Source organism: Myotis yumanensis, unplaced genomic scaffold (genome assembly GCF_028538775.1).
Source record: "Myotis yumanensis isolate MYYU_CA2020_CCGP unplaced genomic scaffold, mMyoYum1.0.hap1 SCAF_1, whole genome shotgun sequence".
Classification (NCBI taxonomy): Eukaryota; Metazoa; Chordata; class Mammalia; order Chiroptera; family Vespertilionidae; genus Myotis; species Myotis yumanensis.
Genome location: NW_027223752.1, coordinates 146,353,225 through 146,497,403, shown reverse-complemented (window position 1 = coordinate 146,497,403; position 144,179 = coordinate 146,353,225).

Below are 144,179 nucleotides of genomic sequence, written 5' to 3'. Positions count from 1 at the left end.
GAGAGACTTTATACCTTCTCTGTTAAGATGGTGAGTGGCAAAAATGGAGGTGATACGATCTGCCACTTTCTGAGGCTGTTCCCTATATAAGGGGTTGAGATTCTTCCAGTTCAGTAAATATGAAGTGCAAAATGGAATATGGTCCCATAGTGGCCAGCAGACTGACCTTCCAAGTTTATTCCACCTACAGGATATTGCCACAAAGGGAATTTTCCTGCTGCAAGGAGAGATACTCCCTAGCTAATTTGGATGCCCTGCTGGAATTTCAAGGGGAAGACCACTCTTCGTCATACAGGGTGGTGCTGTCACACCTCTGGGCCCTATCTCAGGGGTATCTAGCAGTGGGGGTGGTGGTGGGAAATCTTCCTGCTGCTAATCCTGGGTCCCCAGGTTCAGGGCATTAAAAAACTCATCTCCTCATTTCCTTTCCTTTCTGTGTCTAACTATCAGGGAAGGGTTTTGAAGCCAATTCCCTTCTCTGCATGATTAGTTTGTTCCCTTTCTTTGCTGAATCCTTATTATGTAAAGACATAAACACCTGGACATAAGAGATTTTGTCCCATTTCCCTGACTGTTGGCAAAACAATTCCAATTATATGATGGTGTGGTAATTTAGGGAAACATTTAGGGGCCATTTCTCCCCATAGTCTAAAGTATACATAGGCCAAGCAGCGTTACAATAGAAAACAATTCCTTCTTAGTCATTTGATCACAGCTGTACATGGACCAATTTGCTAAAATTGAGCCCAGTGGGCTCCCTTTAGGAGTTGAAACAGAACAACCCCTGTTGGCACAAAAGTACAAACCCCAAACCATCGCCATAGAAATGCCCCAGACAAAGTGAAAACTTATAAACAGAACTTGGATCCTTGATTCCATTAGTCCAAATGAGCACTCACAAGCAAGTCGTAGCATCATATTTCCTGCCAGCTGATACCGCCGTGGTCCTGACTGGACCCAAATGACATAAAGCCCAAGCAGCACAAAGCCCGAGTGTCACAAAGCCCTGACAGCAGGGATAGAGGCCCCTAGTGTGCATGCTGGTTTGACTTACCCTAGGGGAGCCCATCTGCTCCCCAGAAACCTGTTTCCTTTAACCAGCCAAATGCTTCAGGCTGCTGATACCTCGAGGAGTGCAGATAATTTCCCAGAGAAAAGTTCTTGGCAGCTGCTGGGTAGTCCCCACAGTCCTGCTCAGGGGACAACATGTGACAGGCAGCTGGGACCCCAGGTCAGCCCTCCAGGACGTACCAAGATCCATGCTGTCCTTGCAGAGTCTCAATAAAAACTGTTACTAAAAAAAATGCAGGTTTGTCTGCCTGCCACAATGAAAGCCAAACCTGTGAGGTAGGTGCTGGTGCAAAAGGAAAAAGATTTTACTCAGGTCTGGCACAACCTGGGAGAACAGTGGACTCCTGTCTCAAAGCTCATAACCCCTTCCTATTTTTTCTTTTCTATCCAATTATCTTGCTAGCTTTTGGTGCATTGGGATCCTGTCCACTCATCTTTCTAGCTTTTGATGTGCCGGGGACCTATCCATTCTCTTTCTAACTTTCTGCATGCTCAGGCCCTCTCAATCATCTTTCTAGTTTTTGGCATGCTTAGTGTAAGGTTCCTTCCCCTGTGACATCTTGGCCAATGATGGAGATTCCTCGGTGCTCCAACTGACTGTCTACAGTAATACCTGGCTGTTAGCACCACTCCTTGGTGTTGCTCTATGCATTTACTGGTGTTTCTTGAAGTATGTGTGTTTGGTGGGAGCAGATGGCCAGAAGTGGGTTATGGAAAAGACTCATTATGGCTTATACCATATACCTTTATTAAGCAGCCCAAGGGCAAAGAAAACCTAGAATATAACAATATGGAATTTGAAACTCAAAATACCCAAACCTTGAGAAGTCAGTCTCTATGATCAAGCAGTTAGTAGCAAAATCAGAATCAGAAAGGCAGCAAAACATCTAGCGATGCCTCCACCTTCAGATAAATTCCCTCGTCTGGATATAGTTAGCATGTTCCCTCAGCCCCCCCCCCCCCCCCCACTCTGGACATGTGAAAGTCTGCACAGAAGGTAATTAACTGGAAGGAAATCAAGGGAAAATTCCAGCCCAGAGGTTCACAATATTGGGCCACATTTGAGGGATACTGTCTTCTTCAGGCTGTGCCCAGATGTTGACAAAATATTGACAGAGCATTTATAAAGTAGGAAGGCAAATATCCAAAAACATTTTTGGAGTATTATCCATGAAAACATTTTATAGGCATGTGAAAAACAAAGTGGCTCATTTGAAAGTTCTTGGTGGCAGTGGCACTGGTCTTCCCAGTATGGCTGCCACAAATCACACTCTTCTCCCTCTCAAGAAACCACTTCAGAGATGAGTTGGTGAGAATGACATCACAGGGCTAAACTTATCTATGCCACAACCACAAACTGTTTGCAAACGTCAGGATTTTATTTCTAGTAGCAATAAATTATTGACCTCAGAATTGATTGAGATACACCAGTGTGAAAAATAACATGGTTAAGAACTCCCACCTAGTCTGATACTTTCCTTTGACAGTGGATAAGCTTGGTACTCATAAATAAATAGCTCGAGGTCACACAACGATCAAGGAGCAAAGTCACCAACCACTTGAAATGAAGTCTGCTGATTTGAGTCCATTGCTCTACACAACACATAACATTTCCCTCAGCAGAGGCCTGACATGTTATTCAAGTGAATAACAATTTATCAGTGCTGAATGCAACTCACTTTTCCTCCAACATACCTACCACCAACCAACTAAGAAGAATCATCTAGTCCCCATCTAGCCACTGGACCACCTTTTAGCTAGAATGCTATTTCAAAATATGTGCTACTTATTCCAAAACCTACATTTCATGTTCACACATTAAGCTGCAAATATACATACCCTGAAGTAAAATACATTTACAAAATATTTGGGCTCAGCATTACCAAGAAAAAACTTGTGGTTTTACAGAATTATTTATTATAGCACAGAATCTTTAATTCCAATGACAAGATGGCCTACAGCAATGTTTAATATTCATTCACTTTTACTCAGGCAGAAAATTGACATTAGAACGGGTCTACTTTTACAAAAGGCATGCTAGCTTTTCCAAAGGGAAGACAGTTTTTCAAACATTATTCAAAAATATGCTCAGAAAGTATAGCTCCCACCTGTGATATCAAAGTGATACCTTTTTGTTAGCTACTACATCCAATAAAGTGCATTTTGCAAACACCCTGACTGTGTAGCAGGCTTGAGAGCTGGGTGACTTTGCTAATAAAGAGGATAGGCAGCTTGGGCCCTGGCCTGTGTCCTAGACGTAGGTCGCAGGAGAAATGAAGGATCTTCCTCCGGAGTGAATTGACAGCCATTTATTTGTTCAATGTCTAGGCTGCAGATGTTGGAAAATGTCAGCCTTCAGAAGGAACAAGGAACTAACCACTGCAGCTTGACAAAGGCAGACTGCCAAGAGAGTCTTGGTTTGGTGACAGATGGACACATTTTTTTTTAAATCCCCATACAAAGAGATACACAGACAAGGACAGAAATTAAGGCAAATATGTGAGCAATGGATTGAGTGGCACTGTGCCCTTGGGTCAGGGCAATCTTTGCACAGGCTTTGCTCAGCCTATTTGCTGGTCTATCTCTGAATCCTTCATGCCAAGACTGGCTTAACTGAGCAGCTGTCCAGCTGGGCTGCTTTCGCAGTAATAAAAAAAACCATGTGGTCTGGAGGTATTTGAGGGTTGAGAAAGGGTGAAAAACACTGAAATAAACAGGCCTGAACCAGAGGGAAATAAGGAAACATGTGGAAGTGCATACTGAGATTGCACCAAGGACAAGAGCTCTATAGAACCAGGCTTGCACATCTTGCTTCTGCTGTGGCATGAGGGCGTATGGTCTACAGAACGCAAATGTTTGAAAATATTGTGGTCAGGCCAGGAGGCTCAGGTGAACAGAGAGTGAGGGAGGTGCCAGAGAACCTCTTGTAGTACCCTCCCTCCTAAGCCACGTAGTATGCCTGTGGGGCGGGTACCTCCTCTCATTAAAGAAAGATCTATTTGGGGCAAAGGTATAGCAGCAGTCTCTTAGGAAACCAGCAAAATGAAATCAACCCCCTTGACCACCTGAGCTCCCATTAAGGAGGGGTTTTCTTGCCCTCTGGAATAATAAAAGGTGGGCATAACAATAAGACGTATTAGGTCCTTATCTAGCAAAGAGAGAAACTTGCTAAAATATAAAATTTTGCTTTACTAAAATTTCACCTACTTTTATTTTAGTGCCTTTTCATCAGTGGAATAGAATCATTCAGACCCAATGGAGGAATTTTCCTTGAGACTTGATCAACATGAAGCAACTATGTGATATTGGTTCAGCAAATAAGCAACTTCTATTGAGATGGGAATATTTCTTTCATGAAGACAGCAGTGTTTTTCTGCCTGAAATCATATGTGATATAATGCAATTAGAAGTAGAATTCCAGAGGGCTGTATGTTTGGTTTGGTATGGTAGGGCTATTTTACTTATTTTTGAAACTGGATAAAGTAATTTTATGTTTGCATGGAAGAATAAATCTTTAAGAGTATTATGAAATTACAAAAGAGAGAAATAGAGCATATTGTGTTTGAGAATGAGGATGTAGTTGATTTGCCTTACCAACTATAAATTTATTTTAAAGTTTCTTTGATCAAACCAGCAGAGGAGCAACAGATTGATTGAGAGTAAAAGAACTGCAATGTGCATCATTATTTGTAATGACCTGCTTTCCAAAGAAATCTCTGCAAATAACCTGGTATCCATCAACTGACAAATGACTAAATAAATTATGGTATCTTGTACTGTTAAAATATGTAAAATATGCAAAATATGAAATGGTATGTAGCTATTAAGAAAAATGAGCAAGATCTATAGCTACTGACATGGAAAGATATCAGTGATACCATATTTGTGAGAAAAAGCCCCAGTTACAAAGAAATGAATGGTGATGATTAACTTTGTGTCAGTTTGGCTAAGCTATAGCGCTCAGATATTTGGTCAAATGCTAGCCTGGATATTGCTGTGAAGGTACTATTTAGTTGTGATTAACATTTAAATAAGTAGACTTGGAGCAAAGCAGATGGCCCTCCAATATTGTGGGTAGGTCTCATTCAATCAGTTGAAGGCCATAAGCAGAAAAGACTGAAGTCATCAAAGGAAGAAGGAATTCTGGCTCCAGAATATCTGCAAACCCATGACTGTAGCATCACTCATCCTTGGGTTCCAACCTGCCGCCCTGCCCTGCATATTTCAAATTTGTCATCCTTCACAATCATGTGAGCCAATTCCTTAAACTAAATCTTTTTCTCTCTATGTGTGTGTCCTTACATACTATTGACTCTTTTTCACTGGGAAACCCTAATATATGCATATGGTATTTCCATAGCTGCAGACAATCAAAAATTCTATGCACATGAAATGATATTTGTATAGGTGAGTATGAACGTGAAGAACATTGAGACAGAATTTGCACCAAGCTGAAAATACTTGTGTGTGTGTGTGTGTGTGTGTGTGTGTGCGTGTGTGTGTGAGCATGCTGGGGAAGAGAAGAAAGAGGAATCTAGAGCAAAATGGAAATAGCATGATACAAAAGAAAGTACAATAAAACTGCAAGTATAAAAACTAAAGATGCATGAAAGTAAAAACAAGAGTCAACTAAATTTTAAAATAATCAGTTGTGACCAGATAGTGAAAGGCCTTTCACACCAGACTGAAGGGCATCCCCTCACCCTGTACACAATGGAGGCTCATTAAATGTTTGAAGCAACACATAACAATGATTTGAGGTGAATTTGTCAAGATAAGCTCATGTCAGGGGGGTGTAGAAGCATAGTATTTAGGAGCTTGGGCTTTCACATCAGGCCGTTCTGGGTTCACATCCCAGCTCTACCACTTACTTGATTGTGATCTTCTTTGTGTGATTTAATTCCTCTGAGTTCCAGTGTCTTAACCATAAAATGGGAGTAAATAATAATACCTACACCACAAGGTTTTAGTAAATATCCAAAGAGATCATATGTGAAATACTATATGCTGTCAGAGTAAAGAGTTAAAAATAACAACTGTTTTTTTTTTTGGTTTGGGGTGTGTGTGTGTGTGTGGCTATGAGAGAGAGGCAGCAAGATTACCAGGGGCTATTGAAAGAGTCCAAGGAAAATTTGCAAAGAGTAGTTCAGTGGTTAGTAGAACAGTTCATGCAGCCAGAGTAACGTAAGTTGAAGTGTGTTTGTGAGTGTGTCTATGAGCATACACACATGTGTGCCTGGCACACTTAGAGGGGAGAGGCAGTGGCAGTACAAATGAAAGGAGAGGAGAATCTCAAATGTAAAATCTACAAGATTATTTCAATATCAAGGATGACTGTGAAGTTTCTGTATTAGATAGTGATGTTAAGGTAAAACATCATTCTTTGCCTACATTTCTCTTCTTGCAAGTTCCTGTCCTCTTCCAAAAAACTCACTTGAACCGTTTCACTTGTACAATGTGTTTCCTGATTGACTTCGACCCACTATATAAGGAGTACTTGGGTACTCTGTTTTTGCACCACATTAACTTGTGCTCACTTGAATATTGTGGGTGAGTGTGCACATTATACACACACACCATTAAATTATGGACTTCTGGGAAGAGGTACACAGTCTCCCAACTTTATTCCTTTAACAAATCTTTATTTAGTTCCTATCATGTATCAACAACTGTTTCAGTTGCTGGAGACATTATAAGGAACAAAAACAAAGCCCCTCTTCTCATGGAGCTAATATTTGGTGTTGGAAGGTAAACATTCAACAAGTAAAAATATGGTGATGGCGATGAGTGGTATGAAGAAAAATAAAACAAGAAGAGCAATGGAAAATGACAAAATGGAAGAAGTGCTGTTTTGAATGAGTTGATCAGGAAGGTCTCTGCCAAGTGTACATGGCAGATGTCTCCTGCCCTTGGCTGCTACATTCCTTAAAAAAATGGCCCATGTTTATGTATGCTCTGCTTTTAAGCCATTGAACTCAGACCTTAACATGGTTAAAGTTGCCTCCCAATTGCAAATCCAATGTCTGTTTTTAATACAGGATGGGGCAAAAGTAGGTTTACAGTTGTTCATTTGGAAAATAATAATCTATAATAATAAAAGCATATTATGCTAATTAGACCAGACAGCCAAACAACCTTCTGGATGAAGCCAGGGCTACAAGGGCTGAGGCCAAGCTGCCATGGCTGCCAAGGCCCCTTGCATGAATTTTGTGCATCGAGCCTCTAGTGCATAAATAATAATACAAGAATAAACTCTGTTTTGAATAGTCACACCTGTAAATCTACTTTTGCCCCACCCTGTATTTATTTTTTCAGTCTCTTGGCATCCCTTAATAATGCCTTTGACCATAGCTTTCATTTTTCACCTACTTATAACCAAGTTCCAGCAGGTATTAGCTTTGTGACCCTGAACAAATTGATTAATGTCTCTGTTTTCCAGTTTCCTCATCTGTGAAGTTAGGAAAGTCATAGCTGCATAGGTTGTTTTGAGGGTCATCAGAGATAAGCACTCAATAAATATTAGTTATTGTTATAGCCCAAACCAAATTCTGTACTTATAGCCTTATCCCAAACCATAGAAAGTCATGTGGAAATTACTAGCTTGCAAGAGAGCTCAAAATACATTATAAATTACCACTCCCCCACCACACACATGCTAAAGAAACTCCTCTCATAAAACTGTATTTTACCCATTAATTTTACTTACATATGACTTATGCACTTCCTTCCTCCAATAAGTTAATAAGTTTCAGGAAATTTTCAGAAAATTCAGAACTGATGTGATTTAAAAAGAACAACACTGATGAAGTTTTATAGCACTTGCTTTTAGGAGACATAGAAAACCCATCTAGGTCACTCCTGTGTTATTTAATGCCTTAGTTTCTGGCTAAGCCAGTAGTTTTCAATTCTGATTTCACTTTATGGTCACTGAGAGCTTTAAAAAATACCTCTGGCCCGGCCCTGCCCCAAGCAGTTAATTCAGAAACTTGAGTATGGTGTCCGTGCACTGAGAGGATCACAAAGCTCCTTGGGGCTTGTAAAACACACCCACCCAGATTGGGAAGCACAAAGCTAATACATTTACCCCAAATGAAATCCCTGAGCACCCAAAGGTGCCCTGGAGGACTGTAATGTCCACTTGCAAAGGTAGGATGACATAGAGAAGGATTTTTCCCTAATAACTTATCAATGTACCTTCATAAACTGAACTTCTTGTCTTCTAACGTCTATTTCTATTCAAAACTGTTTGGGTACAATACGAATACTTACAAAATGTCTCTACATTTTAAACTATAATATGCAAGGAAATGAAACTCCTGAGAGGCCTGTGGTGGCAAAGACAGAGGTAAAGCTATACAGTTAGTCAAGGACAGAATGTACTTGGTCAGCATGAATCATCTCAGATGCCCATATGTGTCAATATGAACTTTTTTTTCTTTTTTTTAATTTTTTTGTTGCTTAAAGTATTACAAAGGGTATTACATATGTGTCCTTTTTTCCCCCGCCCTTGACAATCCCCTGGCCTCCCCTACCCCCCAGTGTCTTATGTCCATTGGTTATGCTTATATGCATGCATACATTTCTCTCTCCTGTCTCTCTCATCTACCCGCAATTTTTGACCTGTAAATTTTTATTTTAAAATGTAACTTAAAATGCACAATAACTATAATCTATATTCAGAGTTCACTGAAATACATGTTCATTTTTAATAATATTTTTCTTCTCATTGAATTTATTGGGGTGACACTGGGTAACAAATTATAGATGTTTCAGGTGCACAATTCCACAAGATAGCGTCTGTACACTGTATTGTGTGTTCACCTTCCCAAGTCAAATCTCGTTCCATCTCCATTTATCCCCCCATTCACTCCTCCACTGTCCCCCACACCCTTCCCTATCACATAGGCAAATAAATAAATAAATACATACATACATAAATAAAATACGGCTATAGGAATTAACGAAAGTAGGTGAAGAGGAATTAGGTGTAAAATTCCACGCGGCAATTTGGGAAGCACTGAGCATGGCAGGCTGCTCTGAATTCACCTACACACATCTGCATGCCTAAACTTGAACCTGCAGTCTAAGTGGGATTAGTCCTATTCACAAGCAGTGCAGAGATTTGATCCTTACAATATTGGTCAGTTTAGAGCCAAACTTTTATGACGGGTGCCAGGCTACCTACTTCTATTGTTTTCTATTGGTGTCATGACCGATTACCACAAACTTAGTAGCTTTAACCATCACAGCTTGTTTCTCATAGTTCTGTTGGTCAGAAATCCTGGTGGCTCAATTGGCTTCTCTGCTTCAAATCCCCCAAGGTCAAAATAAGGTGTTGACTAGTCTGGGGGCAAGAATCCACTTCCAGGGTTATTCCCGCTTCGGGAGCTTCATTTCCTGTGGCTGTAGATGGGACCCTGTTTTCTTGCTGTCAGTCGGTGCCGCTCTGAGATCCTCAGGCCACCTCATCGTAGAGTCAGCATCTGCCTCCCAGCCAGTGAGGGCAGGCTGGGTCCTTCTCATTCTTGAATCTCTCTGACTTCCCCTTCTGCCACATCTCTCTGACTCGAGCTGGAGGGAGTGCTCTCCTTTTAAAGATTCCTGTGATTAGATTGGACCCACCTAGATAACCCAGGATCATCTCTCTATGTCAGTGATGGTGAACCTATGACACGTGTGTCAGAGGTGACACGCGAACTCATTTTTTGGTTGATTTTTCTTTGTTAAATGGCATTTAAATATATAAAATAAATGTCAAAAATATAAGTCTTTGTTTTACTATGGTTGCAAATATCAAAAAATTTCTATATGTGACACGGCACCAGAGTTAAGTTAGGGTTTTTCAAAATGCTGACACGCCGAGCTCAAAAGGTTCGCCATCACTGCTCTATGTTAAGGTCAGTAATCTCAATTCTACAAATTCACTTTGCCATGTAATGTGACATATTCTAGGGATTCAAGCATGGCCATTTTTGGAGTCCATTTTGCCATCCTCACAGTTCAGAGACCATAAATGCCTACTATAAAGCCCCTGTGTCTGTGTATTTCATCATTTTATTTAAATTAATTAGAAATTTCACAAAGTCTGCCTTTCTTCATGAAGTTTTCATGCCCATGTTGTTACATAGGACACATTCCTCTGTCAGCCTATGTTGGCTACCAAAACAAAAATACCACTGACTGGGTAGCCTACAAGACAAACATTATTTCTCACAGTTTTGAAGACTGGAAGTCCAAGATCAAAACACTAGCCGATTCAAAGTCTGGTGAGGGCCCACTTCCTGGTTCAAAGATCACCGGCTGCTCTCTGTGTCCTCATGTTGCAGAAGGGGCAGAGAGCTCTGGTTCTCTCTCATAAGGCCGCTAACCTCATTCATGAAGGCTCGGGTCTCAGGACATAATCACCTCCCAAATGCCCCACCTCCAATACCATCACAGTGGGGATTAGGTTTCAACATACATATAGTGGAAACTCAAGCATTCAGTCTATAGTCCCTGCCAAGAACTCTGGAGTCAGGTTCCTTGTATCACACAGGAATATAAACCCTTTTCTAGGGGGAAAAGTATATATAAAAGAACTTAAAAAATGTGACTTATTCCTGACCTTTATTTTGCCCAGAGCAATTTGAAAGCAAATCATATAGTTACAGTCTGCATGATTACTATTATAACAATTCCTTTCTTTATTTTATTGCTATAGTAGAACTGTATCTGTGTAATTCAAAAGACTGGATGCTTAAATTGTTTACAAATAAAGGAACATAGGAAGTACTTAAAATAACAATTCTTAACTCCAAAACTCTATTTGTTTAATCTATTTATTTTAAGGACGATTGGTCCTGCATATAGACATTTCATTGCAATGTGTAATATTCATGTCATGAAATGATATACATTTTAAAGGTGGCAAGGGGATCGGTTCGCTTTCATGGGGGTTACATAATGGAAATCACACTAAAAAGAGGGCCAAAGTGAAACAGAATAGTTTCTCAGTAGGTTGGAAACAAGGATTGATGAACGATATTAAATTATCACCTAGGAGACCAGAGGTATAATTTTTAAAGATTTGATCATTAAGATCAGTTAAAGATTACTGTCAAGATAAAAAACTAGGCATTTGCCTCAGCTGCATCAAGGAAGAGCAAGTCAGGGAGGAGAGAGCAAGAAGAAAGGATGCCCTCCCCGGGCTGTGTGGCCCAGGTCCTTGGAAGGGGTCATGGAAGTCAGCGCATGGGAGGGGCAGTGTCCTGCTGCTCACCTTCACCCCCTTCTACTCAGACAAGTGACATTCAGCACGTGGCTGCAAATGCCATTAGGCAAATGAGCATATGACAGTGGGTGCCCAGGCCTTGGAAAGTCTACATGATATTCTAATTCAGAAGCAAAAGTCTCATACATCTGTGACCCTGAATAATTGTTTTTGTGGCGGCTGTCAAAAAAGTCACAGTAAAGTGATTTTTGACACTTCAGTCTAAACACAGTGATGCTTTTATGAGGCTAATAAACCCATCTCAAAATGTTATAAATTTGTATACTTAGAAATTCTGTTGAAAGCATGTAACCTTTTCTGAAGAACACACTGTACTTGTTTTCTGAATTGGAAGCTTTGTAACACGCTGTGGCTAAAAGTAATAAAGTTCAGATTTAAATGTAAAATTTTGAAGAACAGCTGATTACGTGTGGAAGAAGGCCACATATCAGTACAGCCAGCCACAGTCTGACTGCTGCAGGCAGTGGTGATCCCTGGGGTACCAGAGCAAAGAATGCCTTGAGGCATGTGGTTAGTGGGAGGTTGTGCTATTATTTTTCCAACTATGGCTCTGAATATATTTTTATATGGCAAATGTTCACCACAGCAAGTCCAGTTAACATCCGTCACCTCACAGTTACAATATTTTTTCTTGTGATAAGAATGTTTAAGATCTATTCTCTTAGCATCTTTCAAATGTACAATACAGTCTTATTAACTACTAGAGGCCCGGTGCACAAAAATTTGTGCACTGGGGGGGGGGGGGGAGGGGGTCCCTCAGCCCATCCTGTGCCCTCTCGCAGTCTGGGACCCCTCAGGAGATAATGGCCTGCTGGTTTAGGCCTGCTCCCATGTGGCAGAGGGCAGGCCCAATCCCTAGGTGCAGCCCCTGGTCGGGCTCAGAGCAGGGCCGATTGGGGATTTGGGGCGCTGCCCCATGTCATGCACAGAGCAGGGCCCATCAGGGGGGTTGGGGCTCCATACCCTGTCACACACAGAGCAGGGCCCATCAGGGGGTTGAGGAGCTCCCCCCTGTCACACACAGAGCAGGGGTGATCAGAGGGTTGAGTAGCTCCCCTCTGTCACGCACAGAGTAGGGCCAATAGGGGAGTTGGGGCACCGCCCCCTGTCACACACAGAGCAGGGCAGATCAGGGGGTTGGGGCGCCACCCTCTATCACCCACAGAGCAGGGCCGATCAGAGAGTTGGGGCACTGCACCCTGTCACACACAGAGCCGCAGGGCGATCAGGGGGTTGGGGAGCTCCCCCCTATCAGGCACAGAGCAGGGCTGATCAGGGGGTTGGGGCACCTTCCCCTGTCATGAACAGAGCAGGGCAGATAGGGAGGTTGTGGCCCCGGCCCCTGTCACACACAGAGCTGCAGGGCAATCAGGGGGTTTGGGCGCTGCCCCCTGTCACGCTGATCCTGGTGCCAGGAGGCCTTGTGCCTCCGCTGATCCCGGTGCCAGGAGGCATACTACCCTTTTACTATATAGAATAGAGGCCTGATGCATGGGTGGGGGCTGGCTGGTTTGCCCTGAAGGGTGTCCTGGATCAGGGTGGGGGTCCCCACTGGGGTGCCTGGCCAGTCTGGCTGAGGGGCTGAGGGTCGTTTTCAGGCTGGCGGGTGACTGAAGCTCCCAACTGCTCCTTTTTTTTTCTTTTTTTATTCTGGGCCAGCTTTAGCTCTGAGGTTTCGGCTGCTGAAAGCATGTTTCTGGCCTTTGTTTACCTTCTGTATTTGATACAATGTTGCGGTCTGGCTGGCTGAAGCCCGGCTGACTATCAGGTTTCTGGGGTTTTGTTTAGCTTCTATATTTGCAACATAGTTGCTTAGAGTTGCAGCTGAGAGGCCGGCAAGTCAGGCTGGGAAACATTGGAGTCCGCCATCACTGGAGCAAGCAAGCCTCCCTGTTCGCTTCAGTGCATGGCTGCCGGCCGCCATCTTGGCTGAAAGTTGATTTGCATATCGCCCTGATTAGCCAATGGGAAGGGTAGTGGATGTACGGCTAATTACCATGTTTCTCTTTTATTAGATAGGATAGTAGCATTCTATACATTCAACCCCCATGACTTTTTTAAGATTCCACATATCAATGAGATCATATGGTATTTTCCTTTCTCTGTCTGACTTATTTCATATAGCATAATGGCCTTCAAGATCCATATATAGGCCATGTTTTTTTTATCCATTCGTCAATTGATGTGAATTGCTTGAGAAAAGACTCCCAACTCCTCTCTTAAAGGGAAAGGCTTGACACTCCACTCCTGCTAGAGGCAGCGTGGTTTCCTAACTAGCTGTGCATCAGAAACACACAAACCACTTATTACAACATGCAGATTCCTGGGTCTCAGTCCCAGAGCTTTTGATTCAACACCTTTTACCTGCACCTGTCACTCCCTGGGTGATTCCGGTACAGACACAGGCTTGAGAACCTGTACTGTAAGGCACAAAGGTTTTAATTACAGTAAAGTTCATCATTATTAATGACAGAACTTCACTTCTAATTGACCATTTGATTCCCGCTCCTTTTGTCTCTGGCCTCCTATTGAGTCCTACCCCTTTTCCTCTATTAAGAAGGAGCACATACCAACTTTATTGAGCAATACGTTCAGTAGAGGTGATGAAGAAAACTCCAGTGGCCTAAGGAATACTGGCTCCTGAAGTATATCATGAGTTGATAAAGCATTGGGACTTTCTTCTCCTGAGATCATAATTTATTAATTGCAAGCATTGTAAAACCTTATGTGAATCTCATTCAACAAACATTGACTGAAAGGCTACTGATGTGCTCTACCAGACTCAGGGCCTAGGAAGGTGTGTTAATCTTTGTCCCTTTCTTCAAGATCACTGTTTAGTAGTAAAGAGAAAAATTAGCCTATACCTATTTACACATCTGCATCTGGCTTCTCCCTTACTGTGGTATTGTCAGCTGCATTCTTTGAAATCCATATTAAAATGGTATTGAGAGGAAATAAAAGAATTGAGGCCATATTACTCTTTTTTTTTTGCCATTCTGGGACACTTAATGAAATGAAAGTGAGGAGCTGGTAACACTTCAAACAAAATTACCTTAGTCTCTAATAGCCAGCCCAGCTCTTCACTAGGGTTAATTCTGTCTAGAGGACATTAACCATGGAGCAAACTCTTTTGTTTCCTCCCAAGGCTGCTGAATGATCCTGTACACTAGAACAATGAGGCACCTGTGGGTTGTTCTTTTTAATTAAACTCTTCAATGGAGTGGACTTTCAGGCACTTACTGGTAGTAGATGCTAGAATTTGGTCCACCTCATTTTCCAAAGTCCAATTTGTAAATTGTGTTTAAAAATAGCCTCCTGGCTTGAGCACACAATAAAAAATTCACAGCAGTCTCTGAAGGATGGATTTATAGGCTGTTCAGACTAGAATGCAAGAAAAATTACAATGTGTCTGTGTATGTATAAATGTTTATAGGTGCCTGGAAATTGGCAGAGGACTCCTGAGAAAACAGAGGTCAGCCAAGAGACTGTCACATTGAAAGACCTTAGGCCATCACAGCTGAGAGTGGGTTTGAACAGAAAGTCTTCTGATCAATCTAGGGAATGAGAGAGGAGCTAGTCAGAGAGCTGGAAGATAAGAAACCCAGTGAGAGCACCATGCAGCAGTTAGTGAGGTGTGAAGCTCAGCTGTGTTTAGAATGCTATCCTGATATGAACTTTCAGATGGAGGGATAGGTAGAGTGATACTCTATTCACCAGGTGCTACTCTAGATGATTTTAGAGCAACAGCCTTACTTCCCCATATTTTAACACAGATCTAGGTTCCTTGCTCTAAGGAGAGGGTGAGCAAAGAACATTCCACAAGAACTAGCTGCTGTTGAAGCTCCCTATACATCAGAATTTGGATGGATGGTGACTGCATGTGTAAATGAGAACTGGTTCCCAGAAAATACAACTAAATGCCAGCTTCTAGTTCATTTCCAACATTAGTTCTTATTTCTCAATTGAAGATTTATATATATTAAGGCTTCCATTGGTAAAATTATATGATTATAGCAAAACATTAACTCCTTTAATTCATTTGTTCTGCCAACACTTATGACAAGCTATCTGAGGGACTGTATCACCAATAAGATTAAGCTTTATCATATTATCTTTTTATTTATTCACCCATTCAACATACTTTTGAGTACTTCTATGTTCTAGGACTGTATCAGATTCTTGGAATGCATAAAATAGACACAATCTCTCCACTACTCAAGCTAACAATAGAAAGGGAGGTAAGTTAAAAGGATGAGCTAAATAATTCCACAGAATTATTTACAAGCAATCTCAAAATGTCATTGCTTGCAACAACAAAGGTTTAATTCTTGTTCACGAAAGGTCTACTATAGAACCATGAAATTCTCCAGGGTGGACAACAATTGCCTTCCAAGTGGAAACTCAATATATATGTATATTTGTGGGAGGTAAAAGCAAGAGAAAATGGAGATGTATTAGATATGCAGGGTGTCAAGGATGACCCCCTGACTTGTCAAGCTGCAGGAACAATGGTGTTATTCACTGAAATATGAAGTGCTGGAAGAGACCTATGATTTGGGGTCAGATGATGTTTGTGTTTTGCATGTTGCAGGAAATTTCAGGGCTCAGTTTTGGATAATTTTGAGGTTTCTTTGAGACCTTCAAATAGAGATGCTGGGTGGGCATTTGGGGTTCAAAGATGATATCTAGCTGGAGATATACATTTGAAAAACTATGAGAAAAATGGGAGGAAACTGAAGTCAGACCCATGGATAAGGATATCTGTGGGGATGGTATAGACTAGAGCAGTGGTCAGCAACTCATTAGTCAACAGAGCCAAATATCAACAGTACAACGATTGAAATTTCTTTTGAGAGCCAAAGTTTTTAAACTTAAACTATATAAGCAGGTACATTGTTATTAACTTAATTAGGGTATGCCTAAGCTGGCCTTTGCTAAAAACGTCCTCAATCTGAGGGGTTGACCTCAGTGAACGTACCCCCACTTCTAACGCCACTTCTTCAAAATAGACTCGCCCAGGCTGAAAAACGACTTCTGCACATGGGCCACGAAGTTTCAATCACACTGTACGTGCACGCCCGCACGTGGTATTTTGTGGAAGAGCCACACTCAAGGGGCCAAAGAGCCGCATGTGGCTGGAGAGCCTCGGTTTGCCAACCACTGGACTAGAGTGAGATGAGAAGAGAGCCCAGAACTGAGCCTTGGGGGATTCCAACACTTAGTAGCTTATCTTGCAGAAGATATTGATAAGGACGGGACAGAAGTGACAGAGAAAATCAGGAGAGTGTGCTATCTTGGAATTCCTAAAACAGACGCTTTCAAAGCATTGTCAACATAATAAAAATGCTGCTAAAATACCAAGTAAAATGAGAATGAGGCCTGCATTTTGGATATGACAGCACAAGTGAGTAGTCACTTAGAAAGATGTATTTTAGTGATACAAGGGAGACAGAAGCTATATCTTGAGTATGCTGAAAAAGAGTGAGAGGCCACTAGTTAAGAAATGGTGTATCGAAATAGGCTTTTATCTCACTGTTTTATAAAATCCCACTAAAACAAAAATAAAATAATTTTTAAAAGGCATAAACTTACAAAGAGAAAGGAAGATAAGCTAGAAACCACTGGAGACTCTACAAAGTTGGACTAAACTGATAGGAAAAGCAAAGCAGCAACACAAGTTACAGCTCAGATCCTACCACAAGTCTCAAGAAATTGTCTCTTTGAAGTGAGGATAAAGTGGGCTGCTAAGTATAGAAGTATTAGTGTAAAATATTTTAAAAGCAGTTAAATGTTCATTACCACTTGTCATAGCTCTTCAGCTGTCCCACTTCCCCATGCCAACACACAATGGGAGGTTACTCTTAGACAAGGGTAAACAAGATCTCTCAACTGGTAGACTGCAGGCACAGTTGAAGATAGTGTACCTTGTTGAATAAAGGAGAGTTAAGTCAAAGTTTAGATATGGAAATTTGAGACCTTTGATCCCTCTTTCTTGATACACAGTATATTATAGCCAGAGTTATATGATTAGGAAGAGATTAGTTGAGCCTTCCTTAGGTAATCTGACTATCTCAAGAGAAAGGACCCATAGGTTTTTCCTAAGGAAATAAGTCAACCAATATCACCTGACACTGAAGAAGACAGTCAACAAGAACCTGTACTCAGCCTCCTCCTCCTCCTCTTTGATCTCTGGTTGAGTAGCCTCATTGGTCTAATCCACTTGGAAGTGAAAGGGCAAGAACTCTAGTTGATAGATCAGCCTCCCAATGTAGAAAGAGAATGAGGAAAGATGGAGTGGTTCTGAAGGGGCCATTGGAAGACATCTTCCTCAAAGAGCAAGATCTTAAGGAGGGTCAAGTGGTGGGGTGTGCTTCAGGAAATCTGGGGGGACAGAAAGCCAGGGAAAAGGATATCTACTGATTTTAAGTAAACAGGACTGTTTTAGGATGAAAATAATGTGTTAGACCTAGAAGTTGAAAAAAAAAAGACTTAAAAATTAGGAAGAAATAACCTATCTGGTTTGAAGAATCTATTTGGGGGATTGAAGGATATTGAGTTGTTCTACAAAATTACTTTTACTTGAGATATTACTGTTTTACTTAACCAAGATGTAGGTATTTTAATAAAGAATATAAAGAGTATCTAGATGCTTACAAGATGGCTTATCACATGTGATAAAAGATTTACATAGCAATAAAAACAGAAATCAAAATTATTCAAATCCCAAACTATGTCTCTTTCACCAGTAAACCTGAGACAGTCCCAACTGATAACACTTGACAGCTTAATCCATTTCACAGATAGTTGTAAGTAGTTCATATAAAATGTTTTTGTACTGGAAACCTCCCTCAACTTCTGCTTTTTGAAATATTCTAAAAATGAAGACAGTAATGGAAAAAGCTCGGCTATGACTCAAGGAAATGTTCTTTGTCATTTAAGAAAGGCCACATTCAGGCCTGGGAGGTCCAGGTCCTCAAGCGCCCAACTGGAATTGCATCTTCAGTATTGGCCTAGATCAGATACATTTCAACTGGTGTGACCCAAGAATTTTTAAAACATGCAATACCTATGCTGCTGTAAAAAAAAAGGAATTCTTACCATTAGCAACAGCATGGATGGAACTGGAGGGCATTACGCTAAGTCAGTGGTTCTCAACCTTCCTAATGCCGTGACCCTTTAATACAGTTTCTCATGTTGTGGTGACTCCCAATTTCATTGTTACAAATTGAACATAATTAAAGCATGGTGATTAATCACAAAACAATATGTAATTATATATATGTTTTCCGATGCTCTTAGGCGACCTCTGTGAAAGGGTCATTCTACCCCCAAAGGGATCACGACCCACAGGTTGAGAACTGCTATGCTAAGTGAAATAAGCCAGTCAATGAAAGAAAAATACCACATGATCTCACTCATTTATAGATAATAAAGACCATTATAAACTGATGGACAAAAATAGATACAGAGACAGAGCAGCATCGAACAGACTGTCAAATTATAGCAGGAAGGCCGGGGAGGGTTTGGGGGGGGGGGGGGGGACGTGGGTAAGAGATCAACTGAAGGACTTGTATGCATGCATATAAGCATAACCAATGGACACAAGACACTGGGGGGTAGGGGAGGCCGGGGGAAGGTCAAGGGGGGAAAAAAAAGGAGACAAATGTAATACTCTTTGTAATACTTTAAGCAATAAAACAAAATTAAAACAACAACAACAAAAAAAAAACATGCAATACCTGACTGTTTAGTCAGGAACATTGACCTCTTTCCAGATTGTCAAATAAAAGAATGACAACAGCCAACACAATAGCTGTTGATGTGAATAAGTCAAAAGTATACCAATTTTTTTGTGAGATCAGCAAATTTTTGGTGTGCCAAATAATTTCAGTAATTAGTTTATGTGTACCATGAGATAAAAAAAAAAAAAAGGATGAAAAATTTCTGGCCAAGACTAGTGAGCTATTGCAGGTTCTAAGTAAGGATACATACAACCACCACAAATGAAGTTAATTTTCTATGTGGTTCTTTTTTAGAAATAAACACTTCTTGAAATTTTCTTAGTGCCTACTACTTAATTTACTTTACATCAATGTTTAAACTTATGATAATTGTGACAAATCCATGCTTGCTGGCAGTAGGTCTGAAGATTCAAATTATTACATACTTTTTAAAGTCCATTTTGGGAACTCTTGCACTTAGGTAGGATAAGTTTCCTTTTAGACCCTAGAACTTCACTTATATAAACACATTAAGGCACTAGCATTGCATTCAGCATCATATAATTAAAGTTTGTTATGGTGCATGCATGGTGCTTAAGAACACAGACTTTAAGAAGTCAATTCTGGGTTTAAATCTCAGTGCTAGATATTACTGAAACGACTGATGGTGGACAAATTATTCTATTCTTAAGTGTGATGAGGATTAAATCAAAGAATATATGTGTAGTAGAATACTATTTTGCCTACTCAGCACCCCCTCCTATTCTGAAAATTGCTATATCACCACTCTCTCTTGCCTTTTTTCTCTGACTTATCCTTATGATGACTATGATTGGCTCAAGGATGAACAGCTGATTTAAGTTCAGCCAATTATAATTGTCTCTGAGAATTTGGAGATTACCTTGGCTGTCCTTTTGAACTAAGATGATGTTAATTCAGAACCTGTTGGCAGAAGCCATTATTTTTTTCCTGCTGCGTAGACTGGGAAACAGAATACTGGTCTGCAATAAGAGGGAATAAAGTAGACATGCAGGGATAAGAAAGGGAGTGCTACTGGGATAGGAAGCCCTGATTCCAGCTGTTAGCTGGAGTCCTGTGCTTGCATGCTGCGATATACCCCAATATTCTCATAACAAATTACTCACTAGACTTTCATTAATTCAAGCTAGTTTCCTGTTTCTTGCAACCAACAATCATAATGCTTATTGGGACATAATACATAAAAGTTATTATTTTGCATCAGGTATTGGCTTTTCTTTTACAAATTTCTAAAAGAAAAATTTAAAAAAAAGAATGAATAGAAATATAGAGTTAGGTTTGTCTTTACCATGAAGTATATACCAACAAATATAAAAGCCAATCAGATCATTCCTATATATTATGTATTTGGCATGAATAAATTGGGTACTTTGCAAGATGCATTAACTATTTTGGTGCATTAAATAAAATGTACTAACATGCTACTTTACTGCCACCCTACAATGCAATGCCATAGGCCTTGCTGTGCCATGAACATGTCAAGTTCATTCCTGTCTCAAAACTTTATTGTTGCTTCTTTCTGGCATGGTCTTTTCTGGAGTCTTCATATTGCAAGCTCCTTCTCAACATTCAGGTTTCTGCACAACCTTATGAAAAAAATCATTTTTACAACAGGAATCACCAAACAGTCTTAGATTTAGCATAAAGAACTAATAATAATAAAAGTCACATACAGCCCAACTGTTGTGGTTCAGTGACTGAGTGTAAACCCATGAACCAGGAGGTCATGGTTCAATTCCCCATCAGGACACATGCCTGGGTTGCGAGCTCAATCCCCAGTAGGGGGTGTGCAGGAGGCAGCCAATTGATGATTCTCTCTCATCATTGATATTTCTATTACTCTCTCCTTCTCCCTTCTTCTCTCTGAAATCAATAAAAACATACTTTAAAAAAAAGTCACATACATAGTGCTTACCATAGTATATGCCATTGTTATTCCTGCACTGTACATGAGGAAATGGAAATACAGGCAGGTTAGTAAAATTGCCTAAGTGCCTGTAGTTAGTAATTAGTGAACCTGAAAGTTGAACTCAGGTAGTCTGGCTCCAGGACTCATGCTCTGAACCACTCTTCTCTGCTTCTTCTTGAAATGAAACATCACAAAAATGCAGCTACCAGTAGAGTAATATGAAAAGAGTTGATTATTATCAGTTTTATTGACTTCTAGGAAACAAATAACTTATATTGTCTTCTTTTTAAAAAAATGTATTTTTATTGATTTCAGAGAGGAAGGGAAAGGAGAGAGAGATAGAAACATCAATGATGAGAGAGAATCATGGATCAGCATCTTCTTGCACACCCTATACTGGGATCGAGCCCACAACCCAGGCATGTGCCCTGACCAGGAATCAAACTGTGACCTTCTGGTTCATAGGTCAATGCTCAACCACTAAGCCATGCTGGCCAGGCTTTTATATTGTCCTCTTAGTGATTATGTGTTTCCATGAATTTCTTTAAAAATTGAAGATGATTTATAAATACTTAAGTAGTGATAATGTATTATAGCTTAAATTTACCATCATCAACTAAAAAAATCTAAAATGTACAAAATAGGAGAAAAAACTTTCATCCATATAAGTTCTATGATGTTTAAGTTTTTTCTTACATAACATCTTTAAAGACAATGTAAAAGGATCATCAATTCCTCATTTTATAAGTTCCCTTTATTAGCCCTATCATTTTAAAAACCATATTCTATCACTTCCAAGAAAAACATAGACTTCTATATTAAGATAAAGAACAGTTAATAGTTTCACTTCCACTCTTTTCTATCTTCTCATTGAAATACTCACAACACTGAAAGAAAGACATAATTACAAGAACACTGGCAATAAGGAACACAGTAATATATCAGATATACCAACCAATTGACAGAACCTGAGGGGGGACATGAGGTGATTTTCACTGTTGTCCATGGATCAGGCCTGCCTCAGGCTTGGGAACATGCAATACCTGATTATTTAATACAATGAGGAAAGCAACATGCAGAGGCTATGTTGTGCAGCAGCCAGACCCCTTCCCCCCCCCCCCCCCCCCCCCCGCCGCCCCTGCCATTTCTATTAATTAAAACAATACATTTGGACACATCCATTTTCAAAACTGTTTGGGGTGGAAAAAGACAGATTTGTGGTGGGCAGGAATCCTTGGATACAAAATCTATGGTAAGATGAGGAGAAGAAAGGGTTTGTGGGGACCATCCAAGCTGGGGAGGGAATAGCTGTTCTTGAAATATATTTAGAAAGGGATGATCTATAGGCTGCATCCGGGTATTTAACAGATTCCTCTTCACATTAATGGATGACGAGAAAGAAGATCCTCTCACAGTGCAGCACAGCCATCTGCATATAAATGACCACAATGCCCTCACCCCCCTGCTGTCTGTGTCTATTGGTTAGGCCTATCTGCATGGGCATGAGTGGGGGGATGAGGGGGAATGTGGGGATAAGGACACATACGTAATAACTTAATCAATAAAGAAATTTTTTAAAAAATGACCACCAGACAAGGAACCTAGAAATGGATCTGTGTGAAATAATCCAGGCGAATATTATGTGAAAGTCTAACTGTAACCAGGTGAGCAAGTCACAAAGACAGGGAGACAATCTAGAACAGTAGTTCTCAAACTTCCTAATGCCGCGACCCTTTAATACAGTTCTTCATGTTGTGGTGACCCCCAACCATAAAATTATTTTCGTTGCTACTTCATAACTGTAATTTTGCTACTGTTATGAATTGTAATGTAAATATCTGATATGCAGGATGTATTTTCATTGTTACAAATTGAACATAATTAAAGCATAGTGATTAATCACAAAAACAAAATATAATTATATATGTGTTGTCCAATGGTCTTAGGCGACCCCTGTGAAAGGGTCGTTCGACCCCCAAAGGGGTCACGAACCAGGTTGAGAACCACTGCTCTAGAAGATAATAACCTATCTGATAAAGTGGTTGAAGAACCAGCATATTAATAATTCAGTGAAACTACTGGAAAGGAAAACATGTCATTTCAATGGTGAAATGGGTCAGAGTGAAAACTAGAGGATGGCCTTGGCAGGGCTTGGCTTGAGCAGAGTAGAAAGGGCCTTGGGGAGCATTAAACTACCAGGGTATTGAATGAACCATTTCTACCAACACTGAAACAAACCAGAAGGAAGGCAGGACATTGGATGGAAAGATGTTTTGTGAACTAAGTGCCAGAATCTTCTGTGAATGAGGGGGGTAGGTAAGGCTGCTTTAAAGAGTACAATTCAATGTGGCTTTAAATTAGAAAAGTATTTTCTCACTATTTTGTAGGCTAGAATGTCAAGATCAAGGTGTTGGCAAGTGAGTTTCTTCTGAGACCTCCCTCCTCAGTTTGCAGATATGTAGCTGTCTTCTCCCCGCCTCTACATGGCCTTCCCTCTGCATGTCTGTGTTCTTATAAGGACACCAGTCATGTTGGATCAGGGTCCACCTGAATGACCTCATTGAACTTTAATTTCCTCTTTAAAGGCCCCATCTCCAAACACAGTCCCATTCTAAGGGGTTTAGAGCGTTAACATATGAATTTGGGGAGGGAGACACAATTTCAGCCCATAAAAGGGAATTCCCAGAGAAACAGAGTGGGGTATACCCAAATGAGATGGACATAAATGAAGGAGAAATGGCATGTGGTGGCAGTGTGGTGTGACGAGACACCAACTTTACCAACCCAGTTGTATATAGTATGAAGAAGAAAAGGGATCTCCATTCAAGAAAGCAATCACAGAAATGATGTCCTCAATGGCAAGGCAAGTAAGGCCAGCAGTTAAAAAGTTAAAGATTTAGCAGAAAGAAATTTCAGTTAAACTGGTATAGTAGCTTCATACTTTCTCAGTCTCACTTCTCTAAACCCAAGCCAATGTGATCAAATTGAAAAAGAGCAAAACCAACATAGCCAGGCTTTTAAAGAAATAAACATCGCCCTGGACCAGGAGGAAAGCAGAAACATCAAAGGCTGAAGCACAGCCTGCTGAGTGCTAATGCAGACACTAGCAGGCGGCGGAATGTTCATCATCTCTGGGAATAAAAATGACCCAAGGTCTGGGCATGGTGCCCTTCTCTCCTACTTCACTGGCTTCCTTCTTGCTGTCTTTATTGGCTCCTCTTCATCTCCCCCACCTCTAAATGTAGGCCTAATCCAGAACTTGAACCCTCAGTCCTATTTATTCTCTTCTCTGAATACATTCTCTCTCTCTGTGACTCTGCTCAGCCATGGCTAACTACCACATGCTCAAACTCCCGGATTATATTACATTTATAATAAAATGTTTGAAGTGTACAAGCAAGGATATGGCAGAGCAGCTATGAGGACAGTGGAGCAGTCGTGGGGACATGAAGAAATCAAGGGGGCCCCCACCTGTTTGGAATGAAGCTGACAATTATCCAAGAATCAGAAGAGAAGACAAATTCTAGAAGTGGGGAGTCAGCTCGGCTCCAGGCTCTATGGAGTGGTGTCTCCTGCCCACCCCATCCCTTTCCCTCACTTGTGCCATAGTCAATACCTATGGGCATTGGAGGAGACTTCTAGCCTTGCCATGAAACCTGCAGATTGCATGTCTGTGTGGTTCTTTGCCTGGTCACTAAGCGTATATACATATATATGCAACTATATATGTACATAGGTGTAAGTGTGTGTATACCCCTCATATTACACACGCCTGTGAGAGGAGAATCCATACTGTCCATCAGAAGACTGCTACTTGGGGTCTAAGTGGACCCTTTACCACAGGCAAGCACACAAATTTCTACGACTGGATTATTCTCAGCCAGCCACGGACAAGGTCCTCTTCTATCAAGGTTGTATCATTTTGATTACATGCTTTGTTAAATAGCCACATAATTAGCCTCTGGAGCTACTACCTTAGACGTGGCTGTCAACACAGTGTCTATGACCCAGCACAGGCTCCACAGGTGGAACATTTCACCCTAAAACAATGTGAGTGCAGAGAACTCTTCTTCTAAGGGAGCAAAGAGAACTGCTTTTCTGCAAAGACCCATAAAGTGATAATTTACCTTGAGTCTAAAGGAGGGAGGTTTTACAGGAGATTGCAACTAGTGAATCATCCTGCCATTCAGTGGATTACTGCATCTCATTAGCTTTCTAGTAACACTTGGAGAAAATGTTGTTGGCAAAATAGTACAAATCTGGAGCTCAGAGATTTAAACATTAGCAGCCATTCAGAAACAAACAGCAGCAACTTAGCACAATGGAGAATGCTCTGATCTGATTACTTCCACCAGTAAACCTACCATTTCTCTTCCTACTGATTTACTTAGTTTCACACCATAAGCTCAATTAATTTCATTTTACTAAGAGGTCATGTAAACACATATCTTCCCTGTAAATATTTTGAAATGCCTAACAACTATGCAATGCTTGGTTAACTCATTGGTTCCTGAAATTACCACATATACAACATTACAAACACAGAAGTTGGTGCATAGAAGGCACTCAGTAGAGTATTATTTAAATAATATGATATAACTGATTCATGTAAAATAAAAATCAGTAATAGTTTAGAAAGAGAGAACATGTTTGGACTATCCAATGGATAAATATAAAACAGTAGATTAAATGCCAAGTTATGCAGAAAACTATAAATGCTTGGATAATTAAACTTTTGAATAAAAGGCGAAAATATAACTGACTCTAGATCACTGTAAAGGAATTTTGTTTCTGCAATTTTTCCCTTCTGCATATTTCAATTACAAGTTCTCACCAAAGCAGTCTCTGTGTTTCTCTTCTAGACATGATACCTGAAACAGAACCAAGAGAGCTGACAGCTTACCCTCCCCTTCAGGTATTCAGGACAATCAAATGGCTTGGTGTAGACTATGATTAAGGCCCAAGCAATTATTTAGGTATCAGGGGGAAAACAGATGATCAAGGGATATACTTAGTTTCATAAGTCAATTTAATTAATCCTAACCTTCTAAATTTTGTTTTATAGAGCCAGAATCATCTTATAACAACTCTAAAAACACTCCTTGGATCAGAATAATCTGATATGTAACCTTAGCTGTAATTCTGCCAAATTGAATAGCTTTACAGTTTCTTATTCCTTCATCTGGCATCTTAGAAGGATAAAAGAAAAAGGGCAGTATTTTTCTTCCTATATATTCTGGGGCATTTTATTTATTTTCACCTACTCAGCATAGCCTCTAGGACAGTCGTTCCCAACCTTTTTTTGGTCATGCCCCACCTAAGCATCTCTAAAATCCTGATGTCCCCCCGTAACATATAATTCTTATTATTCAAAAAGTGAACTCCTAATCACATGGAGGAAGCCTAAAAGACCATTAACTTGATCTAAGCAAGCTTCCACAGAACATGGTATACATGAAAGAGAAAAATGAAAGAACAAAAGGACAGTTGAAATACTGAGGAAGAAATCAGTAAGAAATTGTTTTTAAAAATCTATACATATATAAAAGCCTAAGCTACCCAACAACCAGAATGACCAGAACGACAGGAACAATGACCAGAACAACTGGTTGCTATGACGTGCACTGAACACCAGGGGGCAGATGCTCAATGCAGGAGCTGCCCCCTGGTCAGTGCACTCCCACAAGGGGAGCGCCACTCAGCTGACCGACCCATCTGGCAGCCCATCAGCCTGGCAGCAGCCACTCACTCCCACAGTAGTCCTGCAGGTCTAATCTCCAGAAAATGGGCCAGGCACAATCATGACAGCGCTGGCCTCCTGGAAGTCAGCCTCGGGCATTGTGGCTGCTTCACCTCCTTAGACTCTTCACAAGGAAGAAACAATATAAAAGTGATCGCCAGGTAGCTCCTGACAACCAGCGTAAATGTCAGCAGGATGGATCAGGATCCCAGGCCAGCAAGGGCATCCCACCACCCACCTGGAGGGCCAAGCACATCCTGGCCCCCTCCACCACCCTCTTGGGACCCCACCATGCATGAATTTGTGCACTGGGCCTCTAGTAATAATAATATGAGGTGATATAAAAAATAGCAAATAAAGTTTCAAAACATATACTAGAGAACTGAAATGCATAAATATGTCACAATATATATATATTCATATACTGTATATGAGGCCCCTAGAATCATAAGAAATGCAAAAATTCACTGTTAATAACTCATTCTCAGTTGCCCCCTTAAGATCAAATTGCCCCCCTGTGGGATGTGTGTTCCCATGTAGGGAATCACTGCTCTAGAGACACTGTGAGATATGTACATAAAATAAGAAAGTGGAGAAAAATCACCAATTTAATAAGAGGCCACATTCCAAAAGTAGCCTGCCATGGTTGTGACACACTCAGTTTCTAGTTGCTACATACACCTTGGTTCAAATACCAACTCACAAGCTGCACAATCTGCAAGACAGACAGAGAGTATACCTCACATCTCAGAGTGTGGGTGAGAGAAGTAGATGAGGAGTGATGTGAAGTAAATGTCAAGCTCAGAGCATTTGAGACCTGGAGCCTCATATGTAAATAGCTGTTGTTATTCAAGAAATTTTAGCTTTTGGAACATGGTTTACTTTTCCCCTTAAATGAAAAAGTTATAAATGGTGGTTAGAATCCCAGGTTAGGTTGCCATAGGCTATTTTACTCATAATGTACATAGCCTGGCATTCGTAGCACTATAAAACTGAATCACCAGTTTCAAAGGATCACCAGCTGTGACCTCTATGAGCATCTTGTCAGCCAATCCTCAAGACCACCTTCCCAGACCAGAGTTTGTCTCTTTCTAGAGCCTCCAGAAGTTTGGAGTTGAGGAATCCCTTCCCAACTGCCAGGGCTGCATCAGGGAGAGGTGATCCTGACTACACAGGCCAGAGCTCTGTGCCTTTCCTGCAAGACACTGCTACACCGGGTCTGGCCTTATAGCACCATGAATCAAGAATGCCTCTGAAAAAAAAAAAAGAAAAAGAAAAATGCCGAAACCGGTTTGGCTCAGTGGATGGAGCGTCGGCCTGCGGACTGAGGGGTCCCGGGTTCGATTCCGGTCAGGGGCATGTGCCTGGGTTGCGGGCACATTCCTGGTGGGGGATGTGCAGGAGGCAGCTGATCGATGTTTCTAACTCTCTCTATCTCTCTTCCTTCCTCTCTGTGAAAAATCAATAAAATATATTTAAAAAAAAAAAAAAAGAATGCCTCTGGCAGAGGGAAGGTAGGGGAGGGTGGGGGTAAGGAGGAGAGATCAACCAAAGGACTTGTATGCATGCATATAAGCATAACCAATGGACACAGACACCAGGGGGGTGAAGGCATGAGCGGGGGTGGGGGGGTGTGGGGGGATAAGGACACATATATAATACCTTAATCAATAAAGAAAAAATAAAGAATGCCTCTCGGTTTTTCAAAGACTTCTAGAGTTTGGCACTGATAGGGCATTGTTTTGCCGAATCAAACAAGAGCTCGAAGCCAGACCCAGGAACACCCTGCTCCTAGAGCAGTTTTCCACCCTTCTTTGTGCACAGTGCTTAGAATATGTAGGGAATCAATAAAGGTCAATTACCTTAAAATTACAAAAGGCCCCTCTCACAGCTGTGGTCCAATCTCTTCAAGTTGCCTTGTTCCTTCCTATCTCTATAACGTGACTTGGATTCTTCTCTTGCCTGACATGTTCTCCCTTCCATTCCTTCTATGTGAGCAAATAGTCATCCTCGAAGGCCCCGTTAGAAGCCATCTCCTCCCAGTATCCTCCTGGCTCCCCCAAAAGTCAGCCTCTCTGTGGTAGCACCCACAGTACTCCTCGCCCAACTCCGTCCTGCCATTGTGGCTTTGTCAGTGCCATTCCTCGGTGCTTTCAGTTCACCTGCACAGGAATCATCTGGGCAGCCTTTCAACAGAGGAGATCCTTGGCCTCCCCCCAGGGACTCGGTAATAGTGGAGGGAGGAGCCTGCTCTGTTCACAAGCTCCCCGATGGTTCTGATGGAGGGAAAGTACACTGGGAAACAGCATCCAGGCAGAGACACGATTGTGCTGGCTGCTCTCTCCCCACCACTTAGTACAGTGCCCCATAGTAGGTACTCAATAGAGGGGAGCATTACAAAAGTGGGTATTCATATATCAACACACAAATGTTTGTTGAGTGTATACTAACTACACAAGGTCCTACAAACAACAAAGTGGGTAGTCATCAAAATCCAATATGGAGCATGAGGACAGGTGCATGACACCAATGGAAACAAAAATATCTAAGACTTTAAGACTACCCTGCCGAAGAGCCAGTGGTACTCAGCTGTGTATACATATTGAAATGCTTTGACCTCCATCTCTAAAGTTTCTGAATTTGTCGGGATTGAGTGTGTGCACTAAGGTTTTTAAAGCCCCCCTCTCCCTCAGGCGATTCTTCTGCGTAGCCAGGGTTGAACATCACTGCTATATGTTCACAGAACAAACTACTTGTACCTCCCCTAAAATATTTAGTTTATTCTGCCTCACTTTTCCAAGTCTGTTTACTTATCCCCCTCTCATATCTAGCCAAATTCCTAAGCTTCTTGAAGTCAAGTACCAAATCATATTCACCTTTTATTTCCCTATAGTGCCCATAACAGGAGTCTATACTTAGGAGTTACAATATTGTGATTTTTAAAATTTAAATTCTTTATTGTTGAAAGTATTACATATGTCTCCTTTATGATATTGTGATTTTTAATGAGAAATATGTATTTGGTCATCCTCTCATTCCTGACACAGAGCTCCTAACCCATTTGAATTTCTTTAGTGATGAGAGTAATAAAGATGTCTTCTGTTATGCTAATGAGGGGACTTCTGGAAAGCCTCAAGATCACATAAGGTTGGGGACTGATTGTCAGGGAGCCTAACCATGTGATTAGAGGATTGGAACTTTAAATCTTACAGGGAGGGAAAGGTGGCTTGAGGTTGAATCAGTTGCCAATGGCCAATGATTTAATCAATAGCCAGATGGAATAAATACATAGGGCAAGCTATGGAGGAAAGGGGTACAGTTTCCTCCATACCTTGGGTCACTCTCTTAACACCTCCACGTGTTCACCAACACAGACACTCCTCTAACCCTGTTCTGACAACAGACCCAACAGACCCATCTGGACAGGGTTAGAGGAGTGTCTGTGTTGGTGAACACGTGGAGGTGTTAAGAGAGTGACCCAAGGTATGGAGGAAACTGTACCCCTTTCCTCCATAGCTTGCCCTATGTATTTATTCCATCTGGCTATTCCTGAGTTACATCCCTTTATAATAAACCAGTAATCTAGTAAGTACACCGTTTCTCTAAGTTCTGTGAGCCACTCTAGCAAATTAACGCAACCCAAGAAGGGGGGTTATTGGAACTAGGGATCTATAGCTGGTTGGTCAGAAGCATAGGTGACAACTTGGACTTATGCATGGCATCCAAAGTATTGTGAGCATGGTAGTTATATGAGAGTAAAGAAGCAACACAATAGGAAGACTGCATTTTTCTAAAAGGGAGGATAGTCATAGAAATTTTTAGATGAATGAATGAAGATACTATGTAGGGGACTTAATTCTCAGCAACTACATGTGAGTTGGGTCAAGAAACGTTTCAAGAATCCGAACCACATCATGACACAAGACACTGAATAGGAGTGTTTAAAAAACAACAACAACAAAAACAAAAACAAGAACCAGAAACAAGTTGGCTCTGAGTATTTAAGGAGTCTAAGCAGAACTTTAAAATGACAACAGACCCAACACAAAAGAACAGCAGCTACAAACCAAAAGGTGCTCTTTATGTACCTGTCATGGAAGAAACCCCTGGGCCATCAAATACACTGGAGCACAGTCTGGTCGTCAGCACCACGGACAAGGGCATTGTTGAAGGATTTATAAATAAGGACCCCTTGGAGGACAGTGAGCCAAATCATTGCTCAAAGCTATTTTCCTTTCTTTTTTTTTTTTCATTGAAATATAGACACACAATATTATTTAGTTTCATGTGTACAACATAGTGATTTAACTTTTATACACATTGCAAAATGATAACCACAATAAGTCTAGTTACCATCTGTCACCATACAAAATTAACACAATATTATTGACTGTATTCCCTATGTTGTACCTTACATCCCCATCACCTATTTATTTTATAACTGGAAGTTTTTACCTTTGGACCTCCTTCACACAATTTTCCCATTAAGCACCCCTCCCTTCTGGAAACTACCAATCTGTTCTCTTTATCTATGAGTCTGACTTTTATTTTTTTTTTTAGATTTCATATATAAAGAAAATCATGCAGTATTTGTCTTTCTCTGTCTGACTTATTACACTTAGCATAATGCCTTCACAGGCCATGCATGTTGTCACAGATGGAAAGATTTTATTCTTACTTATGACTGAGTAATAGTCCATATGTATATATACACACATATGGATGTGTAGGTTTCTTCAATATCTTGGATATTTTAAATAATGCAATGAACATAGAGGTGCATAGATCTTTTTAAATTAGTGTTTTTGTTCTCTTTGCTTCAAATCCTCACCAACATGTGTTATTTCTTATCTTTTTTATAATAGCCATTCTAACAGGTGTGAGGTGATATCTCCTTGTAGTTCTGATTTACTGATGATTAAGGATGTCAAACATCTTTTCATGTAACTGTTTGTCATCTGTATGTCTTCTTTAAAAAATGTCTATTCAGATCCTGTGCTTATTTTTAATCAGACTTTCTTGTTATTGAGTTATTTGAGTTCTTTATATATTTTGCGTATTAACCCCTTATTAAATATGTATTTTCAAACATCTTCCTTTACTCAGTAAGTAGCCTTTTCATTTTGTTAATGGTTTCCTTTGCCACGTAGAAACTTTTCAGTTTGATGTAGCACCATTTGTTTATTTTTGCCTTTGCCCTTGCCTCTGGAATCAGATCCCCCCCAAAACTGCCAAGGCTAATGTCAAAAAGCTACTTTATTTTATTCCAAAAAAGCATACAACACAAAAGAGATTTTTGCTACTCTTGAGAAGAATGGCTAAGCTTAAGGTAGGGGCATTTGCTATTGAAATGACAAATGTAAATAAACCTCTGTTGTTTCTGGGCTGTTATGAAATTTCAAGTTTCTAATATTTTTGAATGCCATATTTAAACCATATAAAGCTTTTCTAAATTAGGTGCCATTGTTGCCCTAATTTCAAAGATGAAGCATAGAAGGGTTACCTAATCATTTTATAAAAGCATTTGTTATTATTGCTTTAGCAAATGATCATATAAAACACTTAAACTTCTTTTAGTAAACTCTGAGGATGTAATTGAAAGAAATCAAATATAAGACAATATAAAAGAATATTAAATCTAAAGAGAACAAGTCTTTCATCAAGAAATTAGGGTTTGGGTTTAGATTGGATGGTGAGGGTAAGTTAACATACTAGCCTGACTCTGAAATTTGTTTGTTTGTTTTTTTCCACCCTGTCTTGTTACCAGACCTGGGTGATGCACAATTTTAATCTATGGCAAATTGTATATTTCCTTTATCCAATATTTCCTCAAGGCATTACAATCCAGAATAACACATAGATTATATAGAACTAAACTGCAGTCCATGAAAATAAGTTTTATTTAAACCAATACTGAAACTATCTTATAATCAAATAACTAGTCCTGCTGAATGTAAGGCAAGAACTATACATGTGGTTTATTAACCAAAAGCAACCTGAAATACAGCCTTATTGAAGCCAGTTAGTTTTTCTACTGGTCACTTGCTGTTTTAGTTATCATCATCATTTATACGTGTATTCACCGGCACATGTTAATTAGCATGCAAACATGAATACCACCTCTGAGGATATTAAGCCATTTAAAGTGGGCCCAGATGATAAGGGCAAGCTGAAAATTTAATGCAAAAATACTAAAATACTAGAAAGCATATTTTAATTTAATATCAAAATACAAGATAATGAATTTTCACTTTTCTCCCTCCAAAAAGCTTAAAATTACATTTTAAAATACATGTGATACAATGATATATTGAGATGAGAAAGGAAATTTAAGAAAAAAAAAACACAGTCCTTTTCTAATACCAATAATAGAGTTTACAGACTGTGAATGTCAAGAAACAAGAGATGAATTCAGGAATTAGAAACCTGATTCAGGGATCTGAGTTACCCATGATGAATTTCTTGCATTTTGTAAAATCCTGAGACCAATGCATGTGGAGCAGATGTTCTGATAACATGTTAAAAGCTGCAAAAAAATAGGTAAACAGTAAATGTGCCTAACATATAGAATGCTATTTATGGAGGATTACTGTATAATATGTGATCCAAATCAGGACACTTATGAGAGTGATGCTACTAGTAAACATGTCAAGACAATTAGTGTAACCTAAAACTGTCTTAGGAAAACTAGAGAGTATGATCACTCCAATAGATAACAAATGCCATAAACAACCCCAAACACCTTCAGTTGACCTTCACTTTACATCCTACTGACCTTTATTTACATCTTCATACATCCAGTTTCTCCTTTACCTACCTTTATCATATCTTTCTTTTTTCCATTTTAGAGGTATAACTAACAAGTAAAAATGTATATTTGTAAGATGTAAAACATTGATTTGATATATGTATACACTGTGAAATTATTACTACAATCAAGTTAATAAACACATTCATCACCTCATATAATTACCTTTTTTTTTTAATGTGATGACAACATTTAAGATCTACTCTCTTAGCAACCTCAGTGACACGTTATGGCATTATAATACAGAATTATTAACCATAGTCATCATGCTATACATTAGATTCCCAAAACTTATCCATCTTATAACTGCATGTTTGTACCTTTTATCCAACCTCTCTTCATTTTCCCCACTCCCCAGCTCCTGGTAACCACCATTCTAGTCTCTGTTTCTATGAGTTTGACTTTTTTAGATTCCACATATAGATGAGACCACACAGTATTTGTCTCTTTCTGTCTGGTTTATTTCACTTAATACAATGTCCTTATAAATGGCAGGATTTCCTTCTTTTATATGGCCGAATAATATCGTGTGTGTGTGTGTGTGTGTGTGTGTGTGTGTGTGACACATTTTCTTTATCCATTCATTCCTTAATAGATACTTAGGTTGTTTTCATGTCTTGGTTATTGAGAATAATGCTGCAATGGACAAAGGAGTGTAGATAGCTTTAGATAGCTCTTTGAGATACTGATTTTATTTCCTTTGGATATTTATATATCTTTCTTAACCTTTATATATTGTCCCTCCTCTATAATTTCCTCCCTACCTTTTTTTTTTAGTTCAATTTTTTCCTTCTCTGGCTTTATTCCTCCCCTTTTCTCTTCTCTTGCTGAAGCTCTGCTCTTCTCCATCTATGAAGCTCTTTCCTTTCCCGCATTCCCCTTTTTAAAAATAAATTATTTATTCTAAATTCTGTGTTGCTTTTATTCTGCAAACCCATCCCAATTTGCCAGTACCTGAGGCTGATATAAAGTTTTAAATTTATTGTTACATATTGGATAGTTTTATGTATTCTGGTTTTTTAACATAAGAACAGTTGAATTGAATGTTTTATATTTCTTTTTCTACAAAAAGGCATTTTTGTAGGTAGACTGACCCCCCCGCAAGATATACATACCCTAATTTTTGGACCCTATAAGTATGCTAAATTATGCGGCAAAGGGAACTTTGCAGGTGTGATTAAGGTTATGGACTTTAATTATCTGGGTGGGCCCAATCCACTTATATGAGCCCTTAAAAGTAGATAATTTTCTCCAGGTAGAGACCGAAGAGACACAGCAAAAGAGCAAATCAAAGGGATTCTAAATGTGAGAAGTATTCACAGCTTTCATGGGCTCTGATATGGAGTCATATGATGGAGGCAGCCAATTGCCAGGACTGGAGAGAGCCTCTGGGAGCTAAGGGTGGTGCTTAGCTGACAGCCAGGAAGAAAACAGAACTCAGTCCTACAACCACAAGGAATTTGATTCTACCACTGATCAGAATGTGCTTGAAAGCAGAAAGGAATTCAGCCCTGCCAACATCTTGGTTTTGGCTTTGTGAGACTCAGGGCATGTTGTATAGGACATCTGATATGTGAAACTGTGAGATGATCAATGGGTCTTTTAAGCTACTAAATTTGTGGCAGTAGCAATAGGTGATTAATGCAATATAGGTATATATAATTGAACCTGGCTTAATTTTGGAAGGAGAGGTTCATGGATTAGTGGTTCCTAATAAATAAATAATGACCGCCTCTCTCATCTTTATTTTAGACTGTTTTGGACATATGGTGCATGTGCTAATTGATTTTTCAATCATTGTCATGTTTTCAGACGAAATGATGAACGTAATAACATAGAGAAACTTGTTCTAAAAGTACACATCATTACTGTCAACACTTAGCTCGTTCTCATTCTCACATAACTCTCTGGGGGAAAAGTATTCCTTTTTCTAGTTACCTCTCCATCCTTGCAAGAAATTTAAGCAAAATATGTTACCTCTTTTTTAAAATTTGAATTCTTTATTTTTAAAGTATTACATATGTCTCCTTCCCCCCCCCAACTTCTCCTTTGCCCTTCTCACCCCCCAGCACATGCCCTCACCCCCCTGCTGTCTGTGTCCATTGGTTATGCTCATATGCAAACATACAAGTCCATTGGTTGATCCCTTACCCCCAAAACCCCATCTCCTCCCCTGCCTTTCCTCTTAGGTTAGATGGTCTGTTCATGCTTCTGGCTCAATTTTTGTTCATCAGTTTACATAGTTCATTAAATTCCACAAATGAGTGAGATCATGTGATATTTATCTTTCTCTGACTGGCTTATTTCACTTAACATAATGCTCTTCAGTTCCATCCATGCTGTTGCAAATGGTAAGAATTCCTTCTTTTTTATAGTAGTGTAGTATTCATTGTGTAGATGTACCACAGTTTTTTAATCCACTCATCTGCTGATGGGCACTTAGCTGTTTCCAAATCTTAGCTATGGTGAATTGTGCTGCTATGAACATAGGGGTGCATATGTCCTTTCTGATTAGTGTTTCTGATTTTTTGGGATATATTCCTAGATGTGGGATTATTGGGTCAAATAGGAGCTCCATTTTTAATTTTTTGAGGAAACTCCATACTATTTTCCAGAGTGGCTGCACCAGTCTGCATTCCCACCAGCAGTGCAGGAGGGTTCCTTTTTCTCCGCATCCTCACCAGCACTTGTCATTTGTTGATTTGTTGATGATAGCCACTCTGACAGATGTGAGATGGTATCTCACTATCATTTTAATTTGCATCTCTCAAATGACTAGTGACTTTGAGCATGTTTTCATATTTTCTTGGCCTTCTGTATGTCCTCTTTTGAAAAGTGTCTTTTTAGGTCCTTTGCCCATTTTTTGATTGGATTGTTTATCTTCCTTTTATTAAGTTGTATGAGTTCGCTGTAAATGTTGGAGATTAGGCCCTTATCGAATATAACATTGGCAAATATGTTCTCTCATGCAGTGGGTTTTCTTGTTTTGTTGATGGTTTCTTTTGCTGTGTAGAAGCTTTTTATTTTGATGTAGTCCTATTTGTTTATTTTCTCCTTAGTTTCCATTGCCCTAGAAGCTGGATAGGTAAAGATATTGCTATGACATATGTCTGATATTTTCCTGCCTATGGATTCTTTTAAGATTTTTCTATCTTACACTTAAGTTCTTTATCCATTTGAGTTTATTTTTGTGAATGGTGTAAGTCAGTGATCTAGTTTCAATTTTTGCAAGTATCTGTCCAATTTCCCCAACACCATTTATTGAAGAGACTGACGACTCCATTGTATGTTCTTGCCTCCTTTGTCAAATATTAATTGAGCCTAATGGCTTGGGTCGATTTCTAGGTTCTCTGTTCTGTTCCACTGTTCTATATGTCTGGTCTCGTGCCAGCACCAGGCAGTTTTGAGAACAGTGGCTTTGTAATACAGCTTGATATCTGGTATTGTGATCACTCCAACTTTGTTCTTCTTTCTCAGGATTGCTGTGGCTATGAGGGGCCTTTTTTATTCCATATGTATTTTGGGGGTCTTTTTTTATTCCATATGAATTTTTGGAGAGTTTGTTCTAGGTCTATAAAGTATGCCGTTGGTATTTTAATGCGGATTGCATTGAATCTATAGATTGCAAAATATGTCACTTCTTTAAGCATTCAAGGGACATACCATTCTCCACCATACTATCAGAATGGAAGAATAATTAACCCACATTTATAAATGGAACAAGAGGTAGGTAAGTCTGTGATGCAGAAACAGCCAGTCCATTCTGCCCATTGACTCAATTTATCAGTCACATTGACCTTAAGTCGATCAAACAACATCAACAATAAAAACAAAAATTTCTGCCAATTTTTCCAAAAATTCCTGATTTTCTTCCCAACTGCCACAAATTCCTGTATGATGTGACAAGATGATCTGATTACATGAATTTAACTTTTTTTGTTCCTGCTACTGCAATAGGATCTAGGAAAAATGAAGCAAATTTTGCCCCCCTTTTTCTAGATCAGATAAACTCTTCAGCTCTGAGTTCAGGGCTCCCAGGAATTTTAAGTTTAAAATTGCCAGAAACCTGAAAAATAATGCTGGATGCTAATTCCAGCAGGTCATAAATGCAAAAAGCTTCATCAAAAGGTTGATGGAACTTGGGGCTTATTCAGCAGGGCTGAATCATATATTATTATCTACTGGAATGACTGAAGGCATTTCCCCAAACCTGAAAAAAGATGCATAAATGATTGCTTGCTGCCAGACAGCTGAGGGCATTTTAATCTACATGTTATTACCTCCTGCTGGCCAAACACCTGAATAGCTGAAGGCAGTTCCCCCAAACTGACAATGCCTACTGTATACCAAACTTACCTTTGATATGTATATCTACTTTGGGTGTCACCATCTTTGCTATAGGGCAAGATGTGGGAATAAAAAGAGCCCTGGGTCTGGAGATGGAGAGAATTTAGCTGCTACAGCTAAACTTCCTTGGGCTCCCCCATGGATTACAAATTTATATTATATTTCTAGTCTCTTTATTAATTTACGCTGCAGCCCCTTCTCCAGATTCATGAACCCTTCTAGATGCTGGAGAAAGACCCCGGCATTAAAATAACTCTAGTCAGGCTTTGGATTCTATTACTAGCCAAAGAGATGGACATGGCTTTAAGTTAGACGGTGAAAATGACATGGAAACTGACAGAAGAGACTGGAGTGGTAAGTGTAGGGAACATTGGTACCTGACCTCTCTCTGATTTACTGTCCAGGGTGTCTGATGGGATGGTCTGGAAGCTGGAGCCTAAACAACCAGGTGGCCTTGGTTGACATGGAGAATGATACCCATATCCATATTTGGTACAGTGGGAGCAGTGCCTGCTTCCTCTGAATAGACCACAAGGGCTTGAACAAATTGCATCTCAGCAGTGACCACTAAAAAGTTGGAGGCCCACAGCCAATTTTTCTGAACTGAAGAATACCTTGGACTCTTACAACACTCTCTGGTGCACATGCTGCCAATAATGACTGATACTTGGAATCTGGCTACCCTAGCCAACAAAGGCTGAGATTTAATTAGATATAGAAACATAAAGCAACGTGGTAGTTTTGTATATAATTGTTGCAGAGCAAATTCGTGCCAGCTATATGCGTTACATGCAGATGGGCAGATGGAAGAGAGTAAATGAAAGGAATCCAAGAAATAGCTCTAAAAAGGAAAGCAAGTGGAAAGGGCCCTGCTTCCTTCTTCTTCTCTAGGTCTTCTCTGTGGTTTTTAATGTGCATGGTACTCAGCAGGCACAAATAAGCAAGGCTGCAGAGAAGCTTGGAAGAAGATCCAGGAGGGAGAGCTGCTTCTGTGCCCCTGATAGCAGACATACACAGTATTGACCTTGATTTGTAGTGTGCACACATGCATTCCTTTTGATATATGTATATATATATATATATATATATATATATATATATACACACACACACACACACACACACACACACACATATATACACACAGAAGAGGCCTGGTGCCTGAAAATTCATGCACCAGAGTGGGGGGAGGGGCACACACACACACACACATATATACACACAGAAGAGGCCTGGTGCCTGAAAATTCATGCACCAGAGTGGGGGGAGGGGCACACACACACACACACATATATACACACAGAAGAGGCCTGGTGCCTGAAAATTCATGCACCAGAGTGGGGGGAGGGGTCCCTCAGCCCGGCCTGCCCCCTCTCACAGTCTGGGAGCCCTCAGGGATGGGAGGCGACCTGGCAATCAGGGGAAGGCGATGCCCCATCACACCTCTGCTGCTGCCACTGCTGGCAGTGCAAGTCTCGGCTGGCCCTGGTTACCTGAGCCTCAGGGCGCCCTGGGCGGCTGGGCAGCCAACAGCCAAGGCTTGCCTGCACCTTGAGCCAACCCTGGGTGACCGGGGGGCTGAGGGGACTGGGTGCCACCATCTTGTGGCTGTGGGCGCCACCATCTTTGAGGGCATGGAAGTCAATTAGCACATTCCCTTCTTATTGGCTGTGGGTGCCACCATCTTTGTGACTGTGTGAGGGTCAATTAACATATTCCCTCTTTATTAGATAGGATATATATTATTTCAGAGATGAAGGGAGAAGAAGAGAGAGAAACATCAGTGATGAGAGAGAACCATTGATCAGCTGCCTCCTGCACACCCCACACTGGAAGTTGTGCCTGCAACCGGGGCTTGTGCCCTGACCGAAATCGAACCGTGACCTCCTGGTTCATAGATCGATGTTAAACCACTGAGCCACATCAGTCAGGCTGCATTCCTTTTTATTTGGTCAATCCAGTTTCCTGTAGACAGTTCATGGTGTGTTACCTGAACATGTGACTATGTGCTTTATTCCTGTGACAAAGTCCAAACCAGTGCTTGGGAAATGTCATGACTCTGTTGGGCAGGGTTGTACCACAAAAGGAAGTGATTGGAGCTGACACTAAATAAGGTGGCGTTTTTCCACTCCTAATATCTGTGATAATTTCAGTGATGATACTCTCACATAAATGCTCTGCTTGTGATAAATCAGCCATCTACTAACTCTCTTCCCATTAAATATCACACATACATGCAAAACACACACAAAGCCACAAGAAAATTAAGCCCATAAAGATACTTTATTAGTGAAAGTCACAGCCGACGTAACTTGCAAAAGTCAAGCAATTCTAAGTTCCTTCTGCCACTTTATCTCAGCCACAGTACATAAACACACACTGAAGCATGAAACCTAAATATGCAAGTGGAATATCTTTTGTACAAAGGGGACACATTCTTGCAGTGATCATTTTGCCATTCCTTGCTCTGTATCTTTAAAATGACTTCCTCCAGAGTCATATTCTTTTTTTAAGATATATTTTTATTAATATCAGAGAGGAAGGGTGAGGGAAGGAGAGACAGAAACATCAATAATGAGAGAATCATTGATCAGCTGCCTCCTGCACAACCCCCAATGGGAATTGAGCCCACATCCCAAGCATGTGCCCTGACCAGGAACTGAACCGCGAGCTCCTGATTCATAGGACAATGCTCAACCACTGAGCCACGCAGGCTGGGCCAGTGTCATATTCTTATCCATCTCTCTTCTACGTGAGCTCCTTACATACTCAAAACAAACACTAGGATTAAAGAGAGTATTTAATGCTATTAAGAAAGTTGGGGCAGAAAAAGAATGGCAGGAACCTCTCAGGTCCTGCTCCCAACAGCTCTACCTTGCACTACGCTTCAACCAACCTGGCCACCATCTGCCACATGCTGCTTGGTTATTGACACCTTGGTCCCTTTGCAAATACTCTCTAAGACAAATTCCCCACTGTCCTGACAACTTTCATTTGTCACCTCCATAGAATTCTGAATCAAAACTCACCTTCTCCAGCCCTGGCCGGTGTGGCTCAGTTGGTTAGGCATCGTTCCATGCACCAAGAGGGTGCCCGTTTGATTCCTGGTCAGGGCACATGCTCAGGTTGCTGGCTTGATCCCCGGTTGGGGACACACAGGAGGCAGCCAACTGATGTTTGGCTCTCGCATCAATACTTCTCTTTCTCTCCCTCTCCCTTTCTCTCTCTAAAAATCAATTAATATATATTTTTAAACAAACAAACAAAAAACCTCCTCCAGAAAGGTTTTTCTGATTTAGTTGTCCCACCAACTCTTTTGACACATGGACACTCAGTTAATAATAGAATACTTTGCCCTTCTTGATATGTAGCTTTATAAATGAGGTGAAGTACATCTGATGTTAATTAGAGAGGTTAAATGCCTGTTATCATAGCAAGCAGATTAGTCTTAGATGGGTAATAACAGAATAGGACTGTATTTTGTGGCACTAAATAAAATTTTTGGAATTTAATAAAAACTACAAAGCACACAGCTAGTAGCCCTTTGTTAATATGGAATTCTGTGAGAGAAGACAAAGTGGGGTAAAAGAGAAAGCATTGAAGTGGGAGTCAGGAGACAGAGTTCATTCAAATTCTTATGACTTGATGTTTGCCTAGTTTTTCTGCACGATTAGAATGTGAATTCCTTGAAATGAGCCTTGTGGTCCTCCTCCTCTCAACATATATCCCATATAATGCAAAGTCGAGTGATCATCTACATATACCAGGCATTCACTCAGTATTTGTGAACATATATTTGCATATATAATTATGGCCAGAATCAGTTTTAGTGGTTTTAAAAGGAAATGGGTAGTTTGATCAATTTACAGCTTGCAAAGCTTGGAAGAATTATGGAGACTACTTAGCCAGAATTTTTATTTTACAGAGGGAGAGAGAGAGCATTAAATACTCCCTTTATAATGGCTTATTCAAGTGCATAGTGCCAATAAGTGACTCAGGTGTCATAAAGTCCAGGCTCTAGCATTCCTCTCAAGGCTCCCTTACAGAAAGTAAGGGGGGATCTGGTTCAAAAGCTCAATAGCATGACATAAAAACTTCAAACCACCAAGGCAAATTGCCACTTACAATGACATCATACTTTTTTGTGTCTATTAGCAAAACTTTCTGCTTGATGCTTTTTCTTTATGGCCTAAATACTTTAAGATGTGTATTGTTTAGAATTGTATTTGGCCGAATATACCCAGGGATCACCAAGTCAGAGTGATTTAAATGACAATGACATTTATTTTTCTGTCACTTAAAGAAATCTAGCACTGGAGGATCCAAAGCTGGTATGGGCCCTGTCCCCTGTGCTCCCTATTACATTTGGATTCAAGGTTGCTCCAGTGCTCCATCCATCTCCTCTGAATTCAGCCAGCAAGGAGACGGGGCAGAGAAAGGCCACACTCCCCTCTTTTAGAAGACCTCTGGGAGGTCCCAAACAATTCTGCTTACTGCACCTTCACTAGAACCTAGTCATGTGGCCCCACCTGGCAGTAAGGTAACCTGGATGACCATGTGCCCTGCTAAAATGTGGGTTCTTTTACTAAGCCTGAAGGAGAGAATGAATATGAGGAGCCACCAGCCTTCTTTTTCACAGAATTTCTGCTCAACAATTCCTTTCCCAATACATTCAAATAATGTTTTAATATTATGCAAATAATCCAAGTATTGAAATGGATGCTATGAGTTATATGGATAAAATAATATGAAACCACATAATAGCAATGACTTGCGTGACCATCTACATATACCAGGCATTCACTAAGTATATTTGAAATATAAGTACATTTGGTATATGAAAAATATTTTATTAGAATTCAATTATTATAACCTTATATATTTGCCTAATTGATACCAACAGTAGCAAAATAATCCCAGGGCTATTAGAAAATTCATCATATGACAAGAAATTAGTCACCAGGTCATGACATTTGTCAAGAGAGCTTATAAGAATGATTTCTTCAAGTCTCGCCAGCCCCTTCTACCCACTTAGTCTGCCTCTTTCCTGCCCTCTTAAACTCTGCCAAAGGCCAAAGCATTGCCAAGGTAACCGCGGCCCTTCACTCTCCCCAGCTGACTCGGGTTGCCAGTGTCAGGATCAGACTAGCACTCAGAAGCAAGAAGATCCTGTGGGGCCAACAGAGGTTGGGTTTTGTGCCTCTGTCACAGAATGCCCTGTGTTTTGATCTCTGTATCCAAACAGAGAGTAAGATTGCTGATTCTTCCTTCCTGTGCCTGCTGCCGGAGAGGCTACAAAGGGCGAGTCTGGCAAATATGAGATCCTCAAACTTTAGGTTTGAAATTAATGCAAAATATTTTCACTTCGGACTTAATTCATCTCTTTTAAGGGCCAGGCTCTCATTCTGAAGAGCCAAATGACATTTATTTTTCTGTCACTTAAAGAAATCTAGCACTGGAGGATCCAAAGCTGGTACGGGCCCTGTCCCCTGTGCTTCCCAGTTGGCTGTTCAGAATGAGAGCCTGGCCCTTACACTTCACGCAGAGAACCTGCATGACTATTAGCCCAAAACTCTTCTGAAATACCGTCTCAAAGTGAGACTGGCATCATTTCTGGTATTATAACCCAAGGCAATGAAATACTCCTGTCCTTAACCACCTCTTTCCAACTCTCCCATCTCCAATGTCCTACCTGTCATTATTAAAGAAATCTTAGCCCTAGATAGTTTGGCTCAGTGGATAGAGTGTCGGCCTGTGGGCTGAAGGGTCCTGAGTTTGATTCCAGTCAAGGGCACATGCCTGGGTTGCGGGCTTGATCCCCAGTAGGAGTCATGCAGGAGGAAGCCAATCAATGATTCTCTCTCTCATCATCGATGTTTCTATCTTGCTCTCCCTCTCCCTTCCTCTCTGAAATCAATAAAAATTAAAAAAAATATTGAAGAAATCTTAGACATCCTTCAGCCTTCTGGTGATCTTCTGGATTCTTAAAAGCTCCTTTTATCCTCCCATTGACTTTATATCCCTCAAATTACCTAACTTCTCTGGATCTCTATTAACTCTTTTTTGGGGGGAGGGGGGGTGCTTTAGAAAAGACAGTCTCTAAAGCATGTCCTAGCTCAAACACATCCCATGATTCTACAATAGGATGACCAAATAGCCAAGTCACATAAATCCAAGTGAAACTTTAAACTTCTCTTCCAATGTTTCAATAAGAAACACAGCCATTTAAAAAGAATTAGACAATTCTTCTGGATAAATTCTTCTGAAGAAGAGATCATTTTTGTATACATCATCCTGTCTTCTACATTCACAGCTGCCGATGAGTGGCAATTCACTATGCCGTTTTGAGAGAGTTGGTGAAATAAAAACTGATATAGCCTCCCAGGTAAGTAATTAAAATTATTTCAGATCATTATGTAATAGTCTTAGAAGACTGCTTTTGCAAGAACTATACTTTATCTTGTTGCAAGGGGAAAAGAGCCATCTTGCTTCCCAACTATGCAGGATTATCTGATGTCAATTACCTCTGCACTGCACATTCTGCGGCCCTCTTTGTTATTTCAAGTTCAAAGCAGCAGGGATGGCACTGTATGGTGTAGCCTGAGAAGACCAGAGGCACCTTATTTTTGCATTTCCCTCTCTTTGCCTTTGTTTTTTCCCCCAGAATCTATGAGTGCCCAGCTCCACTGCCTAAAGAATAGTGCCCAATGAACGATCCCAGTGCTCACTCCCTGACTAGGGCTCTCTATTTATGGATAAGCAGAACAAAAGCTTGTCCATTTGCCCCTCGTGTTTGATAGTAAAAGGTAGTATTTCACAGAACTCCCTAAAGTAGATTAGATTTCTTACTTCCCCACTCTTCAGACCTTCCAAATAGTGTTGGACAAAGGAGAATTGAGTTTAAATACAGTGTCATCCAAAAGTGAGTATGGGAAGCTGCCCCTCTTAAGAATCAAAGAAATGTTACCCCAAAAATCGCAAATTAGTGTTTTTGTATATTCCAGATACCACTCATTATTTTATATAAAGGACTTTTATAGTTCCAGGTAATACAAACACTGGCTACCAAGAAATAAATTTCTTAAAAGTTTTGCTTAAGGGACTTAGCTTAACTTTATGTATGGGACCCCCACAGAGGGAAAAAAAAAAGGAATTCTTAAAAGACTTCATTAACCTTTATTAATTTCAGCATAAATTAACCCCCAGGGAAGATCACACCCTCCTTGCAAGCACTTCCCCAAGGGCAGAGGCCTTGTGGCTAACTTAGAGGAAGTATGAAGATGGAAATTAAAATGCTGCATTTTTATGCAGCAAAAATATTTTCAAAGTACTAAAATGATCAATACCAATGGAAACTTGATAATTGAAATTTCTCGTTTCAAATTTTTAAATTTACCTTATGACAATAACATTTAAAGTGCACTCAAACTCCTTATTAACTATAATCCCCGAATGTAAGCTTGTATTTTCTTACATTATGAAGATAAATAATAGTCTTTATGAACATTTAAAATTATTAATTTTATAATCCATTACTTATACAGAGAGTAATAGAACTTTGGTTTTAAGAAATGTGATCTTGAAAAAATTTACTCTTTTTTTATATATAAATCTAGAGGCCTTGTGCACGAATTCGTGCATGGGTGGGGTCTGGCCAGCCCATGCCAATCGAGATGGGGGAGCTGATTGGGAGCAGGGCCAGCCAGGGGGAGGAGCCGCAGGCAGTTGGCTGGCCAGCCCTGCCCCCCGGTTGAACTCCTGGTCCAGGGGGCAATTTGCATATTAGGCTTCTATTATATAGGATGAGAGATTAGTACTGCAAAACCTCTAACAATCATTCAGGCTGTACAATCTTATGAAATAATAAAAAAGCCCAGCTAGTGTTGCTCAGTGGTTGAGTGTTGACCTATGAACCAGGAGGTCACAGTTCTATTCCCGATCAGGGCACATGTCAAGGTTGTGGGCTTAATCCCCAGTGGGGGGCATGCAGGAGGCAGCTGATCAATGATTCTTTCTCACCAATGATGTCTCTATCTTCCTCTCCCTCTCCCTTCCTTTCTGAAATCAATAAAAATATATTTTAAAAAATCTTTGCCTCAATTTTAATTCCTTCAAACTTTTGCTGTGCTTATATCCTCTAATGTAGAGTCTACGTTATAATATCAGTGTTTTAGATTTATAAAACAACTTTTCTGGCGGGGGGTGGGGGAAGGACACATATGTAATACCCTTTGTAATACTTATTATAATATTTTTTTAAAAAAGAATAAAAAAAAACACAACTTTTCTGAAGGCACTTTCAAATCTATCTCATCTATTCATAGGAAACAGGATCTTCATACTGTCACTCACATGTTTTTCACTGACAACTGCTAACCCCAGGGAATTTATCAGAGCCATAAAATCCTGACCTGGAAAGGTCACTTAATTTACACCTTTTTGCAGCCTTCAATAAAGCCAGGGATCAGAACAACACTAGATTTTTCACACTTCATCCTGTGCCTCTTGATTAAATCAGACTCAGTGATTTTTGTTATCTACTAAATGATTTAAAATAGCAGAACCAAAGCACAATGCAATCCCTGCAAGACTAGAAACATGACAGGCTACAAATAATTTATTTCAGCGTAAAATCTCACCAAGGAAGCCTAAGTGGATAATAGCTTAGGAAAGTTTCAAACATAGAGTGGCTCAATTATTAAATGGAGGATTATGAGTCCATAATGTGGAAAATTGGGAGGTTTCTTCCATACACATTCTTTTCTGTTTTTTCTGTTGTGTATTCATTTACTCATGATAATTGTATTGAGTCCCTGTTATCAGCCGTCCCCAGTGCTTGCTGTTGTTTTGGGGATACAAAAATGAAGAGTAATGGAAAAGAGCTAACATTTATTGAGAACCTAGTATGTGCATAGCTATGTTAAGTGTTCCATGTACACTTAAGGCCAACCTAGGTCACACAGCCAGAATATGGTAGCAGCTGGGTTCTAGTATTGATCTGCCTGCCCTGAGACCACGCTGTTAAGTACCTCTCATCATACGAATCAGCTGGAGGCCCTGCCCTGAAGGAGCTTACTTAAATCCAGCTGGTAGGGCCATCCACTCATTCTTCCCCCAAATCGATGCTTGCCTTTAAATTTTTCATTTCTGTTAGCCATCCCTGTCCATGTCTCCCTCCAAAATAAACCACCAGCAGCTTACAAGCCATCTCTATGAGAGATGTTTTAAAGCTCCTTTAGAAAGTGCTTGCTAATGACCCGGTAATTATTTAGGCCATTTTAAATGAGGTGCGAAGTCTATGAAAAGTCACAGGAATCCTGTGAAAGCTTTGGCAGAATATATGGCTTCCCAGGGGAACTGCTCACGCTGGAATTGGCAGCAGTGTTCTCAGCTTTAAATAATAAAGGTAGGAGGGCCTCAAAGAGAAGTGTCCTATAGTGACTACTTGATTTTTTAAAATAATACTATAAAAGTACAACGAACCAGGCACTAATGAGGAGAGAGTCCATTGGCACAACTTTCTGGAAAGCAATTTGCATTCAGTATAGAAAAATGCTAATGTAATGCACTCTTTTCTCTCTCTCTCTCTCTCTCTCTCTCTCTCTCTCTCTTCCTCCCTCAGAAAGGAAGGAGGAGACAGAGAAACATTAATCCGCTGCCTCCTGCATGCCCCCTACTGGGATCAAGCCCATAACCCTGCCATGTGTCCTGAGAGGAAATGGAACCCGGGTCATAAAGGCCAGGGCAGTAAGCCATCTCTTAACTAGAATCCATTCTAAGGAAAGAATTAGGTTTTTGAACCAAGATGTTTATATACATGTTCACTAATCCTTAATGGTAATAACACAATATGGAAAGCATTTTATAAATGTGCAAGAATATGGAAAGGATTAAATACATTATGGTACATAAATTACAAAGTGGAGTTTATAGAAACTTTATGTGATCTTTTCCAGATATTTTGCATTTTTTTTCCAGATACAGTGGGGCCTTGACTTACGAGTTTAATTCGTTCCGTGACAGAGCTCATAACTCAAATTACTCGTATGTCAAATCAAAAGTGAACGAGTGAGACACGTGATGCTGGGCTGATGTTGTGGCGTTTGTTGTGCCCAGATTACAAGATTCCCAAGAAACCACATCAGGGAGCCAATTCGATGTAAAAGCATAAGAATCTGTATTCAAGTTAACTTGAGCTCTCTATCCACCAGACCCACCGACACATCGGCTAGCCAAGTGGCCAAGAGAGAGCGAACCCCTCCCCGAGACCGGTTATATAGGGGGGGGGTTGGAGTAAGGGAGGAGAAAGGACTGTGCTTTGCCGATTGGCCAGGCACAAGTCGATGTCCCGTTCCTGGGTGTGGCTAGCAGAGGATGTAGCCCTTACCCTGGGGGAAGGTGGAGGGCGTAGCCTTCGCCCTTTCAGCGTTCACTGTGACGTTCGCTGCGCCAACTAGCAGTGGGGTATCTGAAGCTGGCTCGTAACCCGAATTTTAGCTCGCAACTCAAAGCAAAAAATCGGCTGAGAGACGGCTCGTACCTCAAAAAACTTGTTAGTTGGGACACTCGTAAATCAAGACCCCACTGTATTTTGAATGACATGGCAAAATATTCACTAAAAAATTTTAAGTGAGAAAATACCTTTCTTAAAGGTTGATAATTACCAAGAAAAAGATGGGAAAGTACAGGACAAGGTATATATGCATTAAATAAAAAGGGACTATAATGAAACAAAACAAAAACATACAAAAGTAGCTAAAAAATAATAAAAGTTATTTTTTTAAAAAAACCAACTAAGAGTGACCTTGGATTAGGCAGTTTCTTAGATATAGCACAAAAAGCACCAGCAACAAATGAAAAATAAATTTCACATTATCAAAATTGTGTGCTTCCAAGGGGTATCATCAAGAAAGTGACCTCAACAAAATAGAGATTCCAGATCCAACAAAACATTAAAAAGATCATACACCATGATCAGGTGGAATTTATTCTGGGGATGCAAGGTTGGCACAATATCTGCAAAAAAATAAATAAATAAATATGATACACCACATAAAAAAAAGAAGGATAAAAACTACATGAACATATCAATAGATTCAGAAAAAGCATTTAATAAAATCCAGCACCCATTTATGATAAAAACTCTAAGCAGAGTGGGAACAGAGGAACTATACCTCAACATAATAAAGGCATATATGACAAATCCACAACCAACATCATACTCAATAGGCAAAAACTAAATGCAGTTTCCCTTAAGATTGCAGTTTCCCTTAAGATTGGTAACAAGACAGGGATGTCCACTTTAACCACTCTTATTCAACATAGTACTGGAAGTCCTAGCTACAACAATAAGACAAGAAAAAGAAATAAAGACATCCAAATTGGACAGGAAGAAGTAAAACTGTTATTATTTGCAGATGACATGATATTGTATAGAGAGAACTCTAAAGATTCTATCAAAAAACTACAAGAACTGACAAGTGATTTCAGTAAAGTAGCTGAATACAAAATAAATACCCAGAAATCAGTTGCATTTTTACACAGCAATAATGAACTAACAGAAAGGGAAACTTAGAAAACAATTCCGTTAAAAAAAGAAATAAAATACCTAGGAATAAATTTAACGAAGGGGTAAAAGACCTGTACTTGGAATATTATAAGACACTGAAAAAAGAAATAGAAGAAGATACAAATAAGTGGATGCATACACTGTGTTTATGGATAGGAAGAATTAACATCATTAAAATGTCCATACTACCCAAAGAAATCTATAGATTCAACACAATTCTTATCAAAATACCAATGGCATATTCACAGAACTAGAACAAATATTTCAACAATTTATATGGAACCACAAAAGACCTCAAATAGCCCCAGTGATCTTGAGAAAGAACAAAGTTGGAGGAATCACACTACCTGATATCAAACTATACTTCAAGGCCATAGTAATCAAAACAGCATGGTATTGTCATAAAAATAGACACAGATCAATGGAACAGAATAGAGATCCCAGAAATAAACCCACACTATACAGTCAATTAATATTTGAAAAAGGAGGCAAAAACAAAAACAAAAACATACCATGGGGTAAAGATAGTGTATTCAATAAGCAGTGTTGTGAAAATTGGACAGATACATGCAAAAAAAAAAAAAGAAAGAAAGAAAGAAAAAAAACTGCAACAAGTATTGGTGAGTATGTGGAGAAAAGGGAACTCTTGTGCACTGTTGGTGGGAATGCAGACTGGCGCAGCCACTGTGGACAGCAGTATGGAAGTATCTCAATAATTAAAAATGAAACTGTTCTATTAAAAATGGTTGTTCTTCAAATGGTTAAGCAATTGCCTATAAATAGGTGAGTGGATAAAAAAGCAGTGGTACATTTCCAAATGGAATATTATTCAGCCATACAAAGAAGGAAATCTTACCCTTTGTGACAGCATGGTCAGGGTGAGAAAAGGTGAAGAGATTAAGCAAAACAAAGAAACAAAAAAATCTACCTTATAAACACAGACAAAAGTATGGTGATCATAGGGGGGATAAATGGTGATGGAAGGAGACTTGACTTGGGGTGGTAAACACACAAGACAATATACAAATAATGTATTATAGAATTGTACATCTGAAACCTATATAATTTTATTAATCAATATCACCCCAATTGTAGCTGGTTTGGCTCAGTGTATAGAGCATCAGCCTTTGGACTCAAGGGTCCCAGGTTCGATTCCCATCAAGGGCATGTACCTTGGTTGCAGGCACATCCCCAGTAGGGGGCGTGCAGGAGGCAGCTGGTCGGTGTTTCTCTCTCATCAATGTTTCTAACTCTCTATCCCTCTCCCTTCCTCTCTGTAAAAAACCAATATCACCCCAATAAATTCAGTTAAGAAAGTGAAAAGACATCCCACAGAATGGGAGGACATTTTTGCAAATCATGTCTTGTAAGAAAATTGTATTTAGGATATATAAAAATCAATTGCAATCCTATATAATAAAGAGGTAATATGCAAATTGACCATCACACCCTTGCACAAGATGGCTACCCCCATGTGGTCAAAGGTGGCCACCACAAGATGGTTGTGGGTAACCAGGCCAGCAGGGGAGGGCAGTTGGGGGCAATCAGGCCGGCAGGCAGGTGAGCGGTTGGGAGCCAGCAGTCCTGGATTGTGAGAGGGATGTCCCAGATTGGAGAGGGTGCAGGCTGGGTTGAGGGACACCCCCCAGTGCACAAATTTAGTGCACCGGGCTTCTAGTTCATTAATAAAAAGATAAATAACCCAATTGTTAAAATAGCTAAAGTAAATGATAGATGTCCAAAGAAGATATACAAATGGCCAATAGGTGCATGAAAGATGCTCACATAATTAGCCATCAAGGGAATGAAAACCAAAACCACAGTGAGGTACTACTTCACACTCACTAGGATGCTACAGTCAAAAAATCAGTTAAATCTGGCCTAGGTTCTTCAGTGGTTGAGTGACAACCTATAAACCAGGAAGTCATGGTTCAATTCCTAGTAAGGACACCGGCCCAAGTTGCAGGCTTGATCCCCAGAGTGGGGTGTGCAGGAGGCAGCTGATCAATGACTCTCTCTCTCTCATCATTGATGTTTCTATCTCTCTCTCCCTCTGCCTTCCTCTCTAAAACCAATACCAGAATCATTTCTTTGTTTCATGTATTAATCTCTTCGTGTAGAAAACAAAAAGAGCTACAATCTATTGTTACAATAATGCTAGCTTTTGTAATTTCCCATTTGTTTACCTTTACTTTATTTGTATTGTTTATTTGATCTTTATTTCTTCATATGGCTTCAAATTATTGCCAAGTGTCCTTTCACTATAACTGGCATTCGAATTATTGTCTAATGTCCTATCATTTCAATTGGCAATACTCCTTGAGCATTGCTTGCATGGTAGTTCTAATGGTAGTTAACTCAGTTTTTTAAAAATTAAATTGATTAGGGTGACATAAACACATTGGTATAGGTGCATAGGAAGTTTCTAAGGTTCTGACAGTCTTCTATATCTTGATCTGGGGCATGGTGACATAAGTATGTTCAGTTTATAAATAATCATCAAGGCATACCCTTAAGATATGTGTCATTTATTGTGTTTATATATTATACCTCAATGATAAGGTTAGCAAAGAAGTAAATATAATTGGTTAATAGGGTCATATAAGTTTCAAGTGTACATTTCTATGATAAATGATCTGTACATTGTATTGTGTGCCCACCACCCAAAGTCAAATCATCTTCCATCACGATTTTTGGTCCTCTTTACCTTTTACTATTCCCTCACCCTCTTCCCTCTGGTAACCACCATACGGTTGCCTGTGTCTATGAGTTTCAGTTTTATATCCTGCACATGAGTGAAATCATATGGTCCTTAGTTTTTCTGAATGACTTATGTCACTTAGCACAATATTCTCAAGGTCCATCCATTCTCACAAATGGCAGTATTTCAGCATTTTTTATGGCTGGCCAACCCCCCGTCTCCCTCCCTGACCCTGATTATGCACTGGTGGGGTCTGTGGGCCTGGCCTGCTCCCTCTCATAATCCGGGACCCCTCGGGGGATGTCAGAGAGCCAGTTTCGGCCCAATCCCACAGGCCAGGCCAAGGGACCCCAATGGTGCACGAATTCGTGCACTGGGCCTCTAGTTAAATAATAATTTACCTGGCTATACTGTTCTAGACTGACAATTATTTTTCCTCTGTACTTTAAAGACATTATTTTGTTGTCCTAGGACATCTTTTTGCAGATACAAAATGTGCTGTTCTTCTAACTGCCCTTCATTGTTAGGCACTTATTTTTCTCTCTAGAAGCTTAAAATTTTTCTTTATGTTATTAATATTCTGGATTTTCACAGTTATGTATCTTGTGTGGGTTTGTATTTTTATTTTATTATCTACTGATCATATTCAGGACCCAGTGTGCTCCTTTCCTTAATTCTGAAATATTTTCACCACCATCACTTTGAATATTGCTTTGTCTCATTCTTTATTTTCTCTCCTCCTGGAATCTGTATTAGATGTGTGTTGACTTTTCTCAGTGTGGTCTCCATTTCTCTTAACTTCTATATTTCCCATCTCTATCTTTCTGCACTGAAGTCTCCATGATTTCCTCAGATTAGTATTTAAATTCACCACTTCTTTACAGGTGTTTGGTGTGTTATTCAACCCCCTTACTTTTTTATTTAAATGGCTGCAGTTCTAATTTTAGAAGTATATTCATTATTTTCAAACACACTTACTTTTATAATGTTCTATACCTACTCTATGGTTTTACAATTCTTTTAGTTTCTTTAATATTTTAATATACTTATGTTGATGTTTCTGGTTATTCAATTATTCTAGTTCTTAAAACCTACATTCTACCATTTGTTGGTTCTTCTAATTCTCTCTGCAGTACTTTGATACTCATATGGTTTGTACTTTTTGAGTGTAAGCTCATTTTCAATGGGAATTGTTTGCCATTAGAGTTCTGTTGGAAAGGATACAAATATAATAGTTGTAGATGTCTCTGCCAGAGGTCTAATTTCCCCTGTTCCGTAACAGTTTTCATGTTAATTTACCAATATTTGGTTCCCTACCACATTGATAGTGTTAATCCAGACTTTATATCTTCCATAGAAACAGCCTAGAGTTCTAATCCTTGGTGATATATATTTTTTCATTGCTGTTAGAGAGAGGAAGAGAGAGAGAAACATCGAGGTGAAACATTGATTGGTTGCCACCTACAGATTCCCTGACTGGGGATCAAACCTGCAACCTGGGTATGTGCCCTGACTGGGAATTGAACCTGCCATCTTTTGGTATACAAGGCAACAGCCAGGGTAATCTTTGGTGATATTTTCCCTTATGGCCCCAGATGTACAGCAAGCTCCATCAACAAATCTCTGAACCAGTGCATAGTTTTTTTTAGTTCTTTTTAAATGGGATAAACAGCCCTTTTTGACTCCTGGTTTGGTGCACTCGGAGCTCAGATCTGCGATTATGGCCTGAACTCCCTCTCCATGGGACTTAAACTTCTGCTGCCAGCAGTTAAGGCCTACATCTTTATTGCTTTCTCTCATGGTCCATTTAAGTTTCAGTTCCTGCTCACTGATCTGGCTTTGAGTTCCTCTTCGTTTCTGACAGCAGAGGATTTCCAGTTTTTAATTTTGAACTTGGCTGAGGTATTTGCATTTTTATGTTTTTTTGACGTTTCTACTAGTATGAGTTGAAGTGAAGGCCAGGAAAATGTTTCACATCAACTCATCCAGTCATATTCATCCCCTCTTTCTAAACACAAATATAATCACATTTACTTTAATGGGTACCCATTTACTTGAAGAACAAAGTTAATCTCCTTATCTGGCTATTTAAAAAAACTCCACATCCAGGTTAAAAAACTTCACCTGCAATCATCCCTAACTGCCTCAGCCTGTACCACAGCAGCAATGGCTCGGAACTCAGCCCCAAACACTCCATGTAACATCACATCTTTAATTTAAGAAACTTCATTTAGGGGTGGCCTCTAGGTCCAATTTCTATTTCTAATGACATTTTGGGCTCTTCATCCAGGTTGTGAACTCTTAAATATCTGTGAATCTTCCATTTCTGAAAATTCAGAATGGGGTTTGAAAGTACAGCTTTCCAGGGCACCAATGCACTAAACTAAACAAAACCCAGTCAGGAGAGGGAAAGTGTTTATACAAAAAGCCAGGAAGGCTCAGTGCAGACAGGAGAAGCTGACCCAGCTGAAATGAATTATTGCGTTTCACACCAATGTAGTAATCCTGGGTAGACAGCACCTTAGAATTCATTAAGTTCTCAGGGCTTAGTTCCCTGCTCTCAGGAAACATATGCTCTGCCCTCTTTAGGAAGGGCAAGCTGCTGAGGAGATAGCAGTTGTATTTTTGTGTGCTTCATAGAGCAAGGAAATATAGTTCACTGCTCAAAGAAAAAAATCCTAGCTGCTAATGGGCCAAGATATTGTAGATGTAGAGTCAGAATTGCTGGGACATCAGACAATTGATGGGGAAAAGAAAACACCTTAGGAACCAAAGAAATTGCATTTGTAAGCTTCATTTATATAACACATAGCAAGTGAATCAATAACTTGAAATGTACATTGAAGGCCAAAAAGGAGTTGATTGCAATCTTCAAAGAGTTGGCAAAAAGAACAAGTAGCAGTGCAAATTAAACTTATTCAAAAGAGTAAAGACAGTTGGTGCAAACCCAAGAAGATTCAACTAAGCTAGCAAAAAATCATTATTCCTAAAAGAGATGACACAGGAAAGTAACAGAATATGAAATGTGAATATAAAAAAATTTTTTTAAAACTCACCCAGATGTTTGCTTTGAGAACTTTTTTTCACAGCATGATTCAGAAGAATACAGAATGATATGTTTAGGAAGGATGATAAATATAAAAATAGAAGATCATCTCCAAGGTAAATAGAGCATTAGTTATTAGGGGAGGATCTGAAGAAATGAAAAATTTACCATCTGAGTCTCGAGTTTTATGCTATTATCCAACAGCATAGACAATTTATCATTCATTTCTTATTTATTTTTCAGTTTGGACTTGCTTATACATCACTTTTAATTTGTTCTTAAATATGCATCTTTCTTACCTGTGAGAATATTGTCACATAACTCATCAATTACAACATTTTTTTCAACTCATCTTTCCCATACCACACCTTCTAGTCACTTTTCTTTCACACACACACACGCACACATACACACACACACACACACACCCCTCAATCAACTCTCAGGCATCTCTGGGTTGAATGTCTTGGGAGTTCCCAAGAGGAGAATTCCATCACATCAGATGACTGGAGATCTTAACTAAAAGTATTTGCACTATAATGTCCTCTTCCATGCCCTACTCTTGAGTTCAAATTGAGGTTTCATTCTATACATGAGAATTGGGTTAATTGACTAGAGGACTTACAGAAATGATGCAGTCTGGTCTGTTGTCTCAGACTATACACTCATTCAGCCAGCTACGTCATCAATGTCTACCATAGGTGCATGAAAGACTGGCAAGGGCACATATCTCCAGTACTGTGCCGGAAAGTAACTCAGAGCCCAGTGCACACCGATAGAGGCACCAGGATAAGACTCTTGCTCATATTACCCATGCACATATTCTGTTGAAAATGTTTTTAAAGACAGTGTACCCAAGAAAAGATGAACATTTATTCATATGGGATATATATATATATATATTTGTGTGTCTTGCAAAGCATCTAAGTGAGTGGCTCCTCACCCTGAACTGACACAAAGATAAGAAATTCAGAATGTCCAAAGGTACCTCTTACCCAGCTCCCTATCATGCTCACCTCTACAGAAAGCAAGCCAGTTGACAAGGGGCTCAGAAAGAAAGATATATTCACTGCCCTGAAGGATTTTGAAGCATACCTGCAGCATATCAAATATATCAGCAGCTGATTTATGTCATATTTGAACAGTTTTACTTCATCTGTCCTCCTGATAAAGGTGAAGTACCAGCAGAGAAGAAAAGAAGTGTTGGGCTAAAAACATGGTCCAACAATAAAAAAACATATCTTTGTCTCTGGCTATGTTCTTGTCTGTATGCTTATATTTATATCTCTATGTCCATGGAGTTACACACCATGATTTTATGTATGCAAAATATTTTTCTCTTTATGTCTATATTGTTGTTCATACTTATATCAATATTTCATGAAGATATATAAGGATTTATATAAATGCACATGTATTTGTACTAATTTACATCAATGTCTTTCTCCTTTTGTATGTGTATGTATGTATAAACCCTTTAAGTAAAAAAATCAGGGCATTCTCGTAGTTTCATCAAGATGCAACTAAAGATGTATTTCTTCCATGAAGCAAGGGGATACAAGAAAAATAGATCCATACATCAAAAAAAAAATGAACAGACAACCTATGTGAAATGAAGAAGTTATATTTCACTGGCTTAAAATTAAAGAAAGGAATATTATAAACCAGACAGATGTCATAGATCAGGTTCTCCAAGAAATAGATTCTGAGATCAAAATGTGTGTGCGTGACATTTATTGAAGAGTACCCTTGAGAGCAGTACCATTATAGGGCATGAGGGCAGCAGGATATAGCAGAGGAAGAAATTGAACTGCTATTCCATTTCAAAAGAATCTTCAGCTGACCCAGGTGCAACTCTGGCACTGAGGTGGCCTTTAAGGGATGTCCATAGTGAGGCACGGGGACTGGGCCCATGCACCCCACAGAGGCCGCTGACAGGATATTGGCTGCCCTTGGTGAAGGGGCATACTGTTGGCATGGGACTCAGCCTTTAGGCATCAGCAGTGACACTCCCAGCAGCTGGGGAAAAGCCAACCTTAGGCCTGAAGCGGGGGCTGGGCAGTGCACCACAGCATCAACAAGATATTTGTATTCTGCCTCATTTTTTTTATGATGGCTATTACTTGTTACTCCAAATTATAAGTCCACTGTTTTACCAGATATCCCATCTAAACTATGACTTTCCTTCTGATAATCTGGCTTCCTAGGTCGGTGAGTTAACTATAGTCCAGCTTTTCCACATGGAAAAGTGCCCTCGACCACCTTGTAGAGAAATCTAACTGGAAAAATGCTTCCCCATGGGGCTTCAGTTACTGCAGCTGTAAAATAGGGATAATAATACTACTACTACCTATTTCAGGGGTGTTCAGGATAAATTAATTTAGCCATGCAAAGGTTTTAGACGAGTATCTGTCACACCATTAGATATAACCAGCATTAATCTTTTTAGAAAATTCTTTGTGCTCAGTACCACTTCATGATCACAAATGCTTACTCAGAATCTGCTTTGTAAACCACTGCCAGGGGAAGCGTCAGGAGCCTGCTCAGTCTCTGAGCATTTCAGTTTCTTGTGATGTGTTTCCCACCCCCCTCTTTTGAGGTGGTAACCCAATAAATTCACACTATCTTTGGTTAAATTCAATGTCACTGATAAGAAAAATGCATTATTTCTGTCCTATTGTCAGGAGATATGGCTTCAGTAGACATTTGAGAGTAGATACTTGAGAATTGCAGAAAGTAGATACTTGAGAATTGCAGAAAAGATAGCATGAAGTCAATTCTTCCAAAATCAAAACCATCATCATTGATAGATGTCCTCCAACCTTTAATTGCTCATATGTATTAATTCTATTCACAGGTCAAGCCAATTGGATTCCCACAGTATGCAGCGACTTCATGTAGGGAGGTTGCCAGAAACCACACCATTAAAAGGAAGCTACTTTGCAGTTGCTTTACTGGAATTTTCATATGGCCACCTTGTGCCCCTGGAACAGTATTTCCTGGATAAAGTGATTATTTAGGCAAAAAAACTGTGGTGCCTCCATCACTCACTCATTCATGTGATGGGGCAAACACCGAGCAGTTTTCTGCAGGTATTCCCTGGCCAACTCCTCCGTTTGTGTGGCGAGAGTGACCACTCACTCACCTTCCATGAGAGGACTCATGCCTTACCCACATCTTACCTGGCCCTGAAAGCTCATGAACCTGTCTTTTATCTGCCCCTAGTGTGTCTATACCCCAGGAGATGCCACCTACCAGGGCCCTCAGTTCTCTGCCCTCTACTCTCACCAAGTCCAGATGAAAGAAATAACCTCAATAACATTTGATCATTCAGTCTTCACAAGGAGGGACTCTTAATCTATTTGGAAGAAATCCAGGGAATTTTGTCCATGTGGTGTATTTGTCTGGAGAGACAAACTTGATGATGTTAATCAGGTTATCGAAGAGCTTGTCATGGGCAGTTCTGTACAGGGGTTAAGAGCCAGCTGAACTCAGTCTGCCTGAGTTATACCTAGTTCCATCACAGTGTGACCTTGGACAAGTTACCTACCTTTCAGGGCCTCAAATTCCTAATCTGCATCATGGGGTAATAATAGCATTTATTCCTGGGGTTGAAAGGCAGAGTAACCTGAGCAAAGCACTTCAAACAATGCCTGGCACAGTAGGGGTCCAGTTTATATTTGCTATTATTCTTCTTATTTTAGGAGTCCATAACTTCCAGAAGATTCAGAAATGTGGCTCTGGATATTCTCAGTTAGGACATGGAATCAGACCATCAGAAAGTTTTGGTTTGAACCATGTACATCTGTACCTGTTGATTTTTATTTTTAATTTAGGCCTTGGTATCATAACACTGGCCTTCACTGAGGGATGGCACGAGAGGCCAACCCCAGAGCACCCACTACCTATCCACTGCCCATCACCACACACTGTTCTCTATGAGGCCCCATGGAAGGCAGACACAGGCAAGGACACAGGAAAGCTGTCCAGATGAACAGCACATGAGCTTTAATGGCGTAGAGAGCCCAGGCCCTTGTGGCAAAGCCCATGGCCTCTGAGAGCCTGTGCACCAGCTGAGGCTGCCTCCAGCAAGGACCTGGCATCATGTTGTATGTGTTTCACTGCATTAAACCAACCCTAGTTTTCTGCTTCTCTTTTCAAAGCCTACCCATGTTTTCTCTTTGGCTCCTGTTCCCTCAGTTGTTATTTAATTTTGTTGTAATTTATGTGGTTTTATGAACCACATCAAATCCATTGGGGAATCAAGTCATTATGGACCTAAACAGAGCAACAAATCCATACAGAATGGATGAGCATCTTGCTTCTTATTATGCTATTTCCTCTGTTTTATGGGTGTTCTCCATCCTGTTTAAATTAATTTTGATCTTCTATTGTAAAACTATGAGGGGCTGGGCGGGAGACTGATGGGCTATAAGCAGATGAGCAAGCAATCGAGAGATTTCTAACATACCCGGTGGTGACAGTTTTCAAAGCAAACAAAACTGCTGCCAGAAAAATAATATGCAGGCAAGGAAAAGAAATCACTTTAAAGTTAATCTTGTTTATAACTTAGAAAGGCATTTCTTGTAGGGCTAATATATTCTTAATTCTTAGTCAAACAGAACTCTTCCCTGTTAGCTGCCTTTTTTAATATAAACCCTTTTTGATATTTTAAATCTAACATTCCGAAGACAGTGATCCTCAGGCTTTTCATATTAGCAGAGAATGGAAGCTGCTAGGTTTCCTTGAACTGAACATTTCAATTTCATACATAAGCCCAGTGGCTTGGTGTATAAGACTGTCTTAATAAGTGTAATAAAAATTCTGAAGTAAGTTTCTTGGATTCCCTTAGAAAAGCAGAAATTAAATAGTAGATCCTAATTCTTTGCAAGAATGTGCTAAAGGTGCTTTTTTTCCCCCTGTCTATCTTAATAACCCTGTGGTAGCAGAAGCATTTTGCCTTCTTCACACTCTCTGTAGACTGACAGCCTACTCTGTGATGTCCAAAAATCAAAGGGAAATTGGAAGAAACAGGATGAAAATTTGTAAAATGTATAGTAACTACAAAAGTAATAACACATCTGTATATCTCATGGTTTATAAAGTGCTTTCATAAACATCTTACATAATCTTAATAAAAACTCTAATTACAAAGTTTAAACTCCTTTGCTGGCTTAAAAGGTTGCTATGTGTTGAATTATTCCCCTAAAATTCTTATGTTGAAGTCCTAACCGCCCTAGTCCCTCAGAACGTAACTTTATTTGGAGATAGGGTTTTTACAGAGGTAACTAGTTAAAATGAGGTCCTTAGGCCATGCCAGTGTTGCTCAGTGGTTCAGTGTCAACCCATGAACCAGGAGGTTACAATTAGATTCCCAGTCAGGGCACATGCTTGAGGTTGCAGGCTTGATCCCTAGTAGGGGGTGTATAGGAGACAACTGATCGATGATTCTCTTTTATCATCTCTCTCTCTCTCTCTCTCTCTCTCTCTCTCTCTCTCTCTCTCCATTCTTCCCTCTGAAATTAATAAAAACATTTTTTAAAAATGAGGTCCTTAGGGCAGGCTCTAATTTGCTATGACTGGTATCCTTACAAAAAGAGGAAATTTGGAGACAGAAACATACAGAAGCTGACCACCATGTAAAGATGAAGGCAAAGATCAGGTACACCAAGGATTGCCAGAAAACCATGGAAATTGGGTGAGAGGCAGGGAGCGGCTTCTCTCTCAAAGTCTTCAGAAGGAACCAGCCCTACGAACAGCTTGATGCTGGACTTCCAGCCTCCAGAAATGTGAGACAATACATTTCTGTTGCTTGAGCTGCTCAGTTCATGGAACTCTGTTATAGCTGCCCTAACAAACTAATTTGTAACCTTCCCCTCTTTTTTCTCTGGCATCATCTCTCATCCCTCCTTCCAGTGAACTCTACGCTTTAGCCAAATTGGACATCCTAGTCAGGGCTCTGTCTATAAAGAATCTGCTAGCTCTTCTTACAAAATCAATCCATGCCTTACCCAGTAGGGATAACTACATGTTTAAGAATATTTGGGAAAACATATCACCAATTTACCCTTTCTTTTTAGTTTCATGAGATAGAATCTAGGGAGCCTACACTCACTTCACCATTAAGTTTTTTTCTGCTTGGTTTATAGCAGAAAATTGTAAAACTCAATTGACAGCCTATGTCTTTATCTCCAATGATTTGGCATACATTAAACACACACACACACACACACACACACACACACAAACAAACACCTTGAAGTAGTATAGAGTGGTCAGAGGGTTAGGTACTCCAGCTCATGGGTGAAGGTGGTATATGGCATGAAGCTCCTACAAATGGTCCTTTGCTGGAGGTGCTGTGACACCCCTTCCATCTAGAGGTAAGCTCTCTGTCCCCTTCTTGAGTCTGAATGGGTGTTGTGACCATCTGACCATCAGAATACAGAATGGTAATTTCCAGGCCTTAAGAAACTGACAGCTTCCTCTTCCTGCCTAGTACTTTCTTCCCACACCCTGATAGATTGACTTTGACACTGCACTTCAGGGACCACTGTTCTGAAAGAAGAGGCAAAACTAGGAATAAAACAATTCTTTTCATGAATACAGAGTTTAGCTTGTGGCTGAAGAATTGTATTTATAACCTCTCAGAACACTGCAGACGGCAGTGACCCTAAAGGTCTTCTAGTGTATCACTCCTCTGAGTTTAAATCTCTGCTTTGGTTGAAGAGAACAGGCGGGAGAAGAAAGTAAGATGCTATCCATCTGCTAAGATGAATGACAACCTCTACCCTAAACTGGAATAACAGAATCATGAGTTTTGGAGTCAGGCACATGGAAGTTTAGAATCAGTTACTTAATCTCTCAGAAATTCAGATTCCTTTCTGAACTAGAGATAAAAATATCTTATCATCAGGTGGTTGTGAGTAGTAAATGGATAATGAACATAAAGTGCCCAATGGCACCAGGCATATGAGTATTCAGTAAAGACCCCCTATCATTATCCAGGTTCCTCCACCTAAATCTCTCAGGCCTGATAATACCCTTATGCCTACTCAGGCCCTGCATGGGGAAGGGTGATATGGCTGGACTATTCCAGACATACATGACAACATGGGCAATATTTGCATTAAAACATACATTTTACAAAGTGCTAAGTCATTGTACTTGAAGTACTCTGCTCCTCCAAAGAAGGGCTCCTGTGTGAGGCCTTAATGGGCACAGCTGTTTTATAACACTGTGGGCATTTGGCTGAAGGCCGGGTCTCTGGAGCCCCTCTGCCCTCCAGGACATAGGGAGACACATGAGACTAACATGACAGGGAGCCTCTGAGGAAGGTGATGTGGCTGCTATTATCTCCATTGTACGAATGGGGAAACTGAAGGCTACAGAGGTAAAATGACGTGGACAAGGTCATATAGAGAATAAGAGCTCTTCCCTGACACACCACTATGTCTTGGGAACCTAAGCTAAAATCTTTGCAGAGCATTGAACAAGGTGCAAATAATTTCATATTCCAGACTTCCTTTGGAAAATATCCAGATAAGAACCAGGGGTAAAGCTGAGACTTCCAAGAGGCCTAGGGAGGAGCAAGGGGAGGAATCTGCTTCTTCAGTAAGTAGAGGCAGGAGGGAGAGATCAGCAGAGAGTGAGGTACATCAAGGGAGATGTAAGAGGGAGGTCACTTCCTGAGTGACCCTCCCTATAGCCCCCAAATAGTCAATAAAGACTACTAAGATCAGGAAATGTTATCAGTGTTTTTGTTGTTGTTGTTGTTTGTTTGTTGTGTGTTGTTTTTTTTATCAAAACTAATTGGGAAGGCTGGCCGGTGTGGCTCAGTGGTTGAGTACTGACCCATGAACCAAGAAGTCACTGGTTTGATTCCCAGTCAGGGCACATGCCTGGATTTCGGGCTCGATCCCCAGCAGGGAACTTGCAGGAGACAGCCAATCTATGTTGATGTTTCTCTCTCATTGATGTTTCTATCTCTTTCTCCCTCTCCCTTCCTTTCTCTCTAAAAATATATCAATAAAAACATATTTTAAAAAAACCTGATTGGGGAAGAGCTGTGTTTGGTCTCCAGGCTGGGCCAGGTGAGCACTGAGGCCAAGGGTCCTTTAAGGAAGGAAGACCTGGAGCTTTCCAGCCCTCCCACAAAGGACTTTGGGTGTTACAAGGTGGGAAACTGAGTCAGGCCAAGTATAAACAGCCCTTCATAGAGAAGGCCCCTCCCCCGACCATGTAACTCCATGATACAAGTGGTAATGTCAAGCGATATTCAAGTGCCCTTTGACAATCAGATAGAAGACTATGTTCTTCTATATTTATCATCAAAAGAAACTTTGCACCATGTACATTAAAATCAGCATATATTTCCCAAGGCATTTTCAGAACTTCTAGGAATCTCAGGTTCCCAGGTTAAAGTAATTCATTATGCAATCATTTTATTTAAACATATGTCAGATTTATTCTATATTAGACAAATCATATATTCCATTTACAGGAAATCTGAAATTTTGTTCTGAAGTTTGACAGAATGAAACCCAAAGCATGTATTATATATTAAATGACTCACAGTTGTTAACAAAAATCAAATACTCCCTAAAATAGATAACTGCGATTTTGCCAACTCAATGAAAACATGAACAGCAGCTTTTTCTGCTTTTGTAAGCAAATGTCTAAGAAAAAAATGTGTCCTCCAGTGAAAACTTGAGCTCTGCTTTGTCCCTTCCCTTATCATCAGAAGGAGGTAGACAGCAGAACCAGCTGAGGCAGCTTCCTTATACTCTACTTATCCACAAATCAAGTTACGGTAGGAAAGATTTTTACCCCCAAACCTTCATTTCACATGTGTTATGTGCTTTATTGAAGTGCTTTCTGGTCAGTGGTAATGGCCATCAGTGAGAAACAAGCACCTCAGAAGGACTGGATAATCGATAAGCATTCACTTAAAAGAGCAACCTCCCAAACAGGAGGGAGAAATGATGTATTTCTCTCTGCAATTTGGTCTGTAAATGAATGACTTAAAAGCCAGCTGGGAAGCAAAGTTTAAGCAACTCTAAAAATTCTGTGATCTTACATTGTTTAAGGATGATTTTTTTTTAATGAAGACTATCTGGAAGCCCAATAATTTCCTCTTAATAAGCATTTGCTTACTTTTAAAAGCAAGGGTTTAATAATAACAGCCAAAATGCCTTTGATGAATGACTACTAAAATGAATTTCACCTTATTTGAATTATGGGAAGAAAAGGTCAAAATGAAATAATCTCCTTTGCTTTTAAGTGCTTTTACTGACAGAAGCCTAAATTACCTCTGTTGGCTTCAAGCCCAGAGCTCAGACAGTGCGTGCATCATAATCTGTCCATAGCCAGCCTATGTCATAGGTCAGAGGGAGGCAGCAGCAGCCCCAGCAGCCGGGAGGGCAAGAACCCAGGTCCAAACAGTAGGTGCTTCCATGCTAGGCACTTTTATGCAAAACTGTGCATGGTTAGGAACTATCAGCATGTTTCAGGCAGTGGATTGCTGGCCAAGGCACTGTTTCCCTTGCCAACAATATGCTCAATAGAAGGGCCTTTAATAGTGCTAAACTCTCACGGAATGACTGAATGTTCTCCTGGAAGCAAACTGTCCAGGAAGAAACAGTACCACAACTGGAAGAACAGGGGGGATAACTGAAGGGAGGCGTAAACCAGATGTGGCTACTGGCTCACACAGACATCTAGCTGTTAGCCAGGGAGGCATTAGCACCATGGAATAATCTAGGGGGCAAAGCACCAAACAGATATTAGATACATGCTATCTTGGATGGCACAGAAACTCCAGGTAACGCCAGTCCCTGATTGGGACATCTTGTGAGCTGCTTTTCCATCAGTGACAGTGGGTTCCCTGGGTCAGAGTGGCTTACTTTGAAGTCCTCCTTGTGGCTACAGGCTCAAGTGAAGGGATAAAAAAAATATATTACAAAGCTACAATAATCAAAACAGTATATGACACTGGCATAAAAACAGACACATAGACCAATGAAACAGAATTGAGAGTCCAGAAATAAACCCACACCTGTATGGGCAACTAATATTTGAAGACAGAGCCGAAATATCCAATGGGGAAAGGACAGTCTCTTCAATATATGTTTCTCGGAAACCTGGATATTCACATGCAAAAGAATGCAATTGGAATCCTATCTTACATCATTCACAAAAACTAACTCAAAATGGATTAAAGACTTAAATGTAAGACCTAAAACCAAAGGAAACAATAGCACTAACTAGAAAAAATATATGCACACCCATGTTCATTGCAACATTATTTACAATAGCCAAGACATGGAAGCAACCTAAGTGCCCATGGATGAACCTTGAGGGCATTATGTTAAGTGAAATGAGTCATACAAAGGAAGACAAATACTGTATGATCTCATTTATATGGAGAAGAGAGTAGAGTGGTTGTGGTTAGAGGCTGAGAGTGGGGGAAATGAGGAGATGTTGGTCCAAGAGCACAAACTTCCAGTAATAAAATGAATAAGTTCTGAGAATAAAATATATAGCATGGTGACTATAGTTAACAATACTGTAATACACTTGAAATTTGATAAGAAAGTAAATCTTAAATGTTCTCACCACACTCAAAAAATGGTAATTATAAGATATGATGGAGATGTTAACTAACACCATTATGGTAATAATTTCACAATATATACATGTATTAAATCATCACATTGTGTACCTTAAACTTACACAATGTTATATATTAATTATATCTCAAAAAAGCTGGAAAAAGACTCAAATGTAAAAATAACTGACCGTGTATTATTAATTGTTGAGGCTGGATGATATGTACACAGACTTATTATAATATTCTCTTTATTTTTGTATATTTTTGAAATTTTTCATGATACTTTTTTTTAAAGTAGCATTCAAAGATTCAAATATTATTATGGCCAGAAGTCATACTATTATTAGCTTAAGGATGTCTACATCAATAAACCAAGTTAACAGGAGGGCTCTTGAAAGAAAGCTATGCATAAAGAGATTTACAGATCTCACAAACAGTCCCTTCTCCCTCATGTTACTTTGTAGTACAGTAAGAAAACATCATTTATTCTTCAAAAATGAGCTATTTTCATCCACATAAAATTTCTGCATGGCATTAACTACAAATATCACCAACATGATCACTTATTGACAACCTAGTGTTAAAGAAATATATGCTTCAATACCTAGAACTGAAGTTGACTACCTCTCAGTAATTAAACTCAAGGTTTGTGCAGTTATGAATTTTTAAAATGGCAAGTGCTTTCTAGGAAGTTTTAAAAATTCTACCTTACCAGTCATATTATCCTATCTAATAAAAGGGTAATATGCAAATTAACCATCACTCTGTCACAAAGATGGCGGTGCCCATAGCCACAAGATGATGGCACCCAGTCCTGTCAGCCCGGCTGGAGTCCCCCAGTCCGGAGGGGGGGCGGCTGCTGAGAGCGGGCAGCGTGAGTGGCCTGGCGGAATGTTTGCTTCATCGCCGTGGCAATGAGGCAAGCATTCCATGCCTGGCCCTGGAGGGAGGGCCTCCTGGCCAGGCCAGGTGCAAACGGGAGGAGCAGTCTTGCAGGGCACCTGGCAGGCCTCCCAGCCCTTGGCGGGTCAAGGATGGGATGAATCATGGAGCCCCAAGTGCAGCTGTCAGTGCTGCCAGATGATCGCCTTGCCAGTGTGTTCTGAGAGTGGGTCTACGGCACAGCCCTCCTCTGAGTCTCATGCTGTTAAAGAGGCTGGAGGTCCAGATGACACAGTTCAGAAACCACACATGCAGGGGAAAGCCCGTATTGCCTGCTGCCTCACGGGCACCTTTTGGGGAGGACCCTACCTTTCATGGCTGCTGGCTTCTCTTCCCACCTGGGAGGGTCACATGCTCTCCTTCCAGGAGTGGGAGCTCTTGGGAGCACGGGTGAGGGCCAGCTGGTTTGCCCTGAAGGGTGTCCTGGATTAGGGTGGGGTTCCCGCTGGGGTGCCTGGCCAGCCTGTGTGAGGGGCTGAGGGCTGTTTTCAGGCTGGCCACACCCCCTTCAGGGTGGGGGTCCCCAGCCACCCAAGCTCCCAGTGAAGGCTGGCTGGAAGCAGGTATCTGGGATTTATTTATCTTCTATAATTGAAACTTTGTTGCCTTGAGCGGAGGCCACAGCTGGCCAGGGCATGTGGGAAGCTTGGCTTTCTCCATCACCGGGGCAACCAAGCCTCCTGCTTGCTCCAGCTCCGTGGCTGCCGGCCGCCATCTTGGTTGGATTAATTTGCATATAGTCACTCTGATTGTCTGGTGGGCGTGGCTTGGGGCATAGCAGAGGTGCGGTCAATTTGCATGTTTCTCTTTTATTAGATTAGATAACACACACATCCTACCTTTTCCCACATACACAGCTCAGACACCTGCAGGGAATCAGCAGGCGTTATTCCATAGGTTCCAGGTAGTTGGCATTTCCTACTGAATGGAGTTGGGGGTGGAATTTATGATGTAACTAAACCATCTGCATGTGATGACAGTGGATGTTCTGTCTGGTGGCCTGGCTGTCTTGGCAGCGCCCAGCCACAGAGGGAGGGCCTCCTGGCCGTGGAGGGCCTCTGGCCAGGGAGGGCAGTTGGGGGCCATTGGGCCAGCCGGGGAGGGCAGTTGGGGGCCATGAGGCTGGCCGGGGAGGGCAGTTGTAGGGCATAAGGCCTGCCAGGGAGGACAGTTGGGGGCCATGAGACCAGCAGGGGAGGGCATTTAGGGGTGATCAGGCCAGTGGGGGGGGCAGTTGGGGGCAAGCAGGCTGGCAGGCAGAGTGGTTAGGAGCCAGTGGTCTCTGATTGTGAGAGGGATGTCCAACTGCCGGTTTAGGCCTGATCCCACAGGGACATCCCCCAGCAGTTGGACATCCCCCAAGGGATCCCAGATTGGAGAGGGTGCAGGCCAGGCTGAGGGACACACCCGCCCATGCACAAATTTCATGCACCAGACCACTAGTATTTTGATAACATTTGTTGAGTTATTAGAGGCTCAGTGCATGAAATTTGTGCATGGGTAGGGTCCCTAGGCGTGGCCAGTGATCAGGGCTCATCTATGGGGCAACTGGGGGGCAATCAGGGGTCCCCCACTGGCATCCACCTTGGTTGGCCTGGCACTGCCCGCTTGTTGACCTTGTCCCTCACCGTGGCTGCCAGTCACTTCCCTCTATGGCGGTGGGGCTATCAGGGGGTGGCAGTCAACTCCCTCCACAGAGGGAGGCGACCGGCAGTGGCAACAGGGGTTGGGGCTGGTGAGGGGGCAGCACCAGGCCAGCCAAGGCGGGTGCCAGCAGGGTCCCCCCAGTCGCCCTGCTGGTCACCTTACAGATCGGCTGCGGAGGCAGCCAGTAAGGTGGTCAGGGGCTGGGGCTGGCCCACTTGCCGGCTGGCCCCACCCCCTTCCACTACCGCCAGTTGTCTCACTCTGCAGGGTGACCAGCAGGGCAATCGGTGGGGGGAGGGCCGCTAGCAACCGCCTTGGCTGACCTAGGGCCTGTGGGCTGGAGGCAGGTCCTGCGTTGAGCATCTGCCCCCTGGTGGTCAGTGCATGTCATAGTGACTGGTCGTTCTGCTGTTCAGTCGATTTGCATATTAGGTTTTTATTATAAGGATTAGGATGGGCTAGGAACCTTACTAAGGGCTTTGTCCACTTTACCTCATTGAATCCTCACCAAGACCCTGTGATGTAAAGACCATATTTTTTTAACCAGAAGAAGAAAACAAAGTTCCATTTTATTTTTTGACTGAGAGTTAATTAAAAAGCAAATTCTAATTTTGCCTTCAATATTGTGTTACAAGTGATTTAAATAGTAATTATGCACAACATAGTTCTCTAAAATTGAAAAAGAAAATCCCAGATTTTTAAAAAATATGTACTCTTTGCCTAGAAAAGTACTGATTCATTTAAAATATGTGTTTATATATAACAACTTCCAAATGCTCATACGACAGCTTGGTAATGATGCTAAGGAATATTTTTTTAATGTGGACACTATAGTCACCCCAATTGTAGAGGTGAAAAAATTGAGTCTTAGAAAGTTTAAATAAACTCTCCCAGTGTCTTTCAGCTGTAGAGAGGCTCAACTGAGATAGGAACACAAAATTGTCTGATTCAGAGCCTGCCTTCAAAGGAGGTTCTGAATGATGTGCTTACAGAGAAGGAAGAAGCTAAGCAATGGTAGTTTTCTGTTGCAGGTGATTAGAGTTCTGTAAAACCCCAGGTAACCCATACAGAGATCAACATCAAAAGTTGAATCACCAAAGATTAAAAACATAGTTCATCAACACTGGTAAGAATCACAAGCCTCTAATCTTGATGACTTTAATAGGTCCAGTGCAAAACAAAATAAAACAAAAAGCAAACAAACAAAAATACACACCCAAAGACCCTCAATAAAACAGAAGTCATTCATTTTCTCTTATAAATTTACTTGGCAACCAGAGGAAGGAAAATAGAGAAGACAGTTTTTTCATTTGGTCTCAGGAAGAGTTTTAGTAGAATTAGAGACATGTAAAAGGAGCTTCCCATTTATTGGTCATTGAGAGTTCATTTACCCCCTCACACTGTGAAAAACTTGATCAAAAATAGCCTCTTGTGACCTGCAGCTCATCTCTTCCATGTCACTTGGTTCTATGGCCATTTGAAGCCTTAAGTAAAAAGACCCTGAGAATTGTAATAACAAGTCACTCGGCTTTCTCTAAAATGTGCCTCTGGCTGTTCAGTTATCAAGGAGCATAATTTGGGTGCCTTGTGTTTTGTCCTTGGTGGTTTCTCCTTGTCCCTGTCCTGACCTGACCCAATGGCGCTGGCTCACAAGAGCTGAGCATCATAATTAGCCATGTAAATGCAGGCTGTCCCCAAGCCATGCACACATAATCACTCTCCACAATTTATATCAAGATCCCATTGGAAAGCAAATCATTTGTCACCTGAGCTTTCATTAATTAACTGGAATATCCACGTGGGGGACAATGAAAGTAGAAACAAAGGATGATGTCACAGTGGATGCTTTACAAAAGAACTATCGGATCCCTATAAAGCCTTTGTAGGAAAATTTAGGACTAAACACTTCATATATTAGGGAAACAACACTGGATAGGGACTTTAAAACCTGAGTTTAGCTACATCTTGCTCTACCCCTAGAATCTGAGACCTTGGCCAAGGTGCCTCCTCCCACAGGAACTCAGTGGACACTTGGGTGACCTGAGGCCTGCAAATTCATGAGGAATTCCAGCACAGATAGTCCATTGGGCTGTCTACCAATGGCAAGAAAAGGGATTTAATTTTTCTCAAATGACCAATTATGTTTCAAAGAGGATTTATTTACCAATGGCAAATGCCAAATAGAAGATAAAAGACTTTCCACAAACTTCTATCTTGAAGAAAATACTCCAAAACAATTACAGTGGATTAACATTTTTAAGATTATTTGTTTCATCAATCAGTTTTGAAAAGCAATATCAGTCAAAGAAGGCTATTTCTGCTTCAGAAATATAATATGTATATGACACATTGCATTTGGAACTTGGGCGGTGTGATGAATGGGTTTGGCTAGGTTTGTTTTCTCACGACTCCTTGCAATATTGCATTCTCTCACCTGCAGCCTCTGAATATGCTGGTCTTTCTGTCCCAGAACATCGCCATCAACCCGTTCCTTTGATTTACTCAGCTGCTTGGCATGTCTTCTAGGATCCTTCCTTGACCCTCAAGAAGGGTTAGGTGCCTTCCTGCAAGCTCTTAAAGACATTTGTTTCCCATTATCGTTACCTGGATGGCCCAAAATTGTGTGGCCCTGCCTGCTTCTCCTGACCTTCCTATGATACAGGAAGTTTCTTTACTATTATATCCCCATACCCAGCTGGTACCAGGCATAGCATCAGGGGTAACCAGTAGTTATGGAAAGCTAAGTAACATAAATCTCTTAGAATCTCATATACTCTCATTCTGTTGTCAAACAAGAGGATTTTTAAACTCTGTATTTAAATTACCCCAGAGAATCAATATGATTTGTGAACATTTGAAAATAAGAAGTTTATAGAGATAAGGAAATAGCTTTTGTCATAATATTTTTAAAACATATTGAAGTTCCCCTTTTGCTATCTTTTATGGGGTTGCTTATAATCCAAAAAAATAATTCAGAAATCTACTCTAAATTAAAAAAAAAATGTTACTAGAAAGAAAAATACCATGTTATTTAACATTTTTAAATGTCTATAAAGCAGAAAACATTGTTTTCCTCTCTCATTGTCATACTCAACCTCCTCTAGTAAGGACCCGTGAGGAGCACACAAATGTAGCTGTCATGACCACTAAAGGTTAAGCTTTGAAGACTGGAAAATATTCTTTCTCTATAGAAATTTAGACTTCTGAGCATAAGCAGAAGGTGCCTTCCATGTGATCAGGTGCAGTAACATTTAAGTCACTATCTGGTTCACTATGCCTGCTGATCTGAGCACCTCATTCAGCCTTTGGTTTACTCTGATTGCAGAATTTTCAATCCCCCATTAGGAAACAAGGACATGAAACCTCTGCCACCTGCCCAACTTGGGAGCTCATGTCCTAATCTCCTGTTTGCTGCATGTAATGAGGTTAGAGTTACAATAGTTACTTATCAGTATGGTGACTACTATTCCTTTGGTTACTTCCGAATATATTGTTAAGCTTTTGGAGAGGTAGAAATGATATTGGATGGTTACCATAATAGTAGAAAAGGCAATATGAGTGAACAATACATCTAAATTGCTAGAATTTGTAGTGACAGAACCTTCGAGAGCAGGGTTTAATATACATGTTTGTATGCACATTTACATGTGTCTTTCTGTGAGCCATTAAAACTGAGTTGTTTGGCCACACTGAAGTAATCCCAGTTCCCACTCATTCTTCCCACTTTTCACCCTACCTGGAATGTCCCCATCTTCCCATCACCTCTAATTCTTGCTCCTTATCCATTTTATCCAAATCCTCCCTAACCTCAAGGTCAAGGTCAAGCATTGCTTCCCCCTTCCCATAGCCTTTCAGCTAGTTGGAATTTCTTCCACCTCTGGAGTCCTATAAGAACTTTATCTGTACTTCTGTTTGCTCTTTTATTTATTCATTCAATTAACATTTACAGAAGGTCTATTTCCCCAGACAGTTCTCACTACTGGCTTAGTAGTTTTATGAGGACCCATGTTTTAATCTCCTTTACTAGAAGGAAAGCTCCTCTCGAGCAAGTTTCATGTCTGACTAATTTTGTGTCCCACTAGACATTTTTTGGTGTGAACACTGTTAGTTGCCTACACAGCATCAGTTTCTTCCTATTTCTTTTTTCCAACAGAATTCCAAGGTTGCCTAGGTATTCCCTCACCTGTGTTGACGTCAAGAAACGCCTCAGATTGTTGCATGTCCTCTTCCTTCCTTTCCACTCCTTCCCTCCCTATCTCCTCCCTCCCTCCCCACTCTCCTTCCGCTTTCATTGCTTTCTTCCTTCAAGTTATTCAGTAAACATTTACTGAGCCAGGTATTTTCCTGGATGCTAAAGATAGAAAATGCTGTAAAGAGAAATGGTCTTATTCTTGATGAATCTTAGGTTGAGATTTTTAATAACTTGTCCAAGATCCCAAAACATAACTAAGCTCGACTTCCTCATGAGGAGATTGAAGCCTTGAGGTTAAATAACATGTCCAAGTTCAGAAAGCAAGTGGCAAAGAGGAGCTAAAAGTCAGGTACACACACACACACACACACACACACACACACACACACACACACACACACTTGGTGATGCCTGTGCTGACCTCTTCAAAGAATAAGCCTCTGTGGTCATTTAAGAGCCACTGGAAGCACCGGCTGTTGGCAGCAGCAGCCTTGTCTGCTGAGCCAGGAAGAGGGCTCACAGAGCGTCTCGGAGCCACCTGGAGAGCAGGGTTTAATATACATGTTTGTATGCACATTTACATGTGTCTATACTTTTTTGGTTTAAATTTGAGCTGAAAAAGAGATTGGCATTTCAAGACAGTCCCTGCCCTCAAAGAACCCACAGTCTAGTGGGGGAGACCAATGCTTTTAATTACAAAATCCTTTGGCATGTGTAGGCCCAGGGTACAGACGGGAGGGGGCTCCTGAACTGTGGGCAAGGGAGTGGGCTCTGTAACAGCTTCACAGAGCAGGTCACTGTAGGTGAGTCCTGAAGGGCAAGAAAGACCAATAAGTAGGGAATAGGGAATATTCTAGGCAAAGCGCCCAGGGCTTTGTGTCACCTTTGGGAAGCGTGGGTGGAGCTGAAGAACAGGCCACCTGGAGCGCAGTTATGCTGAGCGCGCCAGGTGAGCTCAGAGCAGTGTTCAGGCCACAAGGGACCTTTCATATCAGACTAAGCAGTTACTATTTATCCTACAGATAATAAGAAGCCTCACTGGATTTCAAGCAGGGGGTAAGTAGATTTTCATTTCAGAAACATCACCCTGTTGGCAGTTGAAAGAACAGACTGAAAGGGGGCCAGCCCAGAGACAATAAGATTTGTTAGAAAGGGTTTTTTTTTGTTTTCAAAAGTTCACAGAAGAAATAATGGAGATAATGGGATATACAAAAAGAAAAAGGATTGTGATTTAAGAGGTTGGGTTTTTAAAACTTGGTCACATAAGTAAGGATCACAACTTATCTTTCCTATTTGATATGTTTTTATTTTTTACTATTTCTTTGAAATAAATATTTACTATTCACATCAGTGTGTATTAAGTGATTTTCCGGAGTAAAAACTATGAAACTCCTAGAAAGCACATATGTATAAAAGGTGTATTACAATACTAATATTCAATATACAGTAGAGCTTTTACAGGAGAGGGTGAACATAAACTAATACTGTTGACAATTATTCAATACCAAGGGCTCATCTTGAATTAGCGGTCAATTTAACTTCCAGTTAAGTATCTATTGGTCACCTGGCCTTGACCGAAAATGTTCACACTGAGTGAGCTTTATGTGATAATGTCCTGAATAAATGCTATTTATAATGAATGACCAGCTCAAAGAGGTTCCTGTCCTGGAGAAGTGGTGGAGATGCCATCATGACTGATTCCAGATGAAGAGAAGGAGGGGGAAAAAAGTGGAACTTACATTTTTGCAAAAGGAGGAGAAATAATGATTTTTTTTTTCCTCATAGGCATTCAAACACCAAGCAAATGTGATGTTCTGGCCTACCTCTGCATCTGCAGGCTCTGGAAGTCCAGGGCAGGGTTTCCTGACTCTAGCGGTCTGTGATTCAGCTCTCACAGTGCACTAGACTGACCAAAGGGAAAGACTGACTAATAAAAAGTTATCAGATCTTTCTGGTCTAAACACAAAAAATGGATAAAAACCAGGAAACACTGGCATGAATCACTGGATAAAAGAATATTTTTTCTATAAGCAGACATGAATATTAATTGCAGCACTGATCATGATGGTGAGAAGCTGGCATCCGAGTTTATAGTAACAGTAGGATGGATAAATAAATTGTTGGATAGTCATACAATGAAATACCATTCCACACGTAAACATGAATGAATTTGAGGTTTGTGTATCATTGTAAATATACAATGGCCAGAACATATATTAAAAACAGAACTCTGATCCATAACTTTCAGCCGTCCCTTAAACAGGCCAGGAAGCCAGCCTGTTTTAAGATTTGTAGGAAGTCAGATCTCAATCTTTAATGACAATCCAATAGGCTAAACAATAACATTTATAACAACTGACCCCAAAAGGCCCGGAGTTGATTAAAAACTTCCCTAATTTTTGCCTGGCTGGCATGGCTCAGTGGACCGACCTATGGACCAGGAGGTCACAGGAGTTCAATTCCCAGTTGGGGCACATGCCTGGATTGCAGGCTTGATCCCCAGTATGGGGCATGCGGGAGGCAGCTGCTCAATGATTATCTCTCATCATTGATGTTTCTCTCTCTCCCTTTCCCTTCCTCTCTGAAATCAATAAAAATATTTTTTTAAAACTTCCCTAATTTTTGTCCCATTTCCAACTTGGGACCAACCAGCGAAAGCCAAAAATGCACCCCTGACTAAATACAGAAGGTGCTCCCTTCTGGTCAGCCCACCGATAGCTGCCTCATGCCAACACCTCCAACCAGGGCACACCTGCAGGCTTCCCTTCTCCTCCTCCATTATAAAGCTACAATATATTACTTGAGAACACCAATAATAATATCTGAAGCTAATCTAGCAAAGTTTTGACAGGCTGAATTGTGGGCTTGTGGCTGTTACACTTTTTTCTATGTGCTTAAATCTTTAATGATACTAAAAAAATGCAAATGCTAACTCTTCCAATTATGAAGTAAAAATGCTTCTTGTGCAGTAAATGATGCTTCTACCTGACACAAATACACCCCTAGTTAAGATTGGTAGTCAGCGACTTTTAAAGAGTGAGACAGAATGCAAGTATTTTCTGCAACTTCCTTTCCTCCCACAACGATGGCAAAACATTGACAGTTTTCTTTTTCTTTGTTTTATTATATCCTTTTAGTGAATGTATACATGTCTTTGCACTACCTTTCATATGACCTCTTGTGACCTCATCACTCTGTCCCTCAATTATATATGTCCCTCATGCATCTTTTCTGTTTTTAAAAAATGTTATATTTCCTTTGTCCAAATATAAGAATAGTATGTTCAGTGGAAACATTTTATAAAATACAGGATATGCATAAATTTAAAAAAAGTACCTATAGTCATACTATTCTGACATATTTTTTCAATATGTATTTTTCAATGTACTTTTTCTGATCATTTTGTTTATACATTTAAAAATAATAGATGTTTAGATTCTATTCATATTAATATTTTATTGAGATACCAGCCTCAAATAATATCTATACCAATATGCCCCTTATCCTACTAATAAAGAGGGAATATGCTAATTGACCCTCACACTGTCACAAAGATGGCGGTGCCCACAGACAATAAGGAGGGAATATGCTAATTGACTGACCCACCCTCAAAGATGGCAGTGCCCACAGCCACAAGATGGCCAGCAGGGGAGGGCAGTTGTGGGTGATCAGGCCAGCAGGGGAAGGCAGTTAGGGGAGATTGGGCCTACAGGGGAGGGAGGGAAATTGGGGGGGGGGGGGAACAAGCCAACAGGGGATGGCAGTTGGGAGCAACCGGGCCAGCAGGGGAGGGCAGTTAAGGGTGACCAGGCCGGCAGGAGAGGGCAGTTGGGGTGGACCAGGCCTGAAGAGGAGAGCAGTTGGGGGTGACCAGGCCTGAAGGGGAGGGCAGTTGGGGGTGACCAGGCCTGCAGGGGAGGGCAGTTGGGGTTGACTGGGCTGGCAGGGGAGGGCTGTTTGGGGCAACTTGGCCAGCAGGGGAGGGCAGTTGGGGCAATCAGACTGGCAGGGGAACAGTTAGACGTTGACAAGGCTGGCAGGCAAGCGGTTAGAGGCAATCAGGCAGGCAGGCAGGCAGGCAAGCAGTTGGGAGCCAGCAGTCCCAGCTTGTGAGACGGATGTCTGTCTGCTGGTTTAGGCCCGATCGGTGGTATATAAAATTGTCACCTAGCCCTAGGTGGTTTGGCTCAGTGGATAGAATGTTGGTCTGCAGACTGAAGGGTCCTGGGTTTGATTCAGGTTAAGGGCACATGCCTGGGTTGCAAGCTCAATCCTCAGGAGGGGGCATGCAAGATCCTCTCTCATCATTGATGTTTCTATCTCTCTTTCCCTCTTCCTTCCTCTCTGAAATCAATGAAAATATAAAAAAATAAATAAAATAAAATTGTCACCTGAAAGAAGAGACTGGCACAGGAGAATATTAATGAATAAATGTATGAAATAAATGTGTGAATAAAGCAATAATGAGTTAGGCAGAGAAATATCATCTACATTTTCATAGGTAAAAATTTTAAATATATATATATATATATAATTAAATATCTCTCTCTCTCTCTCTCTCTCTCTCTCTCTCTCTCTCTCTCTCTCTCTATATATATATATATATATATATATATATATACTAGAGGCCTGGTGCACGAAATTCGTGCACAGGGGGTGTGTGTCCCTCAGCCCAGCCTGCACCCTCTCCAATCTGAGACCCCTTGAGGGATGCCCTACTGCCCCTTTAGGCCCGATCCCACAGGGCCTAAAGGGGCAGTCGGGCATCCCTCTCACAATCCAGGACTGCTGGCTGCCAACCGCTCACCTGCCTGCCTGCCTGACTGCCCCCAACTGCTTCTGCCTGCCAGTCTGATCACCCCTAACTGCCCTCCCCTGCTGGCCTGGTTTCCCCCAACTGCCCTCCACTGCTGACCCGGTAACCCCTAACTTTCCACCCTTTCCAGCCTGGTCACCCCTAACTGCCCTCCCCTCCAGGCCTTGTCCCCCCAACTGCCCCCCCTGCAGGCCGGGGTCCCCCCCAACTGTCCTCCCCTGCAGGCCTGGTCGCCTCTAACTGCTTTCCCCTGCTGGCCCCATCACCCCTAACTGCCCTCCCCTGCTGGCCTGATTGCCCACAACTGCCCTCCCCTGCTGGCCATCTTGTGGTGGCCATCTTTGACCACATGGGGGCGGCCATTTTGTGTGATGGAGTGATGGTCAATCACCTCATTATTATATAGGATATATATATATATGTGTGTGTGTGTGTATGTATATATGTGTGTGTGTGTATGTATATGTGTGTGTGTGTGTATATATCCAATAGCTCCCCAAAGTTCATATATTGAGCATGGACTAAATACCTCAAGGAATCAAGTTATCAACTACACTGTTCCCAGTGTCCCCTGGGGAAGAATCTGGAGACAGCAGAATCATCCTCAGGCTTAGTATCAGAGACTGCTATATCAAGAAGACATGATTTGGATTCCAGCTCAGAGGAAACCAGGTTAGCATCTTCAATGGTCTCCCTTAAGATTCTGGGCACTAGTCCAATGTCATTTCTCTAGTTAATAATTAATTCTTTTCTGAACATAACCTGCCCTATAATTTTAAAAGAAATTATTAGAGTTTTTTACCTGACTCAGTGAAAGTCATTTTGATTCAATGTTACTTTCATAACATTATCTGATATGTCTGAGGGATAATTATGTTTTATAGTTATAGAAAGTTATAGAAGTTAACAAGGCTACAACATAAAATTGTTTAAATTAAGGTGATATAAAATACAGAGAAAAGCCACTGACCAGTAAAAATAGTCTGTGATGGAAATGTCTTGCAGTACAAATCAGTTACATCAAAGGAATAAAATGCACATTTATCCCATCATAATGTAATTTCTAGACAGTTTATTCAATCACCCTGTAGCTTCATATGATATGAAATACTAGTATGATCTAAAATGTTGAATTCACAATAAACTAAGTTTAAAGTCTTAGAATAATGCAAGCATTTAATTTACTTATTCAAAATGATAATTAATGTTGGTTGATCATTCATTTTGTATGAAATGTTGATCAACTCTCATGCGCTACAACACGTGTGGTTTACGGGGTGAGGAAGGACAAAGGTTCAGGTGCAGCTCTGACCCCTCTTCCCAGTGAGCACACCTGCCCCTGCCCATTTACAGATGACTCCAACTTAGGGTACTTGAAGCTGAACTTGTTATCTTTTTCAAAAACCCTCTCTGCCTTCCCATCTTCATCAATAGTATCATCATCTTTAGTTTCCCAGACAACAACAAAATAAGATCTTATCAGTTCCTCCTCTGAATGCTGTTTTCCCAACACTCCACCTCCCATTCTGTCATTCTACCCATTAACCTAAGAATCAGAAAGCTTACTGATTCTACCTCATAAATGTTCCTCAAATCCAGATACTACTCATCTCACCTTCACGTTCATGGCCTCTTCCACAGCCTTTAGTCAGTTCCTCATTGTCTGTGAGCTCATCAACTGCAACAGCCTCTAAGTAACTCACTGTCTGAGGACCTCCTCAGTTCACACCTCACTCTGCCCACGGAGTTGTCTTATACAAAAATAGATCTCATTGTAAGAAATCTTCATAAAAATTTGTTAGCTCCCTGTTGCTACTTGGCATAATATATCAAGACCTTCATGATTTGACTGCAGTCTATCTGATCAGCTTCATGTTCGGCATGAAGTCTGCTCTTTACATTTGTAGGGCCTGGCCAAGAGTAGAAATGGAGGCCCATACACCATATATATGAAGATAAAAACTTATAAATCAGGCTTACAAAATGTTAAATAGGTTCAAGCCTTCTACATCAACTGCTTAAAGGACATGTAGACCTGGGGTAAAAATAACTGCTTAAAGGACATGGAGACCTGGGATAAATTTAGAATTCTTGAACTCCTCCAAGGCTCACATGGGAACCAGCAGCATAGGAAGGCTCTGGGCCACCAGCCTGTACCCTACTCTCTTTTCTTCCACTGCTAATTTCCTCCATGAAGAGTCTTGTGAGCAGGCTGTGGACACCCCTAGCTGATGTCAGAGCTCAACCACACACCCCTGCAAACAGGCACCCCTTTGCCCCACCTAAGGTCTAGAGATGTTTACAACCGCCATGTATTCCCACCATCAAGAGAACTTCCAGGAGAGGAGTTCTACATAGACCATGAAAGTGAGCTTCGGGGACATCTGAGCAGGCCATTCTGGGGGCTAGAGCATAGGAGACATGGGCTCCCAGTTAACAGATTACCTTGGCCCCACTGACCTCTGGCCAAGTGACACATAAAGAGCAGGACCCAGCACAAGGGCCCCTGTTGCTCAACTCTAAGGCCAATACATAGGTTCAAACTGCATGGGTCTACTTATATATAGGTTTTTCCCCCACAAATACTGTAAATGTATCTTATCTCATTATTTTCTTAATAATATTTTCTTTTCTCTGGCTTACTTTGTTAAGAATACAGTATATAATACATATAACATACAAAATATGCTAATCAATGGATTATGTTCTTTGTAAGGTTTCTGGTTAACAGTAGGCCATTGGTAGTTAAGATTTTGGGGAGTCGCCTGGCTGGTGTGGCTCATTATTTGAGCTTTAACCTATGAACCAGGAGGTCATGGTTCCATTCCTGGTCAGGGCACATGACCGGGTGGCAAGCTTGATCCCCAAAAGGGGTCGTGCAGGAGGCAGCCAATCAATGATTCTCTCTCATCATTGATGCTTCCTTCCCTCTCCCTTCCTCTCTGAAATCAATAAAAATATATATATTTAAAAAAATATTTGGGGGAGTCAAAAGTTATACATTGATTTTTGACGTACTGTTGCCCAGCACACCACACACATCAGCAACACAAAATGTCTCTTGGCTTCGGGAATATATGAGGTCCTTTTACCTCTTCTTGTCTGAATAAGCTTTACATAAAGCTTTTTTTCTCAGGGAAGTCAGACACAAATTTTGTAGTTCCTTTTTATATTTCTAACATTTTCCCTGGTGGACTCTGAGACCTTAACTATTCCCTCCTCTTGTTTGAATGTCCCAAATGTATAGCAATGCCAGGTATGTAGTACCCTTGATAACAGTGTGATAAATGAATGAACAAATTAATTAATAAATCTATAACTTCTATCCCTATTTCTAGCCCATCCCTGTTTTTCTCCTACTCAACTTCCATTCTCATTTTTGGATTTCTAAATCCATCAGGAGTTCCAGAAGGAAAAATAAAATAAACTCTACTCCACTGATGGGGGTAAAACAGGCTCTTTACACAAGGACATGGAGGCAAGGGAAACAAGAAACAGTAAATGAGAGATCTACATCCTGAAGAATTATATTGTCATGACATATGATTTTTAATTATCCCATAGAATTAATTCTAGAATGGGGTAGACTAAAATGATTACTTTCATTCTCCTTATTATTTTTTCTACAATATCCCTAATAGTTTGTAAAGTGTTTATTTTAAATTAATAGCATGGCATAACATGGCATAATACAATGGTGGGTAGCTTTCTACCCAAAATATTATATTTCTGCATTTAGAAAATGGAAGTGATAAAAGAACCTTCCTACTTACCTCAGAAGGTCAGTGTAAGGATTAAGAGGGTCTATACCATCTTAGAACATTGCCAATACACATAAATATTACCTAATTTTATTTTCCTAAAATTTCTAATTATTTCTTAATTTATTTTTTTCTCTTTCCCTCTCTCTCTCTCTCCCCCTTCCCTTCTTCCTTCTCATCCTCCTTCCTTCTTTCCTTCCATCTTTCCTTCTCTCCTTCCTTCCTTCCTTTCCTCTTTTCTTCCTAAGAGAGTAGATCATAAAACTCATCACAAGACATTTTGTAATGTATGAGGTGATGTATGTTAACTAAATTTATTGTGATGATCATTTCACAATATATACATTATAAAATCATTATGTTGTACTCCAAAAACTAAAACAACATTGTAGATCAATTATATCTCAACATAAAAGAAAAAGAACTATGAACATTATATATACTATAAACATCATGATAGCATGTAGTCAATAAAATCATAATAAAATCAGAATTTATGTATGCAAAGAATTTTATGATTCACATTATACTGACCAAGGACAGTGGCTATTTCTATCATCAATCTCCAAATGCCAATGTCACAAATACTTTACAATCTACTCTGTCGGCTTTAAAATATACAATTGAGATTATTTTAAAAATTGGAATCATTTATTTTTTTCAAATTTTACACATAAAATGAGATTCTGCTAATATTTACTAACATTTAAATCACACTTTAAAAATTCCCATAGTTTAAAATTCATAAAATTTGACAGGATTATGTATTTTTAGATGCTTTCTTAAATTTTCAACATTTCGGCTCTACTGCCAAACTCTACAATGTAGAAGTAAAAAAGACAAATTGCCAAGGCATGGAGAGGATGTAAAAAAAAAAAGAAGAAGAAGAACCAATTATAACAGACCGAGCTAGCCACGGACCACAGCTGTGTCCTCTTCCCCTGGGGCACACAGCTGGACTCCAGTCTCAGTTTCCTCACATGTGACTGAATTCTGGCCAAGGAAATGTAAATCAGAGTGATGTGTGCCACTTCTAAGCCTGGCCCTTAAGCACATGCAATCCTTCATGCCTCTTTCCCTTTCATGGTAATGTGGAAGCCTTGTATGAAAAATAGCAAAGCCACAGGATAAAAGAAAGCTGGTTCTCTTCATTACTACTTGAAAGGTGCCACCCACTAATCAGGAACACACATAATATGACTGAGATACAAATTTTTATTTTTTCCAGTCCTTGAGATTTCAAGTTTATCTGTCATACAGTGGCCATATTTACCACTATAAACTTCATAAATTATCATCAAGAAGCCCCACTACCCTTGATGCATAAATTAATAGCTTGGATTGGAATAATATGTTTTAGGGAAGTTAGCAGCAAAAATATTTACTTTTCCATTGCTTACTCATGCTAATATTAAAAGTTTGCCTCCATTTCCTAAATCAAAAGCATGCTATGTAAAGAGGAGAAATAATTAGGTTCTAATATTCAATGCAGAAACTCTACAAATTAAGTAATTTATATTAGGAAAGAGCTTTTAGTCAACCTACACAACAGAGGAGACAAAGCTATATCTTTAAAAAATCATCCCTGAAGGAAATCTAACAATGACATAAAAATATCCTAACCACACCTGGTGGCCTCATTACAATAATATTTCCACTCTTACGATGTACACTTCTTTAGAACTTCCAAGCACTTGAGGACTTCTATCAAGGTGATGAAAGGAAAGAAGGATTGATTGCACAGAGGAGAGCTGGGTTGGTAATATGCTAATTTATGTTGTCACATTAAGGAGCATCTCAAACTTGACCAGAAGTAACTTGAATATGCAACACTAATATTGCCAATCATAAAATAAGTGACTTGCATTTTTTAACCAATAAATACCTAATTCCATTAGGCTTCCCACTTCTTTGATTTCCATAACATTGGAAAAACAGATGGACTCCTCAGAGCCACTGGAGATATTCAAAAGGCAATCTGTTCACAGAAGCTACTCTTGTATCCTATTTACTTTCGTGAAATTGGCAAGACTTGTGCACCATGGAGATACGAGATGATCCAGATTAGCTCAGTGGTGAAGACGAGGAAAACTACTATCACCCCTCAAAGGGACATTTGGAAAGTAACTTTTTAGATTGATGCTATCTATATTTATAAAAGCCTAAGTGACTATTATGACCAGTCAACCGGCCAGTAGCTATGACGTGCACTGACCACCAGGGGGCAGATGCTCAACACAGGAACTGCCCCCTGGTGGTCAGTGCACTCCCACAGCCAACTTCCCATGGCCAGCCAACCTCCCGTGGTCCCTCCCCTGGCAGGCTGGTCCTGATTGGCCCCGATCACCCCACCCAAGCATGAATTCTTGCACCAGGCCTCTATTATTATAATAACCTTCTTCACAGGACCTTCTCCATCCTTGGGGGCCAATGTAGCAATGTTTTGATATTGCTTTTGAAGTAGTACATCACCAACTTCTGTCTTTTCCCTTCCATCACCACAACTAAACTGTCCCTACCAGTGAGCAGTTGGTGAAAATTGAGCTTGGGTCAAAAGGATCTTTTAAATAATCATACTAGTAAACAATGTGTAACTCAACTCAACTGAAACCTAAACAATGAGGACAGCAAGAATCAAGACTCATCCAATGTACAACCACTTGAGAAGTATGATTTGCAAAATTTAGTACAGTCTCTGGCATAGAAGACATGAAAACTACCAAGCAGGGATGGGTATGGAGCACAGTGAGAAAAATGGTAACATATCCATTATACATCATCAACAACGGTAGAAACCACACATCGAATTTCCCAGGCATAATGTTCAAATAGTTCTCCCCAGTCTCCAAAGAGCATATAATTTCCTCAGAATCAAAATTATTTTCACTTACATACCACTGTACATGAAAAAGGAGAAGGAAGGAAGGGAAGCCTTGATTGATTACCAGTTCATCAGGACTGATTACCCACTTTGGTCCCTAAAAATATAAATGTCTATAATTAATTTTGAGTTCAAAGGGAACCAAGCTCCCATGGCATGCACTGATTGCATATGTCAAAGCTAAATGTGCTCTGGTGTTCTGAATATAGTTTCTTAGACTCTAAGGTCATTAAAGAAAACCTATGAGAGAGTTGGGATGAAAGGATGATGAAGTAGCAATCAATCCCACTCCTTTGATAAAACACACTTGCTGTCCCAACTCCTTCCGCATTACCCTAAGTCCTCACTAGATTTGAAATTCTGTGGGAATGGGCAGTGTGCATTGTTCAGCTGAGGACTCACAGCAGTGCAAGCAGCACACTGCAGGAATCAATGTTTGTTTACCTCTGTGGCCTGGTCCTGGATAGTTGTTCGCTGTAGATCTGTGTGGCTCCGGAAGATCTAGGCAAACCTCTATTACCCTAAGTTGCAAGCACCCTCCCTAGGCAAGTGCAGCCCAGGACTGACCATGATCAGCGGTCCTTGAATTAATTCATCTTTGGGCTGCACTACATGGTAACAAGACATGTCCAAGTATTTCCTCAACCCCTCATATCTTGAGATACTGGCCACAGTAAACCTCAGCTGCTGCTTTAAAAAAAAGACTAATTTTCCCTACACCCTTAAAATAGTAGCTTACACTTTCCCTCATAAATATACCTTTGTTCCTGAACGGTATGGTTAAAGTATCTTTCAGTAGATGGAAGTTGTCCAAGACACTTTTTGATGGAGTTGACAAATATTTACGGGGCATTTAATATGTGCCTGGCACCATATTAGGAGCCAAGAACACAACCATGAGCAAAACTAGACATTATTTCTGCTTTCATGTGGCTTTCGGTCTAATAGGAGAGACAAGCAGTAAACACATTAGCATGGGGGGGGGGGGGGGCGGACACGTAATTACTAACAGTGCTAAGTGCTCTGAAATTCAACAATAGATACAGGATGAGATGAAAGAATAAAATAGAGCCACTTGATTTAGATTAAGATTTTTTTGGAACAGTTCTAAAGGAAGTGACTTGTAAGATGAGCAGGAGTTGGCAGGTGATGAAGTCAGAAGTACAAAGAGGCAAAGAGGCAATTTCCCTGAGGACAGTAAGAGAACAGTGCACCTGAGGCTCTGGCTCACCTGGAGCTCTGGCTCTCTCCACCGTTCCCAGCATCTCTGAACTTTGCTTCTTCTTTTATCCCACCAACCCTGGCATTTTCAGCCTTTTCCTTCTGTGCACACAGAACCTGTTTTCTCCCCCAACTATCCATTGGCACTACAGTAGTCCCCACTTATCCAAAGAAGATATGTGCAGAGACCCCCAGTGGATATCTGAAATTGCAGACAGTACCAACCCTATATAAACTGTTTTTTTTCTTACATGTACATACATATGACAAAGTTTAACTTATAAATGAGGCACAGTAAGAAATCAACAATAATAACTAATAATAAAATAGAACACTTTTAACTATATACTGCAATAAAATCTATGCAAATGTGGGGTGTCTCTCTCACTCAGCAAAACAGTATAAATTTCTTTTTCCTTTTTCACAATTTTATGGGCAGAAAATTCATTCTTACTTTACAATCATCTTAGCAATCTCAGGATATGGTATTTTTTCTTTCCTTATTATGTCAAAAACTTTCACCTTTGCACTTAAAGGATGCATTTTTTAAAAAATATATATTTTATTGATTTTTTTACAGAGAGGAAGGGAGAGGGATAGAGAGTTAGAAACATCGATGAGAGAGAAACATTAATCAGCTGCCTCCTGCACACCTCCTACTGGGTATGTGCCCGCAACCAAGGTATATGCCCTTGACCGGAATTGAACCTGGGACCCTTCAGTCTGCAGACTGATGCCCTATCCACTGAGCCAAACAAGTTAGGGCAAGGAAGCATTTTTTTTGCTTCTCTTTGGCATATCTGAATTGCCAGCATCACTACTCTTGCACTTTGGGGCCATTATTAAGTAAATTAAGGGTGACTTGAACACAAACACTGTGCTATTTTGACAGTAGAGGGCTACTACATGACTAACAGAAATGAGCATCTATAATATGGAGACACTGGACAAAGGGATAATTCACATCAGAGTGGGACATGGCAAGATTTCATCACCCAGAACAGCACGCAACTAGAAACTCATGAACTGTATGCTTCTGGAATTTTCCATTTAATAATTTCAACCATCGTTTGCCATGGGTAACTGAAACTGAAGATAAGGAGGATTATTTTTACCAGTTACTACTTGTGGCCCCTACTTAAACACTTCAATGGGCAATTTTGAAACCTGCATGGCCTGATCCACCCACAGCACTGTGCCCCATTGATTGTCCTCTCCGTGATACTGTCTCCTCTCCTGGATTCAATGAGGATGCTTTTTCCTGTTTTTACTGTCCTCTCTAGACACCACTTCTTTGATCTGTCCCTTAAACACTGGGCTCCTCCCATATTCCAGCCTCTCTTCTCATCATGAAACTTTCTTCCCAGGTGACCCTACCTCGTTCCAACACTTTAAACTACAATGAACATTCTGGTAATATCCCAACCAGCTTTCTCTCCAGAGCAAGAGTTCCTGCTATGTTGCCTCTTGGTTGTTTCACAGCCTCAGAGTCATTGTGTCCAGCTTTAGGGGCGGCCATGTGGAAAGGAACATGTTTCTGTCACTGTCCCTATAGAGGTAATGCCCCAAACTATTTCTTCCTCAAAGGAAAAGTTACAAATCTTATTCTTCAGCTCTTGAACATTTATTGAACCCAATTTTAAGAATGGGTGGGTACTGGAAATATCAAGGGGAACACTATATAAAGTACATAGTACATAGTACATAGTACATAGTACATAGTACATAGTACATGATTGTCTACCACTAAGCTGTACACCTGAAACCAATGCATGTGGCCCCTGTTAAATAGGTGGGGTCATCGTTTCTTAGAGACAGATGGGGCTTCACCCACTTTGTTGCCACTTTCTAATTCAGACTTTTTACTCGGGTCTTGCTCTTGCAGGTTAAGTACTGCTGGATAGGGCCTGGCCCTGGGGGCAACCAGCCATCCCACTGCTTCTGGTCTCCTGAGTTAGAAGACACAGCATCTGCTTCCCAGATTCAGCTATCTCAGGTTGAGGAGGAAAAGAGAATGCCTCTTTTGGATTCCCAGAATTAAACCTCACCTGTGGGCTTGTTTTGGGGGACAGGATGTTTACCTGTTCATCATTAAAGCAGTGCTTCATGTCTCATTCAAATTTTTTTCCTTATGTGTACACTTCTGTGTTAGAAAACTATGCAAGGGAGAAGAACATTAAAATCCCACCCTACCCAAGTTCATCACCAGCCCTTTCTTTTCAAAGTGAATGGCTGCCCAACCCAAGTGGTCCTAGCCTCTTCCTTCTTTCATATCCTCAGTTAATTAGCTTGTCCTTCTAATACTTTCATAGTAGGATTTAAATATGCCCTTCTTCTCATCTCTCTTTCCTTAGTTGGTGCTCTAGCACTGATCACCTTGATACGCAAACTTGATTCTATCACTCTCCTGCTTAAAATCTTTCTGTCTCCCCAAAGCTTCCTAGCAAAGCCCAGCTCCTTTGCATGACACGGACCTCTCCAGCCTCATCTCCTCCCACCCTCAACTGTAATACTCAAGGGGCAGTACACACATGCTCATATCTCTCTGTCATTGCACTCATTGCCCTCTTTGTCCATCTATTTTTGGAAACCATTTCTGACTTTCTCCCACTACTCACTTAATCATTCACTGCTTCTGTGTTCCCATAGCACCCTGAGTCTTCCTGTGTCTCCCAGCTAATCCATAATGTCCTTGCAAGGTAGGACTCTGTATGCTCATCTCTGTATCTCTTGTTCTTAGTATGGGACAGGCCATGGGTGAATGCTGAATAAATAACTGAAGGTGAGAATAAGAATGAAGTTGCAGAGATGCAACCTGAACACATAGTGATAATCACAGTTGTGGAGTCAAATGTCTTCTATGAATTTAAGTATTTGTGGAATAAACTTCTAGTTAATACTGGGTTTGGAAAATAAAAGTAGTGGCTAGAGGAAATCATATGATGATAAATTTGACCAAACTATTAACTATTTATTTGGATATCAAGACCACTGCCATAAATAAAAGTGATTCTTTAAATATTACAAAAGCAAAAGTCAATATTTGCTTTATCCAATCTACCATGCCACCAGTGACAACTACAGAACACGAAACCACACTTGATTTATAAGCCATAAAAATCTCCTGGGGAAGGACCCAGTTTCCTTTTAGAACACATGATTTTCAACTTGTCATCTGCCTCAAATTTCCTACAGAGGAGAAGAATACTGAAATCATTGCTAATTAAAGGACTTTACTGTCTACCTCCTATAAGCCACATTGTGCAAGTCACCTTCAAATTCTTCCTTGCTGTGATAATTTGAAAAAAATTAAATTATGGAGTAATCCTGATAGGACTTGGAAATTTGAAAGTAGCAAACAGGTTAGGCAGGCTATTAAGTGAATGCTTTTTGTTTTGATATTTAATACATGTTACTGGGGCAAGAAACAGGTGATTAAGAAGAGAAAGAAAGGGGCAAACAAGACAAAGTTTTCTATCCAACAGTCTTACAGCATTTATCATAACTGACATTGCAATTAATAAAAAGTTCAACACCATGCAGGTGTGGATATGGAAGCAAACTGAAAATTTTAAAGCATGCAAACAACTTTTTGAGGGAAATTCCACAGACAGGAAACTGAAGGTTCACAGAAGTTAAGCACTTTGTTCGAATCTGATAGCCGGAAAATGGAAGAGCTTGTCAATCAGTCTAAGGTCTTTAAATGTAATTATCTTCTCCCTACATCATTATTTACTCATTATGAGTGTTTCTGTTATTGCCTCTACACAATAAACCTATCTATTCTGGAGTCAGGCCTTCAAAGAAATTATAACATTCAAAATTAAATACTAATATAGCTCAACATTTAAAAAGGCATATATGAAAAACCCACAGCAAACATCATACTAATGGCAAAGGACAGAAAGCTTTTCTGTAAGATCAGGAAAAAGGCAAGGATGTCTACTGTTGCCACTTCCGTTAAACAGAGTACTTTATTTTACTATGGAGTTGTATGAGTTCTTTGTATATTTTGGATATTAACCCCTTATCAGACATATCGTTTGCAAATATGTTTTTTCCTTTTTTTGCTATGCAGAAGCTTTTTAGTTTGATGTAGTCCCAATTGTTTATTTTTTCTTTTGTTGCTTGTGCTTTAGGAGTAATTTTCAAAAAATCATTAACAAGACCCATGCAAGGAGCTTTTTACTATGTTTTCTTCTAGGTTTCATGCACCTCCATGTTTATAGCAGCATTATTTACAATAACCAAGAATTTAATTATCAGAGCTGGGGAATTAGAGGAAGATGGTAAGAAAAGTACAAACTTCTAATTATAAGATAAATGTGTACTAGGGATATAACATACAACATGATAACCATGGTTAATGTAATATGCATTATAACCATCCTTATGATACATAGTAAAGTTAAGAGAGAAGATCTTAAGAGTTCACATAACAGATGATTTTTTTCTTTTATTTTTATTGCATCTAAAAATAAAACAGATGGGTGCTAACTGACTCTATTGTGGTAATCATTTCACAGTACATGTAAATCAAACCATCATGTTGTATATATAGTGATGTATATAACTTTATATAGCGATGTATGTAAATTATTTTCAATAAAACTGAAAAAAAGACATTTAAAAAACAAATATTTTACTGGAGGTCCTAGCCAGAGAAATTAGAAGAGGCAATAAAAGGCATCCAAATTAGAAGAAAGTAAATGTATCTCTGTTCATAGATATGATGTCATATGTTGAAAACCCTAAAAATTCCGTACACAGCTACTGTTAGAACTTGTAAACAATTTCAGCAAGGTAGCAGGATACAAAGTCAACATGCAAAAATCAGTTGCATTTCTATACACTAACAATGACACTCCAAAAGAAAATATTAAGAAAACAATTTCCATTTACAATACATCAAAAAGCATAATATACTTAGAACTTAACATAACAAAGAAGTTGAAAGACTTGTTTAATGACAACTATAAAATATCTGAAATAAATTTTAAAGTATGTAAGTAATGGAAAGACATTCCATGTTCATGAATTAGAAGACTTCATATTGTTAAGATGTCAATATTACCCAGAGCAATCTACAGATTCTGTGCAATCCCTGCCAAAATTCCAAAGATACTTTTTACAGAAACAGAAAAAAATCCATCCTGAACTTCACATAGAATTTTACAGGACCTCGAATAACCAAAACAATTCTGAAAGGAACAAAACTAGAGTTCTCATACTCCTTGATTTCGAGACTTTCTGTAAAGTGCAGTAATGAAACCAGTATGGTGCTAGAATAAAGACATATAAACTAATGGAATAGAATAGAGTCCAGAAATAGAATAGAGTCCCTCACATATGGTTAAATGATTTTTGACCAGGGTGCCAGGGTGCCATTCCATTCCATAGCAAAAGGTCAGTTTTTTCAACAAGTGATGCTGGAAAAACTGGATATGCAACTGAAGTTGGACCTTTACCTAACACTATATATAAAAATCAACTTAAAATGGGCTCGTGACCTAAAAACACTCTGAGAAGAAAACGTAGGACAAAATCTTCACAACCCTGGATTTCTTAGATATGATACCGAAGGCATGGGCACCAAAAGAAAAAATAAACAAATTGGACTTCATGAAAATTTAAAAATTTTGTACATTAAAGACACTACCAACAATGTTGCCCCAATAAATTCAATAAAAACAATAAATGAAAACTTAAAAACTGACACTGCCAGCAATAAAAAATAACCCACAAATCTAATGAACAAAATAAACTGACAAACAAAATAGAAAAAGAGGCATGGATACATGGAACAGTTGAGAGTTGTCAGAGAGGAGGGGGGAGAGAGGTAGAGGGAGGGGGTTTGGGGGGAAAGGGGGTGGAAATGGGGACATCTGTAAGAGTGTCAACAATAAAAATAAAGTTAAAAACAATAAAGATAAAGCATGCATTTAAGCCTAAAAAAAAAAAACCACAACCAAAAATAAACAAAAAAAAGACAACCCACAGAATGGGACAAAATATTTTCAAATCATATATCTGATAGAAGATTAATATCGAGAATACATAATTTCCTGAAACACAACAAGAAAACTAAACAACCTGATTCAAAAATAGCCAAAGAATTTGAGTGGACATTTCTCCAAAGAAGATATGCAAGTGGCCAATAAACACATGAAAAGATGCTCAATATCACTAATTATTAGGAAAATACTACAATTAAAACTATATTACAATCCTAATAGTCACACCTATTAGGATGACTACTATTTAAAAAAAATACACAGGAAACAAGTTTTGGCAAGGATGTGGAGAAACTGAAATCCTTATGTACTGTAGTGGGAATGTAAAATGGAAAAGCCATTTTGGAAAACAGAATGGTGGTTCCTAAAAAAAGTTAAAATAAAATTACCACGTGATCCAGCGATTCTACTTCTGGAAACATACCCCAAAAATTGAAAGCAGGGTCTTGAAGAGATACTTCTACATCCATAGTCATAGCTGCATTATTCACAATAGTTAGAATGTGGAGAATAACCAAGTGTCCATCAAAGGATGAATGTGTAAACAAAACGTTTATCCACAAAATGTGGTATATACATATAATGGAACACTGTTCGGCCTTAAAAAATGAAATCCTGCCATAAACTACAACATGGTGAAGCTTGAAGACATTATTCTAAGTAAAATAAACCATTAAAAAAAGACAAATACTGTATAGTTCCACTTATAGGAGGCACTTAATATAGTTGAAATCACAGAGACAAAGTAGAATGGTGGTTGCCAGGTATCAAGGGAGAAGAGAATAGGTAGTTATTGTTAACAGGTGTAGAGTTTCAGTTGTGCAAGATGAAAAGCATTCTGGAGATGGATGGTGGTGAAGTTGCACAATATAAAAATGGCACTTAACTGAATGTGTAAAAATGGGTAAGATCATATATCCCATGTTATGTATATTATACCACAAATTAAAATATGGAGGGGAAAAGTTTAAAAAATTATACATTACTCATTTGAAAATCAATAGCAATCCTTTAAGAAATAAGTACCACATATTTAACCATCAAACTCATCTTTAGCATCCCCAATATTATTTTTCAAGATATTAATCCACATCAATTCCTATTTATTTATCTACAGGTTTCTATTTTTTAACCTTAGACTTCTTTAAAGCAGGTCTCAGAATCACATAATAACCAAAAGTACTGTAAAAATCTAAGTAATTAGAAAGTAAAATGAAATAGTGCAATATTGTACTGGTTCATAATGGTGAATGACATGAGGCACAGCTGGTGACTGGAGGCAAACTGGAATCTTTCTTGTGACCATTAGCTCACCATCAGTCCACTGGGCTCTCTGTGATATACAGCATGGCCCGTCTTCTGGTTTTGAGGACTGACTTTTCTATTTTTTTCCTGCTTATTGCTACTCCCACAATAGCCTATTAAATCTTCTTGCTCTGAGCTAATTATTTTCTGTTTCTCCTCTCTTTTCATTCCTTTTTTTTTTTTTGCTTTGTATTCATGTAGTTATAAGTATTTCACTGCTCACTAGAGTCCAGTGGAGAGAAAAGGTAATCTACATTCATCTCTACATTGCTTGTTCTGTATGCTTTTACCAACAGGATCATGGATATATTGATTAGGGACTTTTATGATCACTGAAGATGAAAGAGATTAAGAGACTTGGACAAATTATATAGCCAGTTGGTGACTGAATTGTGACTGAACCAGGAGTTTTAATTCCTGGATCATGACAAAAGATCTGTGGTTAGTAACTTCCATGTATACTTTATTCCTCTAGATATAGATTTGGGTTCCTAGGATTCCTTCAAGATTTTAACTTGTCTTAGGAAACTCCAAGGAGTTAAGCTATCTTCTCTTACATTGGCTGTAAAGCTCAGGAAAGAATTTGGGTCCAGCCAGAGGCAGCTGGGCCTAGAAGATTCTGCGTGGGTGTGGACAGCTGCGGATCTCTGGATCAGGAGCCTCAGCAACACAGGCTACACAGTCTTGATTTGCCTGCATATTTGTATAATGAAGATAAAATTCAGTTTGTATTTAATTATTGTTTTGATAATTTGGTGGTTTTAAATAATTTGCCAATGGTATTTTCAAATTCCTTTTCCTCTGATTTTATCCTTCCTCTTAATGTGGCAATTAAATACCACTGATTAAGGCTCACAAATGGAAAAAATTAGCAATACTCATAAGAAAATATTGTAAGGAATGGTACAATGGACCTAACAGCTCCTTCCCTCAGAGGATACTGAGAGATTAAGAAAGCATGAGAAAGCAAAAATAAATAAATACATAAATAAATAAACAAACAAACAAACAAACAAATAAATAAGGACTATTTAGAAATTAACAAAAATGTTAGGATTCAAGGCCCCAAAGAAGAAAAGAGGAAGGGAAGAGTCTGTCTGTTAGAGTAACTGGGAAAATGCTGGGGAGGCTCCTGGACAGAATTTGTGAAACTCTGAGTTCTAGGCAAGCTTCAGTCTAAAGAGACTCCGGGTCACACAGTGCCAGAACCACCGCTGTGAGCAGTCACTGTTTCCTTTTAGAACAGAGAAGGTTAGTCAGGAATAGGATTCTTCTCTCTTTGAAGTTCTTCTGGGCAATTTCCCCTTTTCCTTTTCTAACTTTTTTGACATTATTGCCTCCAAAACACACATTCTTTGCTACCCTGTGTTATTCAGTCACTTTCTTAAACAAACATTGAGTGCCACCTGTGTGCTAGGCACTGTACCATAGCCTGAGGATTTTGAGTCGAAGGGCCCATCCATTCCTGCCTAGATGCTGACAGCTCAGCAGGAAAACTAATCATTAAACAGTGTACAGGAGACATGGTAGGAGGGAACGGTGAGCAAGTAGTCAGAAGAGAATTCACAGAGGAGGGCACTTCTGAGCTGGGTCTTGCAGGTAAGTAGGAATTGGTCAGGCAGACAAGGAGAAGTTAAAGTAACTAAGCTGCAAAGGCAGAGTTGAAAATGAGGGTCTGAATATTTTAAGAACTATGATTTCCTTTATGTTTCCCCAACCCCCCCAAAAAAGATGTTTTAAAAGTCATTAGATGGGTTGGTACATCAAAAGCTCTTAATTATTTTTCACTGATTGACTGTTGAGATTAGTTTATAGTTTGGACATATGGTGTTTTCAATCATTAAAAAAAGTTAATTTGCTTATTATGAAATAGATTCTCATTCTGTTTTCCAGCATTCTTCTAGAAACTGGAAATCTGGATAACTCTTGCTTCAATCAGTGAGATTCCTATTCCCAAATGTGTTGAGAGTATATTATAGAGTTCAGTCAACCCAGCCACATGTAGGCTGCAAAGCTCCAAATCCAATTCCTAGCCTGCATCCTAAATTTTCTCTATTATTATTCAACCAAGAAATAGGTGGGTGGCTACTGACTTTTGATTATATTCACAAGCAAAATGCAAAGAATAAGCAGGCATAACAGATAAAGCATGTTACAGTCCAGAGCTCTCAAATTATTTCTATTAACAATTATGAGTTCAGTGGTCATGCTTCTTGGGGTACAATGGTCTCCTAACACTTGTACTGAGGATGTTATATTTTCTTTCTATAAGGCTTCTAAGTGGGGTTATAACCAATGCCTCCATGTTAACCAGTTTTTTTTCTCTATTATTGTTGACATCTATTTCATTGGCACCCCTGTTTATCAAATCTGGAATCTTTTCCAGCTACACACAAAGTACTTTCTATGTAAACATTGGAACTCCCATCCTATCCTATATAATAAACGGCTAATATGCAAATTGTTACTACAGCGGGGAGTTGGACCAACCTGGAGTTAGATGTGCACTGACCACCAGGGGTCGGTGACATGTCATAGGCAGTGGGTGGCAGTGGAAGCGCTGCCGGCCCCAATGGGCCCTGATGAGAGCAGGACTGTGGCGGGATGGTGGAGCAGGTGAGCAGGTGGTGCCAGGCCAAGGCAGATGTGAAGGGAGGCCCCGGCTGGTGGAGGCTGTGGCAGCAGGCGGCAGGCAGCTGGGGGAAGGGAGGCCCCAGCTGGCAGCTGCTAGGGACCCTATCCATGCACGATTTCATGCACAGGGCCTCTAGTAAAAAAATAAGAGGCTTTAAACTGGAGAATCGATGTATAAAGCATCAATCACTGATCTCAAATGTCTATAATCCCCAAACTAGCAATTGCTATTTATGTGAACCTGGGTTTTACGTATTCAACTTATTTGTGCTTCAGCTTCCTTACATATAAACTGGGAATAATAATACTTTCTAGGGCTCTTGAACAGTTTAACATGATAACATATGTAATGTATATAGCTTAGTACAGAGCTAATCCTTAGATCGCACTCAATAAATGCCTATTTATTTTGTTGGTTTATGATATAATTTTTTAAAACCAACAATCTAAAGACACAGAATGAAATCTAATGCTAGGGCTTAATAAAAATGTCTTCTCCTTATGCTTATATTCATTAGTAACATAAATAATGCTTGAGATACAAGAGAAGAAACATCATTCAAAAATAAACATAATCAAATATAATACACCCAAGTGAAATAAACTGTGATATTGATGAATAGTGAAAAAATATGTTTATAACATGCATCTTAATTGTGAGCTAATGAAAATAAAAGAAAATGTCATACATGGTTATTTTAACTGGAGTCTATATCAGGGTGGCTAAAAATAGTCAAATTTTCCTAAATAATTCTTCAGCATTCAATAAACATTTGGGTCAAAGTGCAATTTTCCCCCATGCAATTCAAAGCAATAAAATCAACCTAGGTTTGGAGCAAACAAATATTTTGTTCGATGACTCCCACTTTCTATAAAGGCTTGCATAAGCCCACAGCTGAAGAATAAATAAAATGTAAGCATCTTAGGATCCAAAATAAAGAGAGACAAAGTTAATAGTATTTCAATTCATTAAATTGCTCCTGACAGATAACATAACACTTCCAACTGCTAATTAATGCCATTTTGAGACTCCAGGAGTTGACAAAAATGTTCACAGGGAAGTCCAATCTGTTTCTTTATGAAAACTATTTTTGGCCTAACATGCACAACAGGATAATTGAACAGCGACAGAAATTGGTGTCCAGCTGGCTCCACCAAAAGCTCAAAAACACCCACAAAACGCTTCTGTCTTTCCTCTAACCTGAGGGTGGCTTTCAAGGGATGTTAAATATGAAATCTGCCGTCAAAAGCAACACAAATAATAACACACCTGACCCACTTTTTGCCTAAAACCAATTTTCCAGAGAATTTAGTTAAAAAGTAGACATAATAAAAGATGTCTACTGATGTGCCCTCATGTCAACATTTTTCAAAACCTGAGCCTGAGCAGTCTCTCTCTCAGGTTCCATTGCCCATAGTTAGTCACAGATATTTTCAGGGCATATAACTGACAAAAATGCCCCTGGAGATACCTCAGAATACAGTAAAAGAGACCATTTGGGTAACATTTTTTTCTTCACATTTTTCTTCAACCAGATTTGCTAAACCAAGGAAATTATTCTGATTTGCAAGACCATTAGCCATACTAACAAATTAATTTCGTCAATCACAGAAAAATGGGATGACATGGACTTTTTTTTCCACACTGAAAGTAAGTCCAAGGGCACTAGGGAAGAAGTGGCGGAAGGGTATTCTATTACACAAAAGACATTTTAGCTCCTGTGAGTACCTCATGACTCATAATGAGGGGAAGTGAGAAGTAGAAGACACATTTTCAGCACACATTTCAAAAATGCTTCAGCATATATAACTCTCATCAGTTTAAGTTATTAAAATCTGTGAGTGAATAAACCTTCCAAAAAAACACATCCTTCCCCGTGCATGGAATGCCTCACACAATATTATCAAGAGCTCTCTAATGGTCAGTCAGCCTGTAATGAATAAAAAAGACAAGGTGCATGTTTGCTGATGAACCACTAGACTTTAAATGTTTCCCAGCTAACAGAGTATTGGAAAACATTAGTGACAATATAAAACAGAACCACCCTGCCGGCATGGCTCAGTAGTTGAGCATCAACCTGTGAACCAGGAGGTCATGGTTTGATTCCCGTTCAGGGCACATGCCTGGGTTGTGGTTTGATCTCCAGTGTGGGACATGCAGGAGGCAGCTGATCAATGATTTTCTCTCATCATTGATGTTTCTATTTCTCTCCCTTCCTCTCTGAAATCAATAAAAATATCTATCCATATCTATCTATATATAGTGGGGCCTTGACTTACGAGTGTCCCGACTAACAAGTTTTTTGAGATACCAGCTGTCTCTCAGCCGATTTTTTGCATTGAGTTGATAGAGTAATTTGAGTTAATGAGCTCCTTAATGAGCTCGGTCTTGGAACGAATTAAACTCGTAAGTCAAGGCCCCACTGTATATAAAGGCCTAAGTGACCGTTACGACCATTCAACCAAATGACCGGTCAACTGGCCACTATGATGCAGACTGACCACCAGGGGGCAGATGCTCAATGCAGGAGCTGCCCCATGGTGGTCAGTGTGGTCCCACAGCCAACTTCCTGCAGCCGGCCAACCTCCCGTGGTCTCTGCCCCTCTCCCCCCCCCCCCCCCCCCCCCAACGGTGCCCTGGCCAGCCCCAGTCACCGGCCAGGCCAAGGGACCCCACCCATGTGCCAATTTGTGCACCAAGTCTCTAGTATATATATATATAAACAAGAACCAACAACTTCATGAAGCCAAGATGCTCTACTCAAAGTTTCCTGCATTTATGCTACCATCAGTCAGTCACAGCCTCTCATTCAAGATCTTAAATTAGTCATTCATTAACTCAACAAATACTGTCCTGGGCAGTGGGGAGTGAACAGTGAACACAATTAGAGTGCCTATGGTCTGGAGCATTCTGTCTAGAGATAAAGACAAAAGAAGTAAACTGGCAAATATGACATGCAGTGACAATGGAGAGAAATAAGAAATTGTGAGTGTAAGTGCACACATGAGAGGCACCAAAGCCACTGTGGAGGAGGTCATGTAAGCTGGATAATGAACAGGTGGTTGAAGGAGAGGCAAGAGAAAGGCTGTTATTAAGCAACTGAAACAGGCATGAAAGAAAGAATGGTCAGTTCTTGCATTCTCAGGACCACCAAAGGTTCAGCAGGGCTGTAAGTTTCGGTTGGGTAGACAAAAGAGTGGCGGAAGAGGTCAGCTTGGGTTAGATTTTAAAGGGTTGCGTATGCCATGCCAAAAAGTTTAGACTTTTATTACGAGCAATGTAGAGAAATGTAAGGTGTTTTAAACAGGAGGATTACATAGTCAGATATTCATTTTAGAAAGATGACTGTTTGGATCTTGAATTTGATGGAGTAGATGCCTGGAAAGCAGTTTAAGAAAGATTTCAATAACCCAGGCAATAAATGATGATGGCTAGAAGAAAGCTGAGGCAATAGAGTTCGAGAGAATGAAACAGAATCAAGACATATCAAGTAACCACACAATCACACACAAAATACAGGGAACAAAAAAAATTTTGAGAGATGGTTGGGAGACGATGTGTTCAATTTATAACAGGCTGAATTTAAGGTCAATATTAGTCCCTTATATGCAATTAATCAGTGCATAGCAGTGAAATAACTATCTAGACCTCACAAGCAGGTCTGAGGTGGATCTAAATTTGGAAGACATCTCTAATGAAAATGATTATTCAAAGGGTGGCAGAAATAGCACAGGTAGAAAGTGTAGAGTTAATAGAAAAAAGAGAAGATGTAACACTAAGGAACACCAACATTTTAGAAATGGGCATAGAAAACTGAGCACAAAAATAGTTGAAGAAGAGATAGGAAGAAACTTAAAGAGTAAGTACAGAGAAAGCCAAGGACAAACATTTCAAGAAGGCAGTCATGGTCAAATTGGCAAATGCTGCCAAGTCATCAATTGAGATGAAGACAGAAAAGTGCAGTAGATTTAATAAAGAGGAGATGGATGATAGATGAGTTGGGGACCTTGGTTGTGGAAAGGCTCAAATGGACTGAATTAGGATGCATCTAGGAGGGAAAGAATTGGAGGTAATGGATATAAAGGACAATTGCATGAACTCTGAATGTCCACTTCTGGAAATTTATACCAATGGGAAAAAAATGTTAGATGTAGTACAATTTCAAGCGGTCATGAGCTCTAGAATGAAGCTAGGAGGATGGACGACTGCAGAAAAGTGAAGTGAGGTTCACTGCTATTGATGAGGTCAAGGAACCAAAAAGCTAGTATGTTCGGTGAATCATCTCTGTGGACACTGAAGTTACTCCAGGTTTGGAGTAGCAGAGAGGCAAGAGCCAGAGAGCAAAGCTTTCACAGCATGAAAGATAGAAGGGCGGACCACTGCCCACAGTGATGAGGGGGTATTATAACCAGGCAGCATGAGCCTCAGAGGGGAGGCACTGATACGCAGAAGAATCATTATCTTTAAAATGCACATGGGAGACAAAGGGGCTCCAACCCCAGCTCCTGACTCTGAGAACTTCATTCATTCAAAAAGTATTTCTTGAGTACCTGCTAGTCAGGGTCATGCTAGATCCTATGGAGATTCTCAGTGAACGTAGTCACATCTGGTTTCTGCTCTCACAGAATCTTTAGTCTAGAGGCTGATGGAAAAGTGGGAGCCTTGAGTAGGAGGAAGGTGCCAGTCAAGACCTAGTGGTAAAGAGCACTTCATCCGAAAAGGAGGGCAGAGGAAGGAACTTTTGTTTACGAAGGAACCAATTCACTATAAGGCAGAGTGCACAGGTTTTGGAGGAAAGACATGGCAGAGGCTGGATCAAGGGGAGAAAGCAGAGAGTAGGTTGGCTGCACAGAAGTAACTTACCTTGGAGAAACTTTCATTTTGAAAAGCAACTAAGAATGTCAGGGGTGTGTAGCTTGGAGGAACTAGCTAACTGACCTTGGGGTTTCCAGTGGAACTAGTTCCAGATGAGCAGGTCCTGAATAATTGGGCCCTGGAAATCCAAGTGTAGGGCAAAACCAGCCTAAGCCTGGTAAGACTGGGGACCCCGAGAATCTGAGTGCAGGACCATGGAAAGCATGAGGTATTCCCCAATGTCAGTTATAGAAACAGCTCCAGTGCTCAGAAAAAGCTGGACATTTTTGCAAAGGGGCCAACCAGTTCCAGACCATGTTTCTGAAGGAAGCCACTGACCTTGGTCCTCTGTATCTTTCTAACCTTTGTGTCACCTTTGGGTGCTTGTCTTCATTATTTCCCACACCACATGTGAATCTTCCTCTGGGATCTAGTCTCGATTTCTCTCTAATAAGCAATGAGTTCCCTTAATTTTATCAACTACCATGGTTTTGATAGTCACCCCATCCTGACACATTCTGGCCCGATCCAAGATGCTCATTTGCAGTAGTTGGCAATATATTTTCTTGACCTTCTCTTTGTTGCCTGAACACACACTAAAGAAAATAGTCCTTATCTTTCTCCTGAAACCCACCACTTTGCTCCTCTTTATAAAGCTTCTGTTACCCAGAGTTAGAAGACCTGATATATAAAAAAAAATGTATCACCATCTTTACCTAAATTCTAGAAGAAATGAAATTTCTGGAAACATCTTCATTAGCTTCATTTATCTTTTATTTCTCAAGATAAATCTCTGGCCACTATCTCTCCTCAGATGCTTTCTTATTTCTAGCTAATTTCCTCTCTAGAGACACAAAGAGTTCTTTTTTACTTACCTAATATTTTGATCATATCATGTTGCTATGAACTGAGTGCTGTGCACACTCTAAAATGCTTTTCAAATTAGATATTGTTATGAGTTAAGATGGTCCTCTGGGTCCTGTAGCTTCCTTCCTGGTTGTTTCAAAGCCATCTGCCAGTTTCCTGATTCTCTCTTTACCTCCTATAATCTTTCACTTTCCCTCATTCCAATCAAGCAAATCTTTTGGCACTTTGTTTACTCCTTCCATTTTCATCTCCTTATCTCCTTCCCCACCCCACCGCAGCTGGCTGAGAATGATTCCCATTACCCATCACCACGACCTCTGTTTTCTCATATTCATTTTCACTCAAGTTCCAGCTAATACAAATAATTTTGCCATACTGGCTAGAAAATATGAACATGTGCCTCTGTCTCAAACACTTATCTGGGGTATAGGTAAACAGAACAAAGAAACACGATGAATGAATGTTTTGTGCAGTCCTTAGAATAAAATCAGCATTTACAAAAGGTGCAAAATAGGAAGAATCTGAGTCATGAGAAAAATGTAAGCATTGGTTAGTTTCCTCTTCATTTGCATGCAGACCATATCACAATCAGCTGTTTTTATTCTTTGACCTTTGCATTCACAACTTCTGCCTGATAAGCTTCCGTTTGCCAGTGCTGTCTCCCCATGGGTAACCATCCATTCGCTCCACTGCAACATATCACTCATTTCACTGTGGGCTCTGTGAGAGCTTCCACACTTGTCAGTCTTGTTTTCCAAGGCTACAAATTATCTGTGGGCCAAGTAGTTACAAATGGCCTTCACAAGCTTTGCTGGTAAGGAAAATAGATCATCTCTCTTCCTGTTTCCAAGTGACAAAACATAGATTTCAAGATTGCGACAGAGTAGGTGGAAGCTACAATCACCTCCTCCAAGGACCAAACTGGGAGTACAGCTAAACTGAAGAACAGTCATCCTGAGTAATCAACTGAAGACTAGTTGAAGAGAAGACTTATAACCAAGGATTTATAGAAGAAGCTACATTGAGACTGGCAGAAAGGGTGGAGATGTGAAAAGGGCTGGCCATGCTACCACGGGTAGTGGCTGAGGTTCTGGAGAGATACCTCAGCTGGAGGGGGTTTCCCCTGAGAAGCCATTTAAATTGAGATCTAAACCCCATGGGGCTTAACCCCCAAGCTGGTACCCAGATCACCAGAGCTGGGAAGAGGTGCTCACATAACATCAGGCTGTGAAAAGCAGTAGGGTTTCTGTCTTCTAGGGAGAGACAGAGTCTGCTGGAGACATGGGCACCACCTTAAAGGGCCAGCCCACATAATTTTGTTCACAGCCACTCACTCTGGGCTCCAGTGCAGGGGTGTGGGGGTGGGGTGGAGTGGAATATAGTCACCTGAGAAGAATCTAGGTTTGTGGTTCTGAGGAGGAAGCTGGGAGCAGCTGTCAGGATCCCTGTGCTGAGTCATTCTCCAGTACGACAGTTAACATCTTTCTTGGGTGGAGCACTCCCCTCCATGTGGCATCAGCCTGGGGAAAAGCAATTACCCCACCCTCTGGACTCCCTGTTGTCTGACCCTACAGAGCTCAGGCCCTGGTGAGGGCCTTGGCCCAGGGATATTTTTAGGGGACCCAGCTCAGGTGATCAAGGAGACTGTGCAACTGGGTCCTCCAGGACATCCTATATAATAAAGAGTTAATATGCTAATTAGACCGAACAGCCAAACAACCTTCCAGATGAAGGTGGGGCTGTGAGGGCCAGCTGAGGCTGTGAGGGGCTGCAAGGGCCGACTGGGGCTGTGAGGGCTGGCGGGGGCTGCGAGGGCTGGGAGCCTTGCACAAATTTTGTGCATCAGGCCTCTAGTCTATATACAAAAGCTTAAGATGCAAATTGTCCCCTCGGGAGTTCCACCAGGAGACCGGGAGTTTGATTGCTCGTTATGACGTGTGCTGACCACCAGGGGTCGGTGTGAATGAAAAAAGGCCCTGGCCAGCAGCTGGGGAAAGGAGGTCCCGGCCAGCAGCCGGAAGGCCCCGATCGGCCCTGATTGCCAGCCACGCCTAGGGACCCTATCCATGCACAAATTTTGTGCATCGGGCCCCTAGTTTATAATAAAAACTCTCAGCAGCGCTAGCTGGTTTGGCTCAGTGGATAGAGTGTCAGACTATGGACTGAAGGGTCCTGTGTTCAATACTGGTCAAGGGCAAATGCCCGGGTTGTGGGCTCAATCCCCCAGTTGGAGGCATGCATGAGGCAGCTGATTAATGATTCTCATCATTGATGTTAGCACAAACATTCTGCCAAGATGGAAATAACTGAAGTGTCAGATAATGTGTTTCTAAATAAATGAACTCAAATATTTATTCTATTATTCATAATTTATATAACACTTTTGGAGCACCTACCAAACTTAGGTAATACTATAGGTCCTGGGGATACAACAACATTAAAAAAAAAATCTTTGGCCCTGGCTGGGTAGCTCAGTTAGAGTGTTGTCCCCATACACCAAGGTTGCAGGTTTGATTCCCAGTCATAACACATACAAGAATCAACCAATGAATGCATAAGTGGAACAGCCAATCAATGTTTATCTCTTTCTCTCTTTCTCTCTCCCCCTTTCCTCTCTCTAAAATCAATACATAAAACATAAAAAATAAATTTTAAAAAATCTCTGATGTTTTGGTGGCAAAAGGACAATAAACAGAAATATTGAGTTCTAATGGAGAATCCTTCTACTTTAGCCTCTGGAGGCTATGATGGTTAATATTTTTAAATTTTATTTTTCAATTACAGTTTACATTCAGTATTATTCTGTATTAGTTTCAGGTGTACAGCATAATAGTTAGACAATCATATACTTCACAAAGCTTTCCCCCAGATATTTCTAGTAACCATCTGGCACCATACATAGTTATTACAATATTATTGACTCTATTCCCTAAGCTGTACTTTACATTCCTGTGACTATTTTATAACTACCAATTTGTACTACTTAATTCCTTCACCTTTTCACTCAGTCTCCCAACCACCCTCCCATCTGGCAACCATCAGTCAGTTCTCTGTATCGATAAGTCTGCTTCTGTTTTGTTTGTTCATTAATCTTGTTCTTTAGATTCCATATGGAAGTTAAATAATACGGTATTTTCTTTCTCTGACTGACTTATTTCACTTAGCATAATACCATCTAGGTTTTAAGGTCACAAACAGTAAGATTCATTCTTTTTTATGTCTGAGTAATATTCCATTGTACATATGTACCATATCTTCTTTATTCAGTCTTTTGATGGGTACTTGTGTTGCCTCTTTATCTTGTAAAGAAAGCTACATTGAACATAAGGGTGCATATATTCTTTCGAATTTGTGTTTCAGATATATACCTAGAAGTGGAATCACTGGTCATAAGGCAATTCCATTTTTTATTTTTTGAGAAGCCTCTGTACTGTTTTCCACAGTGGATGCCCAATCTACATTCCCACCAACAGTGCAGGAGGACTCCCTTTTCTCCACATCCTCGCCAACATTTGTTGTTTATTGATTTATTGATGATACCCATTCTGACAGGTGTGGAGTTATATTTCATTGTGGTTCTAATTTATATTTATTTGATGAGTAGTGTGTGATGGTAAATTTTATGTGTCAACTTGGCTAGGCCACAGTGCCCAGATATTTAATCAAACATTATTCTGGATGTTTCTGTGTGGGTGGTTTTGGATGATATTGATATTTAAGTTGGTAGATGTTGAGTAAAGCAGGTTACTGAACATAATGTGAGTGGCTTCATCTTATTAGTTGAGGAGCTTAATAGAACAAGACTGAATTCCCCTAAACCAGCGGTTCTCAACCTGTGGGTCACGACCCCTTTGGGGGTCAAACGACCCTTTCACAGGGGTCGCCCAAGACCATCAGAAAACACATATATAATTACATATTGTTTTTGTGATTAATCACTATGCTTTAATTATGTTCAATTTGTAACAATGAAATTGGGGGTCACCACAACATGAGGAACTGTATTAAAGCATTGCGGCATTAGGAAGGTTGAGAATCACTGCCTAAACAATAATGAATTCTGCCAGCAGATGATAGCCTTGGGACTTGAACTACAATATGGGCTCTTCCTGGGTCCCCAGCTTGATAGCCCATCCTGCAGATTTTGGACTTGCCAGCCTCCATAATCATATCAGCCAAGTTCTTATATACACATTCCACAATCTCTCTCTCTCTCTCTCTCTCTCTCTCTCTCTCTCTCTCACACACACACACACACACACACACACACACACACATTCTATTGATTCTGTGTTTCTGGAGAGCCCTGACTAATTGACTAATACAGGGATATTTTTATTTTGATGAAAAGTTTACAATCCTAGTATACCCATACTCATACTCATTTCTATGTTGGCATCAATTGCATACTTCCCAGGGCTGATGGTGGAGGGATTGGTTACACCTGTATCTCCCCTGATGACTTTCAGGATATACTCTGGGCATGCCCCTACCTGGGTTAACAGTCATCATGTAAGCCTGACCTTGGAAGCCCCACCTTTGGGGCTGTCTTCAATTCTGCTCATTCTTAGTGTGTTCTCTGAGAAATAACCTGGTCAGCTGGCTCTAGGTCACCTGGGAAGTCTGTGTTTTTCTCCACCACAGTTTTAACGCAGCCATTTTGGATTTTCTTCCAGGATTAAAAAAAATCAACCTTTAGATCTGAGCAACACCAGTTTGGATCCTATACTGCGGTCATGCAAATGTCAAAAGCAGCAGGAAAGTGCCACAGTAGGAAATGGCATTCAATCCTGCCCCAGGGACCGTACACAGGCCACCTAGCAGCTCTTGTACTTGTTAACTGGAAACCTTGGACACCACAAAGGCCTGCTTCTGTCTTTAAGCCCTTAACCAGTTAACTGCCACGCGTCCAAAACGGAAACCATCCCCAAATGCCACGATATTTTGAATTTAATTTTAAAAATCAATTTACAATGAATATTATAAAAATAAATATATTACTTAATTCAGGTGTTCTTGAATATTTTCAGCTGAAAATTGTCACGAAAAATGATTTTAAAGTTGGTCAGGGCTGCCACTTAAGGAAAACATTTATTTTTTATAGACGCGCATGGTGTGTGGGGAAGGTTTTGTTGGTAAGCGTCTACAGACGCTTAATTAATTCTAAGGCAGTCTCTTCCCGTTAGACTGGGCTTGGTCCAGGCACTTCAGGCACTTCCACATGGCCTTGGCTTTGCTCATGCTTCCGCTCTGCATGGAATGCTTTCTTCCATTTTTTCTACCAGAAAACTATCTACCTTCCAGCCTTGCCTCAAATGTTATTATTTTTCTTAAGTCTTTCCTGACCCCCTGCTAGGGAAAATTAATTATTCCTTTAACTGCTGCCAGAGACATTTATATTTCTTTTGAAGATCAAATAGGACACATTAAGATATGGTCACATTAACCAAATATTTAAACATCAGCTCAGTGAGAGCTGTTCTAGAAAACTAGTCTAAACAGGAGACGGTGCAAATTTTACTGGTTATATTTTATTCTGCTTTTAGTAATAGTCTCTATAAGTGCAATTTGTAAATAAAGATTCACAGCACTTAACAGCTCAGAGGGCTGCTTTTCAGAGATTAGTTAACACAAAAATTGGCCATAATCCTCAAATACAAGAACTCAAAAATATAAAAACTCATAGTACAGTGTTCATGACATAAGTGCTGGTCATTTCTCTCAATATAGCTCCATATTGTAATTGTTTGTATTACAGTAATCCTCATTACCTCTATATTTTAGATGCCTCATCTCTTAACAACAAATGGAATTGTGCCGTCTTGAAAACAGTTTAAGCAACTATCAATTTATTCCAGTGGAATGTCTTAATAAAATGTCCCCTCTTGCTGTGAATTTTCAAAACTAACACATGTCAAATCCATTTAAATGCCAGAGTTTTCCCCCCTCAGGCTGGTTTCAGCACATATCATGTGCTCAACTTAGAGGTGTACTGCTCAAGAAATAATAAAGCTGAGCTAACCATGGAAATAAATGTTAGATGGGATTACCAACAGACTGCGGTAAGAACCTCCATAAACACTCACTTAATTTTTCAAAGTTCATCTGTCGCCTGGGGCCCCCAGGAGGCAGTTTCAGTTTTGTACTTGGCTTAGTTTTTAGGTTCCTTGTGTAGGTAACAATCAAACATAACGTAAAGGTGATAAAATAATCTTACTCTGACTGAAGCTCCTGGAAGTCTGTGTTTTTCTCCACCTCACAGCCATTTAAAAAATATATTTTTATTTATTTCAGAGAGGAAGGGAGAGGGTGAGATAGAAACATTAATGATGAGAATCACTGATCGGCTGCCTCCTGTACGCTCCCTACTGGGGATTGAGCCTACAACCTAGGCATGTGCCCTTGATTGGAATCGAACCTAGGACCCTTTGGTTCACAGGAAAACGTTCTATCCACTGAGCCAAACCAGCTAGGGCTCCACCACAATTTTAATAGAGCCATTTTGGATCTTCTTCCATGATATCTACTCATTATTGTTAACACTTCTGGACAGATTCTGCACTTTCTAATCTCCTTTAGTAGTTGGCACATCAAAATAACTGCCCCGTCTACATTTGGTCAAGAATGGGTCCCTGCCTGGAGCTCCTTCCATCTCTTCCAAACACTGCCCTTGATGTCACTTGATGATAATGGCAAATCCCGTGATCATTACTCTGTGTGACTACCACTCTGGTCCAAGTCATTATTGCCTCTTACCTGGACCATGGCATCAGCCCCTAACTGGTCTACCTTCCCCCACAGTCAGTTCTTTACAGAACATAAGTAATGGTTTAAAGCATAAAGCATATCACTTCCTTGCTCAAAGCCATCCCAAAGCTCCTCATTACATTCAAAAGTGTTTGTTTTTTGGTTTTTTGGGGGGTGCAGATTAGAGGGAATTTTAGTTGTCCCCCAACAGATTATGACCTCCATTAATGTGGGGATTTTTTGCCTGTTTCATTCACTTCTATAGGTTATCCCCCCAAAAATGTATCCACCTTGTAATAGCTGATAGCTCAATTTTGAAAATGCAATGTATTTTAATGAACACTGCCTTTATAATAATTCAAAGAGTGTGTATATATTTTTTGGAACACCCTATATATTTCCAGTGCCTAGAACTGTGTCTGTCACATAATAGGTGGTACATAGTAAATATGTGTTGAATTAATCAATCAAATTACCTATCCATAAACTTCTGCTGTTCAAGAAAAGAAAGGTGAAGTATAATGGCTTTAAAGAAAATCCTCTTATTGCCTCCTTACCATGCTCTCTCTCACACAAACTTCAAGAAACAGAAACATTTTTTAAGAATATTTACTTTTTGAGCCCAATATGACAAGAGAAATTATTGAGCAAGAACCAGATGACACAAGATATGAGCATAGCAAAATTAAATATGTAGTAATTGAAATAAAATCAGTAGGCACACATAAAAATCAATTTATAATTGCAGAGAATAAACTTGAGAAGCACTCTCAGAATAAAGGCCAAATGAATAAAATCACTAAAAATATGCACAAAAGGAATGACATTATTTGAAGGACCAATAAAAGCACAAATGTATGGATGAGAAGCAATAATAGGAGGTATGAAAGGATAAAACGTTCCAGACCTGAAAAAGAAAAGCTGAGATTAGAAATTGATAGCTTAACATCTTCCAGAGAAAGTTAATGAGCAGAAATAAATATTAGGGCATAGCCTCATAAAATTTTAACTCAAGAATTTTTTTAATGAGTTCTAAAAACAGCCAAACTGGGGGTGTGGAATCAACTACAGTTTCTTTTCCAATATCTCCCCTATAATATTAAATGCCAGGCATCAAGGCAGTTTATAGTGCATGGAGAGGGAAAGTTTATGATTTAAGGATTTTATAAATATCCATGTGCTATTCATATGTTAGAACAACATGTGTTAAATAACCACACCTGCAAATGAAGACTGATATAAAAAAATATCAGCTAGGACTTGAAAAAGTCCTATAAATTTACCACCCAATAAGTTTTCTACAAAAATTGACTGAAAAAAATATTCCAGGTCACCAAGAGATTAATAAAACTTTGAGCTAAAAAAATGGAGACATTTAATAGAAAATAACTGTCAGTAAGCATTGAAACTAGTTAACTACTTGGAGATCATGAAATAAATACATTAACTGCTATGAGAAAAAATAATATATTCTTAAAAATATAATTTTAACTATTACAACTATAGTAACTAAAACACTGCAAAATATATTCATTTAAAAAGATGACTAGTAAGTATTAGTAGAATCTAAAAGAGACTATCTTCAATATATATTATTTGAGAATAAGTCTAACAATATATATTATTTGAGAATAAGTCTAATAAATGATGTGCAAGACATGCATGGAAAATTTATAACACTCTTTTGAAAGACAGTGAAGACTCAAATAAAGGGAAAGAAATACCGTGTTCCTGGGTGAAAATATTTAATTTTGTAAAAGTGTCAATTAAATGCAATTCAATCAAAATCCCAGGAAATTTTTTTATGGAACTTAAAGGGAATAAAAAGGTAGAGGGATTTGTACTTCCAGATCTTAAGACTTATTATAAAACTGCAGAGGTTAATTACCATAGTGTGGCACTGAATTAGGGATAGATAAATGAAACAAAATAGAGATGATAACCAAGCCACTCATATATGAAAATGTGATGTATGACAGAGGTGGCATTGCAGATCACAAAAGAAAGGACAGATAATTTATAGATGATGCTAAGACAACTGGTTACCCATATGGGAAAAATAAAATCGAATTCCACGTCATACCACACTTATCACATCACAGCATGCACACCACATACACCACTCACACCATACTCACAACAGTACACACCACTCCACATACACTACACTCACTACACAACAGACCTCACACTCACCACCTCACACCATGCACACCACACACACCACACTTACCACACTCCACACATACCACACTACACACACTACAGACCTCACACTCACATCACATCATGCACACCACATACACCACACTACATTCACCATACCACACACACCACACTTACCACACTCCACACATACCACACTACACACACTACAGACCTCACACTCACATCACATCATGCACACCACATACACCACACTACATTCACCACACCACACACACCACATTCACCACACTAGGCATATCATTCCACTCACACCATTCTCATCACATTACACACTTCACACCCACCACACCATACCATGCACACCATATACACCACACCACACTCAACAAACTACACATCTTACATTCACACCACACCACACTCACCCTACCACACACTGTACCATACACACCACACTCACCACACTATATACCTGACACTCACACCACTCCACACTCATCCTACCACACACTATACCACACACACCACACTTACCATACTACAAAGCTTACATGCACAGCACACCACACACACCACACTACACACGCCACGCAAAAGGATTAAAGACTTGAACATAAAAGTCAAAACTAAAAAACTTAAATACATATAGGAATATTATTATGGTCTCAGGTGGGAAAAACTTCTTAAATAACATGCAAGAAGAGGTAATGAAAAATACATTTAACTAGCTTAGAGTTAAGAAATTCTGTTCATAAAAAGATATCATTAAAAAAAACTCTCATACATTGCTAGCTAAGCGGTAAAATGGTATGGCCTCTTTGAAAAATAGTTTAGCACTTCCTTAAAATGTAAATGTATACCTACCATATACCCAGCCATTCCACTCCTAGGTATTTACCCAAGAGAGAAGGAAAAACATGTTTACACAAGGCTTGTATGAACAGCCTTTTTGGTTTTGTTTGTTTGTTTTTTTGTCTGCTAATATGGAGTCTTTTTTTTAATGTTTTTTTTTATTTTTAAAATCTTTATTGTTGAGAGTATTACAGGTGTCCCCTTCCCCCGCCCAATTGCCCCCCTCCACCTGGTTCCTGCTCTGCCCCAGGCCTTCACCACCCTATTGTCTGTGTCCATAACTAATACATATATGCATATAAGATCTTTGATTAATCTCTTCCTGCCCCCTCATCCCTTCCCTTGGAGATTCCTCAGTCTGTTCCATGTTTCCATGTCTTTGATTCTATTTTATTCATCAGTTTATTTTGGTCATTAGATTTCTTGTTCATTTATCTTTATATTCAATTGTTTGTAGATATGTATTTATTGCCATTTCCAAATCCTCCTCCTCTGCTTCCTCCTCCTCTTCCTTCTTCTTCTTCAAGAATACCCTTCAACATTTCATGTAATACTGGCTGGTGGTGATGAACTCCTTTAGCTTTTCCTTATCTGTGAAGCTCTTTATGACCGTCCATTCTGAACAATAGCTTTGTTGGGTAGAGTAATCTTGGTTGTAGGTCCTTGCTATTCATAACTTTGAATATTTCTTGCCAATCCCTTCTGGCTTGCAAAGTTCCTGTTGAGAAATCAGCTGACAGGTGACTGGGGAAGCTGATCCACTGGGCCCTATGGGACACCCACTACCCAAGGCCACTCTGCCAATTCCAGGAGACATAGCAGCTCTATCTAATACATAAAAACAAACACAGAGATGCAACCAAAAATGTGGAGACCAAGAAACATGTCACAGATGAAAGAAATGGAAGGAAGCAAACTACTGGATACAGATTTCACAACAATGGTTATAAGGTTGCTTTAGGATTTTAATGAGCGCTTCAAGGGACTAAGTGAGACTTTCAAGATTTGTCGAATTTCAAAGACAAGAAAAAAGACCAGTCAGAAATTAAGCATACATTAACCGAAATAAAGAATAATTTACAGGGATCCAATAGTAGAGTAGAGAATTCTGAGAATCAAATCAACAATTTGGAATATGAAGAAGCAAAAACCACCCAATCAGAAGAGAGAAAAGAAAAAAAAATACAAAAATGTGAAGATAGTGTAAGGAGCTTCTGGGGCAACTTCAAGCATATGTGCAGGAAGCCACCATTGTCTTCACTAGCAGAGAAGTGCAAACAAGGATCCCGGAACACTGGTGAACCTTGAACCCATGGCAAGGGCCAGAGTTGTGCACTGATTGTCTAGTCCAGACAATGGGGGCTCAAGTTATTTCCTGATCAAATAGTCTCAGAGTAAATCCTAATATCTACTGACCTTTAAGATAGTCTGTCTGTTAACGCAATTACCTGCCTGCCTAAGAGCTAGATGTGTATCCAAAATTGAATAAAAGGTTGGCGAGGCCTGGACACCAGTGGAAATTCTTTCTCTTGCATTGGGCTTGCCCACCTGGCCCCCAATATTTCCAAATGATTATTTCTTGTCTTGTCTCTTTCATTTGCGTGCGGCTTCTTCTCCAGATCCTGAATCCTGAACCACATGGGACGTGGGGGAACATTCACATCTGGCACCTCAAGGAGACATCTGGAGGAGAAGACTACCTAGAGCAGTGGTTCTCAACCTGTGGGTCGTGACCCTTTTGGGGGTCGAACGACCCTTTCACAGGGGTTGCCTAAGACCATCGGAAAACACATATATAATTACATATTGTTTTTGTGATTAATCACTATGCTTTAATTATGTTCAATTTGTAACAATGAAAATACATCCTGCATATCAGATATTTACATTTTGATTCATAACAGTAGCAAAATTACACTTATGAAGTAGCAACGAAAATAATTTTATGGTTGGAGGTCACCACAACATGAGGAACTGTATTAAAGGGTCGAGGCATTAGGAAGGTTGAGAACCACTGGCCTAGAGCGGGGAAAAAAACGAAGAAGAATTCATCGGATAGGTGGGGACACTGGATAGGTGGGGATATTCACCGCATGCAAAACCCACGGTCAGCTGAAGAAATCACGATCTGTAAGTAGGGTGGGAACGTGTCTTCTTAGCCAGGCTAATGGGGCAGAATTAGGTTAAAAAATAAGAAACTTTATTGTAGACTTTTGGTTTGCATGCTTAAGGAATTAAAGTTTCAGAAGGTATTCTCTTACAGTTTTTGCTTGATGTTATACAACATAACCTTTGGTTTCCTGAAGAAGGTACATTAGGTCTTGAACGTTCGGAAAGAGTTGGTAAATCTTGGAAAAAAGATCAGCAGCAGGGAAAGAACTTGCCTCCAAACTGTTTCTCCTTGTGGAACATGGTATTGCATTTGCTGGAGCCTTTTAAAGAGGCTAAGGAGGATAAACCTGGCTGAATGCTCAAATAACTTTTGAAATGTTAGCAGGGCTGGGACAGTATAATGACATGCAAAATCAGCTAAATTATGTTCAGAAAGCTTATAAGCAAATTAGACTTTGTGTAAAAACAGGACATTTTTAAAAAGAATGTAGGCAACCAAGAAGGAACAAGGTGGCGCTCCAGGGAAAGGCACGAGCAATCTGCTTCCTAATTCGATCAATGCAGATTCAACCTCTTTTATGTCCTAGATATTGAAAAGGAAATTATTGGGTACTTATCTATTAATTATTGTTTTTCTTTGTTGTTTATTGTTAGTTTATTAAGCATGACTTTAATTTAATAAGAAAGAAATGATAAATGACCAGGCCATTGCTGAGTTTCCCCAGAACAAAAAAAGAATGCGGGAGTGGGGAGAAAAAGAACATGAGCTGAGCAGTACACGTGGCCAATAATACAGGTTATAGAAAATTCCCCAGAAAAAGGGAAATAATTTAAAAAATTACTAGGCCTTTGGCGATCCTGTAAAATAGGTACCCACTCTCAAGAGTGTTATTAAGTCTCATTTTTGCCATGTTTTATTTCCCAGTCCATCATTTGAAATTTAGACAAATGAAACATTTCCCAGAATTTGGGGATGCACCTGGGTTTTCTGTAACCATGAATAGAAAAGCAAACGTGAGAAAACAGGTGCGTTCCACCCGAATTTGGGTGACTTCTTGAGCCCCAATCTCTTCACGGATGCTACAGAATAATCCAGACTGTTTTTCTTTAAAAAGATGGTAAAAAATGACACAAAGAAAATATACAGGCTATATTTGGACAATAGGATTACTGTTTCCATAATAATAGGTAATTTTAAAATAATGTACCGTATTCCAAGGTTGCCTCCCAAATCTTGGGGGCACTCCTGTTTTGCCACAAAATAAAAATAAAAATAAAAATAAAATAATACTTTAACATTAAAGCCACTAAAAATCACTAAGTTACCTCTGTTACAAAATTTGCCAAAAGAAAATGCCTTGGTGGTAATTGGCTTTGGAATCTTAAGGTTGTTAGAACATAAATAATAAAAATAACTAAAATAAAGAATTTGTGGTAAAGCTTTTCAGTAATAATATATTAATGATAAAGGGCCAGTCGCTCTTCTGCCTGCAGAAGTGGAGAAGCCAGAGAAGCCAGAGGGAGCAACAGAAACCTTACCTGTTATCGCTAAAGGAAAAATGTGGAGGTTTTAAATCCCCTCCCCCTGCCTTCTCGCCAGAAACATAGTTTTACAAAGCCTTTGGTAACTTAAGACTTTAGAACATTGCTAAATTAAATAATAAAAAATATTAAATATCTAGGTACTTTAAAATGATAAAAATACTGAAATATTAACCTGAGTTTACCTCAAAAAAAAAATCTAGAGGATAGAATTGAATCTATTAATTGAATGTCTTATATTTTTTGAAATTTATTCTTAAAAATATAAAGGTTTTACTAATCAAGAAATGCTTGACTTGCCAGCTCTAAAAGTTTAAGGTTCAAATTAAATTGGGAGAAATTATATATAGTTGTGGTAACTAAATGCCTAAAGTATAGAAATTTGTTTTTGAGAATATAATGTTTGTGTTTTCTCTGAAATAATTAGGAATTCAAAATCTGTTGCTCATTGGTCTAATTAAAAAGAGGATTAATTCTGTGATCCCAGCTGAATTTTTTAATACAAAAACCAGCTTAAATTTAATTAGTATCTTTTAATAATTATTAAAAGTATATAATCTTTAAATATATATTTGATGGTCTTTCCAAGTTAAATTTCAAGGCTATAACCAAGGGATGATTTTTAGAAAACTCCAAGGGCCCAGAGTGATTCAAAGAATTAGTTCTCTCTTCTTAAAGGAAATATTTTAAATTTAGCCAATCTAATATACTTGAAATCACATGGAAACCTTTATCAAATGAAAATTAATAACTACATTTTACTAATATACATATACTTTAAATGTTATGAAGGTTTTGGCCTCTAAGAAAGGCAAAATAAAGTAACAAAATATTTCCTAAAAATCAACAGCAGAATTTTTTTAAAATATATTTTATTGATTTCTTACAGAGAGGAAGGGAGAGGGATAGAGAGTTAGAAACATCGATGAGAGAGAAACATCGATCAGCTGCCTCCTGCACATCTCCCACTGGGGATGTGTCCGCAACCCAGGTACATGCCCTTGACCAGAATTGAACCTGGGACCTTTCAGTCCTCAGGCCGAAGCTCTATCCACTGAGCCAAACCAGTTTCAGCTCAACAGCAGAATTTTAAGACGGAATTTTAATTACAAAAGCTCCCAGCCACCTGCATTTTAATTAGGCTGGAGGTGGGGCAGCGTTTGTGCCTTGTGAATCAAATGTAAAAGTTTACTAAATTTACTTGCTTTGCTTTTTAAATAAAGATACCTACTTTACTTTATAAATTAGCTTTATAAATTATAATCAAGATTTCATATAATTTCAGCTAAATGAAAAGCCTATATTTTTATAAACAATTAAATTCTAATACATCCCTCTGAAAGTTACTGAAACCTCCCATAATCCCTCTGTATATACAAATAAGCCAAAGTAAATACTCTTTAAAAATATAATTCTAAGCTTAATAAAAAGGAGAAATTTAAAAATCTTGAAATCTCTTCTGCTAATATTTACAGGGTAAACTAAAGATTGTTGTGAAAATACTAAATCTGACAATAAATGAAAAATGACTTGAAATATATGGTTTTGCTGCAGTATTTGTTAAAATCTCAAAAAGCAACCATGTTTGTTACATTTGTTGCTTGGTGTAAAAAAGAAGGAAAATTGTCTTTTAAAAGAAACTCTCTAAGTGTGTCCTAATAATTGCTCTGGAAGGAAATAAAGAAAGGTTTCCTTCAAACATCTGAAGAACTGTAATTAAAAACCAATATATTAGGCCTCAAGAAGAAAAGTAAGTAATTTGTGTTTTTGCCTCCCTGACAAAATTTATGTAAAGTTACTCAAGGACTAATTGCAAAAATTTAATTAATGTCATTTACTGTCCATAACCTAGGACAAGTAAAGTTAAAAAATAAACCTTATTTCAGATTAGTTTAAATTGGCTAACTAAAATAAATCAGTATTCATAAAAACTTTTTTTGTACTGGGCAGGAAACTGTTCCTGAAGCATTAACTAATTTTTTTACTAATGGTTTATCTCATAGTTCAAAAATTGCTTAACATGCAACAAATCCAAAGCAGTCATATTTCTGTACAACAACAACAAAAAAATTAAAATTAAGAAGTTATCAAGACTGCATTGCAAGATTTCCAAAAGCCTCTTAATATTATTTAAATAAAAAAGAAGGGGGATAGTGGAATAACCTCCTGTGAGTAAATTACACCAAGAACATTTTTTACTTTCAAAATTATTTTTCACTTGTAATGCTGAAGACAAGACACCCATGAAAACACACATGGTGTCAAAATAAGCCAAAGGAAAATGGTTTGGGCACATTGAAAAGAAAGGATCACAAGTCTAGTTTATAGAAAGATTCCTTTATTAACCTTTGGTAGAGAATATGTTTGTATATTTCCAGAAAACTCCTCCAAGCCCGTGTGGATTCCTGCAACAACGGATCCCAGAGAGGAACTAACCAGATTGCTCCAGCCACGAAGACAAGAGGAGAAACAGTCCAGAGATAGAGATGGTGAAGACACCTTGCCATACTGACAGTCAGCAGCTGTGTGTCACTGCAGGTTGCCCAGGACCAAGACAGAGAAGGTCGGACCTGCATTGCCACCGTTTGTCCACCATCCAGAACTAGAATATCATTGCTGGCATGTACACATAAGGAACTGTTGGACATTGAAATTGGGACTCAAAAAACTGTTGGCCCAATTCAGAAAGCCAACAGACATATGAAAACATGCTCAAAGTCACTAATCATCCGAGAGATGCAAATCAAAACAACAATGAGGTACCATCTCACACCTGTCAGAATGGCCATCATCAACAAATCAACAAACGACAAGTGCTGGAGAGGATGTGGAGAAAAAGGAACACTTGTGCACTGCTGGTGGGAATGCAGACTGGTGCAGCCACTATGGAAGACAGTATGGAGTTTCCTCAAAAAATTGGAAATGGAACTCCCATTTGATCCTGTGATCCCACTTCTAGGAATATATCCCAAGAAACCAGGAACACCAATCAGAAAGGATATATGCACCCCTATGTTCACAGCAGCACAATTCACCATAGCTAAGATCTGGAAACAGCCTAAGTGCCCATCAGTAGATGAATGGATTAGAAAACTTTGGTACATCTACACGATGGAATACTATGCTGCTGTAAAAAAGAAGGAACTCTTACCATTTGCAACAGCATGGATGGAACTGGAGAGCATTATGCTAAGTGAAACAAGCCAGTCAATGAAGGAAAAATACCACATGATCTCACTCATTCATGGATAATAAAGACCATTACAAACTTTTGAACAATAATAGATACAGAGGCAGAGCTGCCTCAAACTGATTGTCAAACTGCAGTGGGAAGGCCAGGGAGGGTTGGGTGACAGGAGGGAGGGGAGTAAGAGATCAACCGAAGGACTTGTATGCATCTATATAAGCATAACTAATGGACATAAGACACTGGGGGGTAAGGGAGGGCAGGGGTTTGTCAAGGGAGGGGGGAAATAAAGGGCACTTCTGTAATACCCTTTGTAATACTTTTAGCAAAAATTAAAAAATAAAAAAATAAAAAAAACAAAACTGTTGGCCCAGAAAGAAACTTACTGCAGGCTGATTCCTTGGATGCCTGGCAGCAATTTAAAAATGACATGACAGTTGCCTCTCAGCATAACCACTATTGCTTGTCTCATTTTTGTTCTCATATGTTTATTTCTAGTCTGTAGATACAGAATGAAGAGTCTTAAAAGGACTCGAGCCCTTCAGGTGGCATTCACTTTTCAAGAGTTGCTAAGGAAAAGGAACAGGGGAGATGTAGGAAGCCACCCATTGTCTTCACTATCAGAGAAGTGCAAACAAGGATCCCGGAACACTGGTGAACCTTGAACCCATGGCAAGGGCCAGAGTTGTGCACTGATTGTCTAATCCAGACAATGGGGGCTCAAGTTATTTCCTGATCAAATAGTCTCAGAGTAAATCCTAATATCTACTGACCTTTAAGATAGTCTGTCTGTTAACGCAATTACCTGCCTGCCTAAGAGCTAGATGTGTATCCAAAATTGAATAAAAGGTTGGCGAGGCCTGGACACCAGTGGAAATTCTTTCTCTTGCATTGGGCTTGCCCACCTGGCCCCCAATATTTCCAAATGATTATTTCTTGTCTTGTCTCTTTCATTTGCATGCAGCTCCTTCTCCAGATCCCAAACCCTGAACCACAAGGGACGTGGGAGCTTTCACAATACTAACATTCACATTATGGGGTGCCAGAAGAAGAGAGAGAGCAAGAGATTGAAAACCTATTTGAAGAAATAACGACAGAAAACTTCCCCTACCTGGTGAAAGAAATGGACTTACAAGTCCATGAAGTGCAGAGTCTCTCAAATAAGAAGAACCCAAGAAGCCCACACTAAGACACATCATAATGAAAATGCCAAAGGTTAAAAACAAAGAAAGAGTCTTAAAAGCAACAAGAGAAAAGCAGTTAATTACCTAAAAGGAAGTGCCCATACAACTGTGGGCTGAACAGCTTTTTTTTAATAGCCTAAAACTGAAACAACATAACTGCCAACAGTTAAATGGATAAGCAAATTGTCATATATCCATATAATTTAGTACTCATCAATACAATGAATTAAATATTGACATATTAACAAAGCTGAATCTCAAAATAATTACGCTGAGTGAATAAAATCAGATAAAACTAAATGCATATAGTATGATGCCATTTATACAAAACTCTAAAACATATAAACTAATACACAGTGTCAGAAAGCAGATCAATGAATACTTAGAGATGGGGAATATGGGGGGACAGAAGAGAGAAATTGGAAGAGATGTAAGGGAACTTTGGGGGGGCCCTGAATAAATTCACCAGCTTGACTGTGCTAATATGTGTATCGATGTCAAATATTATTTATTTATTTATTTATTTATTTATTTTTAATTTTTTAAAAATATATATTTTATTAATTTTTTTACAGAGAGGAAGAGACAGGGATAGAGAGTCAGAAACATCGATGAGAGAGAAACATTGATCAGCTGCCTCCCGCACACTCCCCACCAGGAATGTGCCCGCAACCAAGGTACATACCCTTGGCCGGAATCGAACCTGGGACCCTTCAGTCCGCAGGCCGACGCTCTATCCACTGAGCCAAACAGGTTAGGGCAAGGGTGCCTTTTTTCATTTCTGATATGGTCTCTAAGATCAGGCAGCAGATGCTTGCAGGACTTTCTGGTCGGGATTAAATGAAGATTTCTGTGACTTGGTACTGGTGCTCTCACTGGTAAATCATTCATTGGACACGCTTGAGCTCCTCCCGGCTGAAAGGCCACCTGACACAACCTTATTTAATAGTTTTACCACATCTGTTTGTTCTTCAGACAAGAAGATAAAAACATGTTATTATAAAGCACATAATGTCTTGAGAATTTAAATTTGACACCAAATTTTTTAACCAACTTGATTTTTCTCCTTATTTTCTTTGAGGCTGTATAAATGATTCCCTGCTTCAAATATTATTTAATTGTGTATTTAAATCTGTGCATTTTATTTATTTCTTTAATTTTTAAAAATTGATTTCACAGAAAGGGAGAGAGAGAGAGAGATAGAAACATCAATGATGAGAGAGAATCATCGGCTGCCTCCTGCACACCCACTACTGGGACAGAGCCTGCAACTTGGACATACGCCCTGACGGGCGATCAAACCATGACCTCCTGGTTCATCGGTTGATGCTCAACCACTGGGGCACACCAGCTGGACTGTGCAGTTTATTATATGTAAGTTATAACTCAATAAAGCTCTGTTTTCATAAAAGATACATAAACTGAAAATACAAACCAAAACCTAGAAGAAATCTGCAATACATATAATCATAAAAAGAATAGTGTTCATAATATATTTTTTAAAAAAACACACATCCTTGAAGCCAATGAGAAGAAAACAAATAATCCAATAGAAAAATGGGCAAAAGATAAAAACAGGCATTTCACAGAAGAGGGACCACAACAGGTAAATAAAAATATAAGAAGATATTAATCTCATTCGTAATCAGGAAAATGTAATTTTAAAATCATGATATACATTGAACTTCCATAACTATAAACATTAGAAAGTCTAACAATACAAAGTGTAGGCAAGGCTGCAGATCCATAGGGACACATCACTGGAGAAGGTATCCACTTCGAAATACAAGGCAGCTTTTATACTTTAAAATGGAAACTCTAAAAACAAATAAATAAAATTGAAGTTTTTCATAACCCAGTAATTCTGTTACCAGAGCACACTTTAGGGAAATTCTTGCATGTTACTAAACACTGACAGTTACATTCATAGAAGCAATTTTTATAACAGTAACACACTGGGAGAAACTCAAATGCCATTTCTTCAGCAAGAAATGAATAAATAGCCTGACCAGTGTGGCTCAGTGGTTGAGCATTGAACTATGAACCAAAAGGTCATGAATCAATTCCCAGTCAGGGCACATGCCCAGATTGCAGCTCAATATCTAGTAGAGGGTAGAGGAGGGGGGAAGAGGCAGACTATCAATGATTCTCTTTCATCATTGATGTTTCTATCTCTCTCTCCCTCCCTCTCTGAAATCAATAAAAATATATTTTAAAAGAAAAAGAAATGAATAAATAAATTTTGGTATATTCTCTTATTAGAACTTTATCAGGGAAAATATAGAGGCACTATATCTAAATGCAAAAAGTGGTTGATTCATATAAATGTCGTATTACAGGAGAAGTAGCAATTATGTAGACCACACAGAGTAGGACACAGGTTTTTTAAATTAAAAAAATAAAGCCAAATTGAACAAAATTTTGCTTAGGAATAGAATAAAATGTGATAGAACTTTAGATGATAAATCTCAAAAACTTATGGATGAAGAATAAGCCAGAAAGAGCATGCAAGTGGAGGAATTGTTGGGGCAAGATTCCATTCTAAGTTGGGTGCTGATATTCTGGTTAAGCTGGGTTCCAGTTAAATAGCATGATTCCAGTTAAGGCTTATTATAATAATATAGATTCATTTTTATAACTTATGAATCTGCTTCAATGTCACAAATGCTACATAATAAAAATATTTGAAAGAAAATTTTTCTACTTCTTAGCATGATAAGGAGTAATGCACAAATATATAAAAAAATCTTAGACATTCAGTAAATTTTCAAGTAGCAAAGAACAATTTACAAAGTACAAAATGCAACTAGAAAATAAACATGGAAAAATGTTGATCTTAACTAACAACCAAAAAATTGCCAATTGAAGCCAGAAATTACTGCCAATTAATTTAACACATTTTTTAAAATTCAGCATCAATTATTGTTAAATGTGGGCACTTAAACTTCTGTAAGTACCATATAGTATGATACTATTGAAAAATTATTAAAACATTTTAATAGTATAAAAACATTCTTATATTTTAATCCAAATATCATACTTTTGATCATCCTTATTTGTGTGTGTTAACTGTCGCCTGAGGATATTCTTCTATTGATTGTTTTTTAGATAGAATGGAAGGGAGGGAGGGAAAGAAAGAGAGACAGAGAGGGAGAGAGGGAGGGAGAGAGACATAGTTGTGAGAGACACATGGATTGGTAGCTTCCCCCACACACCGGGATGAGGGCAGGGATGGAGCCTGCAACCAAGACACATGCCCTTGACTGGAATGGAACCTGGGAGCCTTCAGTCTGTGGACCAATGCTCTACCCACTGAGCCAAACCGACCAGAGGGTCACCATCCTTATTTTGTAATTTACTCACAATGGTGAAAAGTAAATGTTCAGCAATATAAAAAACATTAATAAATCATCATATATCTCCTCAAGCGATTGGTTTACAGGCATTAAAGCTGATAGTGTTGAAGATTATTTAACAACAAAAAAGGAACATTAATAAACATTAGATGAAAAAGAAGAGAAAGATTTACGTACATAAAAGTGGCAACTAAATTTTGAAAAAGAAATAGCCTGACCCTAGCTGGTTTGGCTCAGTGGATAGAGCGTCGGCCTGCGGACTGAAGGGTCCCCGGGTTCCATTCTGGTCACAGGCACATGCCGTGGGCTCGATCCCCAATAGGGGGCATGCAGGAGGCAGCCAATCAATGATTCTCTCTCATCATTGATGTTTCTATCTCTCTCTCCCACCCCCTTCCTCTATGAAATCAATAAAAATATATTTTAAAGAATAAGAAATAGCCTGTAAAGAGAAATTAAATTAAATACTTGAAAATCATAATAGTGGTTTGTTGGGTGAATATGACTACAAGTAATTCTTCACTTTTCTCTATATTCCAAGATTTTCATATGTGAATTATATTGATTTTATAAGTTGAGAAAGTTAATAAAAACATAAAAACCTAATGCTCAAATATTAGACTTACCTTTTTACAAATGTTTTAGTCTTACCCTTCCCAAAGCCCTAGGAACATTATCCAGGTCAGTACTAAAAACAAAACAAACAAACAAAAAAAAACCAAGCACCAAGAAAAACATGTTGAATTTAAAATCCCATAAGAAACAGAAAAGAGAAAGCTAAATTTAATTGGAACAGTGGATAAAGGTAATAGATAAATCTTCCCTGAATGCATATACAAACAACATGAAGGGAAAAGTTGCAAACAGCTATTCTGCCACACAGAATGGTTCATTCTTTGAGTGAGCAAAGAAAAAACCACAAATTCCAAAGCATAACTGCCTTATAGCCCAGTGATCCCACTTCTGGGAATTTATCTGAAGAAACTCAAAATACTAATTCAAAAAAAAAAATATACATCCCTATGTTCATTGTAGCATTCTTTATAATACCCAAGATTTCAAAACAGCCCAAATTTCCATCCTTAGATGAGTGGATAAAACAGCTATGGTGCATTTACACAATGAAATACTACTTGGCCATAAAAAAGGAATAAAATTTTACCCTTTGAGACTGAATATATTGACCTGGAGAACATTATGCTCAGTGAAATAAGCCAGTCAGAGAAAGACAAGTAGCACATGATCTCACTCAACTGTGGAATCTAATGAAAAAACTAAACTAACAAGCAACAGACAGACACGGATAAAGAGCAGTGTGACAGCTCTCAGGGTGGGGAGTTGTGGAGAGGCAGTGGACATGGGGGGGCGGGGATTGAGCAACAAAGGGAAAAAAAGAAAGAACTCATGGGCATGGATGACAGTGAGGTGATTGTGGGGTAGAGGGCTGGGTGGAGGTGGAAGAGGGTATGGGGGGATAAATAGTGATGGGGAAAAATTAAATTAAAAAAAACTGGAAAAAAAATCCATTTTCAAATGAGTAATTACATCAATTTGAACTTGGCTCCTGAGATACAGACAGCATTTCTAAACAGCAGGACAAAGGTGAAGAGCTGGTGTGTAGATCTATCAGCAGACAGCTGCTTATAATTTTGATTTAGGCTTGGAAAACTATTCTTGGAAAAACCAAGTATGTTCAATTTATAACAGATGTAACCAAGTGTTTATTACAGTAAAATGCTAGTTTTTGTAAGTCAAAAGTTCAACGAATAAACAAGCCCTGTATGTAAGCAGAATGACATTTATTGTTCCGAACCAAAGAATTCACTCTAATCAGCGGTGAACATTAATTATTCCATTAACTGCAGTGTTCCCAATTTGACTCTACTTGGAAAAAAACAGGGCAACTAGCTCATTTGCTGTGTTATTCTTTGTTATTTTCTGAATATGTCTTATTCTCATATATCCCATACATGATTGCAATCATGAGGTTAAACTTAGGGAAATACCTAGACATCATGTAAACCAGCATTTCTCCCATGTAGCACTCTTTAATATAAAGGTGGAAAAGTATAATTCAAGACCTAATTCACAGTCTGTCTATAGTCCTTACATAATAACATCAAGTCATGCCAGCCTTCTCTCCAAACAGCCTTCTAACTGGTGTCCCTAACTCCGTAGTTCCCCACTTAAACCCTTCTCAGAGACCAAGATTCCAGAAAAGACTGAATTAGCCACACTATTTTATGAAAATCTTCAGTTTTTAGTCCTGCTCCATGGAATGTGCTGAGTATGGATAACAAGAGTCCAGATTCAGTTTAAAAGGGAAGAAAAATGACAGGAAACAGAGAAGCAGTTTAGGTGAAGACATAGAGGGAGGGAAGTGGAGAAGCACTGTGGGAGGAAGACTGGTGTCAAGGACAGAAAGACTGGGTGTAGGAGGGCTCCACTGTGTAGAACTGATGCTGATCCGAAGAACTCTTCATGCAGCTCGCAGAACAAACTGGGATGGCTTCACATTCACCCAGGACCAAGGTGACTATGGTCCAATATAGAAGTTGTGGGTGTGGGACAGTTTGAATGCACAGTCATCAGATAAACCTGGTATGTATTCCTGGTGCATCAATTAACTCAGTGACAAGTAATCAAAGCATAACTCATATTAAAATAATTAAACACGTATTATGGAGGAAAAACAAAATTTACATGAATTTTTAAGTTGCAACATGAGGGCAGAAATAAAGTTTTATGTTTTTTGGGGAACCCTTTAGGGCTAACTACCCAAATTATGGGATCATACCTTTAGTCTCTTCCACCTCTAGGGATATATAGGGATAAAATTTGAGAGAATCTGCTAAGTTATCCAGCCTAGCAATCAAAGTCTTCCACAATCAGCTTCTTGTCCATCTTTCTACCTTATCTTCTGCTACTGAAAAATCTAATACCACTATGAAAAATAGCTCGGACAACTCCTAAGAATGCTAAAAGTTCTAATTCTACTATTTTCACAGTAGCTTTGAAAAATGTAAAAGTCATACTTAGAAGTTACTCATGAGCCAGTTTCAACTATTGAGAAACTTGAGACCAAAGCAGTCAATGTGCAAAAATGAATATGAACAACAAAAAAGTCATGATATAAGTTGCATGCACTAAAGTCCATGCAGTTTTTTTCCTTAGGAGCGACCACCATGCCATTAATATTAGTCAATCCTATATAGTTAAAGCCTAATATGCAAATCAACCGAACGGCAGAATGACCAGTAGAACGACCGGTCGCTATGATGCGCACTGACCACCAGGGGGCCAGTCGCCCCACAGATCGGCCCTGATGGCTGGCCAGGCCTTGGGACCGTTCCCTGTGCATGAATTTCGTGCACTGAACCTCTAGTTTTTATATAAAGCCCTAATAATGTGGTGTGGTGGGGTTTTTTTGTTTGTTTGTTTTTCCATTTTCCCAGGCACAGCAGCTAAGAAGCAGATAATTAAATAATCAGAGGAAAAATGGAAATACTTCTGAGAACGAGCACACTAACAGAAACTGGAAGCAGCAGTATACAGTGACAGCAAGAGTTAGAAACTGTAATAAGCCAGACACAATCAGGCAAATGGCACAGAAGTGTAGGACCATTCAGTGAAGAAACAAATTTGAAAAAAAATCAGTAACCCTAAGAAAGTGGTATGATACAGAAGAATCAGATAGGCTAACATTGTCATGATGATGGACTCCTATCCATTTAACCCCAAATTAAAATTTAAATTCACCACTCTCTGCTAGCCAGTGACTGGTCTAAGAATGGGGGTGTGAACCAATCTTGGCCAATGAAATACGTGTTGAAACCTACGGAAAGGCTGTCTGATGATTCTCGGATTCTTTTGGACCACTTCACCACCACTCAGAGAATGAGGCCAACATACTAGGTAGGACCGAATTAGGGAGGAACAGAGAAACAGCTACACCCAAGATTCAAGATCCAAAAGCTGCCTATCAAGAACTAATTCCTATAAATCTATGAATTATATTGTCCACTTGTTGAAGCCAATGTCACTTGGAATTTCTATTACATGCAGTCCAAAGCTTTTTATTATGCAGACTAAGCCCAAGTCCTGGTTTCAGCACTGGGTGACTTGAAATCAGGTACTGAATTTCCTTGAGCCTCAGTTTCCTCATTGGTAAAAGCTTCCCCATTGATAACTGTGAGGATTTAATGGGAAAAGAGAGCTAAAAAGTATTGCATCATATGTGGTCTACTACTCCAAAGGATGGCAAAACCCTAAGAACCAAGACTATACATAAACTATATTTAAGAAGCTAGGTACATCTGGAAAAGATGGTCATCCAGAATTATTGCATCATAAGATAACTAATAAAAATAACAGCAAGATTGTTTTCTCCTTTAACATGATGAGTATTTATCCTAATTCAATAGCTAATGAGACAAAATGGAAAGTGCTAAAACCATTCCTTTTATAAGGAATTAATTGTGGTAAAATATAGATAACATAAAATTTACCATCTTAACCATTTTTAAGTGTACAGTTCAGGGGTATTAATTACATTTACATTGTTGTGCTACCATTGCCACCATTCACCCACAGAAAAACTAAAACTCTGTACTCATTAAACACTAGTTCCCCATTCCTCCCTCCCCCAGTCCCTAGCAACAACCATTCTACACTTTGTCTCTATAAATTTAATTACTCCAGGTGCCACACTTAAGTGCAATCATACAGTATTTGTCTTTTTGTAACTGGTGTATTTCACTTATCATGAGGTCCTCCAGGTTCATGCATGTTGTAGCATGTATCAGAATGTTTTTCTTTTAAAGGCCGAATAATATTTCACTCTGTGTGTGTCCCCAAAAAATGTATACACACACTTTGAATAATTACAGAGGCAGTATTTATTAAAATACATTTCATTTTCAAAATTGAGCTATCAGCTGTTACAGTGTGTATACATTTTTGGGACACTACACACACACACACACACACACACACACACACACACCATATTTTGTTTATTCATCCATCAGTGGACACTTAAGTTGCAATAGCAAAATGTTTTAAAAGCAAAAACCATAGAAAATCTGGATAGAAACAAGAATAATAAAAACAATATAGAAAATCTGGGTACCTGACTTAATGTAAAAGTGGAATTTCAAAATGTTTTTTAGAGGCACCCACTGCATGTGTGTGTTAGTCATTAAGATGGATTTATGCTAATTTTCCATTGTCTCAGGAGGCAAATAATCTAGTTCCTAAATGAGGGAAATTTTTCTGGGAAATTTAAACAACTTATTTATATTGAAGGTAAACATACTCAGAGAACATTTTAATTACCTTTGTTAGTTTAGATTGGTTTAGATAACCAAGAACATGGGTTATTTACTTACACTTCTATAAGCATTGAAAAGAGATAGCATACCTCAGTAGTAAAAGAAATAGCAGAAGTTCGTCATTTCTTTTTTAAAAAAGGAATAGAAGATATGATTTATAATAGTAACCCTGACTCCAACAAATGATGATGTTTTCCCTAGTATTTTACCCATATGCTGTGCAATGCATGGGGTCTGCCAGAGCCAGTCAGGTGAAAGGTGATAGCTCTGAGTCTAAAACATGAAATTAAAATAATGGTGGGAACAGGGAGCCCTAACCCACTTTCCCATTTGTCCAGTGCTTGCACCTTGGGGGCAGAAGTGGTCAGCATGGAGTGAAGGAATGGGCTCTGATGGCAGTTGGGAATTTTCAGAGTCACTCTGCAAGTCCCATCTGACTTTTCAAGGGCACTCTCTCAGGGAAACTAGCTAATTTCCCAGATGTTTGATCAAGTTCTCACTTATTTCATTCTAAAAATGATTTTTAATGGGCCTAAGAAATGGAATTTAAAGACAAAGCCTATACAGAATCGGTGGTAGAAGCTATTATTAATGCCCTGAATCCAAAAATATTCTTAGGGTCTTCAATAAGTTCAAAAGGCATCAATGGGACTCATACTTTTTCATTTGAATTTTCTAAGCATAACCTACACCCATAGATTTTTTATCCCTTAGAGAACATAAGGCATTTCCAGTCTGGTGACCTGTGAATGTCAGTGGAATAACTCTAGGCTTAAAGTCGTTAATATACTTGCATTGAATTTTTATCTGTGAAATTTAGGAAGGGTTTCCTATTACAAATGGGAGTATTCTTACAACAGTTCCAAGAAGCAGTTGTGAGGTTCCAATATACTTTTTTATTTAAACAAATAGAAAAATGGAATAAAAAAAGAAGTATTTAGAGCAGGTAAAAAAAACAATGGAGAGGAGGTAATCAATTTTGAGGTTCCTACTACTTCTACTTTCACATTTGGGGAGTCCTTTCTGTGATGCTACAGAACTTCAGCTCAGTCCTCTGCATGTGTCACCTCATTCTGTGGCCAACTCCCTCTCATTCTTGCCATCAACCTATACAGCTTAGCCCTGAAATATAGCTCAAAACTCATTTTCACAGAGATTTCTTTAAATTACCCTCAATATTCTAATTGGTTTTTAATTTTTTTTAATTTATTGATTTGAGAGAATGAGAGGGAGGGGGGGGGAGAGAGAGAGAGAGAGAGAGAGAGAGAGAGAGAGAGATTTGTTGTTTCATTTATTTATGCATTTATTGGTTAATTCTTGCATCTGCCCTAACCAGGGATTGAACCCCTAATCTTGGTATCAGGACAATGCTGTAAGACACTAAGCTACCCAGCCAGGGTTCTAATTGTTCTTTTTACTTAACATTTCTCCAGGATTTAAATAGTTCATTGTTATTTACTGTATATTATTATACACCTTGGTAATTGAACATTTTTAAAGTTTTAATTAATTTTTTAATCAAGTGACATACATAGTTTAACAGGCTAAATGCTACTGCAAAACTTAAAACAAAAATTCTATGACACTATTTTACTGATTTACACATCTCCACATTAGCACATAATATGCATATATGGCTATTATATAATTTGAGGTAAACTTCCACATAATACAAAATGAACCATTTTAAAGTGAACAATTCAGTAGCTTTTAGTACACTCCCAATGTTATGAAACCACCATCACCCCTTTCTAGTTGCAAATCATTTCAGTCATTCCCAAGTAAAACCTTCTTACCCATTAAGCAGTTTTTCTCCATTACCCCTTGCCCCCCTTATGCTAGAAACCACCAATCTGCATTTGGTCTTTATGGATCTAATCTGAATATTTCATTTTAAATGAAATCATACAGTTTGTAAACTTTTGTGTCTGGCTTCTTTCATGTAAAATAATGTTTTTGAAGGTTCAACCATGTTGTAGCATGAGTCAGTCCTTCACTCATTACGGCTAAATAATATTCCATTGTTTCCATATACTACAATTTGTTTATCCATTCATCCACTGATAGACATTCGGACTGTTTCCACCTTTAGGCTACTGTGAATAATGCGGCTACTTACATGGATGTCCTATATGTACTTGTCTTGAATTCTTTTGGGTATATAACTAAGAGTGGAATTGCAGGGTCATATGGTAATTCTATGTTTAACTTTTTGAGGAAACATCAAACACAAATACTTTGTGTACACATTTTATCAACATAAACACATTTCTTGAAGGAAAAATCCTTGTGTTTAATTAAGCTTACATTTTGCTGCCCCTCACTCTCTCCTCCCCCCTCTTCTTTGTCTCCCCAAGTTGCATAGCTCCTGATATGATTCTCAAGATGCCCAAAACTATTTATTAGTTACTTCATCTACATAAACCTGGAGATTGCTGTAAGAAACTATTGTAAAAAGAATGTCTTTTTTAACAAAGAGAAAATCCTGTCATTTATCTTCTTTTGTTAAACAGATCTTACATAAATTTTTTTCCCCTTGCTCTCCATCTTGTAAATGTATTCCGAATTAGGCCAGTCTTACTGTTTCTCCACCCACATACTTTTCTCCCCAGATAAAGGGTTTATCAGTAACTAAAAAAGAGTGCAATTTTAAAACTGTTTTAAGCTTGTGATAAATGACAAAGCAAGCATAAAAACTATTTAAACATGGGAAAAAACAAACCTGGGACAACTCCTGAATTATAAAATATTTCCCTCTGACACAAAACTTGCTTATACACAAATGGCTCTTCATGATAGTAGTTCTGCTATCTTAGAAAGCACATTTAAGTATCTCCAAAAATGAGAAATAAAACTTTTTTTTAAGTATTAAGATAGTCAATAGATGAAGGGTCATTTCAGAGATAATCACTTATTTTAACAACTGGCACCATACTTTCTATTGAGGATATAAGGTGAGGTGGGAGAGAGAACTCAGTTATGTGCACCTACTGAATCATACACTAAAACAAAGAGGATTTCAGCTTTTTCCCAGCAGGAAAGCCTGATCATAAAGGCTTTGACACTGGAACACAGCTCGAGAAAGTTAGGAAACCATCTGAAACATTTTTTTTTTAAGACACATACTTTAAGGGGATTTATATACAAACCTCTAATATGCGATGGTTGCTAGGAGGGCTGGTTCTCATTATCAGGATTAGCTTCCCTTTGCTTGAACGACTGGTTTGTTTTCAGTTTGTAGGCAGTGCCTCATGTCACTGGTGATATTCTTCTCTTTGCACTGGCTGCTGGTGAGCTCAGAGCCCAATTTTCTGATCCACAACTCCAAGGGTAGAGGATTTAGTAGCATACATCTAATATACTAAACTCTCAGCTCATTTTAGGTTCCTTTTTTTTCCTATTTCTACTCTCATTGTGTATGTCTCTATTGCTCTGACCTAAAATCTATTAGAAGCAATGTAAGAACATAAAGAAATTAATCTCTCTAACAATCCTACTCCCAACTTTTGAATTTGGGACTCTAAGCCTTGTTGGTATATTTCTAGCAATCTATGGGCTAGGGTGGTCTCAGAGTGTCCTCTATTATTGTGCTTGAGGACATAGCACAATGTACTGCACCGCATCTTCCTGTTATCAGTGGGCAAAGTTCATATCTCCTCCTGTGGTGGTGATGCACACTAAAGAGTTTAGCACACTGCTTGGACCATAATAAGTGCTCAATAAAAATTAACTCTTATTCATTATTGTGTATTAACAGTCCTCCTGTGAGTTTAATTTAAAGCAAAAAAAATAAAACTCTGAAAGCAGAATTCAACCTACTTCATTTAAAAATGCACTAGCACAGGTGTAAAAAAGTATTTCTTAATACCAAGAAGCACTTTAAGTTCACAGAAACTTAAAGGTGAAGATAAGGTGAAGAAGTAAAGAGAGCAAGTGTAGGTAATTCTTTCAAAAAGGCTGTGACGAGAAAGGGCGAACTAGGCAGGGAGGTTAGTACTGAAGGAAAACTTAGATTTTGTGTGTGTTTCTTTGATTGTTTAATGTATGTTTGCGCGTGTGTGTGTTTTTACGATGGGTGAAATAGGACTATATGCTATGACAGACACAGGGATTATGACAAACAAGTATAAATAAATTTTATATATAAGAAGTGGAAAACGTCAGAAAAATGAGAAAGTAGGACCAAAAAAACTATGGATGATAGTTATGTAGTAAATTGGAGTCTGCTTTAGAAAGCAATCATTCACAATCTATTTGTCTTTAAAGGAGTCATCTATAATAATAAAATCGTAATATGCTAATTAGACCTGACAGCCAAATGACCTTCCAGACATCCTTCAGGACGAAGTCATGGCAGCAGGGGCCAAGGCAGAGGCAGTTAGGGGTGATCAGGCAGGCAGGCGAGCAGTTAAGGGTGATGAGGCAGACAGGCAGAATGGTTAGGAGTGATCAGACAGGAAGGCAGGCGAGCGGCTAGGAACCAGCGGTCCTGCAGGCAGTCGGACATCCCCCGAGGGGTCCCAGATTGCAAGAGGGTGCGGGCCAGGCTGAGGGATCTCCCCACCCCCCGTGCACGAATTTCATTCACCGGGCCTCTAGTTAATAAATAAAACCACATAAATGTTCCTTGTTGTTAGGCACACAAATATCTTTTAATTTACACAATAGATGCAGACTTTAAAAAGCTGCTTTTAGTAAACTGGATTCCCACTGATTTACATCATCAGATCGGGTATTGCCTCTGTGTTCAGTGCTGGGCCAGGTGGGAGAGTCTCCAAATGAAGAAATTGGTTGTAAACTTCATACTTGGGAAGGTCCACGTATGAAAAGATTATTATATACAATATTACTCAGAATTCTTCCATAAAATGCTCAATTAATGAATAAAAAGAATAATAATGCCTTTCAAAATTGAAATATGTCATTTGTATTTCTTAACACTGTTAGAGCAAAAATACAACGGTTGGCTTGCAAATTAGAACAAAGTGTTTCCCTTTAAAACAAAATCATTTCTTTTTTTAAGTTCATGGCTTTGAAAGGTCATTTTAGTAACTGAATAATGGCATTTATTCTCAAGATAAAATGTTGTAAAGTGTCATGTAAGCTTTGCTTTTTTTTCATGGACAAGTTTAATTGTTAAAATTTGGGTAATGTGATTACTTCCTTTAGAATCAGTTCTACCTTATTTTCAAGAAGATATGTGTTGGTGATAGAAATAAATTTATGTTTTTTGACACTGAAATTCCCCAAACTACATGTTAGTCATCTGCTCCATGCTCATTTTAAATCTCTCTGGTATATTTTTGAAACTTCACATTGTGAATCATAAAATAAATGTTAAAATCTTACAGCTACATTGGGAAGGCTCTAAAATTGATACAACTTTTATCATTAGGTCACATGCTATTCAATAGCAAAGAGGAAGTAAAATAGAATAAAGAATCAGGTTCACCATAAATTAGGACATAATATGTACAAATTCTGGTCATAGTGTTTTCATCAAATTTATTTACTTCTTCACGCATTTCATTGACTCAACAAATATTGGGCTAACCACCAAAGAGATAAAAATGAAAAGACCTTGTTTCTCTCCTCTGTCATCAAAAGGAAGAGACAGACATGCAAATGACAGTTGCAATACAGTAAGCTAAATTTATCACAGAAGTGGGTACATAGTGCTTGGGAGCACAGGGGAAGAAGCTACACTGGAGATGGAAGAACTACTCAAGCCTTAACTGGCAGATCTTAGCAACCGATTAGAGGAGGTAAAATCAAAGAAGAAATCTGAGATAGGTTCATATCTCTGACTGGGACAACTAGCTGGTGTAGATCTCTGAGTGAGGAAACAGAGAAAGGGGAACAGATCTGGAGTTGTGGAAAAGGGGTGATGATTTCAAATTTGTACCTATTATGTGTGAGATACCCACCTATTAAACAACTGGGTTGGGTGCCTAATAATCAGTGTATATGCAAGTCTGAATTCAGAACAGAATTCCAAGCTGAACAGAGTTGAGAGTAGGTTTGAAGCCAAGGATATAAATGAAATTTCCCACAGGTATCAGAAATAGGAGATCATGAAGCATTAATTTTGGTGAGCAATAGAGTAAACTAAATTGACTAATATTTTTAGAAGTAGAGGCCTGATGCACTAAATTCGTACAAGAGTAGGCCTTGGCAGCCCTGGCTGCCGCCCTCACAGCCCGGGCTTTGTCCATAAGGTCGTCTGGAAGGTCGTTCTGCTATTCAGCCATTCGGTCGATTTGCATATTATGGTTTTATTATTATAGATGCCTTGAACTTCAGAATCACATCACATTCCCTAGTGGAAATTAAAGCCACACTTTATTAGAGATACTGGAGAATTTTAATGGGTGATAGCTTCAGACAGTTCTATTTGGTGATGCCTAATATCTTGCTCCCTGCACTCCTAGCTTCTGCTACCTCAAGTGCTCCATGACACATCCCTCCCTTGTTCTTTTCCAAACTCTTAGTTCATCATTGGAAATCTTGGTTTGACTTGGCTCCACATTCAATTTATAGATTCCTCCTGACCTCCTGGTGTTAACGTTGGCTGCTCCCCACCTTCATCCTCTGAGATTACAAATGGAACCAAATGCCTGCGTGCTGCACTGCACCCTGGCTGCACCACCCCCTTTGCTGCTTTTGACATACCAGAAGCAATTCTAGACTCTTCTGAGGCAATTAAAGATTGAACTAGAGGTATTATGCAAATCTTCTGAAAATGCTTGATTGCAAGTATTAAGAAATAAGGCATGCTGAGTTTATTCTTGCATTATTTAATTAAATGGCATTTATAACCATCAATAATTAGATAACAGTTACATGTGCAACCTCTTCAAATTTTACAAAGTAGAGGTAATGGCATGATAAAATCTGATCTCTCACAGTAAACACAGAAGTTCAAAGGCCCTATGAAACTAAAATTTAACTGCTTCTGACACTGGCAATGAAATTTAATTGGGCTTAAATTATTTGTTAAAAGCTTCAAAAATGCCCTTGAAATAATGTAGGTTCAAAATAGTTACCTCCTAAGCTGCAGTTAAGTTACAACACAATCATTTTAAATTTATTTATTCATATTCAATTTCACATCCATCCTCTCTCTCTTCAGTCTGAGTTTATCAAATGGCTCTGCATAATATTAAGAGTTTGCCACTACATTCATGATGGTAGCTATTGCCTCAATAGGCCAAGAGAACAAACAGACTGGGGGTGGTAGGTAAGGATATTTATGATCCTCTTCCCACGTTTCTCCCTTAAACTATAGAGAAGCAAAATTCGCCATCATTTTCTCTTCACCCTCATGTCAGATTGCTGATACCTTGTACAGTTCAGCCCTTGAACTTCAGAGGGATAACGCCTAGAAACTACTGTTCTTTCTTATCTTCAGGGTCCCTGGGTGAATCCACCACTGACCAGGCCTCCTGTGAGATCTGGGAGGTGGAAGTTATTATTTTTCATTGGAGGCTGCAAGCAGGCTCACGGGGGTTAACAAACAGCAGAAGTGAGGTTTGACCTGTAGAGCTAACACCCTTCTGAGTCTCATCTAGTGATTGTCACACTTCCAGATTTCCTAAGAGTGGTCGTCCTGGCCTTGGCTCTCCCCTCTTCCAAATGGTTGTGTAAGTCTCTAATTCTTGAAGTTAAACTTCTCCCCACTGAGATTCCTTAATGAGCTTCTGTCTTCTCTCACTCACTCCTTTGCAGGACAGGAGTGTGGATGGTTTGATATATTGACGTTTGCCATTAACTGGAAAACATTTTATCAGCGAGTAGGGTTATTTCATCCTTCACTTTCTGGGATCAGACCCAGAGGGTTCCCCTTTGTTTCTTGCTCCCTGTGGTAACACATCTGGGCAGGTCCCCAAACCTTCTGTATTAGTTTGCTATTGCTGCTATAATACATTACCACAAACTGAGTGGCTTAAAATAGCACATCTTCTGTAGATCCAAAGTCTCATTAGGTTAAAGTCAAGGTGTCAGCAGGGCTGGGGAGATCCTAGGTGAAAATTTGTTTCCTTGCTTTTTCCGTCTTCTGTAGACTGTTCACATCCCTTGACTTGTGTGACCCTCCATCATAGAGGTTTGCTTCATCACATGTCCTTCTATAACCCTCCTCATCCTTTTTAGAAATATCCTTATAATGATATTGGGCCCACATGAATAATCCAGGATAAGCTCCCCATCTCAAGATCCTTAACACAGTCACATCCACAAAGTCCCCTTGGCAGTGGCAAAAGGTTCACAGCTTTGAAGGATTAGAATGTGGACTTCTTTAGGGCTGGCCATTATTCTGCCAACCACACTTCCCTTCTGGAAGCAGCCTGCCAGCCTCATCCATACTCAAGCAGGTGGCACTGGAGTCTGGCGACCTGGTCCCTGCCTCCCTCTGCAAGCACACCTGAGCTTGCGGGCACCAGTTTTAGATAAACAAACAGTAAAAATCCCACTTTGGATAAAGCCTAAAGTGCACATTCTAATGTAAATTTCACAGAACTCTACATTGAGGGTTATGCACACAAGCAAAACCACTATTTATATTTTCCATCTGGCTAGCAATCATGTTTGGTTGGTTTGCTTTATTGAGAAGGGTAGATGGTAATCCAGTCCCGAAACTCATTATACTCACTCTAGATATTTGATGAACTTCCTGAAGATTCTTTGGTAACGGACATCATTTCCAAATTCTGCAATTCAAGGCACACCTGCATAAATCTATATTTGAGTAAGAGATCAACACAACTTGAATCGTCTGCAAAATGTAATGAATTTTTCAAAGATGCTTTTACCACTTGACACTAAAATACAGTAAAATCATAGCACCCAATATTTTTCAACTTTATATCAGCACAGAATGAAAAGCCTTATGAATGTTGATCAATGAAGCCACTCCATTCATTCTCTTCAGATTAGCAAGCATGCATTATACTGTTCACATTGCCAGATTCTTCAGCCAATACAATCCTCAGGTAAAAATAAAGTTGTCTTCGTGACATTCATAACTGAATATTTAAATCAATATCAGATGCAGAAATATCCTTGGTGACAAAAGAGCAACTGTGTTTAAAGAGCATAATACCTGCCAGTGCAGGCGCTTCATCATCTGTTTCACTGAGAATAGCATTATTAGGTTAGAATACATCAAAGGATTAATGGAAACTCTTAAATAATATGATGTCAAAGGCAGAAATTACACTGGCCTGAATTGTCATGCAGCTCAGGGATTCTTTGGCCTAGAAAAAGTGCAGGCTGCATATGGTTATAGAAGCCCCCTCCTACTCCTGCACTTTAATTTCTTATACCCCCAGCCATCCATTCATTCATTCATGTTCATTATTTCACTCATTCTGCATCTATTATGTGCCCAACACTGGAGATACGAAAATAAACATGCAGTTTCTACCTTCAACTTGCTCATTCTCTACCAAAGAAGAAAAACATTTAAACAATTAACTCATACTTTTCACATACTATTAAAAGGGGTATAACAGAGGTCTCTGAAAGCAAGAGGAGTCAGTAATTCTGGACGGAGAGCTCCCAGCAGGAGGCAACACAGCATAGTGTGGCTGTGTATGGGACTGTGAAGCCTCTTTGTGACTTAATCTCTCTATGCTCCATATTGCTATGTGTTGAACAGAGAGAATGACAGCACGTTATGCAGAATAATTGTTATATAAACATAATAAACAAATGTTATATATGTGTTTGCTAAATCACTACCTTGGAAGTTTGATAGAAGAGGTAACATTTGAGACAAACTTTGAAGAATCTATAAGCATTTCATCAGGAAAGAAGGAAGGGCATTCTGGGTGAAGGGAAGTTCTACTTCTCTGAGAAGCCCCTGTTACTGGTGGGGCTACATCTGATCAAAATATCTTGACAATAAGTTATGGACACCTTAACCTAAAACTTTGCACTCCTCAGGAGCTTCATAAAAAGCCAATACATCTGTTTCCAGAATAACCCAACTCTCTGGGGGTAGCAGTGGGGCATCTACACTTGCCCTCTTTCTCTAGTCTAAGTAAATCCAACTTCTTCTGGAAGTTCTACCAATGCCTTACATTGCAAGTCCTATCAATTTTAACTCCAAACCAAATCTCTAGTCTATCCACTTTCCCTTGCCTATCTCACCTTCTATAGAATCACACCTGGATTCTCCACCTCTGCTCTGTTCTCCACAAAGTAGTAGCAAGTCATCTTCTTAACACATAAATCTTTTTGCATCACTCCCCTCTTTAAAACTGTTCACACTGCACTTAGAATAAATCCATACTCCTTATCAACCTACAAGTTTCTTTGTGCTGAAGGCCCTACCTTACTGTTCCACCTTGTTTCTCACTGGCTTCCCATCACTCCCTCTGCTCCAACCAGAGCCACCATCTTTGACATCTGCATATAAGCTCTCTCCTGCCTCAAGGCCTTTGTATACCAGGCCCCTTCTACCTGAAATCTCCTTCCCCTCATTCTTTACCTGACAAACAGCTTCTTATCCTTCAGAGATCACCTCGAGGAAAGGTATCGGGCACTGCCAACTCAGACTGTGTGAGCAAGAAGTCACCCAGTGTTTCTGGGCCTGTGTGTTCGCTTGGAAAATGAAGGGAATGGACCAGACATGTGCTCATTCCCCTCCAATCTCTTTGCCTTCTTTTTCTACTGTTAAATAAACGTACTCTTGTCACCCTCTTTCTCTCTTCCTTCTGTTTATAAGCAGCCTGAAACCATTTTTTTCAGCCCTCACTCTATTCTATTTCCCTTAAAAAAAAAAAACACAAAAACAAAACTAGCCGAAACCGGTTTGGCTCAGTGGATAGAGCGTCGGCCTGCGGACTGAAGGGTCCCAGGTTCGATTCCGGTCAAGGGCATGTACCTGGGTTGTGGGCACATCCCCAGTAGGAGATATGCAGGAGACAGCTGATCGATGTTTCTCTCTCATCAATGTTTCTGACTATCTCTCTCCCTTCCTCTCTGTAAAAAATCAATAAAATATATTTTAAAAAAAAACTAAAATGGAAAGAGCAGAAATAATGAATATTATTTTCTTCTTTAAGGAAAACTTGAAACAAGAATATGATTGGTGATTCTAGACAAGCAAATTTTAAAAGTGAAAACACACTGCTGTAAGAATAATGACTCAGGTAGTTAGCCTGGATTTACATGCCACGTGTTCCTACCTGTCTCATTAAGGGGCCAAGATAGCCAAAATAATCTTGGAAAATAATCACTAAGCTGGAGGGTTCACATTTTTCAAGTTAAAAACTTACTACAAAATCACAGTATTCAAGACAATGTGGTACTTGCATAAGAATAAACATATAGATAGATCAATAGAATAAAATTGAGAGTCCAGAAATAAACCCTCACACTTATGGTCAAATGATTGCAGCAAGGGTGAAAGACAATTTAATTCTTTCAACAAATAATGCTGGGTCAACTGAACTTCAACAGACAAAAATAAAAATAAAAATACCATACATAAACATTAATTCAAAATAGATTAGACCTAAATTAAGCAAGAGCTAAAATTACAAAACACTTTGAAGAAAACCTAAGAATAAATATTAATGAATTTGGATTTTTTGCACAAGTGACAAAAGAAAAAAAACACATAATTGTATTTCATCAAAATATCAAAACACTTTCTTTTAATCAAAATATTAAAGCTTTTGTGCTGCAAACTAAACCATCAGAAAAGTGAAAAGACAACCCTCATAAAGGGAGAAATATATGCAAATCATAAATCTGACAAGTGACTTGTATCTAGACAATTACAAACCAATAATATGTACAAATAACTCAATTTACAAATGGATAATATATTTAAATAGAGATTTCTCCAAAGAATGTACATAAATGTCCAATAAGCACACACAAAAAATGTTCAACATCATTAGTCTTTAAGGAAATGCAAATTGCAAATCAAAACCACAATGAAATACCACTTCAATGAGATACTTATAGCATTAAGATGGCTATAATCTAAAAAAAAATAGTATTGGTGAAGATACAGAGAAAACAGAACCCTCATATACTGCTGGTACAAACTGTAAAATGATGCAGTCCCTTTGGAAACCAGTTTGGCATCTCCTCATACTGCTAAACATAAGAGTTATTATCACCCAACAACTCTACTCAAGAGAAATGAAAACATATATCCATACAAAGACTTGTATGTGAATCTTCAGAACCACATTATTCATAACAGCCAAAAACTGGAAACACCCAGATGTCCACCAACAGAAGAATGGATAAATAAGCATGGTATATCCATACAATGGACTATTATTTGGCAATAAAAAGAAATGAAGTATTGATACATGCTACAATGTGGATGAACCTTAAAAGGAGCCAGTCACAAAAGGCCACATATTATTTGATTCTATTTATGTAATATGTCCAGAATAGGGAAATTCATAGAGACAGAAAGTTGTTGTTGGAGGGGGTGGTGGGATAGGGGGTGTTAGGGGAGGGTGAAGGGATTGAAAAAAAAAAAGGAAAAAAGAGAAAGAACTCATGGACACAGAAAACAGTGTGGTGATTGCAGGTGGGAGGGTGGAGGTGGAAGAGGATATGGGGGGATAAATGATGGTGGGGGGAAAAAAAACTAGATTCGTGGTTTCCAAGGACTGGCAGGACAGGCAGGTAGGGAGGGGATGGCAATTGAGTGCTAAAAGTATGGAGTTTGCCCAGCCAGTATGGCTAAGTGGTTGAGCGATAACCTATGAATCAGGAGGTCACAGTTCAATTCGTCAGGGTACATGGCCAGGTTGCAGGCTCGATCCCCAGTGTGGGATATATAGGAGGCAGCTGATCAATGATTCTCTCTCATCATTGATTTCCTTCTCTCTCTCCCTCTCCCTTGCTCTCTGAAATGAATAAAATCATATTTTAAAAATAAATAAATAAAAGTATGGAAGTTTCTTTTAGGGGAGATGAAAATAGTCTACAATTTGATTGTGGTGATCATTGCACAATGCTATGAATACATTACAAAAATAGAACTGCATACTTTAAACAGATGAATTAAATATGTAAATTATACCTCAATAAAGCTATTTTAAAAAAGAAAGAAAAATGCCCTGAGGCCATGCTTTTCTGAATTTACCACTGAGATCATCACTTTAGAGTTCTCACCTCTTCCCACCCCCAACTCCAGCAAAATGCTCAGGATAACCTAAGTCTGGACTTTTTCTCTGAAATAAACATATGGTGTGGTATGTGGGCTATCTTATAGATAATATAACATAGTATATATAAATTATAAACTTCAAGTTTCTGTAATATGTATTTCTAAAGACCTAACCGGATCATCTAATCCCAGGGTTAGCAAAGTATAACCCACAGGCCAATGTAACCCTCAGCCTGTGTTTCTGTGCTGTCCTTTAGTTAAGAATAGTTTCCACATTTTCAAAGGTTGATTTTTTCTAATCTGTGATCAAAACCAATTATGAACTGCAAACTCTAAAATATTTATTTACTATTTGGACATTTATAGCCCAAATTTGCTGACATATATACATTTATACTTTTTTTTCTGTGATTCACTGAGTGAAAAAAGCAAAGGCGGGGGGTGGGGCGGGTGGTAAGTAGGAGAAGGAAAAAATGGGAGGAAAATGAATATCTCTTCTTTTATATCATTGTTCACAATAAAAAGTAGAGTGTGGGAATCCAGCTTGTCCAGATTCATGAGAGCCAATTGTTAAATTTTCTAGAGTTATGCAAGTCAGCTGACGTCATGCTGAAATTTGCTATAGTACAAATATGTACAACACAGAAATCAGCAAACACTATAAATCAGGGCTTTTTCCTCTTCCAGAGAGCCGGCACACCTCTAAATGAAAACCTGAAAATCTTCTTACCTCCCTACTTTTCAGAAATCAGAGGGTAGGGAAGAAATGCTGGACCTTCTTTTGGGTCCACAGGAAATGTATACATGGGACACCATGATGAAAAGCTAGAAGTAGAGACAGAAGTACACAGGGTAGTGTTCGAGAGCCTCCAAAGAAAAGAAACCTCAGAAGCTCATAGTGACTGTCTCTGATCCTCCCTCCCCTTGTTCGGACTCTGCTGAGGCACCCAGTATATTCATGAAAATCTCCATTCCCAGGTCTCTGGACCCTGCTGTGAGGAAAGGTCCCTGCCCACTGCCAGGACTGTGTGTAGCCTGTGAAAACAAAGGCAATGGATCGCTAGGAAAGTCGATCTTAACTGTTCTCACCACAGAAAGGAAATGGTAATTACGTGATGTGATGAAGGTATTAGTCAATGCTCCGGTGGTAATAATTTTCAAGTACATCAAGTCAACACCTTAAACTTACACAACGTTGTGTGTCAATTATATCTTGTAAAGCTGGGGGGCAGAAGGCAATGGTGGAAAAGATTTTCTAATCACCACTAGAGGGAGGGCGGGTCACACTTTGCATTAAGGTGCTCGAGGGACCAGAATGCTGGGGTTTAACCTGAGAATGAAGCTAAAAGGAAGGAGAGGCAGTGAAGACTGCAGGGCAGAGGGAAGCAGGACTAAGTAGAGAGGAAAAGGTTCTGTGTCTTCTACCATGGGCTACTAGATGTCAGCGTCCAAGCTTAGGGATCTACTAAGCCAGTGGTTCTCAACCTTGGCTGCACATCAGAATCACCTGGGAATCTTTTTCAAGTCCTGATTTCTGGGCCTCATCCTCCGGAAATTCTGTTTCTTTGTTATGGGGTGGGGCCACAACATTAGTAACAAAGAAACAGAATTTCCGGAGGATGAGGCCCAGAAATCAGGATTTTAAAAAAGATTCCCAGGTGATTCTAATGTGAAGCCAAGGTTGAGAACCACTGCTAAGCAAAGGACACAGGTGCGACTGAGAAAACTGGCTACAGGACTCAGTGTATTCCCAACAAGCTAAGTATTCTTATCCTGTGCCGAATGGGGTCACAGCACAGGCCTCAGGGTGGGAGACTAGCGAACATCTCATTCCCTCCAAAAGCATGAGTGACACTGATGACTATACCAATGCTGATAATTGTCATGCATAAGTCATAATTCTCAACAATGTCTACATACTTAATGTTGATTTTGTATTTTATTTATTATTATAAAATGATTTTATAAACTTGTTTTTAAAACCTGGTAAATAAAGGAGATCCAATATTGTTTATTTGAATAATGATATATAATATATTAATATATTTTCTTATATATGATATAATATATATTATAATTCTCCTAATTGGTCGAATAAGCCAGTAAAGAGTAAGGAGTGAAGGGAGAGATTACTTACAAAAATGCCAACCTAGATCTTTATGGTAACATAATGGAAATTAGGATTTTATTAATTAGAAATTAATATTCGTTTTCTCATATAACAGAGCAAACTGCAGTATCATTTTTTAATACTCAGCAATGAATTAAATAGGCTTTTCCCCAGGCAGCTGGGAACCTAAATTCCACACGTAACATTGTTTCTATGAGAATAAAAGTTCCAAACAACCTACTTATAAAAATAAAACGTTCAGAACAAGATGTATATGTAACTTAAGTAAAAAAAAAAAAAAAAAAGTGTGTGTACACCAGTTGTTTGGAAAGCTAAATGCTTTCTTTTCCTTGTTATGATAGTTTGGGTTTTTATCCTAGAATCCATGCCCCCCCAACACACTCTCTTGAAGAGTTGCTGTGGCTGCATCTCGTACAGTTATAAGGAAAAGGATTTCTCACAGCTATACTTCAAGGTTGTTGGCCCCATTTTGCTTCTGTATTAACTTTTCCTGGCTCCAGAAAAGGTTCTCTAATGCAAATTAGACAAGGTCACAGAGCATGCTAAGAACAGAACTGGTAACCTACAAGTTCTAAACCCAAAGCCCTCTTTCTATTTCTAGAGAAAAAAACTGGTACAACATAACACTTTTCTCTGTTAAGGCAAAATTATTATGTAATGTCATGATTGAAAATATTATCTGTTGAGTCAACTTGTAAAGTGTGACTGCTCTGAGCTAGTAGGAATTATGAGTTATAGTAATTTCATAGAAATATAATGAGTATGCCCAATTTTTACACATAAGACAATATCTACTCACAATATTCTGCTAGAACCATTAAAAAATCCTATCAGCTCGCCCTGACTGGTTTGGCTCAGTGGATAGAGCGTCAGCCTGTGGACTGAAAGGTCCCAGGTTCGATTCCGGTCAAGGGCATGTACCTTGGTTGCAGGCACATTCCCAGTAGGAGGTGTGCAGGAGGCAGCTGATCTATGTTTCTCTCTCATCAATGTTTCTAACTCTCTATACCTCTCCCTTCCTCTCTGTAAAAAAAAAAAAAAAAAATCAATAAAAGATATTTTTTAAAAAATCCTATCAGCTCAGCCAACAGTGTATTTAAACAGGTATAACCTGGCTTCATGAGGTTGTTTTAATAACTATTTTTTCACAGGGTGTCTCACTGGTTAGTTGATATGTCCTCATAACTCATCCTCCACTAATATGTAGAGGCAACCTATGAGAATAGTCGTGTTAAGATAAGCAAGAAGCAAACCCAGCAACAAAAGAAAGAAAAGCAGTGAAATGCCATGCTGGGTGGTCAACCAGCTGACCTAGAACGTCTCCCTCAGTTCCCTCTCACATTCCTGTTTTCAGTCCTGACTTGATTAGATGGCTCCACTAAGAACTAATGTTCCAGAAACAGGTCTGTTTCCCAGTTTGGCCCTGAATCTCCATGTTTGGACCCTGGAATGCC